At 36.5% G+C, this 125565-nt stretch overlaps 3 protein-coding genes and 1 long non-coding RNA gene across 5 annotated transcripts; 3 read left to right on the forward strand and 1 right to left on the reverse strand.

Moving 5' to 3' along the window:
- Nucleotides 1-13210: 13210 nt before the first annotated feature.
- Nucleotides 13211-33575, forward strand: top3b (DNA topoisomerase III beta). Its single transcript, XM_022667284.2, has 17 exons — nucleotides 13211-13455; nucleotides 19719-19850; nucleotides 21037-21143; nucleotides 21265-21339; nucleotides 21920-22116; nucleotides 22975-23131; nucleotides 23392-23505; nucleotides 25019-25109; nucleotides 25336-25490; nucleotides 25643-25748; nucleotides 26520-26666; nucleotides 27755-27928; nucleotides 28989-29117; nucleotides 29241-29390; nucleotides 30175-30275; nucleotides 31389-31590; nucleotides 32978-33575. Exons 1-17 carry the CDS (start codon nucleotides 13386-13388, stop codon nucleotides 33454-33456), a joined length of 2586 nt encoding a protein of 861 aa, XP_022523005.1. The 5' UTR covers nucleotides 13211-13385; the 3' UTR covers nucleotides 33457-33575.
- Nucleotides 33576-34635: 1060 nt separating this feature from the next.
- On the forward strand, nucleotides 34636-54161 carry ppm1f (protein phosphatase, Mg2+/Mn2+ dependent, 1F). Its single transcript, XM_022667281.2, has 8 exons — nucleotides 34636-34735; nucleotides 36550-36771; nucleotides 39216-39346; nucleotides 40340-40545; nucleotides 41893-42081; nucleotides 47988-48131; nucleotides 49358-49451; nucleotides 50657-54161. The coding sequence occupies exons 2-8, from the start codon at nucleotides 36596-36598 to the stop codon at nucleotides 50974-50976; spliced, it is 1260 nt and encodes a 419-aa protein (XP_022523002.2). The 5' UTR covers nucleotides 34636-34735; nucleotides 36550-36595; the 3' UTR covers nucleotides 50977-54161.
- Nucleotides 54162-62720: 8559 nt separating this feature from the next.
- Nucleotides 62721-117521, forward strand: mapk1 (mitogen-activated protein kinase 1). The gene is made up of 9 exons (XM_022667305.2): nucleotides 62721-63122; nucleotides 85879-86061; nucleotides 91021-91210; nucleotides 102467-102583; nucleotides 103913-104027; nucleotides 110982-111113; nucleotides 112308-112417; nucleotides 113194-113320; nucleotides 114010-117521. Exons 1-8 carry the CDS (start codon nucleotides 62971-62973, stop codon nucleotides 113308-113310), a joined length of 1116 nt encoding a protein of 371 aa, XP_022523026.1. The 5' UTR covers nucleotides 62721-62970; the 3' UTR covers nucleotides 113311-113320; nucleotides 114010-117521.
- On the reverse strand, nucleotides 77273-79311 carry LOC125786898 (uncharacterized). Of its 2 annotated transcripts, XR_007428883.1 has the most exons (4): nucleotides 79201-79311; nucleotides 78985-79076; nucleotides 78369-78430; nucleotides 77273-78185 (listed from the first exon to the last, which is right to left on the reverse strand). It is a non-coding gene; the product is annotated as an uncharacterized LOC125786898 (long non-coding RNA). The 2 variants fall into 2 exon arrangements; XR_007428884.1 differs by lacking the exons at nucleotides 78369-78430; nucleotides 78985-79076 and adding an exon at nucleotides 78830-78953 and having other exon boundaries at nucleotides 77273-78154.
- Nucleotides 117522-125565: the final 8044 nt, after the last annotated feature.

Consider the following 125565-nt stretch of genomic DNA (forward strand, 5'->3'; position numbering starts at 1 on the left):
TGTCACTCTTTGTTTTCATGCTTACAAATGGATAGTAAGGTTTTTTTCTTTAATAAAAGATGTGCAGAAATGCACACTCCTTCTTCTCATTCAATTTTATTTCTTTATTTAACCCTCCTGTTATGTTCTGGGTTAAATTGACCTGTTTTAAAGTTTGAAGATCTATGAAAAATAGTTAAAAAAAATTTTGTCCCTTGTGAAACAACTTCTGCTTGACAAAACTAAACAAAATGCTATGCCATGTTATAATATTATGTAAAACTATTGTGTTTTATATGTTGGTCTTTCAAAAGTAACAAAGAAGTGAAAATGTATATATTTTTTGTATAAATGTATTTTTAATGGAAAATTTGTGATTTATCCTAATTGAAGCATTACCTGTTAGAGGTAAGGGACACTATTGCATTAAATATTGATAGAATAATTAGTAATGGCATTAGTGATAAAATATCACACTGCTTGTTAGGATTTTTTTTATTTCAGACATCTTTTGGATAATTAAACATGCACCGGGTCAAACTGAATCGGGAACTTCATTGCTGTTCCTGACAAATGAAAATAATTTATTTTCTACACTGTAGATTAATAATGAAGACATGAAAGAAATTAAGGGACACATAAGGGATTGTGTGTATTTTTTCTCCACATTAATCCCCTGATCTAAATCTGATGAACTGAGATGGTGATTTGAGGTGATTTAATTGGTATGAGCTGGAGCTTCACAGCATGAAGGAAAAGCAGCAACTATTGTTTAGCACCTCCAGAAACTCCTTCTTTCAAGAAGCTGAGAAAACTATTCCAGGTGACTCTCCCTCATGAAGATTAGAATAGCAAAAGTGGGCAGATCTGAACTCAAAGATATCTATCAATCATATTCTGGTTTGTTTAACACTTTTTGCTTACAGAATAATTCAGCATATGTTTCTGTATAGCTTTAATATAGTCTTTAATACTAAAATTTACAATGTAAAAAAATCATAAAAAGAAAGAAAATACATTGAATGAGAAGAGGGGTGTCCAAACTTTTGACTTTTTGTTGAACTGATCTCTTTTTGTCACTTTCATTGGAGAAGAGAAGTTTCAAAGTCTCGGATGGGGAAAGACCACAGTATCACATTATTGCTTGTCCTGATGTTTTAATCATTTTATAAAAATTAAATCATAATTATTTGGTGCATATTTTTTACTTTTCTGTTGTTTTGTAAATACACCTAAGCTATTGATTTGTAATAAGCTAAAATATTATAAATTAACTAACCTAAAGATATACAACAGCTCCTCTTTTTGACTAATCACCCAGGAATCGTACTATATTTAAATCTGAAAATATGTCTGTTTTTATTGTTTTTTCATAGTTTTATCCCTATAGCTGTTTTAAACACTGTGTAAATAACTATAGATGAATGAACCAATAGAAATGCTCCAAAATCTTTCATTTAAAGTTAAGGACAATTTTTTTTCTTCCTCTCCTGTAATGCCACCATTTTTGAGGTACACACAATAATCTGTTCTGCAAATAATATTAATTTCCCACCTCAGTGAATATGTTTTGAAGGTAGAACACAGGAATCTATGTGAATAATATCACAGGTATGAGTGGAATATGTGAAACAACCTCCAAAGCTCTATTTTTACCCTCTTCTTCATGACTAACAGGCAGCTCACGTCCGCTCTCTCACTCACAGATGTGAACTGTGGGGTTCTCTAAACCTGTCCATTCCACAGTGTCGGAGAGAAAGTGCCGCAGATAGCCATTGTCTTCATCATCATTTCATCCTCGCCGCACTCCCGAGCATGCAGATGAGCTCAGTGGAGGGTTTCTGCTCTTATCTCCCAACATCGGCTCCCTCGGGCAGCGAGGATGAGGATGACGAAGAGCCTCTCTGACAGCAGAATGGAAGAAATGACGGGGAGGCCTGAGTGATTGATCACTTCTGTTATTGATCATCCGTGTGACTGATTGGTTTTCACTGGGGGTGGACTGGGCGTGTGGTGTGGTCCTGGGCAGACCGTTGAGGAGGAGCAGGTTGAGATCTGCGAGCTGAACGTGTGCGGCTGCACTGTTGGATGGAGAAGTAAAGATGATGCAGATTCCTTAAAGTATCACCCTTATTCTATCCATCCATCCATCCATCTATCTATCAGTCCTGACCTCACTAATGCTCTTGATGCTAAACATAATCAAATTCTTACAGCAATCTATCTATCCATCTTTTTCCAGTCAGCTCAAAGCTTTAAATGCATGTCATGTTGCTAAAAGCAATAAAATAAGCACACTATATCTATCCATCTATCTATCCATCTATCCCTCTATCCCTCCTGAAGGCCAGAACAACTCACAGCACCTCACGAAAAAGGAGAAGATGAAAGGACAGAAAAAGACAGAGAAGAAAAGATAGGATAAAAGACATGAATAAGAGAGAAAATGAGAAAAGATGAAACAATGGAAGAGATTGAGAGAATAAGAGAATAGAGAGAAGAGAAGAAAAAAGCAGAGAAAAGAAGAGATGAGACAGAAGAGCTGGGGAGGAAAGAATAGAAAACAGAACAGAAGATAAAATAAATTAGAAGAAAAAAGAGAAGACTAAAAGATGAGAAGAAAAAGAAGAGAAAAATGAGAGTGAGAAAGAAGTTAAACAACAGAAAGGAAGGAAAGAGCATAAAGATCTATCTATCTATCTATCTATCTATCTATCTAAATGCAATAAAATGAGAACATCTATCTATCTATCTATCTATCTATCTATCTATCTATCCTTGCTAAATGCAATAAATTAAGAACATCTATCTATCTATCTATCTATCTATCTATCGTTGCTAAATGCAATCATCCATCCATCCATCCATCCATCCATTCCACTTATGTTGCTGAATGCAATCAAATAGGAAGGAATGAGCATAGAGATCTATCTATCTATCTATCATTGCTAAATGCAATAAAATAAGAACATCTATCTATCTATCTATCTATCTATCTATCTATCTATCTATCTATCTATCATTGCTAAATGCAACAAAATGAGAACATCTATCTATCTATCTATCATTGCTAAATGCAACAAAATGAGAACATCTATCTATCTATCTATCATTGCTAAATGCAACAAAATGAGAACATCTATCTATCTATCTATCTATCATTGCTAAATGCAATAAAATGAGAACATCTATCTATCTATCTATCATTGCTAAATGCAACAAAATGAGAACATCTATCTATCTATCTATCATTGCTAAATGCAACAAAATGAGAACATCTATCTATCTATCTATCATTGCTAAATGCAACAAAATGAGAACATCTATCTATCTATCTATCTATCTATCTATCTATCTATCTATCTATCTATCTATCTATCTATCTATCTATCGTTGCTGAATGCAATCATCCATCCATCAATTCACTTATGCTGCTAAATGCAATCAAATAGGAAGGAAAGGGCATAGAGATCCATCTGTCGATCTATCTATCTATCTATCTATCTATCTATGCATTACAAGCTTACATATACATATAATATGAATGAGACATTTCATAAAAATATATATAAAGATCTATATATTGAAAGAGTAAATGTGCAAGAGAAAGAAAGAGAGAGAGAGATTGTTGTTTTCTCAGTCTCTCCTGGCCCCACAGTAGTGCTCCATGTTGTGTGTGTGAGTGTGTGTGTGTGTGTGTGTGTGTGTGTACCTTGCTGCCTCTTTAGTGAGTGTGTGTTAATACCCAGGTTCGACTTCAGACGAATTCCAGGCTTTTGAGGTCTCAGTGCGCATACCTAATGCATCAGGGGTCAAAGGGCAATAGCCCCCAGCTAAAGGCACGGCCATGACGAGAGGACCCTGTTCAAACAACCCTGAAATTCCAGGTTCCCAGCTCAGGAAGAGCCAGCGGAGGGGAGGGAGGGGAGGGGAGGAGAGGCAGAGAGAGGAGAGGTGGATCGGAGGAGGAGGAGGAGAGCGGGTCAGGATGGAGATTCCTCCAGCGGTTCTTCTGTGAGGCATGAAGAAGCAGCTGAAGTGTCAGGAAGACGGAAAGCATCCTCAATCTTCTGCAGAACATGAGAAAGACAAATAAATAGAGAGAAAGAGAGAAAGAGAGAGAGAGAGTCACTGCAGTGTGTAAATGTAAATATGACTTTCCTTAGTTGTTATAAATCAGTGATTAGTTGTAACTAAAGCAGGATTTTAGCATCATTATTTTAACAATCAGTGAGTCAGATCTAAAGTAAAGTAAGTAAATACGCAGATAAAAGACAAAACTGAGATATCATAAATGCTAATTATGTTAAATAAATAATAAACCAATTTTAAATAAGTCAATCAATGCAGGGTTATACCAGGGTAAATAACTGTTTATTTATTGGTTTAATCATTTTCATAACCATGAAAATCATGTTTCAAAACAACTAGAAAGAAATATGAACAGAGACAAAATAGTTAATTTATCTAATATTGGATAAGCGCTGGATCAATTTAATTAGTTACTTATTTACTTACTTAATTTCCTATCTGTCTACTCAACTGTGTTGGAGATTTGTATTCAAAACAAACACCTTAAAATCGTTACAAAAAAAGAAAACAATTTTCTTAAATTTTAAGTCAATATAAAAAAAAAATATTTCCTTTTGGAGCATTTCTATTGGTCTCTTCATTATGGAACTTGGACATAATGGCCAGAATCATGCTTTGCTGTAAAATATTCAAAAATTGACTTACAAGATTATTTGTGTAATAGCATAAATATACATATATATATATATATATATATATATATATATATATATATATATATATATATACGTATATATATATATATATGTATATATATATATATACGTATATATATATATATATATATATATATATATATATATATATATATATATATATATATATACGTATATATGTATATATATACGTATATATATATATATATATATATATATATATATATATATATATATATATATATATATATATATGTATATTTATGCTATTACACAAATAATCTTGTAAGTCAATTTTTGATTGCTGTTATTATTTATGTTTTGTTATTTTATTATTACAACGTAGGAGGTTCTGGGATGCCAAATATATATATATTTGGCATCCCAGAACCTCCTACGTTGTAATAATAAAATAACAAAACATAAATAATAACAGCAATCATTATAATAATAGTATGAACAATAATGACATTGATTTTTTAAAAATACTAATGCAGTTTGTCATTCTAACCTTTTAAACATTAATTGGTTAGTGTTAAAACTGTTTAGATTTTCTTAACACAAATATGAAGAAAATTATTATGTTAAATCTTTAACCTACTAATTAACCACACAGTTTAAGGTTCTGTTGGATAATCAATTTGTTTAGATTAAAAATCTCAATCAGGAAATGTTGGATATTAATGCACTGTATGAATGAATGCTTTAAATCGCTGTTTTAGGTGTCCAGTAATGCTGTATGTAGGCAGGGAGAAGTGAATGTGAGTATGTGTGTGTGTGAGTATGTGTGTGTGTGAGTGTGTGTTTGTGTGAGTGTGTGTGTGTGTGTGTGTGTGTGGGAGGCAATTAACATTTAATTGTTTCAATCTATGGAAAAGGTTAAACCCTTAGAGCCTGTTCAGTTATTAATCTTACAGCTTATTACCAAATAATTACACAAAGAGCCCCTAATAAATATATATGTGCAGAATTATAGGTAAACGTTTTAGCTATAAAAAGAATAGGAGATTTATATACATATACAGAACTCTTACAGTTTAAATATATAGATATGATACATATCTATGTAAATAGACATAAATATGATACAGGTATGAGATCAGCTTCACAAAGATAGTAAAATACTGAGGCAAGAGAACCACAAACTTGTTGATACAGAGTTGTAAAGTTTTAAATCTCTTTCTCTCACTTCTTTTACTGCTCTCTTTACATGTCTCTTTCTTTCTACCTTTCTTTAACACATACATCTATTCTATCTATCTATTTATCTGTCTGTCTTTCTCTCTGTAGCTGTTTTTGTGCTCTACCTTTCCCTCGATGACTCCCTGCACTCTGGTTCACCCTGCATTTCACAGAGAGGTGGGAGAATGTGAAGAAGCTCCTGAAGACCAGAACAACTCACAGCTTCTCGTGAAGAAGTAGAAGATGAGAGGACAGAAAAGGGCAGAGAAGAGAGGAGAGAAAAAGAGGCATGAATGAGAGAAGTTGAGGAGAGATTAAAAAAAGAAGAAAAAAGACTGAGAGGATAAGTGAATGGAAGAGAATGTGAGAGAAGAGAAAAAAAGCAGAGAAAAGAAGGAGAGATGAGATGAGAGCAGAAGAGGAAAACATAGAAAAGAGAACAGAGGATAAAAGAAAATAGAAGGAGAAAAGAGAAGAGATAAGACTGAGAGATGAGAAGAAAATGAATGAGAAAAATGAGAGAGATAAAAGAAGAGAAGTTAAACAAGATAAAGGAAGGAAAGAGGATAGAGGGGGAAAATGGAATTAATAAGAAAATTAGATATGATATAACTAGAGATTGTGAGAGAAGACAAAATAAGAATAGAAAAAATAATAAAAGAGAATGAGAGACAGATGAGAGGAGATCAGAAGAGAAAATAATAGAAAAGAGAACAAAGGATAAAAGCAAAAAAAGAGGGAAAAAAGGAATGAAAATAAGATGAGAAATGAAAAAGAGGTATTAAACAAGATAAAGATAAGAAGAGAATAACTGAATAAATGAGAAAATCAGATATAAGTATATAGAATACAATAAAATGGAAAAGGTACAAGAAGAAGAGAAGAATATAAGAGAAGACAAAATAAAATGTGAAAAAAGAATGTGAGGGAGGAAGAGAAAATAAGCCAAGAAAGGAGAAGAGAAGAAAAAAATCAGACAAAAGGAGAGATGAGAAGAGAGCAGAAGAGGAAAGAATAGAAAATATAACATCAAATATTTAAAGAAAAGAAAAGAGAACAATAGATAAAAAATGAGAGTGAAACTAAAGAGAAAATATATATTAAACAAGAGAAGAGAACAGAAGAGAAAGAGAGAATAAAAAAGCAGATATGAAAAGAATGGAATGGAATGAGGAGAAAAGAAAGAAAAACGAAGAAGAAGAAAAAAGAAAAGGATAAAACAGGAGAAAAGAGAGAAAAGAAACGAGAGAAGACGGGTTAAGAGTTTGCTTCCCAAAAATGAGCCTTATTCTTCCTACAAACTAAAAAATCTAATTTAGCTAATTTAGATTTTTTGAGAACACAGCCCAGACTGTGTATCCTGTAATTTAACTAATAAAAACCTAATGATGAGTATAGATGGTATTAGAGCTCAGTTGACTGACGAAAGCTGAATGATGGACACATTTTATTGGGAAAAAGAAATAATAATAGAAGCAGAAACTTTATATTACAAGGTTAGTTACAAAAACATAAAAAAAACTCCACTTAAGGAAGTAATTAAACAAAAGTGGCATCTTCTATGGCATCTTTATGGGCACAATTCATGCTAATAGGGAGGAAGGGAGAGGGAGAGAGAGTGAGAGAGAGAAAAGAATGAGCAATTAACAGCAAGAGACAGAGGCAGAAGGAGAGAAGGAAAGAGAAAACTAGAGAATTATATGGAGGAGGGATAGAGTGAAAAAGGGAAGAAATAGTTATAAAGAGCGAGACAAAGATAGGAGATTACACAGAAAGAGAGAGAAACCTTGGTGAGGTGAGACAGAAAGAGGAACAGAATTAAGAGAAACAGAGTGAGAGAGAGAGAAAGAGAGAGAGAAAGAGAGGCAGAGAGAGGGAGGGACAAAATGAGGCAAGGAATGTTGAGATAGAACAAGGAAAGAACGAGAGAGATTAGGGGAAGAGAAATACAGAGAAAACAGAAAAACGAGAGGTGGGACATAGAGAGGGACAAATAAGTAGAATGAGTGTGTGTGCGTGTCTGTGAGAGAGAGAGAGAGAGAGAGAGAGAGGTGGGACAGAGTGAGGAAAAGAATGCAGAGAAACCGAGAGACACCGACAGAAACAAACGAGTGGAGAAAAGGTGAGAAATGGAGGGAGAGAATGGAGAGTAAGATAGATGGCAGGGGTAGAGTGAGGGAGAGAATGGAGAGAAAAGAGAGAGTGAATGAAAAAGAAAGAAGAATGCAAAATAGATAGAGCAGTAGGAAAAGAGTAGTGAAAAAATGAGAGAAAGTAAAAAAATTAAAAGAAAAAGCAAAAGAGGGTGAACAGAGATATGGTGTGTGAAAGAAAGAGAGCATGAGAGAGCATTAAAGAGAGCATGAAAGATAGAAAGAGGACAGATGAAGATAAAGAGAGAGATGTGGAGATAAAAGAGAAACAAACACTGAGAAAGACAGACAAAATAAAAAAAGGAGAACACTGAGAAATAGAGAAAAAGCAGCTGATGAAAAATATGAATGAAAGAAAGAAATAGATAGTGTGGAAAGAGTGAGATATAAGAAAAGGAAGGATAATGCAGAGGGAAATGAAAAGAAGGAGAGAGAGAGAGAGAAAAGGAGAGGGAGAGAGAGAGAGAGAGAGAGAGAGAGGTAGTTCTGTTGCCTCCGTCTGTCGTCGTTTGGATACCTCTGACAAAGCATATTTTCCGCTACACAGGTCCTATTATTCTCACACACACACACACACACACAGTCATGTGACAGCTGGGTATTGCTTTGATTTCTAATTGTGTAATTCTGTTATTTATCTATTTTTCAGATCCTCTCTTTTTCGTTTCCACACACTCATCCCTGTTCATTTCAGAGCACTGAGCCCACCTGTGCTGAGGATGCTCTCGCACTGTCTCTGTGGTGTGTGAGGTGTGTATGAGTTGCGCATCAGCGTGGAATACTGATGAACCGCAGGCCATAGATCAGTCACTTACACTAACCATGACTCACCTCCACCTCCACCACCGTGCTCTTTCTCTCTCTTTCTTTCTCCTTCTCTTTCTCACTGCTTTAAATTGGTAGAGAAGCTTAACACATTAACATTTTACAAGGTTTAAATGTTCTTCTTTACTATATTATTTTATTTTAAAAGTGTAGCAGTCAAGCAGTTTGTTGGTTCAGCAAGGTCAGTATAATGCTTTGTCTTGCCATATAAGGCAGAATTCGAAAATAATAAAAGAAAAGTGTAAATTGTTTTATTATTTTCATTATTTTATTTTTATTTAGCAAAAATCTTTAAAAAAAAAATCTTATCCATATTTTAAGACTTCTAGTTTTTATTTCTGTCTTTCACAGTCTGAACTTCAATTAACGTAAATAACTATAAGACGATTTTCTTATTGGCTTGTCCTTTACTGTGTTTTCAGAATGATAATACTTTTACATCAAATACTATATATCTCAGACAAAAACAATCAATATTTTACTAATTTAAACATTGAAACAATTAAGATGAATCCTTACTATTATTCAAATTCAAATTTCATTATGTAACAATGAAAGCACCTGTACTGCTTTGCTGTAGCTTACACATGCTGAATGTATTTAAAAGCTTCAGTGCAGTTCTTTACAGTATTTAGAAGGGCTGGACAACTCATACAGCTCTGTAAAAATTTAAGAGACCACTTAAAAATGATGAGTTTCTTTGATTTTACCAAATTAAAATCCTCTGGAATATAATAAAGATCAAGATGGATGATCACAAGCCATCAAACCAAGCTGGACCGCTTGAATTTTTGCACCAGGAGTGAAGGCATAAAGTTATCCAAAAGCAGTGTGTAAGACTGGTGGAGGAGAACATGATGCCAAGATGCACGAAAACTGTGATTAAAACCAGTGTTATTCCATTAAATATTGATTTCTGTACTCTTAAAACTTGTTTTCTTTGCATTATTTAAGGACTGAAAGCTCTGCATCTTTTTGTTATTTCAACCATTTCCCATTTTCTGTAAATAAATGCTCTAAACGACTTTTTTATTTGAAATTTGGGAGAAATGTTGTACATAGTTAATAGAATAAAACCACAATGGTAATTTTACTCAAACATATGACTATAAAAACTAAATCAGAGAAACTGATTCAGAAACTGAAGTGGTCTCTTAGTTATTTCCAGAGCTATATATAATTTCAGCAGTAATTTTGCAATGTGTGCATGCACAGTAGAGCAGGATGTCCAATGACATTCAAACAAATTATATCATACTCATTATGCTGAAAATTTACTACTTTTCATGATACATGTAAATTAGAGGCAGAATATACAGTATCTGCCTGATATAATTTATGTTACTAATCTTTAATATACAGAGTGCATTTTTATCATTTCATGTTGGATCAGGAGAATCTGATATAAATTTCTGTATTTTCAAAATAGTATAATTTTTTTAGTGTACCAGTCAACAGTTTGGACACACCTCTTTTCATTCAATGCGTTTTCTTACTTTTTATGATTTTTTTACTTTGTAAATTTAATACTGAAGACTACATATTTATTTATATTTATCTTTGAGTTCAGATCTGCGCACCCTTGGTATTTTAATCTCAGTTTCTTCATGAGGGAGAATCACCTGGAATAGTTTTCTCAGCACCTTGAAGGAAGGAGTTCCTGGAGGTGCTGAACAATAGTTGCTGCTTTTCCTTCACGCTGTGAAGCTCCAGCTCATCTCAACTCAATCACCTCAAATCACCATCGCTGATCATCAGGTTTAGATCAGGGGATTAATGTGGAGTAATAACACCTTTTTATTGTTTACTACATAATTCTATATGTGTCCCTTAATTGTTTTCATGTCTTTAATATTAATCTACAATGTGAGAAATAAATAAAAAGCAAGAAAACACATTGAACGAGAGAAGAGGTGTCCACGGTTTTGACTGGTACTGTAGTTACAGCTCTAGAAAAAAAATAAGATACCACTTCAGTTTTTGAATCAGTTTCTCCCATTTAACTGTTCATATTTATATGTTTAAGTATAATGATCATTGTTGTTTTATTCTATAAACTGCAGACAACATTTCCCCCAAATTCCAAATAAAAAATAGTCATTTAGAGCATTTATTTGCAGAAAATGAGAAATGGTCAAATTAACAAAAAAAGATGCAGAGCTTTCAGACCTCAAATAATGCAAAGAAAACAAGTTCATATTCATAAAGTTTTAAGAGTTCAGAAATCAATATTTGGTGGATTAACCCTTGTTTTTAATCACAGTTTTCATGCATCTTGGCATGTTCTCCTCCACCAGTCTTACACACTGCTTTTGGATAACTTTTGCCTTTACTCCTGGTGCAAAAATTCAAGCAGTTCAGCTTGGTTAGAGGACTGTGATCATCCATCTTCCTCTTAATTATATTCCAGAGATTTTTAATTTGGTAAAATCAAAGAAACCCCTCTTTTTTTTTTTTTTTTTTTTGCAGAGCTGTATATTTCAAATTTCCAATTTTGTGCATCACTAATATTTAATTAGGTATTTATTGTAGATACTATTTTTTCCCTGTATTGTGTTTCCTGTTTCTAAAAAACTATATAACTAATTTATATTTCTTCTACTTGAGTCATTTCATTTTCTGATATACAGGCCTACTTTATGAGCCTTTTATTAGCTAAAATACAGAACACAAAAATAATTAATTACTGAATATCTGGAAATAACTTAAGATTATTGACTGAAGTGCATTTAAAAGCAGTAAAAAGGTAAGTATGCCTAAATCAGATAACACTAAAAGTTAACAAATTAAACTACTAGCTGGAACCTCATTAGCAATTTAAGCTAAATTAGGCTAACGATACAACCACGGATTTCACGAGTTTTATAAGTTTGTGCAGATATGTTTAGTTTTAAACTGTTTTACCTGTCGTATAGGTAATAATAGAAACTTAAATTCAATATTAAAATAGATAAATTCAGTGTAATTTAGCAATTTACTTGTTTTATCTAAAAATAACAGTTAACGTTAGCTGACTAGCTAGCTAACCTAGAGAGTATAGTTACTGTTTGTTTAGCTAAGTATCTCAGATTAGCCTTTTACCAACGCCATTTACCAAGTTAAAAGCCACCTTAAGCCACACAGAGCGGCAGGAAAATTAGTGTAAGGTGTTTAAGGTAAAATAAGTGTGTTAAATTGAATTAAATATGTAGTTTATGTGTTTTTTATGTGTTGTGTTTTGCTGTGGTACCCGTGGTTTGCCGACACTCCGCTGTTCAGGTTTCTGAGAGGATATGCAGTCAGCGCTGAGACCGGTACCGTGCTGCCACCTATCGGCGGCAACCCGCCACCGCCACTCTCCGTATAAAGCGGTTTGATTGGCCCCTGATGAGCCTTTATAAATAATAATATAATATTAAAATATTTTACAAAATATCATTGCATGGATAATTCTCAAAAAACTTTGCGACCATTACAATGGACATTACATATTTTAAAGATGTTTTGTTGCACACAACACTAATTGAGACATATTGTTCATCCGTATAGACCATCAACCAGCCAATAAAAAAAGTTTATAAGACAATTAAACAGTAGCCAACTGCACAAAAGAAACACGCAGACATTATGGCATGACAGCTCTGTCTTTGATTATTTTATGTGATTTATAGCTCTTTTTATTTAGGATTAGGGATGGTTTTTAAAATAAACGGTTTATCATTTTCACATATCAAATAAAATGTTAAGCACAGGACTCCAGTGCAAAAGGCATTAAAAAAGCAATAAAATATTTAGTTAATTGGGTTTAATATTTAAATACAGTTTATTTGAGGATATTAGAGACTTCTTTTGGGTTTATCACAGGCAAAAAATAGCATACTTACATTTTTCCATCACTTAATCATAATTCAAGTCTGAAAGGGTTTAACCTTTTAAAACTTTATTATTATTATTATTATTATTATTATTATAGTTTTGCAAATACATACACAACCTGAAGAGAAATAGGAATGATAAAATAATAAACAATTTAATTGTTTTTTGTAAATTAGTCATTTGTACATACTCATTCTACCAATACATTAATTATTATTATTATTATTATTATTATTATTATTATAAAAAAATGGAAAAAAAAATAGTTCAACAAATAATGTAATTATATACATTTTTAAAACATTTGTCCTTACATATTCACAATGAAAGAAAAAAAAATCCATTCCCATCCTTCAGTCTCTTCAGTGGTCTACATTCATACATACTACTCCTACTACTACTATTAAAAACAAAAAAAATGTAATGTGTAATTTAAACAACTCACTAAAACTTTTATTTTGTTACGCCGTAACCCGGATGTTGAAAGTCTTGCTCTGGGCGTCACTAGGCTGCAGTTTGGCTCTTTGTAGAGAATGTTTATTATATTAATATAGTTTATTATTTTTGGGAGAAAGCAGCTGGTTGTGTTCAATTAACAATAATTATATAATTACGCGGGAAAAGCAGCAGCAGCAGCGCAGAGATGAGGACGGTACTGATGGTGGCTGAGAAGCCCTCCCTGGCTCAGTCAATAGCCAAGATCCTTTCTAAAGGTAAAGAAATATAACATAGAGCTATCGCAGTTATTATAGATAGGTTAGATAACGTTAATTATTCAGTATTTTACTCACAGGAAGGGTTTTCTACAGCGGGAAGACACCAGAATCTTCCAGAAAGCGGACTAAGCTTTGTTTGAACATGGTTTAACAGATTTATTTAAAGTTATTTAACTAGCTAGTATTCCTAGTTTTTAACTAAGTTAGCTTGCCAGCTATAACTTCTCTAGTTAGCTAGCTAACTTAACGTTACCCTCTTTTCTAAATACGTTTTACTAAATTATACATTTACGGGCAATATTATATAATGTACAATATATTGTGATACAAAAATATCGTGATATTCTGTGTCTTAAAAGTAGTCTATTATTTACTGTGAAGCTTTAGGTGTAACGTTATTTATTGTATAATTGTTTTAGTTTGCAGTTTATATGCATGCACTAAATGTTCTGCAATATTATTTGCTGAATTATATTATTTTATGCTATATTATTTATTTTACCACATTATGATTATTCTGTTATACTCTTATATACTATATTCCTGAAATGAATTAATTATTTTTCTGTTTTCCTATATCTCCAAGTATATCGTTATCGCAAAAATACCCTGAAATATCGTGATATTATTTTAGAGCCATATCGCCCACCCCTAACGGGCAATATAGTTTATTTATGTTTTTTTTTCCTCATCTTATCAATGACCTAATTACTGCTCTTTACCTGTCAGACCTCTAATTCAACTTAGTCCAGTCATGTTAATCAGAGCTAAAGTCTAAAGCTGTTTCCATGTGGGTCAGCCAGACGTCTCCCTGAGTTTTTTGAAGGTGTAGAAAACAGTACTTACCGCTCTCTGGCTTCATCTGTAATTTCTCTAAAGAAAAAATTAACCAGTTGTTTGCTAAAATAACCTCCTCTTTTTAAAAAAATATATCATTTTTACAATACTCATTTTTTTAGTTAATTTGATTTACACATTTTTTTAGCATTGTTTGACATTTAAAAGTTAATAGCTCTTTTTACATTGTCATGCTATTATTTTTATTTAATTTATCACAATTATCTCTTGAACAATATATTGTCAAGACAAAAAGTTAATCTGACAGGCTTATGTAGTTCTAGTAGTATAAACATTTCTTTATAGATTCTTGATAGTTATGGGAAAAAAAGTACAAAAAAAATAAATAAATCTTATTAAGAATTTGTAATAAACTCTTTATTCATTAATATTTTCAAGCTTTCTGCAGGGTATCACTGAACTGACACAAGCATTCCGGATGGTGTTGATTGTGAAAATAAATAGGTAGATCTGAAACAGCTGGTTGTTGGTGCAGGGAACATGAACAGCAACAGAAATGTCTAATAGTAACTATAAATAATAAATAATTATAATAAGTAATAATAAGCTAACAGGCAGTTTTTATTAGGCTAGTTTTTTCTGGATGTGGCACATATACAGGCAACGGTAATTGACTCAAACTCAATGGAGTAGAACGGGCATCCTGTGTGCTTCCGGAGAACAGGCATTCTAAAAGACAGGGGGACGCTCTCCACGCTGGACGTGCTGTCCACCCCGTTACAGGAGTGAGTTGTGAGGCATCGAGCTTCATAGATGACCTGAGGCACCCGGTTCACGTCTGTATTCACTTCCCTATAAATCAAAAACACAAAACAGTAGAAGCAGTCAGAGTGTTTTATACTGCATTATACTGTATGTCCAATAGTTTGTGGACACTCCTTCTAGTGAATGCATTCAGCTCTATGGTGGATCTTGGATTTTTCTGGGGCCACAATATTTATAGAGGGGCCAAGTATTATTTCATCAGTCACATCATGTTCAAACACTTATTTTAAAAAATCTATGGAGTTAATTTTGTGCCAAAAGATTTACATAAAAAAATAAATTAAAAAGTGTATTCTGCAAATTCAAAACATAAAAATATATTTCTAAATATAATTGGTTACTTTATTAGTCTTTGCAGTCATTTGAAAGTTATTTGTGTTTGAATTTTGACAGTTTTTGCTTTTATTTTTGTGTTTTTGTGGAATTTGCAGATAATGTCTTCTGCTTCATTTTTTGCTCATATATATATATATATATATATATACATATATATATATATATATGTATATATATATATATATATAATCTACTATTTTAATTTTAAAATATTTTTGAGTAAAACATTCAGCACAAAATTAGCTCCATAAAATTTGCTTCCCAATTTTACAGAATATTTTTCTGTGCATAAAACAAATGAGTGACAGGACAGGGACCACTATAGGGGACCAATCACCTCTAGTGATTCAGCTACTTTAAGATGCGCAAATTGCTCACACAGACATACACTTTTGAGATGCTGACGATAGAATAGAATCTCTAGAGCAGATAAACATGAACCATGAGCCAGGCGTTGGCTAGAGTGTGTAATGCCTACAGCATTGATCTGTGAAGCAGTGGAACTGTGTTCGAGTGGGTGAAACTGGAGGGAAAGTGCACTAGTGTTGCACTGCTCACTATTTACTATATTCTGTGCATCCCTACTCTAAAAGTGGTTGTACAAGCTACTGTATCTATAATTATGTTACAGAATTTATTAACCAGTATGTTTTAGGGATAAGATTAAAAATGCATAGCTAGCAGCTAATAAAGTCAGACTGTAATTCTAATACTCACACATATTCCCATGCAGCCAGGCTGCGCTCATTGAGTCTGTTGGGCTGGTAGGTAACTTCAGCATCGTATTTCTCCAGACTGTTCAGATTGACGATACTGATGGAGGAGAAGCCCGGCTGCATTGCACACTGTTCCCCGATGGGACTGCACTGACTCGGGTTTAACACCAGAAGAGTCAGGGTGAGAAAACCCAGGAGCTGAGAGAGAGAGAAAGAGAGAGAGAAAGAGAGAGAGAGAGAGAGAGAGAGAGAGAGACAAAAAAAGAAACACTGTGAGGTTGCAGATAACAATAATTCCTAGATTTCATAATCATAAAATTATATATCATTCTGTTGGTATTCATTTTTTGGCTAACATTTAGCCTGAGATAGGTGTTCAATCATTAACGTTACCTTAGCTTTAACCTTATAGGCACAGCTTTTGATAATAATATCACATCAAGTTCTTTAAGTGATGCCATAAAAACACCAAAATTAAAATTGAACAAAATGCAACATTTGACTTTCATTATATTTGTCAGTTTTTCCACAATGTTCTAAAACAGCCTAAAACTGAACTGCCTAAATGTGTCAGCATTGCCGAGTAGCATCACATGGCGTTCAGAGGAAAGCGCATTGACTTGGTTCTGATACATCAGCTCACAGATGCAGCCTTGTGCTAAACAACATCACCCTTTGAAGTGATGAGGGGAAAGAGCACCAACTACTGTACACACCAAGAGAGAGCAAAGCCAGTTGTGCTCTCTCAGGGCACAACACAAGACTATGGCAAGCTACATGAACTGGATTTAAACCAGCGATCTCCTGATCATAGTGGCAGGCTATTTTATTATATATTTATCCCAGCAGTACAATTTAGTCACAAGTTTACCTCAGTAGAAATTGATCTCTGTGCTACTCAAGTCAGATTTCTATGACATCTAAAGCCAATTTACTCAGCTATGATTACTACCCTAACATACAGTTTGTATAGAGGTAGTTACTTGTGCAAACTGAAATTGATGAAATTTGAAGCCTAATATGTGATGCTGAGAACTCCTTTTTGTCTCCATTCATGTGAGTACAGTATAAAAATGAACTTAAAGCAGCAGTTTTTTTTTGGCTCTCTCTGTCTGCTCTCTCCCACACTCCTGCATTGTATGTCACAGCACTCTGACAAGCAGTAGTAGCGCAGAGAGAGGTCTGCGGGGACCTTGTGCTGGAGTAAAAAAAAAAAAAAAAAAGTTTGAAGGGTCTAAAGCACCTTGAAAGTTCAATTTAAATCTAAACTATCCTGCATACCAAATTGTATTTATGTATTTATAACACTTTCTCTTAATTAAGTTCTCATAACTAATTTTAGATGTCTACATATTTTTAATCATAATCTGTAACCCCATCTTCTGGACCAGAGGTGTCAGTGTCCCGTCCTGGAGAATACAGCAGTTTGAAGTTTAACCCTAAGTTAAATTTAGTGCATATAAAGATCATAAAAAAAACACTAATTTCCATTACCTCAGTACCTCAGGCACCCAGAGGGAGCACTCTGCGAAAGACTGACCTGTAGCTGTTGCATACTGTTGGGTAGTGTAGCTGCAGATAGCGGTGGAGCAGGTAATGAGCAGGCAGGAGGGCAGCTGGTGGATGAAGCTGGTGAGGTGTCCTCCTCCTTCTCCTGAGCCTGTATTTATTCACCTGAGCTGAAGAGTGGGGGCATATGGCGTCGCTCTGTTACCCCAGTACCAATACGTCATGTCACAGCCCCCCACCCCTCGCAATTATCCCTCATGTGCAAATGAAAGCACGACCTTGGGTGACATGGCCGTCACTAGTCAACCAGCAACCACCAGCCATCGTCATTCACCTCTTGAGTTTAGAGTAGAGGAAGGGAGTAAGTGAGGGAGGTGGGGATGGATAAAATGTGAATGGATGGGAAGGATGCATAAGCAGATTCCTAATCGTCCTCCTGCTGCACTTTCACTTATTCACCCCTTCATTTACTTCTCTACTGTCTCTCTGCTGTGTGATGAGATGTTTCGTGCCTTGGTGCTCCATGGCCATTAGTAGGGTTTAGTGCAGTAGTTATTATGACCGTGTGTAACACATTACATTATCGACTTACGGTACACTACTTGGACATTACTTAAAAATGGTACAAATGCTTTGTTATGCTTTGTTATGGCATTTAACATTTTCAAAAGTGACTAACACTTTTTTTTTTTTTTGATTACTGTGTCAATTAAACTGAACCGATGGTTATGGTCCTTCCTATTCATATGTATTTCAGTGTTAATACCACTGACAATGGTGGTGCTTAGTAGGGGTGGGCGATATGGCTCTAAAATAATATCACGATATTTCAGGGTATTTTTGCGATAACGATATACTTGGCGATATAGGAAAACTAAAATAATTCATTAATTTCAGGAATATAGTATAAGAGTATAACAGCATAATCATAATGTGGCAAAATAAATAATATAGCATAAAATAATATAATGCAGCAAAAAATATTGCAAAATATTTAGTGCATGCATATCGTCACTGTCCAATGAAAAACACTGATCTCCAAAACAGAAAAAAACCTTGTAAACATTCAGTGGAAGTAAATGTAAAAAGAGTTTATTTCAGGTCATTCTGAAGAGTTTCTATTGGTCTATGCATTAAGAAATTTTGGCACAGTGTAAGATACAGTTTGTCTGTTCACATTATGTAGTAAACTAAAAATTAACAAAAATGGAAAAGTGTTTTTCATAGGACAGCGATGATACAAACTGCTAACTAAAACAATTATACAATAAATACACTTAAAACTTCACAGTAAATAATAGACTACTTTTAAGACAGAACAGCCCTATTATCACAACATGGATTTTTAATATCATGATATTTCTGTGTCAAGATATATTGTAAACGATATAATATTACCCACCCCTAGTGCTTAGTATGTTACTGTGTGTTGTGCTGATGGTAGGAATGATTTAGATGCAGCAGCAGTGCTGCTGGAGTTTTTAAACACTGTGTTTATCCTCTCACTGTCCTCCACTCCTCCACTCCTACCTACAGCTGCTCCACCTTGTACATAAAGTAAAGTCAGAGTCAGAAGCTCTGAATCTGTTGCTGCACAGTTTACAGGCCATCCTCTAGTCCTTTATCAGTGCAGTGACCATTGTAAGCAGATTATTTTCAGTCAGTGACACATCCATCCATAACCATCCACAAGAGTAATCAACGAGAGAAAAAAGTTAAAGGTTTACCCAGAGCAAGGAAACTTCTGGATCTTAGAAGAATAAAAAGCCTTTATTGAAACATGGCACAGGCATCCCAAAAAACATAAAAAAAAAAAAAAAAAAAAAAAAAATATATATATATATATATATATATATATATATATATATATATATATATATATATATATATATATATATATATATATATATATATATATAGGGAGCAGCTTCTACAGGGACTCAGGTGCCAAGTCCAAACATGTAGAACATGTTCTCAAATAGAACCGTTGTCAGGGCAAAAAGATGCTCCTGGGGAATGGGTGCAGTAGTCTGAAAGTATATCTGAACCTTCTTTGATCCGTCTCTGTGTTAACAGGTAGCTGTTCCAGCCGTAAAGGCCTGAATGGAGCGTGCTCGGTCCACGACTACACAGGAAGCTTCATGGGCCAGAGCGTGCGCTTTAAGATGACATCAGTGTGTGGTCATGTCATGAGTCTGGATTTCACTGGCAAGTCTTTCATCTCCTGCACTCTGACACCTGCACACAACTTTTTGAGTGTATATATAAATATTGAGTGTATTTAACCCTTGTGTGGTGTTCATATTTTTGTTACTCATTTACTTTGTTACTTGTATTTAATTCAGCAAAATTAAGCAATTTTACATTAAAATGCTTTACACATGCTTGCTTCACCTAAATTGCAAGCAATATAAACAGCTTACATGGTTAATATTTGCCCTTTACCTTTCTTACGTTACATTTCTTTTAAAAAGTGCTACTCTTTTTTTTTATTAGTTTTTTAATAAAATGTAAAAGAAAATGAATTAAACTCGAGATATGAGTAGAAAATTTGTTTAGTTTCAAATTTACAAATGAAGCAATGTTTATTAACCCCTGGCCAAACATACTGTATGTAATATAAATGTGTAGGGGGGGGGGTATACAGTGTGTGTTTATCGATAATTTGTTTTAATATGTAAATGTTTTTCACAAAAAATGAGCCAATGCCAGTGAGTTTGAGTTCATTTGATGAAAAATGAAAACGGGTCACACAGACCCGAACACCACACAAGGGTTAATAATATTTATAAAATATATATTTTAAAATATATTTGGTTACTTAATTATTTTTTTGCAGTTATTTGAAAATGACTTCAGTTTCAATTTTGCCATTTTACTGGCCCTAGCTTACCTAGCAAATCACTAGCTCATTGACTAGGTAACTAGCATACTTCAAGCAAGAATATTAAGCACACCTCTCTAATGTGAGCTTTTTAATGGAATGAAACACTTTAATTTAATATTAAACATAAAGTATCTGCTGCTGCTGCGCACTGCGAACTCGTACTCGCTCCTGCCAGATTTGGAAGATTGCTTGAAGCTGGTGGGGTGGGCGTGGCAGGTCTCAGATGAGGGTTCAAGGTACCCGTCAGTCAAAAATCAGGTTACCAATGGAGATTTAAAGGGAACGCAGCCGTCTAAACCCCACCCACCCTCAAAAACTGTGCCAAAACTTAAAAGCAAAACACAAAAATGAAAGCAAAGACTGACAAAATCCTGGCAAAACTGAAATAATTTTCAAATAACTAATGGCTAAGAATATTTAAGATTAAATAGTATTGCCATAACAATAAGTGTTAAATACACTATACACACACACAAATCTCACTGTGTGTCTGTGTTATTTTAACAGGGAAATACAATAACTGGGACAAGGTGGATCCTGCCGAACTGTTGAGCAAAGCACCAACTGAGAAGAAAGAGGCCAACCCTAAACTCAGCATGGTTAAATTCCTACAGGTGTCTTCATATTGCCTTTCCAGATTTATAAACAAATTAAACTGAACAAAACATGATTTGTTAATTGTTAATAAATTACAATACCTGCTATATTTCCTAATATTTCTGTTATATTTCACAGGTCGAAGCCAAAGGCTGTGACTATGTGGTGTTGTGGCTGGATTGTGATAAAGAAGGGGAGAATATTTGTTTTGAGGTAAATCTAAGACCAATTTAAAGTGATAGTTTGACCAAAAATTAACTTTTTTTTTTTTTCCTCCACACAGTTTCCACCATAACACACATGTATTTAATCAAGACATGTTCAGAACTTTTTTATATAGTTTGTACTGTATTTCTGAAGATTTTATCCATTTTTGGATTAACCAGATTTGGGCACCCCTGGTCAAATGATCGATTTTTATTTAACATTTTCTTTAATAAGGAGGTCCCTTTAAAATTAAAATCTCTTTTTGAGGTAGACCTGAATGACTGGGTTGATTTTTTAAGTGTATATAAATAAATAAATCCTCTACAGTTGAAACTGATTTGAATTTAATTAAATATAGCATAATAAAATATTATGCTTTTAATGTGGAAAGCATTTTTGAAAAAATAAATAAATAATAAATAAAACTAATTTATAATAATTCCCAGATACCCCCTCATGGATGGAGCAAAGGTTTATAGTTGTGTTATGTTACAAAACAAGTAAAGCATATACTATGCACAACATGTGTCCTGGATGATGGACTAGATTTTTAATGTAATGTGTGTCTTTGTTGGATTTAATTCAGGTGTTGGATGCCATTCAGCCAGTGATGAATAAGCCGTACGGTAATGAGCGAACTGTTTACCGGGCCAAGTTCAGCTCCATCACTGACACAGACATCTGGAACGCTATGAACCAACTGGGAGAGCCCAATAAGAACGAAGCTCTGTCTGTGGATGCTCGACAGGAGCTGGATCTCCGTATTGGCTGTGCTTTTACACGGTACCGAGAGCTTTGTTCTGCTGTATCTATATTAATTTCTTTAAAAAACAGTAAGAGACCACCACATTTTTACTAAATTAAAATAAACTCTGGAATATAATCAAGAGGAAGATGGATGATCACAAGCCATCAAACCACCAAACTGAACTGCTTGATATTTTTGCACCAAGAGTAAAGGCTTAAAGTTATCAAAAAAAAAGCAGTGTGTAAGACTGGTGGAGGAGAACATGTCAAAATGCATGAAACCTGTGATTAAAAACAAGGTTATTCCACCAAAATGATTTCTGAACTCTTAAAACTTTATGAATATGAACTTAATTTCTTATTTGAGGTCTGAAAGCTCTACATCATTTTTGTTATTTCAGCAATTTCTCATTTTCTCCAAATAAATGCTCTAAATGACAATATTTTAATTTGGAATTCGTGAGAAATGTTGTCTGTAGTTCATAGAATAAAACAACAATGTTCATTTTACTCAAACATATACCTATAAATAGCAAAATCAGAGAAACTAATTTAGAAACTGAAGTGGTCTCCAGTTTTCCAGAGCTGTATATCCTTTCTAAACAGAAAAGAAGGGTCTGGTAGGCTTGTTAGAAGTAATTGCTTTCTACATTTGGCATGAAACTATATACTCAAAACACATAATTGTACACATAAAGTAATTAATTTACATTAATCTGCATCAAAAGTAATCTTCCTCATGCTCTGCGCAATTACACATTATTACCAGAGAGGTCTCCAAATCCCAAATCCCTAAAACGTACTTTTTTAAAACTGATATTATACTGTATAGTTGGCTGTTTTGTCAGTTCTATGGTTTCTGTGTTCACTTTTCTGATCTTTTTGGTTCTTCAGATTCCAGACCAAGTATTTCCAGGGAAAATACGGCAATCTGGACTCCTCTCTTATCTCATTCGGCCCGTGCCAGACACCAACACTGGGTTTCTGTGTGGAGCGCCATGACAAGATCCAGTCCTTCAAACCTGAGACTTACTGGGTCATCCAGGCTAAGGTTATTTTTTTTTATCTATTTTTTGGTGTTACTATTTTTAGCACATTACATCTTTTTTTATTGTAATTATTAACAATTAATTTAATTGTAATTATTTACAATTATGTACAATTACGTAGATGATAAAATAAATTAAACGGAGTGTGTTCAGTGGAAACGACAATGGTAACATTACTCCATGCATTAAGTGTACATTTATTATTACTGTGTATTACTGTTTGTGTCCATTCTCTCCATTGTTTTATCTGTTTTGAATGCAGGTATTTAAAGGGAAGGACAGTCCCATCACTTTGGACTGGGACCGTGTCCGAGTGTTCGACAGAGAAATCGTTCAGATGTTTGTCAACATGACCAAGACAGCCAGAGAAGCCCTGGTGTGTCCTGAAGTTCCTTATTTTCTCTGTTGTGTGTTTGTTCAATTAACAAGTCAGTTATTATATATACATGCATACACTAAATGGACAAAAGGGGGGTTGTATTTCAAAGTAAACCACAAAAAAAAGATGTGTGAACATCCTAAACTAAACATTGGCTTTGGTCTGAAAGTTACATTTGGGCCACTTTTACATGCTGTGTGAACTAGAGCTTAAATTCTCTGCCCGAACCTGACCTGACCCGAAGCCGAAGATTTCCCACCTCATTCCTCGGGCAGGGTCGGGTCGGGCTCCAGAAAATAGTCTGAGATTTAAGCATCTGTTTTTTAATTATATTTTTATTTTATATAAAGCTCTAGCGCAATAATCACAATGTAGCTAAGTAACCAATTATTATTGTTAATGAAAAGGAACCAAATAACGAAAACTGAAAGTGAAAAATTATTTTTGTTGAAACTAATAAAAACGGTAATTAAAAGGAAAAAACATAACTGCCTGGAACTGTATTGTGTGTTTATAAAACAAACTAACTAAACTAAAACAAATTGAAATTACTGATAGAATACCCTTTGTTTTTGCCCACTATAAAACCCACTATGAAAATGAATTAAAACTAAGTGAATCGGAGGAGAAAAAGTGAAAACAAAATAAAATTAAACTATAATGAAAATTTCAAAACTATTATAACCTTGTAAACTGTTTAAAGAAAGTTGCACCAGTTAGAATGTTATAATCACGCAGCTCTGGCCGAACGTGAGCTCCTCCATTTTTTCGCGTCTGACTTATATATATATATATATTAAATAATAGGTCTGTGCTCTTTCAGTGTTTCAGTTTTAATTAACATCATTCTGAACAGATTTCGCTCATTTAAACGGCCCGAAAACAGCCAGTTTATGGGTCGAGTTGGGTCGGGCTCGGGCAGAACGTGCACGGGCTCGGGCCGAGTCGGGTTGGATTTTTTGGGCCCGATCTAAGCTCTAGTGTGAACATAGCCTTATACGCCTGTGGAAATGGAACAGAAGGAAACACCTGAGAGAATAATTAAAAGATGTAGATGTGTCCATCTGTGTGTAGATGTGGGTTTGTACGGTCATGAAAACCCTGGAAAAATCATGGAATTTGAAAATAGCAATTTCCAGGCCTGGATTTGTTTTGGAAAAATAAAAATACCCAGAAAAGTCATGGAAATTTCTGTTTATTGATGAAGAAAATCTATTTTTAGCTAACAAATATGTCAGCTCAGTGTTAAGTAATTTAGCCCTATACAATGGAGCTCTCAGGTTCAGACACACATTTTATTATTAAAGATTGTGTGTCAGATTAATTTTAAGCCTACTGTAATCAATTTGTTTGTTTTATTGTTTATGTCTGCACTGATATTTTAAAAATTGTATGGTCATGAAAATTTGCTTTGCAAATGTAATTGTCATGGATATTTATTGGTTAAAAAGTGTATGAACCCTGTGTAATGCATTAACTCTGAGACCACTGTTTCCTGTATTTCCTGCAGGTTGAGTCGGTCAGTAAGAAGGAGAAAGCCAAACAGAGACCTCTCGCCTTGAACACAGTGGAGATGTTACGAGTGGCCAGTTCAGCTTTGGGTAGGTCATAGTTATAGAAGACTATATTTATTAAGTTAATAGCATGTGGTGAATACCCCCCCCCCCCCCCCCCCCCCCCCCCCCAAAAAAAATAACTTTCAGTTATTAAAAAGAACACTGAACACATTAAAAACATGTACTTGATGTGATTGATGTTCAGTGTTTAATATTTATATATAAATTGCAGAAGTTATATTAAGAGTACAGTTTGCATGTTTGCCTGTAGGTATGGGTCCTCAGCACACCATGCAGATAGCAGAGCGCTTGTACACACAGGGCTATATCAGCTACCCTCGTACAGAGACCACACACTACCCAGAGAACTTTGACCTCAAGGGAACGCTCAGGCAGCAGGCTAACAACTCGCACTGGGCCGAGACGGTGAGCCCCATCATTCATCATCGTTAAAGCCATTTAATCTAGTGATTCTGCATTAAATCTGTACCATATTTTAATTTAATAATAATGTTTATTAACCATGTGAGTTAGGCTATTTTTTTTATGTGTTTGCACTTCTGTCTGTTTGAAAACAGGTAAAAACTCTTTTGGCTGAGGGCATTAATCGGCCCAGGAAAGGAGCAGATGCAGGAGACCACCCGCCAATCACCCCCATGAGGTCTGCCACTGAGAGCGAGCTAGGTAAGACACGGGGTTACTGTTTTTATTCTCGTTTTTTGATTTTAATGTTTTATGTATTAATTTTTAATAAATATTAATGTACCATAATGTAAAATAAGAAGTACAATAACAAGTGTAAGTCAACTGTCACATGTTCATTGCTATCTTGGCATCCCCAACGCACTTCTTTTTCTCTTTTGTGCCTCTAACCCTTGTTTTTGTAAACCTTCCCCGTGGAACAGAGTTCCAAGAGTGGCAATAAATCATTGAAACTACACATTAAACTACAATAATATAGTGGTTATTATAATTTTTACCAAAGAAAATATTTACATTTGCGAGATTCTTTAGCCACTTGTTCCACCATCTTGCCAGTTATTTTTATAGGCCTCTGTTTTGAGTGTGTATTTGAGTGTGCATCTCAATTTGATGTAGCTCACATTTTGCTTTAACACTTCCCCCACCCCTCCAGCCTAACAAGAATCGGGACACCCTACCCCTAGGCGTGCACTTACAAAAAAGAGGAGAAGGGATAAGTGGTCAGGCCAAGGCAGTGAAATGGGATTGGGCCTTAGTTCATGCCCTATTGCGCATTTAAAGCCACACTAGATTTCCTTTTCCCATCATTTTAATAGCAAAGACACTCTGGAATCAATGTGTCAAGCTGTGTGGTTGGCTACTTGCCTGTAGATCGCTAAAATTGGGCCCCTTTTGTTTCATTCATGATTGTAACTATTATATTATTTAATATTTGACTAATGTTTGAGTTTCTCCTCTGCTTTCTGTGTGCAGGTAGTGAAAGCTGGCGGCTGTATGAGTACATCACGCGTCACTTCATAGCCACGGTCAGCCCTGACTGCAAGTACCTGCAGACCACCATCTCATTCCGAATTGGCACAGAGGGTTTCTCCTGCACCGGCAAGACTCTAATCTCAGCTGGTATGTTCTCCCGCCTACATGTGACTGCTGCGCTCCACTAATGCCAACTAAGTCCAGCTTCTACATACCGTAGTTAGAATATGTGGGCATTATGTGTGGGCACATTGTATCAGTTAGAAAAATACAGTAATATCTACTCTGTACTTTAATCCTTTAATACTTTAATCCTAAAATTATGATTTATGCTGTCTTTTTAAAAAAAAAAATTAAAGTAATGTTTCTAATTGTAAATATATAAAATTAGTTTTTTTTTACTGTACACTCAACAAGATCTTCATTACTTTGTTAATTTAGTTTGTATTAAAAATATACTACATATATAAAAATTATGAGTTTCTTTGATTTTACTAATTCCAAAAAAAAACCTCTGGAATATAATCAAGAGGAAGATGGATGATCACAAGCCATCAAACCAAACTGAACTGCTTTTTTTTGCACCAGGAGTAAAGGCATACAGTTATCCAAAAGCAGTGTGTAAGACTGGTGGAGAAGAACATGCCAAGATGCACGAAAACTGTGATAAAAAAACAGGGTTATTCCTCCAAATATTGATTTCTGAACTCTGATTTTTCTTTGCATTATTTGAGGTCTGAAAGCTCTGCATCTTTTTTGTTATTTCAGCCATTTCTCATTTTCTGCAAATAAATTCTCTTAATGACAATATTTTTATTTGGAATTTGGGAGAAATGTTGTCTGTAGTTTAAAGAATAAAACACAAATTTAAACCTATAAATAGCAAAATCAGAGAAACTGATTAAGAAACTGAACTTAGTATATTAGTATATTGTAAAGATACATATTTAAAAAAAAAGGGGGGGGGTGGGGGTTTGGCAAACAGTTTATTCATAATTATTATTTCATCATAATAACTAGACCAAGATACAGAAAAATAGAGAACACTGTAACTATCAAAAGTAATAGTGTTTTTTTTAGTGAAATTACAGATGTTGAAAGACGTTTGACCGTTATTGTAACTTGGAAATAATGAAACATAATGTCTATAGACATTGTGATAGTGTGATAGTGTTGAGGAATGACTGACACCTGTTTCTGTATTTTTTATGTTTTTAAATGTGGTCTTTCTCCAGGTTTTACTGAGGTCATGCCATGGCAGGGTATTCCCCTGGAGGAGGCTTTACCCACCTGTGAGAAGGGAGATGCGTTTACTGTGGATGAGGTTAAACTGCTGGAGAAACAGACCAGCCCACCTGATTACCTCACTGAGGCTGAGCTCATCACACTCATGGAGAAACATGGGATAGGTGAGAGATGTTGGTTAGGAAGTGAAATAAATATGAGCCAGTGCTAAACCATACTCCAATTAGACATAACATAAATTAAAAGAGGAAATAATGGAAATAAAGCATAAGAATCTGAGCCACTTTGACTAGGATCTGGAACCAGATACCACAAGACACTATCAGAGGTCTTATGGTGTCCATACCTCGAATGGACAGATCTGTTGTGGCAGTGAATATACTGTAGGCTGCATTAAGTGGCAGTCCATATTCATTTGTTTCTAAACTGAAAGCAGAAGCATTTTTGAGTGGAGAATAATATGGATAAAATATTGTGTTTAATGGTATCAGTGTGCTGGAACAACCATCCCTGCTAAACCCAATATATTCATTCTAAAAACTGGGGTGTCGGGTCGCTTTTCGCGGGAGTTCTTCTGGCCACGTCACACGTCTTTACGTACTTACGTCACACGTACAGCCTCTAAAAGAGTTACCGGCTCAGTTTTACTGAACGCAAGCAGCTGGTGGAGCAATGGAGACTTCAGAAGGGCTCATTCACCCATAGTAAAAACAAAGAATCGAAGGAGTGAAGCAAGCACTGAAGCCAAAAAGGAACGCAATAGAGTCCACGTTAAAGCCAGGATTAATGTCAGATTGGCGTTTAAACGATGGAGAGAGCTCAGTGACTCCACTCTCTCTCTCTCTCTTTCTGACTGAACATAACCTTGATTTGGATTCATCCACTCTGAAAGGAGGCCGCATCACACCCGTCCAGTTTAAAATGATTACCCATTCTCACCAGAGAGGGCCCTAAATCCCCCAATAGCAAAACTTACAGATATCAGCTTTAAATTTACAAGAGGAAAATCAATCATATAAAGTAGCATTAGTAGAATAGATATGTCTTGTTTTTCCAGGAATTTTGAGCCACTCCTAAAGGACACACTTTACACTTGCACTTCTGAACAAGCTGAGAAATACAGAACTTATATGACTTAAGTTGCTGCTGTATTTTATAACCTTCTGTCATGTGATGTTTTAAAGCATATTAAATGTATTATATTCATTATTTTTCTCTCTTAAGGTACTGATGCCAGCATCCCCGTCCACATCAACAACATCTGTCAGAGAAATTACGTAACTGTGGAAAACGGACGCAAGCTGAAACCCACTAATCTGGGCATCGTCCTGGTTCATGGCTACTACAAGATAGGTGAGGAGTGGGGAGTTGTGTGATAGTTATGATTGTTCTTACGTTTCATCTCTCAGTATATTTACTTTATTTACAGTATTAATTCATGAATGTATGTTTGTGCGTGTTGTTTTTTTATGTTAGATGTGGAGCTGGTGTTGCCCACCATTCGCAGTGCGGTGGAGAAGCAGCTGAATCTTATTGCTCTGGGCAAAGCAAACTTCCACCAGGTTCTCCAGCACACACTCGACATATTTAAGAGGAAGTTTCACTACTTTGTCGACTCCATCGCAGGTAAGTGGTCTCCGACTTCACTAACGGTACATTCAGACTGCAGCGACGTGGCATCCCAGCCATTCGCTTTCTCCACCATCCGTTCACCGCTTTGGGGCGTGTCGCCTGAAAGAGACCACATGTTTACCTATTTATGTAATGTTATTGACTAGCAAAAGTGTTTGAGTCTTTTAGTTTGAATCTTTTAGTTCGAGTCTTTTAGTTTGAGTCTTTAACTTGAGTCTTTAAGTTTGAGTCTTTAAGTTTGAGTCTTTAAGTTTGAGTCTTTAAGTTTAAGTCTTTAAGTTTAAGTCTTTAAGTTTAAGTCTTTAAGTTTAAGTCTTTAGGTTTAAGTCTTTAGGTTTAAGTCTTTAAGTTTAAGTCTTTAAGTTTAAGTCTTTAGGTTTAAGTCTTTAAGTTTGAGTCTTTAAGTTTAAGTCTTTAAGTTTAAGTCTTTAAGTTTAAGTCTTTAAGTTTAAGTCTTTAGGTTTAAGTCTTTAGGTTTAAGTCTTTAGGTTTAAGTCTTTAGGTTTGAGTCTTTAGGTTTGAGTCTTTAGGTTTGAGTCTTTTAGTTTGAGTCTTTTAGTTTGAGTCTTTTAGTTTGAAAATATTGCAACTTTCTGCCGCTTGTTTTGTCCTCTGCGCAACACTGCCGCCGCTCTCTATAGAAAACGCTGGGAGGCGTAGTGAAAAAAAGTTCTTGTCGCTGCAGAGTGAATGTACTGTTAGTTCTTAAAATGGATAGATGAAAATACTGTGTAGGCCAAGTTTTCAAGAATATTAATATTAATTGACTGTTGTTCAGGTATGGATGAGCTGATGGAAGTGTCTTTCTCACCAATCGCTGCTACCGGGAAGCCTCACTCTCGCTGTGGAAAATGCCACCGGTTTATGAAGTATATTCAGGTCTGTACAGAGATGGACTCAACTTTCAGTTGAATGAACTTCAATATAACACAAATGTCAAGTCTTTTTCATGCAACTCTATGAAAAAATTAATGTAGCCAATATAGACATTCGGTATTCTTTGTCTTTCCATCTTTAAAATACTTTTTCTTAAAGTGATTCAGAGTTTTTTGCAGTTAACATCAAACTGATTTATGTCAAATGGAAGGAGACCTAAAGGTTGCATGTATTAAACTGTTCATATAATAACATCATGCGTCACAATGACGTCATTCATAAATTCAGAGTTTCAAAAACTCAATAGACCTGCTGATAATGCTCTCTGATGATGCTCTCTGTGGCAGGTTACGGCCTTCAGCTTCAAAAAGGAAGGTTATGCTTATGTTGGAGAATCTCATAAATCCTAGAGACAGACAGTAATTTAGCTATTTTTATTTTTATTATGAATAAATCTCATGAATTAATCAAAAGTGTTCTGTTTGCAGCAGCGCTTTCCCTCTCGCTTTCCAGGAATTAAAGCGGGGTTAGAGATTTAATTTGCCTGTTAAGTGGCTGACTGACGTTAGACGTAGGTTGTCAGACAGAACGTGAAGTGTGTTGACCTCAGGAGCCAACATGGCCAACCTTGTTGACCTTGATTATGTCTGTTACTGAATCAGGCAGACTCTTCAGGCTGTGGTTATTCCATTCATTCCATTTGCTTTAATTATTCATAAAGATTCAAAGAAAAAAAACAAGATTATTATTTGTTTATATATATATAAAAAACAAAAAGAAAATCTAGGTTTCTCCACTTACAATCTTCCCATGTCGGAATCTTATTATGCAAGTAGTTGTGTAAGTGTTCATGGTCTAGATCAGAAACGTGTTAGAAAGATCAACAGTAATCAACAGTAAGACTAAAATAGGCAGAAGTAAATGATAAAGCAAAGAATACAAAATATATATAATAAATAATAATGACTGATCATTTTAACGTATTTATTTTTTCTCCTTTTTATTATGAAATGTCTGTTTATATATATATATATATATATATATATATATATATATATATATATATATATATATATATATATATATATATATATATTTCCTGTGTATTCCGCTCAGGCCAAGCCGAGCCGCCTGCACTGTTCTCACTGTGATGAGACGTACAGTCTTCCCCAGAATGGAGCCATTAAGCTGTATAAGGAGCTGAAGTGTCCTCTGGATGAGTTTGAGCTGGTGCTCTGGACGTCCGGCTCTCGCGGCAAGACCTACCCGCTCTGCCCCTACTGCTTCAGCAACCCCCCCTTCAGAGACATGAAGAAAGGTAAGTTTTACAGTATGCGTAATTTCTCTAGTGATGGAATGGGCACTAGTTAGCTAGATAGTTCTGTTGATTTATGTTGCTTTGTCAGTAAAATCAATTTGTATGGAAACACATGCATTTAAAGGTCTCCTTTTACTAAAATCCATTTTTTCTTGTTCTTTGTATAATATTATAGGTCTCTCTGAGTTGTATATTCATGCTGCATATGAAACTGTTTCTCAGACTCCATTGTCTGCAGTAGCTAGTAAAAGAAAAGCCTCAGAAAAACGAGTTGATCAAAGAGACGTTAGGGTGTCTACGTCATCTAGTAAGTTCATGGCCTCGCCCACCTCGGCTCAGAACCGCCCACAGACTGAGCTAAAGCCGGGCCGGTGTAGAGCTGACACTGTCTCGTTAGCTAAGGAGGAGCATTAGCGATTTTGTGTGAGTAACTATAGGTTTAAATCGGATCTCCGGTTGATTTAGCGTTTTATTGAGACCTTCAATATACACTAGGGAACAGTTTGACAAGGCAAACTCGACAGAACACCGGTCAAAGCAGTAGGATTTTATGATTTAAAGCGGACTCTTGGGCTTCGACGTGTTAAAACTGCCCAAGCACCAAATCACCAAGTCTAAGTTAAGAGTTTAATAGCGTTAGTTTAGCTAAAAGAAACGTTATCAATGTGGGAGGGAGGAAATCCGTTAGGCCGCAGGGAGACTGGAGAGGAATCTCTGTCTGCTTCGCGGCATTGATAAAATTTTTCGGCCGCAGGGCCACTCACCTCACTGTGAGTCTGACATTAAGTAAAGTTTAAGGGTTAACTTTACCTAGCACTTACTTTGTCCTTTGAGTTTTAGAGGTGTAAAATTGACTGTGGTTGGGGGGAGATTGGGGGGGAAGGCAGGTAGGCATTCTCTGCTGCAGTGCTGTTAGCCAATCAGAGGCGGTATGTTTCTATGCATGAATATTCATGAGCAAGAGACAATTACTGTCTTTATTCAGAGACCTCTAATTCAGTGCTCTAAAGCAGGGCTAAATAGAAACACATTTTTTTCACAAGAAACAGCTCACGTGGCATTTATTCATAGTAGAGACCACAACTAGACATTTTAAAATGAATTTAAAACTGATGGAATTACACCTTTAAAACTGTGGGTGTCAGTGCTCAAAGCTGCTAAGTTGCACATATCGGTATGTAAAGCTTGACAAAACATCCCAGCTAAGATAAGCTAAGCTGGCTAAGATGTGGTTAGTATTACATAAGTCTGATCCTTTTGTTTTGGACTGATGGTAGCCATCTTTCAATAGTGACCATTGTCAAAGCCAGAAATTATGTCCCAAATCATGCGAATGAAACTCTAGAATAATTGGATAATACTTCTGATTTTGCTCCCGTTTCTGCAGGTATGGGCTGTAACGAGTGCACCCACCCAACCTGCCCTCACTCGCTCAACTCTCTCGGGATTGGTCAGTGTGTGGAGTGCGAGACGGGCGTGCTCGTCTTCGATCCGAACTCGGGTCCCAAGTGGCGCATGGCCTGCAACAAGTGCAACGTGGTGGTGCATTTCTTCGAGCATGCGTATAAGGTGCAGGTGGCGCAGGACAGCTGTGAGGCGTGCGAGGCTTCGCTGGTGATGGTGGACTTCCACAAGGCTCGCACGCCGCTGGCCGACGGAGAGACGCAGCACACCGGCTGCGTTTTCTGCGACACGCTCTTCCAGGACCTGGTGGAGCTCAAACACGCCACCATGCGGCACCCCATGCACCGAGGGGGCGGAGCTCGCAGGGGGAGAGGGCGGGGCAGGGGGAGGCGCCCTGGCGGACGGGGGAATCCTAAAAAACCAAAAGACAAAATGGCGGCACTGGCAGCGTATTTTGTGTAGGATTTACATGTGTGTAATGTATGAAATGTTTTGTTGCATGAAAAAAAAGGAAGTCAACATCTGGGAGATGAATATTACCTACAAAATAGGTACTAACATCAATAAACATTTTATTTATATACACTTTGTGCTGTTTTGTTTTGATTTTTCAGTTTAAAAGGCTTTTAAATGGAGTTTAAACGCTTTTTAAATTGTATCTGCTGTACTAAAACATAACATTTGATATTTTTTTGTGTTGAAGATATTAGTAAAATGATTAAACATATATAAAATCTGATTTTGCTTAGTTGCTCCATATGAACCCATTTATTTTGTACTCACTGGGGAACACCCTGTGGAGGATAGCTGAGGCAATACAAATGTGAATATTTGTTATTCTATAAAAGCAACTTTGAATTGAATTGATTGTTAAGTGGGTACTCTCCTATCTATCAGAAATATTCTCTGCTGTAACACATTCATTTTATTGAATATATTATTTATATTGAACACAAAATTTAATCTCAACATCCGGCCATATTTAAATTTTATCACAGAACCTAGTGACGTATTAGCATTTTTGGAATTACTGAAATAAAGTAGCTATTCATTGATATTCATTTTTTTAAGATGCACTAGTATATACAAAATAAAAGACCACCTAAAAATGATGACTTTCTTTGATTTTACCAAATTGAAAACCTCTGGAATATAATCAAGAGGAAGATGGGTGATCACAAGCCATCAAACCAAGCTGAACCGCTTGAAGTTTTGCACCAGGAGGAAAGGCATAGAGTTATCCAAAAGCAGTGTGTAAGACTGGTGAAGGAGAACATGCCAAGATGCACGAAAACTGTGACTCAAAACCAGGGTTATTCCAGCAAATATTGAATTCTGAACTCGTAGATTATAGAATAAAACAACAACGTTTATTTTACTCAAACATATACCCATAAATAGCAAAAGCAATTTTATCCAGAGCTGTATGTACCCAAAGCAGACAGAAAAGGCTGTACTGCAATCCCCCATATCCGCCGCTAGGGGTCACTAGCACTGCTGTCCGAGTCTGTTCTGCAGGTCCCGGAGCAGCAGCGCAGATCTCACAGCCATGCGGATAGACTGCACTCACTCCCCCAGCCCATCCGCATTACTTACACTGACACTGTTCCAGCCTGTATCTCACACACATACGCACGAGCGTGCACACGCGCACACTGACTTCCTCGTGAGCTGCTTTTGTTGTGCAGCGCGCGCGGGGCGTGCAGGCGAGGAGCGCTGGAATAAAGCGGGGCAGCTTCAGGTACGGGTCACCGCGGTGCGCGCGCTGCCTGCGGGTTTGTTTTAGTGTGCACGCGCGCGGTCAGAAACGGTAACGGGCGGGTCTGGCTGGAGGAAAGTTTGCAGGGCTTGGAGAGAGAAAGAGGCCTGTCTGCCCAGCCCGCGTGCATCCTGCATATCTGTGTGTGTGTGTGTGTGTGTGTGTGTGTGTGCGCGCGCGCGCGCGCGTGTGTGTGTGTGTTTAGTAACAGGGGCAGCTGCAGACGTGCACGCGATCAGGTGCTGAGGCTGTGGTTACTTCTTAACCAAGGCTGGGTACACAAACACACACAGTAACATGTAGTGAAGTTTATCAGATGGTTGCTCAGGTGTTGCTATGTTGAAGACTGTTGCTATGATATATCTTTTGGCTTTGCTAAAGAAGACTAGTTGGTTGTCAAGGTATTATGTTGCTAGTAGTTTGTTGTCAGAATGTAGCTATGTTGGTGCTGGTTGCTATGGAACTCCAGATTGTTACTAGGGTTTTGCCATGTTGTAGGTGGTTGCTATGGAATTCTAGTTGGTTGTCAAGGTGTTACTGTGTTGCTAGTAGTTGGTAAGACATCAGTTGGTTGCTCGGGTGTTGCTATGGAACACCAGATGATTACTAAGGTTTTGCCATGGTGGAAGTGGTTGCTGTGGAACATCAGTTGCTTGTCAGGGTTCTACTATGTTGCCAGTAGTTTGTGAAACATCTTGCATGGTTGTTGCTATGTTGGCGGCGGTTGCTATGGAGCACCAGATTGTCTACTAGGGTTTTGCCATGTTGGAGGTGGTTGCTATGACATCTCTGGTGGCTGAGAGGTGACTGCTAGGATATTACTAAGAAGACACTATTAAACATCAGATGGTTGCTAGGGTTTTGCCATGTTGGAGGTGGTTGCTGTGACATCTCTGGTAGTTTCTAGGGCTTTGCTAAGGGTTTACTATGGAATACTAGTTGTTTTTTAGGGTGTTTGTATGGTGCTAGTAGTTTGTGAAACATCAGATGGTTGCTATGATACACCAGATGGTTACTAAGGGATTGCCATGTTGAATGTGGAAATACCAGGTAGCTCTGCTTTGCTTGTCTTGTCCGAGCATTATGCTGTTTATTCTAATGAGAAAAAAGTCAACCGATGCTTTGATATAACTTTTCTAGTTGCTGTGGAATGCAAGATGGTTGCTAGGGGGTTGTTGCTAAGTTGGAGGTAGTTGCTATGGTATCTCTGCATTTTGTCAGCATTATGTTGTTGACCTCTTTATACTCATCAACTATTTTTATAATTTCTTTTAAAATCATGGGTAATAAAAAGAGTTTATCCTCCTTTGTAAAAGTAACTGTCTCTACTGTCCAAAGAAGATATTTTGACAGATTTTGGAGCATTGCTGTGAGGATTTGATTGCATTTAGTGCCTGCAACTCAACATTAGTGATCTCAAACTCCCCAACAACTCATTCCAAACATCCTATTCTATTAATAGTACTTCTCTACACTAGAAAAGCTGTGTACATGTGCATTTGCACATCTGTGTCAGCAACGGGTGCAAATTAGCTAAAGTAGCTAAATGCATTCATTAGAAAGGGTGTCCATCTATCTAGTATGGTGTAACCTGTTTCAAAACAAGGTCTCAACAAGGTTTATATCTGTTATTGGCCAACACTGCAGTCAGAGAGTTAGTAGGGGAATTAGTCAGGGTGGGCGGGGCTGTGCTTTGAGTGCTAACTCTCCTGTGGCTGCTTGTTTACAGTGGAGTCTCTATTAACTGTAGAGACAGAAGATAATAAGCATCTTCGTTCCCTTTCTTTGTTTTTCAGACGCTGTAATCCGGATTGACTGAGCGTGCACACGCTGAGGGCCGGGATGGGGACCAAGGAACAGGACGAGGCTCAGAAGTTCCTGAAGACTTTTGTGGAGGAGTTCAAGAACCCGCTGGGCCCTGAGGAGCCGCTGCCTCTCGCTCCGCTCAGTCGCAAGGTCACGCAGCAGGAGGTGACGGGGGAGAGCCTGGAGCTCGGCCTCAGGCTGCTGTCGGCCAGGTGAGGGAGATCTGTAGGTGTGGATGCTGCGTGTGGATATTTAGATGTTGAGTGCGTTTATATTCCCTGCATAATTAGATTATAAATGGATTTTTTGCATTCTGCATCTAATTATTTATGTCTAAACTTCTGAATAATAGATTGATTATGGATATGAAAATGATAACGAGCTGGTTTTTATTAGTAATGGGATATCTCAGTACAGGTATATAATCTTAACCAGAGTAAACATACAGACCATGATAATGGGAAAAATCAGCAGTTTTTACTATAGAATTTAACAAATGATTTAATAATCTTCAACTAGCTGATTGTATGTGTGTGTGTGTGTCTTTATTTTAGTAGGTAATGTGTCCTCTTGAGCCAAAAGAAGCCATTTGGTGTTGGTGAAAGTGGCACCCTTGCATTTGTGTGTGTGTGTGTGTGTGTGTGTGTTCACACCTGTTGCTCCTTCCTGTTTCAGACTAGAGGAGGGGCATTCTTGCATTCCTGTAATTCCTGTCTTCTCCTATCACTCTGGTGCTCTTTCTATCTTGCTTACACACACACACACTCCACAGGGGAACATTTATCACTAGTTCAGACTTGGCCCTCTCTCAGGCTTGCACTGCTCCTGCATGCCTCTTTAGTCCACATTATACTTTCCCTTCAGACTCTGCTTCTGTATTTCTCAGCTTGTGAACAAATGCATGTGTATAGCAGAAGGTAAATGTATAGACTGCATGCTGTAGCCAGAAAGACTGAAGTGATTCGGGATCATGTCGCGCTTGAGGCCATAAGTGCCTGCTACTGTGATTAAAGTTCTGCAACTATGATCGGGAGATCGCTAGTTCGAATCCCGGTCATGCAGCTTGCCATCAGCTACCAGAGCCCTGAGAGAGCACAAGGCGTCTGTGAGCTACTGAATTGGAACTGAGTTTCTGCGCTTTCCTCCGAGCGCTCTGTGATGCTACACGGAAATGCTGCATCTGCAGCAGTTTGAAAAGAGGTGAAGTCTGACTTCATATGTATCGGAGGAGGCGTGTGCTAGTCTTCACCCTCCTTGTGTTGGGGCATCACCTGTGATTGGGGATAATCAGCTGACTAAAAGCTGAATGGGTGGGACAGTTGGCCTACCTAAATTGGGGGAAATGTTTTGCTTAGTAAAGTCTAAGATAAATGTTATTTATGATTTTAGTCAATAATACAGTCTTTGGTTTTAGTATATTTTAGTAGGCCCTATGTGTGAACTTGCACATCTGTGTCAGCAGTGTGTTCTTAAGCTTAGTAGCCTCTCTATATGACAGACAATCTTTGTCATTGTTATCTCTCTCTCTCTCTTTCTCTTTCTCTTTCTGCTGCATTCCTCAGGGTAGACATCCTGTCTACTGGGAAAAAAACGTAGTGGCCATTGTTCTGCCCACTTCCTCCTGATCTGTGTTCATTTCCTCTCTGTGTGCAGGGCTGTGTCCTATTCAGAGCATTCAAAGCTCAGACTGGTTTCATCAGCTGTAGTTTATATAACTCCAAATAAATCATGCTGCCCATGATACTCTTCATTACACTACTGTGCCAGGAAATATGTAGATAATACATATTATTTTACAGTCTGATTTGGTGACACCTTGGTGATGTAGAGTACCAGTCAAAATTTTGGACATTTTTCTTTTTTCTTAATTTAATTTATTTTCTACGTTGTAGATTAATATTAAAGACATGAAAACAATGAAGGGACACATATGGAATTGCATAGTAAACAGTAAAAAATAAGTGTTATTCCTCCACATTAATCCACTGATCTAAACCTGATGAACTGAGATGGTGATTTAAGGGGGTTTAGTTGGGATGAGCTGGAGCTCCAGAAACTTCTTCAAGATGCCGAGAAAACTATTCCAGGTGACTCTCCCTCATGAAGACACTGAGATTAAAATACCAAGAGTGTGCAGATCTGTCCTTAAAAAGATAAATGTGCTACTTAGAATAATCTAAAGTATAAAACATAGTCTGGTTTAACACTTTTTGTTTCTTTACAAAATAATTTTGCATGTGTTCCTGTATAGGTTTAATATAGTCTTTAATATTAAATTTACAATGTAAAAATCATATAAAGAAAGAAGACGCATTGAATGAGAAGAGGTGTGTCCAAACTTTTGACTGGTACTGGACGTGATAGGTTGTAGAATACCCCTATCTTTTATCTCTGTCATCTCGGAGCTATTATACAGAATAAACTGAATATTTTTTTACTTTACACTCTTTATTTCTGAAGATGCAATGAATAAACTGGTGTCCCAATACTTTTGTCCAGTCTAAATCATTAATATTATTAAATGAGAAATGTCATCATGTCACCTTATATAAGTAATAATGCAATACTCTACTTGAAGCATCTGGAGCATACTTTGGAATTCAGTTTGTGATATAAAATTATAATGAGCTTTATATTGGTATGTTTGATATTTTAGACACGCCCCCTCCTGGTTGAGTGCATTGATGTGTCATGCTGCCATCACAGAGCTTCTGAAAGATGACCTTTCACCTTTCCACTGCCCCAAAGACCCTGAACAGCAGCCAGACGATGAAGCGGAGGTTGTTTGTAAGTGACACGTGTGAAAATGTATGATTTTTATCTATTTTAGGAGTGTAAAAGCACACCAACACCAGCAGATCACTGATTGGTGGAAACTTCACACTAGACCTCGAGCAGTTTGGACTGTGTGTCTCTCCACTCTTCCTCCAGACTCTGCTCCCTTGATTTACAAATGAAATGTAAAATTTACTGATGATCAGTGATGGTTTGGAGAGACATGTCATCTGCTGGTGTTGATCCACTGTGTTTTATTATCAAGTCTAAAATCAGTGCAGTTTTGTTTTCCCACAAAATCTTACAGCACTTCATGGTTCCCTCTGCTACTGACAACTTTTATGGAGATGAGGATTTCATTTTCCAGCAGGATTTGGCACACTGCCCACACTGCTGAAAGTAACATTTGATTTTATAAAATATTCTAATTTTATGAAACACTGATTGTTTGTGTTTTCATTGGCTGTAAGCCATAATCATTAACAATTAAAAATAAATAAATGCTTAAAATAGATCACTCTGTGTGTAATACATCTGTATAATATATGAGTTTCATGTTTTGAAATACTGAAATAAAAGTAACTTTTCAACGGTATTCTAATTTTTTGAGATGCACCTGTAATATATGTTCATATAATGTACAGTTAGAGCTCTGCAGAATTACGACACATGAACAAATCAAACCAAAGATTTGACCTCATGATTTTAAATCTGTAAATATAGATTTTGTTACCTGAACTCACTCATACAGTCATACACTACCACCAATCAACTCTGTATCAAACGTTACTTTGCTCCCCTCTGGTGTTCTCTTAGGATACTGCAGCATGATATATGTTTTTTAATTATTTAAATGTGTTGCAGTAAAAACAGAAAACTCTTTAGGAAAAAGAACTTACTTATTTATAATTAAAAAATGTATTTATTCGTTCAGTTGTTTGTCTAATCCCTTCATTAAATATGTATTTATTCATTAATTTGTTGCTCTTCTCATCCTCTCTGCAGTGCTCCAGTCCGAACCTGTTCAGCGCCTGTATATAAACAAGCTGAGAGAAGTGGGCGTGGCCTGGCAGAAACAGCTGCCCAGTCCAGCAGCGCCTCGACCCTCACACTCCCGCCTCTGCTCTGTCCACGCCATTCGCAACACTCGCAGGAAAATGGAGGATCGGCATGTGATTCTGACCAACTTTAACCAGCTGTTTGGGTTACAGGTGAGGCCTGGAGGTTCAGCACCAAATACTGTACTGGTGCTAATTATCTAGAGCGTTACACAGTTAGAACAGGTCTATGGGCTATACAAAACATGTTTCTGTTTTAAGTTCTTTACACAAAATCACTCTCACATAAAGATAAAGATCTCACCAGCTCTATTCCTGACAGTTTCAGTTTCTTTCTGAATGAGCAGTTTAAGGGTTCTGTCACATTTATGCAAATAAGCTGTTTGCTGGCTACAAGTATTTTGTGGTAGCTTGTGTTAAATGGCAAACCATGAACAAGCCAGTTCATGCTGAACTGTGATAGAAACACAAAACTTATTCTTTGAAAGTTCTTACAGACTGTAGGTACAGATCCCTCCCTCTGAAGAAGTCTGCTGGCTAATCCTGCTGTGTACTGTCTGAGGTTCTCAACCTAAATGTCTGAAATGGTGTTCCTTCAACTAGATCTAGTGGGTGACAGAGTGGAAATTGTTACAGCATTATTTTGTCTATTGTCCACTACTATGTAAATATTTGATCCTGTCATACTGTATATATTATTGCTTCTCAAAAAATTTGAATATCATTGAAAAGTTACTTTATTTCAGTAATTCAGTTCAAAATGCGAATCTCATATATACTATAATTATATAGATGTATTACACACAGAGAGATCTATTTTAAGCGTTTGTTTTATTTTATTGTAGTTGATTATGGCTTACAGCCAATGAAAACCCAAAAATCAGTGACTGAACAGAAAATCTGAATATTATATAAGACCAATTGGTACTTTTGACAGTGTGGGCAGTGTGGCAAGTCCTGCTGGAAAATAAAATCTCCATCTTCATAAAAGTTGTTATCAGCAGAGGGAAGCATGAAGTGCTGTAAGATTTTGTGGGAAAACAAAACTGCACTGACTTTAGACTTGATAATAAAACACAGTGGATCAACACCAGCAGATGACAGACATGTCTCTCCAAACCATCACTGATTGGTGGAAACTTCACACTAGACCTCAAGCAGCTTGGACTGTGTGTCTCACTGTGTGTCACTCTTCCGCCAGACTCTGATCCCTTGATTTCCAAATGAAATTTAAAATCTACTGATGATCAGGGATGGTTGACATCTTTGAACATCATTTACATTTTAAACTGAATTACTGAAATAAAGTAATTTTTTAATTATATTCAATCATTAAAAACTACAACTACATTTTTTGAGATGCGCTAGTATGTATTTAGTGTATTAAAATCATTCTGATTACATCAGTATTCAGACCAAACCAAATAAAGGATTAATTAGATAATTTTACCTCAGAATTCTTTAGTAGTCATTGGTTATCTGCTCTTTCTCTTCTTAAAGGACGGGGTGGAACGAGAGTACTACGCTGTTTTTGATGGACACGGAGGAGTGGACGCTGCCACCTACGCTGCCACTCACCTGCACGTCATTCTCAGTCAGCAGGAGGCCCTTAAGGGGGACACCGCCACAGCCTTCAAAGAAACCTTCATACAAACAGACGACATGTTCCGGACGAAAGCTAAGAGAGAGGTACGACTGAGAGAGTGAGTTAGGGCTGGAAGAGTGTTTAATGTGGAGGTCTATAGAGGACTTCAGTGCTGCTGTAGGACTGTGTATTCTCAGATTTTTTCCTAGAGAGGAAAATCTGAATATTAGTAATCAGACGGAATGGAAATTCACACCACAGGACGCCTCAGGATGTGGCCAGCAGAGCATTACACAAATTACAGTATTATTTACCCCCAGACGTCTGTTATGTTTATGACTAGTTGGCACGGAAAAGCTATTTAGACTTAGACTTAGACTTCATTTATTGTCATTCTTAATACACTTCTGTACGCAGAACGAAATTTAACGTTATTATTTAACGTGTAATTAAAAACAGAAGTAATAACATGTTAATAACATGGTAGTAACAACATTTAATAATGCAGAAATAACACTGTAGTAATAGCAAAGTTATAGTAATACTGATAAAATTTTAAATATAATAACAGTATAACAATAATGTGACAGTAGCACTGTATTTTTTTCTGCTGGCTCTTCTGTTTTTTATTCATCAATAATAACCCCAAAAAAAGAAACATACAAACTTTATTCAAATTGTGTTGTCTGTCTCTATATATATATACCCTATTTTTTACAATATATAACACACTTAAAATCCTTTAGTTTTCCCAAAAATCAACAGTGCATCTTATGATCTGTGGCACCTTATGTATAAATTTTGCCAGTCAGGTATTATGGAGCAGTAAAGCCACTCTGCTGAAGTACAGCGTTATACAGGAGTTTCACTGAAGTTTCTCCAGCACAGAGGCTGGAGCAGCATTAGCATTAGCCGCTAATCGCAGCACTAGCTCTTTTGCTGTTCAGAGGAACCGCTAGCTGATAGCGCCCTGGCTTACCGAAACACTCAGGGTCCTCAGTGTAGCTAAGCTCTGCTAATCCAGTGGTGAGACCTGCTCATTTAGAAGGAAAGCATGGCGACGCTTGTTCCTTATTATTGCAACTTATTGCCAGCAGAGCATTACACAAATTACAGTGTTATTAACCACCAGACGTTTGTTATGTTTATGACTAATTGGCATGGAAAAGCTATTTAATAATGCAAAAATAACCCTGTAGTAATAGCAAAGTTATAGTAATACTGATAAAATTAAAAATATAATAACACTATAACAATAATGTGACAGTAGCACTGTATTGTTATCTACTGGCTGTTCTGTTTCTTATTCTTTGAGAATGATGCAAAAAAAAATTAACAAAGAATTTTATTGTAAATTTTGTTGTCTGTCTATCTATCTATCGTATTTTTCATAATTCTTTATTTATTTATTTTTTTATAATCTGTTGCGCCTTATGTATAAATTTTACCAGTCAGGTATCAAGGAGTACTAAAGCCACTCTGCTAAAGTACAGCGTTATAAAGGAGTTTCAGTAAAGTTTCTCCCGCACTAAGGCTGAAGCAGTATTAGCATTAGCCGCGAACCGTAGCCTGCGTGTTCACTATGTTAAAACAAGCTATGTAGGACAAACCGCTAGCTGATAGCGCCCTGGGTTACCGGAACACTCAGGGTTCCTCAGTGTAGCTCTGTCGGGTAGAGTTTACTAGCGCTAAGTGCTAACTAAGGGCTAACTGTGCCTAGCGCTGCTGCTAAACGTGGCTAGCACTACTCTTAAGGTGCCCTCAGCAGCGAGACCTGCTGAATTAGAAGGAAAACATGGTGACACCCTTGTTCCTTACTATTGTCACTTAAAATGTGCCTTATATATGAATATACAGTTGTGGTCAAAAGTTTACATACACTTGTAAAAAAACATAATGTTATGGCTGTCTTGAGTTTTCAATAAGTTCTACAACTCTTATTTTTCTGTGATAGAGTGATCGGAACACATACATGTTTGTCACAAAAAACAGTCATAAAATTTGGTTCTTTCATAAATTTATTATGGGTCTGCTGAAAATGTCACCAAATCTGCTGGGTCAAAAATATACATACAGCAACAAAATTTGTCAATTTTGGTGATGTAGCGAGTTGTGTCAATCAAATTAGCTTCATGTCATGGCCTCTTCACTTCTTGTAAGTGATTCTGATTGACTACAGCTGTTGACTTCTCATGAGCCCATTTAAATAGGGCTCATTTGACCCAGTGATTAGACTCAGCTACAAAAGCTACAATGGGAAAGTCAAAGGAACTCAGTGTGGATCTGAAAAAGCGAATTATTGACTTGAACAAGTCAGGGAAGTCACTTGGAGCCATTTCAAAGCAGCTACAGGTCCCAAGAGCAACTGTGCAGACAATTATACGCAAGTATAAAGTGCATGGAACAGTTGTGTCACTGCCACGATCAGGAAGAAAACGCAAGCTATCACATGCTGCCGAGAGGAGATTGGTCAGGATGGTCAAGAGTCAACCAAGAATCACCAAGAAGCAGGTCTGCAAGGATTTGGAAGCTGATGGAACACAGGTGTCAGTCTCCACAGTCAAGCGTGTTTTACATCGCCATGGACTGAGAGGCTGCCGTGCAAGAAAGAAGCCCTTGCTCCAGAAAAGGCACCTTAAGACTCGGCTGAAGTTTGCTGCTGATCACATGGACAAAGATAAAACCTTCTGGAGGAAAGTTCTCTGGTCAGACGAAACAAAAATTGAGCTGTTTGGCCACAACACCCAGCAATATGTTTGGAGGAGAAAAGGTGAGGCCTTTAATCCCAGGAACACCATGCCTACTGTCAAGCATGGTGGTGGTAGTATTATGCTCTGGGGATGTTTTGCTGCCAGTGGAACTGGTTCTTTGCAGAAAGTAAATGGGATAATGAAGAAGGAGGATTACCTCCAAATTCTGCAGGAAAACTTAAAACCATCAGCCCGAAGGTTGGGTCTTGGGCGCAGTTGGGTGTTCCAACAAGACAATGACCCAAAACACACATCAAAAGTGGTAAAGGAATGGCTAAACCAGGCTAGAATTAAGGTTTTAGAATGGCCTTCCCAAAGTCCTGACTTAAACCCCATTGAGAACATGTGGACAGTGCTAAAGAAATGGGTTCATGCAAGAAAACCATCACATTTAGCTGAACTGCACCAATTCTGTCAAGAAGAGTGGTCAAACATTCGACCTGAAGCTTGCCAGGAGCTTGTGGATGGCTACCAAAAGCGCCTAGTTGCCGTGAAAATGGCCAAGGGACATGTAACCAAATACTAATGTTGCTGTATGTATATTTTTGACCCAGCAGATTTGGTGACATTTTCAGCAGACCCATAATAAATTTATGAAAGAACCAAATTTTATGACTGTTTTTTGTGACAAACATGTATGTGTTCCGATCACTCTATCACAGAAAAATAAGAGTTGTAGAACTTATTGAAAACTCAAGACAGCCATAACATTATGTTTTTTTACAAGTGTATGTAAACTTTTGACCACAACTGTAGACTAGAAATTTATTGATAGTGCGCCTTATTATACGATGCACCTTATAGTATATTTATTGACCCCTTTCTAGACACCACATTGCAGCAACCTTTCAACAACTGTTCTGCCTTCATTTTAATGTTTATTTACCTCATCTGTAAAAAAAATATTTTGTAATGTTTAACTTTTTCTTTTTTCATTTCCATTTTTCTCCAGATGTTCTCTAGAAACATAAGCTAGCACCATTAGTGCACTGTGTGAATCATGTAGGGCTAAAACACACACTGACCACTGACTCTGAACAGGTCTATTGCAATTGGGTTATTATATTATGAAATTATAATATATATTGTAGCTCAGAGGCTAAATGTAGAGTTGAACAGTCAGTTGGTCAGGGGTCTGGTTGTCTTTTTAACCGGACAGAAAAAGTTGTTCTTTTTTTTTTAGCTGATCTCCACTTGCAGACCACTTTAGCTAAACACTGATAATTTAAATTAATTCTCAATCTCTTGTAAAATGAAGAACTTTTCACACAGGTTTTGGGTTCTCTCTGGCCACTAAACATGTAACCCTGAAACGAGCTTGACACCCTTGCTCCTAACCCTTTGATAGGTTTCCACTTTGTTGTGTTGTGTCGTTGCTTTGTTCCATAAGTGGAAAGTTCTTGTTGAGGGCTTTTTTCAGTTCTGAGAAAAACATCTACAACTAAATATATACGCACATATACAGAAACCCTGTGAAAGACGTATGGTAAGAAACATTCTGCAGAGCTGCTGGAGTGTCTGTGCAGGTAGAGACATTAGTCAGCATGGTGGTGCTGGTTTAATGTGGGCAGTGTAGGAGTTCAGTGGCTGCTGAGAGCCTCTCTCACCTCAGAGAGAAAGTTGAGTGAGTGGGTTCGAGTTTAGTCACTCGGTGGAGGAAGATGAGCTGCTGTTTTTGATTTATATCCTCTATTCTTGTTCTTTTTGAGAAGAGATGGCTGTGATGATGCAGAGAGAGAGATAGCAAGAGTGGTCCATGGGGGTTCCTGTGTGTGTGTGTATATATATATATATATATGTTTTTTTCCCCCAGACATATACTTTTACCCATTTATTTGGTAATGTATGTTCAGTTTATTTATGAGCATTTCCAGTCACCATCATCTGATTTATGAGCATTTCCAGTCACCAGATCTTATCATACAAATGATACCAAGCAAAGAGTGTGAAAACTAGTGCATACTTCCTCTGACATACATGATATGCATCCACTAAACTGGCAGTAATGCAGTACATGCTTGGAGGAGAACACTAATCATCAGTAACAGACACACAAACATTTACTAATGCATGCAGTGTCATTAGACAGCTTAACGTGCTTGGAGGAGAACACTAATCAATGGTAGCATTGTAATGCACAGAGAGGGGTTCCCTACTTGTCAAATATGCCATCCACCCATTATGAGTGGTGATAACTAGTCAGGTCTTTTCAAAACACATATTAAATAGGAGCATAAGAAAATATTGATTTGTCCAAATATTACAATATTATTTTTGCAATACTGTATTGGTTCCCATAAACACAGAATAGGTTTTATTGATGAACATGTTGTACTCTCAGTGTTTTTTCTTTTTCTTTTTAAGTTTTGTTCATTAAGTGATGTTATATTATGAAAGTTTTTCCAAAATTTGATTTAAAAAGAGCAATATATAGTGAAATATTGCAACCCCATGTATTGCGATACATATCATTTTATCAGGTTCTCGCCAAAACACATCCCTTATTGTCGTGGCTGGGAAGAATTCAGGCACGAGCAGAGGCAGGTAAAAATATAATTTATTTACAAAAGTATAAGGCAAAGGGATGTTCAAACAAAAAAGGGTCAACAATGGCAAACAGCAGTAACAAGGAGATATCATACCAGAGTAGGCAAACAGTCCAGAGGTTGGTAAACAAAACAAGGTCTTTAAGCGAGAGATAAACACAGGTAATAGGAAAGCACGTTGTACGAGGATGGAAATGTCAATATTCAGCAAAGACTAAGAGCAAATGAGCCCCTTTTTTATAGGGCTAAACCATGTGGCTAGTACTCAGGTGATCTGCTTCCTGGAAGAGTCATGCGCTGTGTCATGTGATCGGGATTGAATGTAATGTCAGTGTGTGGTGCATCATGGGCAATGTAGTCTGTAGGCTGCTGAGTGTGGGAGATACAGGAGTGCATTCAGCACCAGGTGTGACATTAATATTGAGAGCAACTAAATCGATTTTAGAGCCTAGTCAAAAATGACCAACATCCATACATTTAATATTCATTTACTTTGCTTATCTTTCCATTATTCTATAAACAAATAACTTCAATGAGTCTTGAGGGCAATATTGGCTTGGTAATCCAGCTAATCAGCTAATTGAAAATCAGCTAATTGATTTTGCAACAGTGGAAAAAGTAGTGAAATAAGCTGGACAGAACCAGATAATAGAATACATTATTCTCTGTCTGTAGTTTACGCTCTAACATGTCTGCATGTGTTTCCGTTTGCAGCGCATGCGCAGTGGCAGTACAGGCGTGGCTGTGTTACTGGCTTCTGATTGGCTGACGGTGGCCTGGCTGGGCGACTCACAGGCCATGCTGGTGAGGAAAGGTGAACCTGTCATCCTGATGGACCCCCACAAACCAGAAAGAGAGGTACGACACATGCTAAGCTAACAGTCTACGCTATGCCAGGCTAGAAGGCAATATGGGCAAAAGTCTTGGGACACCTGGACATTCATTATTTCTTCTGAAATTAAGGGTATCGTTATTAAAAACCATAGAGTGTTCCTTGCTTTTGTTGAAGTTTCTACTGTACAAGAAAGGCTTTCTACTAGAGTTTAGAGTAGCATTGCTGTGAGGAATTGATTGCATTCAGTGACAAGAGCATGTATACTCGTCCCCTACGCCCCAACTCACAAACTCACTAATTTGTCTCAAAAGTTTTGGATGGAGCACCATCATTACTCCATTAATGCAATCAAAATACAAATAAATGCTTTTATACATTTTGTTTAAAGAGCAGTTACTGTAACTTTAAAGTAAATTATTATTTTTATGAAAAATCATAAATTGGAATTTAATGTTTAAACATACTAAATAAATTAAACATAAATATGATTGAGATCATGTCCATATACAGGTGCATCTCAAAAAATTAGAATATTATTGAAAAGTTATACAAGAAATGCAGATTTCATTTTCTAGCAGGGTTTGGCACAGTGCCCAAACTGCCAAAAGTACAATTGGTCTTATATAATATTAAAATTTTATGAGACACTGACTTTTTTTATTTTTTTTATTGGCTGTAAGCCATAATCATCAACAATTAAAGAAATAAACACTTAAAATAGATCACTCTGTGTGTAGTACTTCTATATAATATATGAGTTTCACATTTTGAACTTATAAGATATTAACTTTTTTTGAGATGCATCTGTATTGTACAATAAGCTAATAAATAATGTATTAGGCCTAGGCATGGTACCAGAATACCATGTTTATTTATCTCCTCCACTACTATTCTTTTGGCAAAAACAAGGACTAGACAGGCTGTATGTGTGTTAATTGTGTTAATTAGCACATCTGTGTCAGTTATGGGCACAACCTAAACAGAGCTGAGTGCATTTGCAGTAAAATAAAGATTTTTATTTTTTTTATTCCAATCTCTTCTTTTAAGATTGGTTAAGAGCAATTTTTCTGAATAATTACCATAATGGTTTCATAATATGTTATTAACTATTATTAATAATAATTGTAACCTTTTATACCTTGTTCTGAATTATGATTCATTATCCCTCCTTACTGTAGCTCAGTATAAACCTCTATAGACTGTGCTCTGTAGTAAGCAGTGATTAAAGTGTCTGTGCTGTTCTGTGCAGGATGAGAAGCAGAGAATAAAGGAGTTGGGGGGCTGCATCGCGTTTATGGGCTGCTGGCGTGTTAATGGAACTTACGCTGTTTCCAGAGCAATAGGTGAGTAAGTTTTCTGATGTCACCCTTACAGCCTGTAATTATTCATAGTTCTGGGTACAGTGTTGAATTTGATACCTGAATTACTCACAACCCTCTGTCGATCTTGTATTAGCACTGACTCATTCTGTCCTCAAAGATAAATGTGTTACTTTAAAGAATCTAAAGTACAAAACATATTCTGGTTTATTTAACACTTTTTGTTTACAGAATAATTCTGCATGTGTTCCCATATAGCTTTAATATAGTCTTCAATATTACATTTACAATGTAAAAATCATAAAAAGATAGAAAACTGAGCATGCTCTTAAAATGTCTTAAATTGACTTCACTTAAACCTGGAATAACACCGATAGTGGGTTGTATTTTTTATGTATCATCAAAAAACAGCAATAAATTTATAATTTAACATTGCCTGTCTTGTTGTGTGACTATTGTGCAGTAACAATGCTAAAATGGTATATTGTGCAGGTTTGGAGTATTGTAGAAATGTCTTTAAAAATAGTGTGATTCTATATATTTACTGTATTACCCCAGCATTGTCTGAATAGCAGTATTTAAAAAAAAACGCTGTTACTGGGATCAAAATATTACAAAAAAGAGGCATATTGTGAAAAAATAAGACAAAAAAGGTTCTAGATGACCTAGATGTCTTTTTTTATAGTGCATCTAGTGCACCAGATTACCGATTAGACAGAGTCTATGTATTTTGTTAGTACTATTTCTATACAGCACTGAAAAAAAATAAGAGACCACTTAAAAATTATGAGTTGGAAGATGGATGATCACAAGCAATCAAACCAAGCTGAACTGCTTGAATTTTTGCACAGGAGTGAAAAGGAGCATAAAGTTATCCAAAAGCAGTGTGTAAGACTGGTGGAGGAGAACGTGATGCCAAGATGCATGAAAACTGTGATTAAAAAACAGGGTTATTCCACCAAATACTGATTTCTGAACTTTTAAAGCTTTATGAATATGAACTTATTTTCTTTGCATTAATTGAGGTCTGAAAGCTCTGCATCCTTTTTTTTGTTATTTCAGCCATTTTTCCTCATTTTCTGCAAATAAATGCTCTAAATGACAATATTTTCCATTTGAAATTTAGGAGAAATGTTGCCTGTAGTTTATAGAATAAAAAAACAATGTTCATTTTACTCAAACATATAACTATAAATAGCAAAATTGATCTCTCTGTCTGTGTATTTCAGGTGATTTTGATCAGAAGCCGTACGTCTCTAACGCAGCAGACTGCTCCTCGGTTCGGCTCAGTGGGGATGAGGACTACATCCTCCTGGCCTGTGACGGCTTTTTCGACGTGGTGCGTCCGGAGGAGGTCCCCGGGTTGGTGCTGGAGGCTCTGAGAGAGGCCGGCGGCTCCGGGGAGGAGGCCGCTCAGAGCCTGGTGAATCAGGCCAAAGCTGCCGGCTCCAGCGACAACATCACCGTCCTGCTGGTGTTCCTGCGGGAACCTCGGGAACTGCTGCTCTCAGATCCGGGATCCGGAAAAGGCAGCAAGGCAGGGAACTGAGAGCGAGAGAGACTGGAGTGCAGCAGTGAACCACTGGAGGGCCCTCTCGGCTTCTTTACGGCCACAATAATTCAGAATACCTGGAATGAATCAGGATGAGTCTTAAGGGACTGACGCATTGTGTTTTCATCACTGTAGTTCTTCATCCTTGCGGTCAGCCAAATTATATAATGGTAGAAATGTGTTGTTTCATCCACTGGGGTCAGGAGGGGGCGGGGGGATCCGAGAACTACCGTAACAAATGGTGAGCAGTATTTTATACATGACATGGTGTTTTTTTTTATTTTATGGAAGTTTCTAGAACTAAAGATGCTCATTTTAATTTGAATTATACCTGTTCTTAAAAGCAGCACTCTGTATGATTTTTATATTTAAAAATCTGGCCGTTACCTTATACACCTTAAAAAACAGAACCAAAATCAAAATCAAGGTAAATGTTTTTGTTAAATTGTGTTTTATAGATTTCATCCAGTAAACATCTCCATATTAGTTGGTAAAATGTTAATGTAAGTTCCACATATTGCATTTCCAAGTGTTGTGCCAATTTCCGCCATTTCTCCCTGCTTAAAATGAACCACTTTTGGGTGCCTGCTTGTGTGACACTGAGCAGAATGAGCAGAATTAACATATCCCATATTTTATTTCTGTTTAGAAATTAAATTCCAACGGACTAAGACGCTGCTATAATGATCAGGAGATTGCTGGTTCGAATCCCGGCCATGCTGCTTGCCATCAGCAGCCAGAGTCCGAGAGTGCAGAATTGGCCTTGCTCTCTCTGGGTGGGTACAGTAGATGGCGCTCTTTCCCCTCATCACTCCTAGGGTGATGTCAATCAGCACAAGGCATCTGTGAGCTGATGTATCAGAGCTGGGTTGCTGCGCTTTCCTCCGAGCTAATCGGTAATGACTTCACATGTATCGGAGGAGGCATGTGCTAGTCTTCACCCTCCTGTTGTTGAGGCATCATAGGGGGAGTACAGCTAAATGGGTGGGATAGTCTGCCTAGCAAAATTAGGGAGCAAAGCAAGCTAAAAAATTTAAGAAATCTACAATTACAGTAGATACAGAATCAACAGTGCAATATGTTGTGCCTATATTGCTATGACGTGTGTGTTGTAAATGAGAAGCAAATTTTAACACCATTTTTTTTCATCTAAACCATCCAAAAAAAATGTTCAGCTAATCTGGACAGAGACCAAACTAAAATCCCTAAAGTAAAGTGTAAAAGCCTTCTTACAGAGTGCTGTTTTTAATCAGGTGCTGCCAAAGATCTCTTTAATATGCTTGCCTTGATTTTTTTTCATTGTTCGTTGAATTTTTTCCGTATTTACAGGTGCTAAATGTCTCAAAAGCAATGTGATATACCTTTGTCACATTCTTATACGTCTTCTGAGGATCAATGTTTAACTGTGTTAAAGGGATTTTTTGGGCTAATGTCACATTAACCATATGTTAAAATGAGCAGGGACCAGTCAGTTGACCTACCTATGCTCCGCCCACAAATATACAGAATGTTGGTTTACAGTCCTGGGCTCCCCCTACAATCAGAAAGTGTAACACTTTCTGTAAAACGTCTAAAAGACACGTTTTTCTGGACAAGCTGAAAGATTAGTTTGATAGAATCATATCTAAAAGTAAAAGACATGGGTGGACTGAGGAGGTGTAGTAATATTACAGGATTTAATATAGTGCAGTTAGCAGTGCACCAAGACCAGAGTAGCAATGACAGGGATGCTGATCTTGGTAACTGGAATATAAAACGCTAAATAATCCCAAATAATTACAATTTTAATCAGTTAAAAACTGAGTTTTTAAACCATGTTGTTTCTAATTGATGCACTGCTTGCTTCAAATATTTAATTTAAACGCTTAAATTTGAATGTTATACAGCTAGTCTGACTTAATTCATTAAAATTCATTTAAAGTTAAAGCTCCACTAGGTAGGATTGAGATTTTGTGCTCGTGGGCTCCCCCTACAGTTGCAGAGTGTAATAAATGTTTCAGGCGGATTAGTTTCTCTCTCGTTTTCTGGCTTTCACAGACCTATTCGGTCTCTTTCCAGCTTCTGCCAGAGTGTCTGTATGTTAGTTTGTAAAGAATGATCCAGTAGTCCTTGTAGAACTGTTAGAACTAAAGGTCGGAAAGCAGGTCGCAGTTCTCGCGAGCGTTGGTCGCGGCCGCCTCGGAAAACTTACAGAGTCTGGTTTGAGCTCAGAGGAGCTCCGGCACAGACACGAGAGCACAGCTATTCCTCCTATTACACCTCAATGCAGCGCTGCAGTGAGTTTCAAGCTGTAATTTTACTTCTTTAAAAGATCAAAAATCAAGGAAATCCTACCTAGTGCTGCTTTAAATGGGATTTTAGCCAACATCCTTTAAAACCTGACAAACTAGCAACGATTATAACATGTTTATGGGCAGAGCATGAACAGGTCAACTGCCTATAATCTCTGCATATCTCTAATACTTATCTAACCTATCATATTTTAGAATTATTAACAGCATTAAGCCATTTAAAGTGAATTTCTCCTTTAAGGCTTAGAGAGGTTACGGTGGCGAGCCTCTGTTTGACCGTTTCCAAGCAGGACATTTCCTGTTATTTGTGAGTGACTGTTACAAAACAGTGTGAACTTAAGGGCACACCCATCTTAAACATTTGACTGACTGTTAGCCTGAGCTTTAATAGTGAAATATAAACGCAAAAACTCACTTACTTACTTACTTACTGCAGTGTCGTACAATGTTTTCACAGTGTCAGTGTTTCTACGTAAAAAAAAAAAATGTTTTAATGTTTGTTATTGTGGCAAATCTGAAGCGATGGAACCATATCTGTGCCAAACCTGAGCATGCATGTGTCTAACTTAGCCAAGAACTGTCTTCTTAAGTGCTGAACTTTCTTACTGACAAAAAAGGTGAACTTTGTGCTTTGTTTTTTTTGATATGCAGTGTTTTCTAATACCGTACTTACCACATTCATTCTCTTTCTTATTCTCTATGCTTCATTTTGGATTTTTATATCGGTGCCTTTCTTTAAAGCAGCAGTTTGTAACATTTTAAATTAAAGGAAGCAGCCGCAGTATTCATGCAGTATTCAGTTGGGAAGAGATACAGTATTGTAATTAATGGTTACAGTGTCCTGCCATTAAAAATCTTGAAGCATCTAATATATTAATTTGAAAAACATGAGTATATGAGTGGTCTGGTAGGTTTGTTGGATGTATTTGCTCTCTACATTTTCATAAATTGCAGTATTTTATAAATGAACAAAACACAGAATTCAAAAACACTATATATATATATATATATATATATATATATATATATATATATATATATATATATATATATATATATATATATATATTATTTTTTTTTAATCTGCACTAATAGTATGTTTCCATGCAGTCGTTGCAATTACAGATGTTCACCAGAGAGGTCTCCAAATCCCCAAAACTCACAAAACTTGCAGACTGTCACTTTAAATCAGTGTTAAATATGTTTATAATTTTAAGTGTAAATGTTTTATAATTATTGGTAGTGGACAGTTTTCCAAATTATAGATAATCAGTTGTTTTATATTTTTTATATAATATGTTTATAATTTTACATAATGATGTTAAATTTTGCTTTGTTCAGACAAGCAGATCAAATCTGATTTTTGGCTATTCTTAATTTTGGAAATTTAGAAATTCATGGATGCAGTGAGTACGATAATCAATGCATTCAGATCAATACTTTTTGATATTATCTGATATCTGCTGACACCAATACATAAACATTTATATAAAATTAAACTCTGGAATTAGGATTAAATCTGCCTGTTTGGGCAACAAAGTAAGTGCAAATGTTTTTTCTCAAATTCAAAATTGAGTAGATTCTATAGGTTGTTTTTTACTGTGTTAAAAAGTCAGGACTTTTATTTGGTCCTGTGTTAAAAAAATTAGGACTTTTATTTGGCCCTGTGTTTAAAAGAATTAGGAATTTTATTTGGCCCTGTGTTAAAAAAGTCAGGACTTTTATTTGGTTCTGTGTTAAAAAGATTAGCACTTTTATTTGGCCCTGTGTTAAAAAGTCCGGACTTTTATTTGAACCCTGTTTGAAAACTTTCATTGTCATTGTCTTGGTGCATGACCCATGTTGTCTTAAGATTCTCATGAGTTCTCATGAGTCGCCAGTCTGTTCACATGGACAATACTAGCCAGACGCCACCGGTCACGATCATTACCACACACTGCACTGCTGTCCACTGTAGGTCCTAGTTACTGTATGTCTCCTATGATATATTCCAGGTACCAGCGTGACACTGGATTAAAACATTTTAATGTCTTCGCTTAAATTTCAGGAATGAAATTCCCCATTCATCTGCACCCACTAAAATCAAGACTCACTCCAACTCTGATATTATGAATTCTGAACCTTGCTGTGTCATGAGCACACTAGAACTCGCTCACGAGCTCAGTCTATATGTATATAGCATTACAAAAGCAGTAACCAGAACATTCTGCTTTTAAGAGTTCAATAAATACGTGATCATTTATCGGTTTCGAATATCAGAGAAATTCAATCATCTGGCCAATGTTGTTTTTAAGCCATATGTACATGTGGGTTCAAATTCAGTTCAGATACTCGGGGCATGCCACTCAGATTACAAAATCACAGAAGATCACATTTCAAATCCCCCAATCAATAGCTGTATTAATAATCCCACCTACATTATAACTATGACTGTGATGGATGTGGATGTGGAACACTGTATAGTCTGATCATATAAAAGTTCTCCAGATGATGATTAATCAACATTTTTACAATAAGAAGATGTTTAGGTCTAGCTTTGTCCAAACAGACAGATCAAATCAGATTTTTGGCGATATTTTTGATCTCAGAAAGAAATTCATGGATGAATTGATAGGATAATTCTATACCAATACTTTTATTATCTGAGATCTGATGATACCAATACATAAACATTTGTATAAAATGAACTTCTGGAATTGGGACTAAATCTACCTGTTTTGGCAGCGAAGTGTGTGAGTGCAAATGCTTTCCTCAAATTTGAAATTGACCCATCAGCTGCCAGAGCCCTGAGAGAGCACAATTGGTCTTGCTCTCTCTGGGTGGGTAGATGGCGCTCTCTCCTCACATTACTCCTAGGGTGATGTCGATCAGCACAAGACTGCGTCTGTGAGCTGATGTGTCAGAGCTGAGTCGCTGCGCTTTCTTCCGAGCATTAGCGCTGTGATGCTACTTGGTAAAGCTACATCAGCAGCAGTTCAAAAAGAGGCGGAGTCTGACTTCACATATATCGAAGGAGGTGTGTGCTAGTCTTCACCCTCCTGGTGTGTTGGGACATCACTAGGGATAGGGGAAGTCCTAATGAGTGGGTGGGTAATTGGTCGTGTAAATTGTGGAGAAAATGGGAAAAAAATTGGAATTGACTGAATTCTATAGGTTACTTTTTACTGTGTTTAGCTCCACCCACACCTACTTTATTCATTTTTCATTAGAACAACTTGAGCTTTGGGTCGTTGTCTTGGTGCATGACCCACGTTGTCATTAGATTCTCATTAGAAGTTCCTCAAAAAAACTCCTATAAATCAGTTTTGCTTTGTCACTTGTTGCAGTGTGAACACACATAAAAAAATAGATTCACTATTTAAATATGATTGAATCTGATTCGCTAAATCAATCCAAGATTGGGCTTATTCTGTGTTTGGTAAACTCTTCAGGCACGCATGTATTTCTAAAGGACAGTTGAAGTGTGTGTGTGTGTGCGCACACAGTGACAGGGTGTTAGATTAACTCTCAGCCAGGCTTTCTGCTGGGCCGAGGGTCCTGCATGCGGTGGGCTGTCTCACATTACTGCCTGCTCAAATGTCATGAATATTTGAGAGCCTTGTGACATGTAGCTAATATGACTGAACCGTGGCTTTAGCACGAGCCGGCTAAGAATAGCGCTAACTTAATGTGTATTGGATCTGAGGGCGAGGAGGTAGAAGGAGACAGAGAAATGTAGTGGTGATTTAGTGATTTGGGGAAAGAAAATGTTTGGACGTGAAGTGGGACGTGATTTGTGATTATTATTTTTAGGTTTAACCAGGAGCATTTTAGGATTTCTTATGTTTAAAATAGGGCTGGCAACGTTGAAACATTAACACGCGATTAATTTGGAATCAGTTATGCGTTATTATTATGCAAATTAATTACACAACTAAGTTTGACCCCAACTTTGCTGTAACCTGTCCCACCTCTGTGGCGAGCAGCTGCTCACCGTGGCAGGGATCAGCCTCAAGCACCACCAAGCCGATACGAAGTGTGATGCTCATGCTCAAAATTCAGAAGTGCTTACAATCAAGCTTATATATTTAAAAAAAAAAAAAGTTTACTCTATCAATTTTATCATGCATTATTTATTCCAGTGCCGACGTTGGTTTTATCACCTCTAAAACATAAAATAAAGTATATACTAGTATTTAATTGACACCACTAATATAAATATAGTAACATTTCACATTTCTTTAATTCATTCTTTTATTAATATTTAAAAATATCCACCATAAAAACTAGCGTCCTAAGAAGAAACACTACTGCTTTTTATTTCCATTGTATTGGAATCCTGTGTGTAATATTTTACATTTTATATAGATTTTTTTTTCGTAACCATCCCTAAGCAGTAAAAAAACATGATTAAAAAGTGTTCTAAATCACATTAAACTAGTAAAAATTTGCTGTTTATTAGCCTCAGTGGATCTATTACTACTGTTTTTCCAGTGTTTTTGAAGTGGGTGAGGTCAAGCTACTGTTTCATTTGTGTATAAACCTGGTCCTGAGCTGGTTCATGGTCAAGTCTGTTCTATGGACAACAGCTCTCAATTAGTGCTGTGTGCAACAAACCATTTTAAAATAAAGAAAATAAATGATGTCGTTTGTAATGGATGCAGGGTCTGAAAGGGTTAAAAAGAAAATCTTAAGGACTGCGGCTGTAGCATGGAATAGCCCAATTAGTCTAGGATTAAGCTTAATCAGGGTCAGAGAGGCTGACCTTTAGAGTATAAGAGCTTGTAAGAATATACCTTACTTTCACAACTGGCCTAAAGTTAGATTTGTGCCAAAATGAAAAGTGAATTATGCTGAAATATGGATGTTTTTTTATATTAATTGAAACACACAAAAATGAATTGAAAACTGTACACAGACACAGTACCAGTCAAGAGTTTGGACACAACTTAAATTTAGTGTTTTTTCATCATTTATTTAAAAAATAATCACACAAAAAATTGTTTACCAAACCTGGATATGTTTTATATTTTAGATTCTTCAAAGTAGCACCTCTTGCCTAGATGACAGCTTTGCACATCTTGACTGGATTTTCTTAATCAATTTTATGAGGTAGAGTCACCTGGAATTCAGGCTTTCAGTTAACAGCTGTGCTGAACTCATCAAGAGTTAATTACTTGAATTTCTTGTCTCTTAATAAAGTGTTTGAGAGCATCAGTTGTAAAGTAGTGAAGAGGTAGAGTTACAGGTATACAGTGAATAACTCTATTTGAGTAACATTCTAATCCAGATTATTAGAAGCAAGAACTACTCAACTACTTAAGTAAAGAAAAAAATACTTTTAGAAAAGAAGGTCAGTCAATCTGAAACAAAAAAAAAACGTTATACTGCAAGTTAACAGCTCCCCAGATAAGAGCACCTAAATGCTACACAGAGTATTTTGGTTTGTTTAACAGTTTTAAGTTACTACAAGATTCTATATGTGTTCTTTCATAGTTTGGATCACTTCAGTATTCATTTATAATATAGTAAAAAAAAATTAAAACAAAAACTTTGAAATATGAAGGTGTGTCCAAACCTTTGTCTGGTACAGTATATCGTCGCTGTCCAATAAAAAAAAACAAGCAGTATCTCCAAAACAGCAAATTTTCAGAAGAGAGAAAAAACCTTCCAAACTTTCAATGGAAGTCAATGTAAAAAGAGTTTATTTCAGGTCATTTTAAGTATTTCTATTGGTCCAGTGATCAAGACATTTTGGCACAGTGTAAGGCACAGTTTGACTGTACCTTACAAGACTGATTGTTTTTTGTTCATTGGACAGCAACAATATGTATGATGTCTCCCAACCTGAGGCCTTTATATTGGTGCCTTATTTAGTTTCCGTTCAGCTTGTTCAGATGTATTTCCTGAAACATTACATGCAGCATTTAATATATATATATATATATATATATATATGTAATAATAATTTAATACATACTAAGCTTGACAATTTTATCTATGTTCTATAACCCTGTGTCTGTGTTTGTGTGTAGTACTGTACTTATATAAGTGTTGGTAACTTTTCACTTTTCACTGCCAGGATTGACTCTGTCCAACTGGATGTGTTTTTGTATTGTATGCACTCATAACTCATAATACTGTAGTATTGAATAGCCATCAAATGTATCACATAATTTAATGTTAATAACTAAAGTGATCTGGACTGATTGCAGTATTTTATGTGGACTCATTTTCTTAAATGTCAATGAAAAGTATTGTATTATATTATATTGTTCATATAAGTTCATAACAGCTTTATCAGCTTTGCTGTTGAGTTGAGAGAGTTGAAGTCTGTTCAGTGATTGTGATAATAATAAACTATAACCACATTAACTCCTTTGTTCTGTTTTTGGGTATTAGGATTATTTATTGTAACAAATGAAATCTTTTTCCTAGGTTTAATCCAGACTCTTGGTTACGTAAGAGCAGCTGCTCTACCTGGATCAGAGCTCTTTTGGGCGGACTGATGGTTAAAGGGATTAATTCAAATCCACTTACCCTCATGTTTCTACCTTCGCTTTCTGTTTCAGGTTTGACCGTACAGTTAAATTCATAAGTATTTTTACAATATGTGTATTTTTTATTAATATAATTTATATATAGCCAATAACCCTACCCACTCATAAGGACTCCCCCATCACTAGTGATGCCCCAAAACACCAGGAGGGGGATGCCTCCTTCGATCCATGTGAAGTCAGACTCCGCCTCTTTTTAAACAGCTGATGATGCAGCATTACCGAGTAGCATCACAGCGCGTTTAGAGGAAAGCGCAGTGACGTGGTTCTGATACATCAGCTCACAGACGCCTTGTGCTGATCCACATCACCCTAGTAGTGATGAGGGGAAAGAGTGCCATCTACTGTTCCCACCCAAAGAGAGCAAGACCAATTGTGCTCTCTCAGGGCTCTGGCAGCTGATGGCAAGCTGCATGACTTGAAGTGTGTGTAATTTGAATGCAGACTTAATACAAATATTGTAGTAAAAGATTGAGGAGATTAATGTTAAATACATGCCAAAAATCATGGGATAGCAGTATTAATTATATGTGACATGTACATCCAAGTGTATAAATTGAAGTGTTATCTCAGGGCATGGTTTGGAAACAAAAGCCCAAACCCTTATAAGTTGTGAGGTGATATCTTGTGAGTGAGGTTGAATAAACAGGGGCTAACATGCTCATGGCAAGGCAATGATAATTATTGTAGTTCAAGGCAGATCCGATAATAGGTGCAGATGGATGGGGCATTTCACTTCCATAGTATAAAGATAAGAGCATTGAACATTCCTCAATCCACACTGTCAAACATGTACCAGGAATGTGCACTGTTATCCATATTCTTTTCTTATTCGACTCACCCTCAGTGTGTAGTGAGTCCCGCCACGATGCCTTAGATAAACGTGTAAATCTGGAGAAACATGTTTTTTTTTTACTAAAGGCATGAAGTGAAACACATATCCACCAAACATGTTTTGGTGGATATGATTAAAAATATAGTGCAACATTTGTGTAACTTTATTGTTAAGATATGTTTGCAAGACAATTTTAAAATTGTAGTAAAAAATAACAAAATTTTGCATCTTGCACGCATTTGCACTTCTACCCTGCGTTTTAAAGTTAAAGTAGCACATAATTTTCTAAAATGAGTAAATTTAAAAAATAAAAAATGATTTTTTTTTCAGGTTTAACTTAAAAAAACAAACAAAAATAACTGTATAACATTTACAAGAAAGTTTTTTTAAAGTGCAGGTTAACATTGCTCTTTATTGTAAGAATATGTACATTCAGACTAAATGTTGAAAAATATATTGTTACACAGAGTATAGATCGATACTTTATTTATTCCTGTAGGAATTTCATAAAAAGGAAATTAGGAATTAAGAGTTTGTATGAAATGTAAACCCATAGGTGGCAATTATCTACTTTCTCATGTACAATTCGGGAAACATGATTTCCTTTTTTTGTTTATAGAATAATTCTGCATGTGTTCCTGTATAGCTATAGCTTATATTCTGAATATTCAATTCTAGTTTTTTATTTGGAAAATGAAAATTTTCTGACAAGTTTTCTGATCATTTGTAGGCTGACGCTCCTGTGTGGTCACGTGGTCTCCGCCGTTATTTCATGCGGGAAGCAGCTCGTAGTGTTCGATTCAGTTAATCGAATCGGTTCTATTAAAGGGTTCATTTTATCGAATCGAAAGTGCCAATCAACAAGTCATTCAGTCACAAATCATATGAGCTTTTAATTTCGTGTAGAGATAGAAGAGATTTTCACACAGCATTAGCTCACTTTCTCTGTTCACTGCTTTCACTTACTAGTGAACTAGAGATTTGACTCTCACAGAGACAGAATCGATTCAGAATCGATTGTTTAAAGGTTAGTCTATCTATATATCTATCTATCTATCTATCTATCTATCTATCTATCTATCTATCTATCTATCTATCTATCTATCTAGTCTGATAAATGTATCTAAAGCGTGTCTATTACAAAGCAATAATTTATATTATTAAATTATGTATTAATCATTGCTTTTAAGATATAATAAAACAGATAATGAAACAACAACAACAACAATAATAATAATAATAATAATAATAATAATAATAATAATAATAATAATAATAATAATACATTTAAAGGGACCATCTGTAAGATTTGGGGATTTAGAGACCTCTCTGATGAGAGAATGTGTGGAAAAGTCCTTTAAATTCAGGTTACTGTAAATGTTGTGTAACCCTTTTTTTAAATTAAATATTTTTGTTCATTTATAAAATACTGTCAGACTGCAAGCAATTACAGCCTAAAAACAAACCAACCAGACCACTTGATTCTGTTTTTAGAATGATACCAACTAATTTGAATATTTTGTCCCAAATTTCACAAGGGACAGCTGCTTTAATGAATCAATGGACTTTTACAATCAATGGAAATTTTACACACTATTTCACACACTAACTGGGAAAAAATAGACTATAACTTGGATTGTTGCGTAGATTTTTCTATCCCAAATGTATCAACATTAATATAACATTAATATAACATTATAGTCATTATGGCTTTAAGAAAAAATGTGTTTTGGGAGGGGGTGGTGCACTATAGGATCCTGTGGTTTGGCCTAAGATTTTATCCTTAATAGCCTTATTTTTCCCTTTACTTTTTTTATTACTTTTACTTTTATACATTAAGTAGTTTTGAAACCAGTACATTTACTTTTGAGTAAAAAGCTTGAGCTGATTTCAACTTAAAATTCTACAGAAGTTTTTTAAACACTAGTATCTATAATTTTATCTGAGTAACGAATGTGAATTTTCACACCTTGTTGCGTATCGGTTCGCACAATGTGTTCACAAGAAACGATTCGAATGAACCGATTCGCGCACGATCCGGGCCTCGCTCGCTGTTTGCTCGCGCTGGCTCCGCCGCCGCCTGCCTGCAGTCTCGAATCGCACAGCGGGCGTAGCGGAGCGTCACTGAAGTGGAGTGATTTTCGCTGCAACTTTTTGTTGTTTTTACTCACTTTTATCGCACCAGAAGAGCTTTTTCTAGTGCGGACGGCTCGTGCTGGGTGTTGTGAGACACCGAAACTCGTCGTTTCTGCTGTTTGGAGAGTCGTGGCTGTGCTGCGGGGAGTGTATGTGTGAGTGCGGGTGTGAGTGAAGGCAGCTCGGTTCAACAATGGCGACGGCGGCTGCGGTGTCTGGTCCTGCCGGCGGAGGCGGCACTAACCCCGGCTCTGGGGCCGAGCTTGTCCGCGGGCAGGCCTTCGACGTGGGGCCACGATACACCAACCTCTCCTATATTGGGGAGGGCGCTTATGGCATGGTCTGGTAAGTTTTTTTCACCTTAATACTCATTTTTATATTATATTTAGCCCTCGAACACACAAACAAATAACTTACATACACAGTTACATAGCTACTTTTTCTTTCATTTTAAATTGATTAAATATAGTTTAATAAGCAAAATCCATCAGTGTAACATTTAGCAGTTTATTTTTCTGACTGTATCAAGCTTAAATCGCAAATTCAAAAAATAGGGTATAAAACTTTATACTTTTTCCATTTACTATAGTGAAGATGAAATGGTAATTCATTCAGTTATTAAGTTTTTCATATCTGCCTTTCGCGAACAGAATTTCAAGAAAAATGAAAAGTTTTCTACTTTTGATTTTCAGATTTGTCTATTTTTGTGTCTTGTATCACATATCCGATGTTATAATCCACTTGCAAAATGCAAAAATCTAAAAATCAGAAAAATTTCCTGTAATTCCGATTGTAAGGGAAAGTGATGAAAAAACTAAAACTTGAAAAATGGATAAAACTTATTTCTTGAGCACTGAACTACATAAAAAAATATGTTTTTACATTCAATTTTCTAATTTTGAATTTAGCCTCAAACGGTCAGAAAATTAAACTGCTAAATGTTATAATGACCAAAAACCTGCCCTACATTTATTTAATCAGTGCAGTGTTTAAAGGAGAAATCTTGTGTGAAATGGACTTGGTTTGTAGTGAAACTTGAAAACATGAAAAGTACAAACTTTTGTTGAATAGCCCTCTTTCTCACTTTTAGCTGATGCTCCCAACTAACAGGCTTACTGGCTTACACTGCTGTACAGTGAGGGGGCATATAGTAGGCCATGCAAACAAATTAAAATCATAATTACCAACATTACAAAGCTCAAAGTAGCTCTACATTTCATTGGGAGAATTTCAAGCGTCCTAACAGTTAAAAATAGTCAAAAAATGAGGCTTTAAAAATGCACATTTAGTTTATTAAAAAGACTTTTTATTATACACATAGTACCTTCAGGTACTTCTCTGGGTGCTGGCATCTTGAAATCAAGAAGTGATAAGTCGACTGATGAGCATGAATCGGTAGGATAGGGTGACAGATTGCAAAATTAATTCTGTGCTATTTTTTCAATATTATAGAGATATTCATGCATTTCCACATGCATGTTGATTTTGCATTCTTGCATAGGCAACTCTGTGCCCCTATCACTAGCATTGTAAGCCTGTTGGGAGCATCGGCTAAAAGTGCTTTATTTCAGAATGATGGTGGTGAATGGAGGTGGAATATTTAACAAAAGTTTCTATTTATTATCAAGGATCACTACAAATCAAATTTATTTCACACAAGATTTCTCCTTAAAGATTTGTTTAAGCACTGCTAACTAGCACTAGCTACTAGTGCAACTGGATTATTATTAGTACCAGCAGCATTGTCCTTACAAGTTGGTAGAGTGTGAAAGAAAATAAAAAAAAGATAAAATAAGGACAAAAACTAAAACAGTTTCTCTTGATAATTCACTCCCTATCCTATATATATATATATATTGTTCTGAGTGGTTGCATTACAAACCCTGGATGTAGGATAGGGAGTGAATTTTTTTTATATTTATTTTATTTTATTTTTTTATATATGATATATATATATATATATATATATATATATATATATATATATATATATATATAGCATATGATTTGTCATATTTCAGTTGATTTTTTTTTAAGGATTTTGATGTTTAATTGTCAGTTAAAACATTTGAGAAGCAACCACTTCTTTAGCATGATTGCAGTTTTGTCTAACTGCATATTGTTTCCATGATTCAACAAATTAAAAAGCACTAAGAAAATAGCCAAAATAGGCTTAACAGCCAAATATTCATCTTTATATGTAATAAAATGAAGGGACTGTGCAATAACAAAAACACTTATTTTCAAGAAACATTGTCTTATATACTAAACAAATTAGCAATTTACCTTACCGATTCACTCTTCTGTACCTCTAGGTTTTACAATTTTAGATCATATAACTCATTACATGTCCTTAGCCTATACAATATAGGCCTGCCAAGTAATTTTGTGGACAATATATCATCACATAAATTATTGCGAAATTAAATTATTGCATAATAAATGCCACTGACACAATGATAATAGCATATAACAGAATAACAAAGGAATTATATCCTTTTTATAAAAAACACAAATTTTAATTAATCATAATTATGGTGAAATATGTACTTTTTCATTCATCCAGTTATTAAAGTGTTGGTAACTACATGACAAACAAACAAACATACAAATACAAACACAATAGACAATAGACACAGTGGGTAATGTCCATTTATTGCACGATAAGTCAGTAATGTAATGTATACATATAGTACATGTGCACGTAAATTGAAATAATGCCTATAAGACTAGCTGTGTATTCTGTTGTTTCCACTTTTTAACAAATATGAACAAATTTGCAACATTTAATATTAAACTGTTGTACTTGTATTTTAATACACTCCTTTATAGTGCTGTTGAATGGCTTGAACAGGCTCTGATTGAAACTGGGACATGGCAGGGTGGCATAACTTCGAATAATGAAATGGGTCAGGTATACTTGGTCAACTTGACCTAACCCAGGCTGAAAGCATGTAGCACCAGCTCCTGAGTTACTGAGTGGTGTGACTGATATCAGCCTGCATCCAAACAACACTGTTTATGCACTAATATGGACTAATTTTAGGATTGGATGGACTGTATTTTCAAAAGCATCCAAACTGCTTCTACAAACATTAGTAAAAGGATGGGTCTCAGGCTCTCAGGATGAGCACAGTGAACTCCAGCACTGTGGTACCGTGATAGGATGCAGCACCTGTATATATATATATATATATATATATATATATATATACAGGTGCTGCATCCATTATATTGCAATTAAAAACAGCATTTTACTAGCTTATTTTAGATGATAAGGGGTGGGACACTATATAGATATAACGATTTATCATATCGTCTTGTCCTCATCGTATTGTATTGATACCTGGTGTCAAATATATATATATATATATATATATATATATATTCATCACAGGCACTTAAAACTCCATAAGACTCTATTACTGCTTCTTTACACCATGTGGTGATGCTAATCAAAAATAAATAGTGTAAACATGCAATGAAAAATATTGCTTGTGCAAATCCTTCATTTAAGCTTTTTAAAAATGCTTGGAAAATGGATTTTTTAAAATGTAGTCTGTTACTGCTGATACTCTCTACTGCAGCTTTTACACACTTAAATACAACACATTCACACTTTCATTATAATAACTAGAAAAACACACAGATAAAATACAGAGAACAGAGAACTGTGAACTATTAAAATGATTTCCTTAACCTTCAAAAGACTCCTGGAAACTGGAGAAAACTGCTACAGTAAGACGTCTGGCTGACCCACATGGAAACAGCTTTAGCCTTTAGCTCTGATTAACATGATTGGACTAAGTCTCATTGTTTTTTTTTGTATTTGTTTGTTACATTTTTGCACCATGAATCAAATGTCTAATGGTATAATCCAGTTTACATATGTTACAAGATTAAAAAGTAGAAAAAAATCAGAAATCAGAAAATCAAGAAATGATTTTTTATTTATTTGTTCATCATACACTGACTTATCATGTTATGTAAACTAATAATTAAAAATCAATACTGTTTTGGAAAATTGTGATACGATTAGGGCTGCAACGATTAGTCGATATAATTGACAATGTCGATTATTTTAATTTGTCGACCACAAATTTCATTGTCGAGTGATCGTTAATGTTTAACAGTACTGCATTACACAAAGTTATGGGGACCTAAGCTCAGTGGGAGATGGGTAAGTGGCTCATTCACATTTTACACTCAAATTAGGCTGTGTCTTCAAAAGTTCCTAAACTCAACAGATTATATATTTACTCACTAAATATCAGCATTTTTTGTGTTTAAACAATATCTAGACATTTAAATGCCTTTTCAGCTGTTTAATAATAATAATCATTAGTTGCAGCCCTAGATACAAGATCTACATTCCGTTACATCCCCAGTTAAGAATAAAGATATTCATCTTCTTTTTCACATGTATGATCAGTGTGTGTACAGGCCGGCTGCTGTAACAAGTGTTGGTGGCGTTATTTTGTAATGCTGGGTGGTTTGTTTCTTCAGAACTGCAGCCTCCATCGCGTGTGAAGATCAGCCTGTTTGTGTGTAGTGTTTTATCTCTGTGCTGGATGAGTTAATTCACTAGGCTGGAACCGTTCTCCGCTGATCTGCGCAGCACTTGGCCAAGGATGTCAAGGTAGCAGCGGGTTAGCGCATGCATGTCCTCTCCACAAACGCGTGGGTGCTGATTGCCCGAGGTTGAACACGATGGGTGGAAACAAGATGCACTCATCCGCGGCTTCGCTTTTACATAAAGGACTCGAATGCAAACGCATGCGCTGAGAGGTTTAACACTGAGGAGAGCTGGGCTGAGCTGGTGCTCAGTGTGGAGTTTAGCACTGTTTTACTCGTGATTTATTACTTCTGTCAGATCGAAGTTGGAGGAAAAATCTTTTATAGGTCAGGCTTAGGTTAATGAATTGGGTTCATGGGGTTGAAATCAGAAAATGTTTAAAATAGTTGATAATGTTATGATCATGTGTTGCAGTTTGTATGTAAGACGTATATACAACTTTGGAAAAAACTAACCACTTCAATTTCTGAATTCAGTTTCTCTGATTTTGCTGTTTATAGGTATATGTTTAAGTAAAATGAACATTGTTGTTTTATTCTATAAACTACGGACAACGCTTAAAAATATAATAAAAATATAGTCATTTAGAGCATTTATTTGCAGAAAACGAGAAATGGCGGAAATAACAAAAAATATACAGAGCTTTTAGACCTTAAATAATGCAAAGAAAACAATCAATATTTGATGGAATAACCCAGTTTTTTAATCACAATTTTCATGCATCTTGGCATGTTCTCCTCCACCAGTCTTACACACTGCTTTTGGATAACTGTATGCCTTTACTCCTGGTGCAAAGATTTAAGCAGTTCAGTTTGGTTTGATGGCTTGTGATCATCCATCTTCCTCTTGATTATATTTCAGAGGTTTTCAATTTGGTTAAAAGCAAAGAAACTCATCATTTTTAAGTGGTCTCTTATTTTTTTTCCAGAGCTGTGTATATATATATATCTTTTTAAACATTTAACTTGACCAACTTCACAGAATACAGTATTATATGAAATTTTAATATTGTTAAGAGAAAACAGTGATTACAGGGATTTCCCCAAAACATTTGCTAGTAAGGGTGGGGAATATGGCCTTAAAATGATGAAAAAATATATTTACATAACATTTCAGGGTAGCTTTGTGGCATCAGTAGTTTTGACGATTTAGATGAAACAGCAGCTGATTCAACTGATACAAAAGCTAAATGGTGCCGCATGTTCTATTTCCTGTTTTATTTACTTAACTTCGAGTAGAGTGTAAAAATGAACTTAAACCTGCCGTTTCTTAGCTCTCCCTTCTGAGTCCCTCCCACATGCCCTACACTGTATACTAGGTGTGCCGTACCGTACGCAATAATATCGCCAACATTTTTGAATATTTTTATTATACTCTAAAATATAGTGCCATATCACCCGCCACTAATTATCACATCAGGGTACTATTTTTATTTTTTTTTTGCTGTTTTTAGCAAAAGAAAAATTCTCACTGTTCTCATTTCCCATTATATATCTACTAGAGACAGATTATATCTGTACAGTATCATTTATTTTACTTTAATCCTGAAACTATAGAGATATGTGGGGTGCATTTTTTTTATTTTTCAGTATTTATTTTTATTTATGTTGCTGTAGTGTTTTCTTGAAATACTTTTTTTAATTCTTTGTTTTGTCATATCGCAATGGCAAAAAAACTCTACTGTATACTGTAGCAAAACACTGTAGTGTGATTCTTTATGATTTATTTACGATAGTTGTTCTTTGCTCTAAATGTATTGATAGTGTTGAAAGCAAGCATAGTGGGAAAAGCATATATTTTGTAGTAATTTGTCATAATAGTGATAACATATCATAATTCCCACCCATAATTTGCACTAAAGCATAATTATTTATCCTGCTGAGCTCTCTAATTAATCAAAATCTGACTTTTTATGGTTCAGACACTTCATACCTGGTAAAAGAAGTACTGATAATACCCACAATCCACTCAGAAAAGTTTGTTTTGCAGTAATCTGTCATAATAAAGATAACATACAGTAAGGCCCATCCCTAATTTGCACTGAAGCTTAATTATTTATGCAGCTGGTCATTGATTTAACAGTATAGTTAGTTAATAAATAAACCCGTCTGAGCTCACAAGCTGTCATTCCCCCTCTGAGACGTGTTGAGTCTGTATTCAGTGAGAGATTGAACACAGATAAATGATGAGTGATGATCAGATACATCACATTACGTGTTAGCATGCATATTTCAGTCAACATGTTACTGATACCATCAGTGCATAAAGAACACCAGACCAACTGGGGTACATTTAGTACCTGCATGTTCTATTTAAAAAAGTGACCTGTTTAGGTAGATTCAGTACACCTTATCTTTGTTTTTGTGACATTTAAGGCATAAGTCATATTTAAAATAAATTTGACTTGTCATGATATAGTGTTAGATATAGGCATTAAATTCTTTTTTTTTTTCATCAAAAAAGTGAAAGTGTGTTTTTGTCTTTCTTTTTTTTAAGAAAAACTCTAGTTTATCATTCATTTTTTATATACTAGCAGGCATACCTTCAAGTCACAATGCATTTATCTCAGCAGTGCTATTCTAATCATGAATTTGTTTCAGCAGTGCTGTTTGTCACACTTTTAGCAAGCCGGCAGCAGTGCAATATTAGTCATAATTGCACCTCAACAGTGCCATTCTAATTAAAAATGTACCTCAGCAGTGCTACAAAATTTACTCATAGAAAGGTGGCCAGACTTTTGGTTTACAAACAGATGTTAAGGCTAAGTTCGCTGTGCTAATGTTACTATCTGGCCCTGTACTGCTTTTGTTTTTCAACTGGACAGCAGCCAGTTTGTAAAGAGGTAGTATCAGGTAACTGATGCAAAAGCTAAGTGGTGTAATAATATTTTTAATTTTTGGGGGGAAATATATCATTCACATAAAATAGTTATTGTGATAATTGTAAATCATATACAGCACCAGTCAAAGCTTCTTGTTTAATTCTTTTTTCTCCACTGTAAACGGATACTGAAGTAATCCAGACTATGGCACATAAGGAACACATAAAGAATCATGTAGTAACCTAAAAGTGTTAAACAAACCAAAATATTGTTGCTTTTTCTTTCCTGTGCGATCCTGATGAGAGCCAGTTTCATCATCATAACATTATTTCTTTACTTTTGTATTTCTTTAGTCATTCCAGGTGACCACCTCATGTTTGAGCTGTTTGAGAACATTTCAAGAGGGGCTACTTTGAAGAATCTAAAATATTAAACATGTATATTTTGGTTTGTTAAACACTTTTTCTTTTTGTTCACTAAATAATTTCATGTTTTTTCTTCATAGTTTGAATGATTTTAGCATTAATCTTCTATGTAGAACATTTTAAAATAATGAAAAAACCCCACTAAATTTAAGGTGTGTTCAAACTTTTGACTGGTACTGTATGTTGCTACAGTCATTTTTGCATGATTTAAAGCAGAAAAGTAGGTGTTCATAATGAAGTGTCCAGCAGAACATGTCAGAAAAGTAGGTAATTTTAACTCTTTTAACAGGCCAGTATTTTTGGAAATTTTCTGCCTGATTTTACACACCTAAATCTTAGGGATTTATATTTAATCATTACATAAGAAGATTTCATGTTTGATAATAAATTATACTACAAATTCTAATTGTAATTGTAAAAAATATATTAAAAAAAAGTAAATCTGCAATTTTAAAAATATTAAAATTAATAAGAATTATGAAATTGGCACTTTCCTAAACTTCATTTTAAAATCTGTATTTTCTTTAATACAAATGAAACATTTCATGTCTCCAAACCTTTTGTTTTGTTGAAGTTGTCTAGTTTTTACATCTATTTTTAAACCTGCAGAATTTGGGTGGATTCCTGTTACTGATCTGGAATTATTAAAGTGGAGTAAAGAGAGAATACAGGCAGCTTCTCCAAGTATCACCTACACTTTTATTATTAATACGTTCCATGGCCTGTAAAAGAGTCCAGAATGAAGCAATCAGACTTCCATTTAATGTAGTTAAAATGACCAGTCCATATCGTAAACAGTCAGAATGTCTTTGGAACTAACATGACGTTATGTTCTTGCCACATTGCCCACCCCTGCTAGATGCTGTCCATCTGCTCCCAGTGAAAAAGTGGTTGGGCTTTGACAGTGATCTCATTATTGGCCCGAGCTGTGGCTTCTCATGCAGAGGGGAATGAATGAGCCCAGCCTTTACACCCACTGCAGCCCAGAACCGTCCGAGCCGTCTGCAGCGGCGCACTGTAAACGGCTCGTCTGATGGTATTTGCCTACGAGCTGCAGTATACTGTGCTCTCTGTTCAGGCCTGAATGGGAATGAAACGGACGCCGATGCTGACTTGGCCGTGTTTCAAAGCGGGTTGAGCTCAACCTCCAACACAGTCATGGAAAAGAATGCTCCACTGCTTTTGGCTTGTAGGGACCAAGATATAGCAGCGCTACTGAACCGTGCGGCCCCTTTGTACAGAATTCCTACTGAAGCATATTTAAAGGGAAATTACATAATGCATTACTCATTACGTCATCATTTAACATCATTTGTTAGTGCCGGGGGCTGTATCTGTCATTTACTTTAAAAAAAAAAAAAAAACGGTTAAACAGTTTTGGAACAGTTCATAAAATTTCTACACCCAATATTTTGTATCTCAGGATTCGTACGGTCATTAAAAACCTGGAAAAGTCATGGAATTTAAAAATAGCAATTTCCAGGCCTGTATTAGTTAAAGTTTAGGAATAGTCATGGAAATTTAGTCTACAAATCTTTGTAATTTGAGCTAACAAAGACGTGAGTTTAGAGTTAATTCAGTAATTTAGCTCTGCACAATGGATATCTCAGGATCTGACACACATTTTATTATTTAAGATTGTGTGTCAGCATTTTTATCCGATTCATTTTAGACCTACTATATTATATAAATTTTAATTATAGTTTTAGTTGATTTTTTGTTTTATTGTCAATGTCTGCACTGATGTTTTAAAAATCATATGGTCATGAAAATTTGCCTTGAAAGCATGGAAAAGTCATGAAGAAAATCATGGAATTTTATTAGTTAAAACATGGATAAACCCTGGTATCTGTTTATCTGCATGCTTTATTATTATCCTCCTTTCATCCTGTTCTTCGATGTTTAGAACCCCACAGGAGAACAAAAAAACACCACAGAGCAGCTATTATTGTTCTATGGGTTGTCGGTCATCCATTCTCAGCACTGCAGTGATTAGCATTGATTAGCATGGTGGTGGTGTATGAGGTGTCAGTGAGTGGGTCAGATACAGCAGCAGTGCTGCTGGAGTTTTTAAACACTGTGTTTAATCATCACTCACTGTCCTGTAAGTAGGTGTTACACACTCCTACCTACAGCTGAAACACTTTGTAGATAAAGTAAAATCAGAGAGAGAAGCTCTGAATCTGTTGCTGCACAGTTTATACAATATTGGTCTTCCTCTAGTCCTTCATCAGTGCCCACAGGACGCTGCCCCAGCAGGACTCTGTTGGTGGACAAATCAAAAAATTTCGGACCATAGAAAAGGGGGTCTGTGGTCCTTAGCTTCTGCTCTGTAACTTTTGATTCCTACCGTGCATCCCTACGTTCATATCCCCAGCAGTGTGAAAGGATTGTAACTGCTGTTTCTACTTTTTCAATTTTATATGATGCATTTTTTCCACAAATACAGGACAGTTTTATCAGATTTGTAGCAGAACTCAATGATCCAGAATGTCATGATACTAATAATGCACTCCATACTAAATATCTCCATATATCCAGGATTAAAGTAAAATAAATGATACTGGACAGATATAATCTGTCTCTAGTAGATATATAATGGGAAATCAGAACAGTATGGCACCCCTAATGGGAGTTGAAACAAGGTGTGATGTCATGATAATGTGTTAAGGTGGAGTTATGCTGCCCAGTGTTATATAGTAGACAGAAAATCTGCTACTGTTTTTCATGAATTGAGGCTGGGCAGAAACATTGTTATTCTACAGTCTGTTTAGTAAAATGTTCTCTAAATAATAGCTCTTCCAACCAGTGTCTCTTTATGTCTGCCCGTTTTTTCACGAGACACAAACAGTGTATACAGTCACATGCAAAATATTGGTCACCCCGATGACACTGTTCGCTTTGTTTATTTTCAGAATGTAAATGAGTTCAAAACCTCTACACCCGTCAATGAACAGCTACTGTTTATTTTTATGATCTAATGTATTGGGGGAATTCCATCAGAGATATACATAAAATGTGCCGTGTGTAAAAATGATGGCATTTTTTTTGGGTCACTTTTTTTCAAAAAGCTGAAATATATAAATATATTTTTATCCGTATTGCTTAACTTTAATACCCATTTAATGCAATGTTTCATAGCAGTAGTGATCATAATAATTAGGTGTAAAAGGCGGTCGAAAATGAGTAGATTTGCATGAACAGTTATGTTTATATTGGATTAATCTGATAATATTCTGATGATTATATTGCTATTTCTGCACCATTTAGCTTTCGTCTTTGATTGTACCACAAATAATAGAAGCTTTGCTGCCCCCTGCACTTCCTTTGGTGTACTGCAATATGTCAGAACACCTTCCTGACTTATATATAGTTTAATATATAGTTTTATATTTAATTGTTTTTATACATAAACACCTCAGTATGTGTATATTCAGTGATGAATATTGACCTTTGCTGACAATTTCTTGCAAGCTTAGAGCCACAAGCTTAGAACTCACACACAAACCCACACACATAAATACAATCTTGATCTAATCTAAAGCTGAAGATGTAGTGACTCTGCAGAAGGTTGGTGAACTTTGTGCACTGTGCTCCTCAGCATCCGCTGAACCCGCTCTGTTATTTTACACTGACAGAGCACAGAGTCACTGTCGTTCCCCGTTTCTTCCATATACAGGTGTTGGACAATAAAACTGAAACTTTGAAATTGTACTGACGGACAGTTCTGGTGGAAACAGGAGAGTTGAGGTGCACATTGAATTCTGACGTGATTTGGACAGCTGTGGTTTTATGTTTTTTGGATACAGTCCGGGTTAGCACCCAAACATCCCTTTCAGACAGCTTCCTCTTACAGCGTCCACAGTTAATCCTGTTGGATGTGGTTGGTCCTTCTTGGTGGTATGCTGACATTACCCTGGATACCGTGGCTCTTGATGCATCACAAAGACTTGCTGTCTTGGTCACAGATGCTCCAGCAAGACGTGCACCAAAAAATTGTCCTCTTTTGAACTCTGGTATGTCACCCATAATGTTGTGTTTATTGCAATATTTTGAGCAGAACTGTGCTCTTACCCTGCTAATTGAACCTTCACACTCTGCTCTTACTGGTGCAATAATGTGCAATTAATGAAGATTGGCCACCAGGCTGCTCCAATTTAGCCATGAAACCTCCCACACTAAAATGACAGGTGTTTCAGTTTCATTGTCCAACCACTGTATATACATATACATCTGTTATTTGCTAATTTAAGATTATTTTATTCTCTTCAGTAACACAGATTCCATGAATTATCTTAAAGAATTGTCTTCATAGAATCACTGTATTGTGATGTTGAACGTTTTTTTGTGATGGTTATACCGTATCGTGAGATGCACTTTGATTCCCACCCCTACTGCTAACTAGGACATAGGTCTGCTTGCCATCAGATGGACAGAGCAGCCGTTTATGGTCACACTTCAGCAGACCGCAGAGCAGCATGTCTCTCAGGTCTCTAGCTGAACAACTATTGGAGAGCTGATCTGATTTGGTCTTTATAGCAATCGGAATCTATTTTCACGAGCATGTGGGCTGCGTGAGCGATGGAGCTTTAATTATGGAGTGTTAAAGGCTCCGAGTCCCTCCCCCTTTCCCTCGAGTCCTGCCGACGTTTGACAGCCCCTGGCATTCTGCTCGAGTTTCCATCCTGCCTTCAGTGCTCGTCTCCAAGTCCCCCAGCGAACATGAAACCTCAGTTTCCTCCTCAGCCCATCGGAGCGCCCGCCTTTCCTCCTGCAGCGCTCAAAACCAGAGAATCAGAGGCTGCCTCTGTTTACAGCTGCTGTGGTTCAGTTGTGTTAGGAATAGAGAACTGTATTGATTGTTTTAACCCTCTTATTATCTTTGGGGTCAATTTGACCCCATTTAATGTTTAAAGCCTTTGATAAAGACAATAAGTAAAACATAAGATGTTTCAAATATATTAACTTTTTGTTGGCGTAAAACATATGAAATCTCTATATTTTACACATATTTGTGTGGTAATAATGTCGAGTTCACTTTTACAATCAGTTTTATTATCTTTCTCTAAATTTACCTTCAGTTTAGACCCTGACTTAACAACACAATACTTATAATACTTATATAATATTAATAAAACACTTAATAATAATACCAAAACCACTGATAATTTGTCAAATAAACATAAAAAACTGGTAAGTAAACTTCTCTAACATGTTTAATTATCTGGAATTATAATATTTTTTTGGATGTTTAAATTGCTGGAATCATAATGACCCAGAGAATAAAGGGTGTTACTAAATTGGAGGGTTAACCCATAGCAAAAAGTATTGTGTTCGATTGAATACTTCATTCAATTGAAGCAACGGAAAAAAACAAAAACGTATGAGTGAAATTTACACAAAGAAAACTAACTTTACTATTCTAGTCCTGTACAGCTCGTAATACTCGTTCAGCTGAAAAACTCCCAGCTTGTGAAGGGATAGTTAGTAAACTGAGTAAACTGATGCTGCTGCTGCTTCTGGAAAAAAAAAAACACAGGATACACACTGAAGGTACTAAAATATAAGTAGTCTGGGTTAAGGTCTGAGTTTGCAGTTTTAAGGAAAACCCCATTCATTGGCATTAAACTTTAACCTCATTTGCTTTAGAGTTTTTTAAAAACTGGATTAGCTTGCAAAAGGAACTTTTTTACTGCTATTATTACACAGTAGTGGGTAACAATTGAATTTAATTGTTTCCTTTCTATGAGGAAAAACCTTTGAACTTGTGTTAAACTTTACAAAAATGAAACATATAAGCAGTGCAGAGTTATATCTACTGAGATTATACTTTTCATCAGACACACAGAACCAGTAGAGAGCATATACAGCCAATGTTCAAAGTTTTCTTTTTTTCTCCATTGTAAATGAATACTTAAGTCATCCAGACTATAAAGAAACACGGTATAAGGAATCATGTAGTAACTTAAAAGTGTTCAACAAACCAAAATACTCTATGAAGTATTTAGGTGCTCTTATCTGGGGAGATGTTAACTTTTAGCGGTTTCTTAGGCTGGTAAATCTAAAGAACTTATCCTGTGCAACAGAGAGAATTCTTGCCCTTCCTTTGCTGGGGAGGTCCTGATGAGAGCCAGTTTAATCATAACATTTTTGATGGTGTTTGCAGTGACTGCACTTGAGGACATTTTGAAAGTTCTTAAAACTTTCTTATTTTTTTTCTTTACTTAGTTAAAGAGTTCTTACCATAATATGGATTAGACCATTACTCAAATAGAGCTATTCACTGTAGACCTGTATTTCTACCTCTTCACAACTTTACAACTGATGCTCTCAAACACACCTTATTAAGAGACAAGAAATTTAACAAATAATTAACTCTTATTGAGTTCAGCACAGCTGTTAACTGAAAGCCTGATTTCCAGGTGACTCTCCGTTATAAAGCTAAATGAGAGAATCCAACCAAGATGTGAAATCTAAAGAATCTAAAATATAAAGTATATTCTGGTTTGTTTAGCACTTTTTTGTTTAATAAATAGTTCCGTATGTGTTTCTTTATATTTAGGAAGACTTTAGTATTAATCAACAATGCAGAACTAATTTTAAAATAATGGAAAAAAAAACCACGGTTTAAAGTGTGTGTAAACTTTTGACTAGTGCTGTGTATGAGAGAGGAAAGAGAGGCGATTGTCTGAGAGAGTGAGGAAGGAAGAATGGAAACAGTAGAATGAAAGAAATTCAGCTGTAGAGTGAGAGGGTGGGACCGGACTGAAAGAGAAAGTGAGTGTTCACAGGGATAAGCGGTGGGTTCCCGTAAGAGTGTGTGTGTGTGTGTCCATTGTATTCTGTGTGAACTAGGGGCCTACTGTGGGTGATGTCATGTCTCGGTGTAGAGATTTGACTGCTGGGTGAGAGTTTATCTCTTCTATCTGCTGTTTGCCGTACCGAGCTGGAAAAGTTCAGCCTTCTGCAGAGCATCTCATAATATGATGATATCACAGTACAAAATTATCACCGTAATGGTATCACAATATTGTGATCCTGCAATACTCAATATATATAACAAGACAATTCTCTATGATACTTTATGGCATCTGTGTTACTGAAGAAGATGAAATGCTCCTAAATAAGTAAAGCACTGGAATTATGGATTTATTTGTGTCAGTTTTACTAATAAATTGAATTTCACAACTTCTATTCTTTACCCCAGGTTTGCCATAATTCATTTGATTAGTGCCACTGCATGGAATAATAGGTATTTACTTAAGTAAGTGAAACATAGGGAGTTAAGAACACCTATGTTTGACAACACTTTACTTCAGCAGTGCTATTTTAATCATACATTTAGCTCAACACTACGATTTTAATAATACATTTACCTCAGTAGCGCTATACTAATTTACCTCAGCACTGTGATTTTAATCATAAAAGTACCTCAGCACTGTGATTCTAATCAAACATTTACCTCAGCACTGTGATTCTAATCATAAATGTACCTCAGCACTGTGATTCTGATCATAAATGTACCTCAGCACTGTGATTCTGATCATAAATTTACCTCAGCACTGTGATTCTAATCATAAATGTACCTTAGCACTGATTCTAATCATAAATGTACCTCAGCACTGTGATTCTAATCATAAATTTACCTCAGCACTGTGATTCTATTCATAAATGTACCTCAGCACTGTGATTCTAATTACACATTTACCTCAGCACTGTGATTTTAATCATAAATGTACCCAGCACTGTGATTCTAATCATAAATGTACCTCAGCACTGTGATTCTAATCATAAATGTACCTCAGCACTGTGATTCTAATCATAAATGTACCTCAGCACTGTGATTCTGATCATAAATGTACCTCAGCACTGTGATTCTAATCATAAATGTACCTTAGCACTGATTCTAATCATAAATGTACCTCAGCACTGTGATTCTGATCATAAATGTACCTCAGCACTGTGATTCTAATCATAAATGTACCTCAGCACTGTGATTTTAATCATAAATGTACCTCAGCACTGTGATTCTAATCATAAATGTACCTCAGCACTGTGATTTTAATCATAAATGTACCTCAGCACTGTGATTCTAATCACACATTTACCTCAGCACTGTGATTCTGATCATAAATTTACCTCAGCACTGTGATTCTGATCATAAATGTACCTCAGCACTGTGATTCTAATCATAAATGTACCTTAGCACTGTTTCTAATCATAAATGTACCTCAGCACTGTGATTCTGATCATAAATTTACCTCAGCACTGTGATTCTGATCATAAATTTACCTCAGCACTGTGATTCTGATCATAAATTTACCTCAGCACTGTGATTCTAATCATAAATGTACCTCAGCACTGTGATTCTATTCATAAATGTACCTCAGCACTGTGATTCTAATTACACATTTACCTCAGCACTGTGATTTTAATCATAAATGTACCCAGCACTGTGATTCTAATCATAAATGTACCTCAGCACTGTGATTCTAATCATAAATTTACCTCAGCACTGTGATTCTGATCATAAATTTACCTCAGCACTGTGATTCTGATCATAAATGTACCTCAGCACTGTGATTCTAATCACACATTTACCTCAGCACTGTGATTCTAATCATAAATGTACCTCAGCACTGTGATTCTAATCATAAATGTACCTCAGCACTGTGATTCTGATCATAAATGTACCTCAGCACTGTGATTCTGATCATAAATGTACCTCAAAACTGTGATTCTGATCATAAATTTACATGAGCACTGTGATTCTGGTCATACAATTACCTCAGTAATGCTGCTCCAATAAGATTTGGTTAATTTCCTGCTTTATTCACTATCTGTGAGAAGTTTGTAGTGTTTTCTCTATATCCACTCAGAGTACCCTGATGCAGATACATAACAGAAAACAGAATATGTTATAAAAGAGCACTCCTGCACTTGCACAGAGATATCTACCATCTGTCCCATTAGATCTGAGAGCTGGTCTGAACAATCCTGTAGTGTAGTGTGAAAGAAGAAATGCAAATGTGAACGGAGCATTAGATCCTGCCTTCTAAATGCAGCGTCTGTCCTCCCGTCCCCTCAGCTTAGCCCACTAAATATATCCTCTCTCTGCGTCTCTCCCTTCACTCTGTCTGTTTCTCTCTCTCTGATTGTGTTGTCTGAGTCAGTGACCGTGACTGCTGCAGCTCTTCCACAGATAGTTATCAGTGTTAATAGTAAAATGAGGTGCAGAAGTTTGTGTGGACCCATTGTAAACATGCAATACCACAAAATGACCAGTACGTATATTTAAAATCATGCCGTGCATTACCAAGATTATTGTGTATATTGTTCAAGCTAGATTTGTTACTGGATACATGCTGATATGCAAATGCACAGAGAGAGGGAGTGCCAGCGGTGAGCCAACATACTGCAGGTTTAAGTTCATTTTTACACTCTACACAAATAAATGAAACATTTGAGTAGCACCACTGAGGTAAATGTGGTGACGGAAATTGAACTGCTGAAGTACATTTGACAAAATTGCACTGCTAAGGTAGATTTATGACAAAAATGTGATTGCTGAGGTAAATGTGTGACTAGAACGGCACAGCTAAATTCATGTATGATTTGACTAGCACTGCTCAGGTCAGTTTATAATTAGAATAGCAGTACTGAGGTAGTTTTGATGATTAATATTGTTATACTAAGGGAAATGTATTGTTGAAATGGGACTGTTGTGGTAAATTTGACAAAATTTAAATAAAATAAAATTAGATTGCTGAGGTAAATGTTTGACTAGAAAAGCACTACTAAAGTCAATTTGTGATTAGAATAGCAATACTGATGTAAATGCATGGTTAAAATTGAACTGCGGAAGTAAATTTGACAAAATCACACTACTAAAGTAGATTTCTGACTAAAATTGAATTGCTGAGGTAAATATTTGACTAGAAAAGCGCATCAAAGGAAATGTATGATTTGATTAGATAGAACAGCTTAGAATTGATTAAAACAGTACCTTGGTTAATTTATGCTTCAAATTGCTGTTCTAAATTAAACGTATAGTTAAAATTGACTTGCTATAGACGTTTTACTGTAATTGCACTATTAAGGTAAATACTGTATGTGTCTAGAATAGCACTGCTGAAGTGCATGTATGATTAGAATAGCACCTCTGGGGTAAATTTCCAACACAATTTGGCCTTGCTGAGGCTAATGTGCTTTGTTGGTATTTCTGCTGGATTCAATTACTTTGAAAAGCAAGACAAACTGAAATTTTAGGCTATAACATTGAAAAAAGGGGCAAACTTAATGATAACTTGTCTTAAAACAAAAGTTTAATTTTGTTTTGTTTTGGTTTCATCCAAATATGTTCATTTTGGTGCGTCCCTGCTTTTAGTGCATTCATACTACATTCCTAGATTTACGTAACTGTCTTTTTTTTCTCATTTTTTGGCAATGCTGTTTACAATCTGACAGATTTCACACTTTCACTCATTCACAGGCGTGCGTTCGCCTCTCGCACACTTTCGCTTTCCAGCTCTCAACCTTTGTCTCCTCTCACCTCGACGCCCTTATCACTCTGTTCTTTACACCCACACACACACACACGTATACACACACACCCGCAGTCATGCGGTCACACCCTGTGTGTAAGTACACACTGGCCATGAGGCCTCGCACCACCAGTGTGCAGCCCACGCTTCTACAAGCTCCTTCTCGCCTGCGCAGTCGCACGCACGCCGCTGCTCGCGGAGAGCTCGCTGCATGGCTACTGCCAGGCCTGCGACTCCATGCCAGACTCTGCCATGGTGCCAGTCTCCATGGCAACCCTTCTGCCAGTGACGTCAGCGCGCCGCCATTCAATCTAACTGGAAGGAGTGTGTCAGGATGAAGAGAGGGAGAAAAAAGAGAGAGTGAAAAGGAGTGCGCGAGAGGCTTTTTAGTTGTGTGGAGTGTTTGTGCGCAAGTGTCTGAAATAAGGGATACGGGGAGTTGGAGACTCGCGCTCCGGCTTTTGATCTGTTATGCTGATTGCACTTAGTTTAGACTGAGTAATGAGTTTTACATGCCATGCTGCTAGACCTTGAATAAAACACACATACGCAAGCACACACACCTCCCACAATGCACTAGTGATGGTGTAATACCTTTGCCTAAATCTCTTTTGTTTTGGGTTTGATAGTCCCATCTTGACAGCAGTTTTATTTAGACAATGTATTGTCCCAAAAATTAAGATAAATGTTATTTTTTAGGTTTTAGGTTAATTTTTTGTCATTTTATGATCTAATGCATAGACCAGTATTAATATCTGCTGATACTTATAGTTTTAATATTGGTAACAATCTTAGAAACGTGCAAGTGATCTTGTTCCTCTTCTAGTATACAAATTGTGTTTGTTCTCTTCTGAAATTTGCATGGTCAGTCTTCCTGGGTCCTTAAGTTCATGTTAACCCCTTCTTGTTTTTAGTTATAGGTAAATACCTCTGTATACGTGCACGCATGTTTACATAAACACCTCCACCTCTTCACACAAAAGCTAAAGTATACACATGTACACAATGCAGTAGTAGTGCATAGCAGTACACACTCAGTAATAGTATTTTGTCCTTAATGTGTAGCCCTTTTTCACAAATGCCATTCAGTACCTTTAGACCATCAATTTTGACTCTTGTTATTAAGTCTATTTAAAGCAGGGATGGCAATTACAAAACCCACATGAGAAAGGTTCACCAAATAAATCAAGAATCTTGACACTTTCACTGTTTTTTGATTGAATTTAAACAACCAGATTTGACCTATAGACATGAAAAGAGAGCACCAGTCAGAATCAGCATTTCAATGCTGTCTTATCTTGTCGTTTCTTGTCTTGTAACGTCGTGTCACGTTTTGTCCTGCCAAACTGAGCAGAACTGATTAAAATCTTCACTAGTTTGAGATTTTAACTTGAGGGGTGGCACAATAGCCCAAACTTAAAGGGTCGCACAATGGCTGGAATGTGAGAGGTGGCCTGACTGCCCGACAGACAGGACTTGAGGGGGTTGCACAATTGGCAAAACTTGAGGGGTGGCACAATGACTGGAATATGAGGGGTGGCACTTCCGCCAGAACTTGCGGGGTGGCACAGTGGACAAAATTTGTGGGGTGGCACATTGGCCAAACTTGAGGGGTGGCACAACAGCCAGAACTTGAGGGGTGGCACAATAGCCAAAACTTGAGGGGTGGCACAACAGCCAGAACTTGAGGGGTGGCCCAGCGGTGAGAACTTGAGGGGAGGCAAAACAGACAGGACTTGAGGGGTGGCACGATGGCCAGAACTTGAGGTTCGGCACAGTGGACAAAACTTGAGGTTTGGCAAAGCAGTCACACTTACAGGTAGAACCTTTTTCGATTTTCAGTTTGACCTGGATGGTCCAGGACAACAGTCAAATTATGGGATGGCACAACTGTCAAACTCAGAAGGAGAATTAATCAAAATGAAACTTTCACCTGGGGTGACCAGGACCTTTAAAAAAAAAAAAGAATAAATATGGTGAGAAATACCTCTTATCAGTTATCTGGTAGATGTATTTACGATGATACTTTAAATAATATTTCTTAATTTCTTAAAGTTCTTAATTTTCAATTCAAGCATGTCTGTGGTGGATCGGACCTTCTTCATGGGTTTTTTTGCTTGGACAGCTGATTTACTCCCCTCTCTGCTCCTGAGTTAACGCAGCGCTGCCTCGCTTCTTAGAGAGGCAGATTTACAGAAAGGCCTTGTTTATTTATAGACGCATTTATTATTTATTATATTGTGGCACGTCTCATCAGCGTTACATCTTTTTTTTTTCCTCTCTCTCTCTTTCTTTTCAGTGTCTTTTAAGGGCGAAGCCCTCGAGGGTATGGGGCATTGTCGGAGCTCAGTGTAAATTCACTACCAACGTTCAGCCCCGTCTCCGCCCCCCTCCTTTGGCATCGCCATGGCAACAGCCTGTTGCATAACTCCTCTCCGCAAAGTCTCCTCCGTCTCTGTGGAAACCATATCTCTCTCTTTCTTTTCGTTCTTTCTCTTGGATTCTTTTTATCACTCCCTTTTTTCCATCTCGTTCGTTTTTACACTCCCTTACACTCTCTCTCTCACTCTCTCTCTTTCTCGCTCTTGCTCTCTCTCTCCCTCGCTTTCTCACACCATACCCCCCTCAATCCCTCCTCCTGCCTTCGTTCTTGAGTGGTGTTGACTGCAGTGGTTTGGAGTGCTAATCGCTAGGCTAACCCCAGGCTGTCCACTGCAGTAGTGGAGCAGAATTGTGGGAATGTGCATAGAGTTGCCTGCGTTTATGTTCAGGACTGAGTTTTTGCGTTAAAGTTGCATTAAGTAAAAAATATAGATTTTTAATGTGTGGTCATTCTATACTAACTTGCCAAAAGCCATGGATAGCAGTATGTAAATCTGGTAACTTATCCTGTGCAACAGCTGTAACTCTTACTCTTCCTTCCCTGGGCAAATCCTGATGAGAGCCAGTTTCATCATAACATTTTTGATAGTCTTTGTGACTGCACTTGATGATACTTTCAGAGTTCTGGTCATTTTTTGGATTAACTGACCATCATTCAAATAATTCGCTCTTGACAAGTTTAGCACAGCTGTTAACTGAAAGCCTGAATTCCAGAAAATGCTAAGATGTACAAAGCTGTCATCTAAGCAAGAGGTGCTACTTTAAAGAATCTACAATATAAAACTAATCATGTGGTCCTCAATCGCTATTAACCAGTAACCGTTTCTTGTGAATATCTGAAAAAGACAGTTTTGCAATAGTGTGTTACACAAACCCATTTATCACCGCTGTGTTCTGTTCTGGTGTGCAGAGAGTAGTGTTGCATTTCTGTTAATGTTAACTGACTTACAAATAAACATGACTGTGGGAGAATTCTCCGGAAGCTGGAAGGAATGGGGAGTACTGTGTTGTTTGTGAGAGAGGGAGAGAAATGCAGAGAGTAAGATAAACAGAGAGAGAGAGCGGGATGAGGAGACGGAGCTGAAGGTCAGCTATGATTGGGTGTTTGCGTTCTTCTCTTCTAGTTTACTGTCAATTCCGCACAATCTCTATGGCAACACTGCCTGACGTCTTTAGACTGGACTGAAGTCTCTGGTTTTGATCCAGACATCAAAAATGGCACAAACACTTCGGGTGTTCTGTCTGGATAATTTAAAAGACAGATTCATTTGTAATGTAAAATGAGGAGTTAATGAGTCATTAAGAGTTTTTTTTTTTTTTTTTTTTAATATTTGGGATTTGGGATTAGGCAATGCTAACACTTCAGTAGTGAAGCAGCTGATGCTGTAATAGCAATGCTAATTGTGCAGTAATGCAGCAGCTGATGCTTTGATAGCAATGCTAATAGTGCAATAGTGCAACAGCTCATGCTGGGATAGTGATGGTAACACTGCAGTAGTGAAGCAGTTGATGCTGAGATAGCGATGCTAACACTTCAGTAGTGAAGCAGCTGATGCTGTGATAGCAATGCTAATACTGCAATAGTGCAGCAGCTGATGCTGTGATAGTGATGGTAACACTGCAGTACTGAAGCAGTTGGCACTGTGATAGCGATGCTAACACTGCAGTAGTGAAGCAGTTGATGCTGTGATAGCGATGCTAACACTGCAGTAGTAAAGCAGCTGATGCTGTGATAGCGATGCTAAAACTACAGTAGTGAAGCAGCTGATCCTTTGATTGCAGTACTAAAACTGCAGTAGTAAAGCAGCTTATGCTGTGATGGTGATGCTAACAGCACAGCAGTGAAGCCTTTTATGCTGTGATAGCGATGCTAAAACTGCTGTAACAAAGCAGCTGATGCTGTGATAATGATGCTAACAGCGCAGTAGTGAAGCTGAGATAGCAATGTTAAAACTACAATAATGAAGCAGCTGATGCTGTGATTGCGGTGCTAACACTGCAGTAGTAAAGCCTTTGATGCTGTGATAGCGATGCTAACACTGCAGTAGTGATGTTAATATGATTATTACTTGGATTATTATGATAAGCACTACTGCTAACAGGAGTTAAAGAACGAATATATAGAGGAAAATTTGGTGGATTTTAAAAAATTGTTAGATTTCGATAGTGATAGAAAGTGAATTTTTTAAACAATTCATTCTGTTTTTTATTTTTTACCAACTCCTAAATTAAGTATAATTAAATGGCATCATAATTAAATTGGACGTTTTTGAAGCATCGTAGTCATTATTGAGCTGTCAGCAATGAACATCTTCACTGATTAATGTTTTTTTCTTATTCTTTCTCTCCGCAGTTCGGCATATGATCGGGATAATAAAGTGCGTGTGGCCATAAAGAAGATCAGCCCATTCGAGCATCAGACGTACTGCCAGCGCACTCTCCGCGAGATCAAGATCCTGCTCCGCTTCAAACATGAGAACATCATCAGCATTAATGACATCATCCGTGCCCCCTCCATCGACCAAATGAAAGATGTGTATCCTTTCTGAGCCAGCCTGGGTTTACAGGATGCACATGTGGTTTTGTGGTTTTGGGTTTTTTTTTTTTTTGTCCTTCCACCTGATTTTCTGAGCGATTTTTTCGAGGGCGTTCACACTTACAAACTCATACTGACATAAACATTACCTTTAGTATCTCTCTGTGCATGCCTCACACTTAAACCCTGTCTTACCTAATGCTACAGATCCACTTTATTACACACATAATTTAAAACAGATATGGAATCATGTGTAATCAATTCCAAATAATACAGTATACATATCTAATCAGACAGTCATAGATTTCATAGATGCAATTGTTTGTAGAAAATATTGAATCACTTGTAGTTAGTGCTGGGCGATTATGGCCTATGTTTTCAAAAAAAAAAAAAAAAAATCATATTTTCTCCCCTAAGAAACATTTAACCACAGATGACAAGAAATGGTTCAAAACTAGGTTTACCTGTAAAAAAAATTGGTGTTTGGTTGCTTTGGGTTGAGCTGACTCAATGAGTCGCATTAAAACTGTAATTTGAGTTAATCGTGAACATCGGCAGCACTATTTGTAGTAGATGCTCAAGCATTCAAAGTAGATACAGAATCGTACATTCCTGGAAGATACCGAATCATAAATAGTAAATGTCGGATCATTTCTAGTAGATGCCGAAACATTTGTTTAAGATACTGAATTAATTACAACCCCAAATAATTACCAGCAGTTACTGGTTGTAGATACAGAATCATAACTTAATTGTTCATGATTCATACTGAGTCATTTGTATTGGATACAAACTCATTCAGAATTATGTTTTTCTTCATGTAGAGATTCCCCAGTCTGATTTGTCTAGAGTATGAAATTATTAAAATGAAGATTAAAAAGGAAGATTTTGGAGTAGCTTTAATTGAGGCTCTAGCATATCTTATCAGATTGTACTTAAATTGTGTGTCCATATTACCATATTACCATATTATCTGCTGTAATTTGCCAGACTTGGAGTTGACAGTCCTGTGAAATCTTCATTTTTTAGACTTTCAGACTGAATCATTTGTAATGGATATGAAGTCATGTGTGGTAGAGGACACATCTTACATTATAGTTATCTAATTGCACATGAATAGATGCCAGTTGTTCATATTGAACTGATGTATTTGTAGGAGAAGTTAAAGCATTAGTTGGCACTGAATCATTTGTGGTAGATTCAGAATCAGTCATGGTAGGCTCAATCCATTTGAATCAATTACTGAATCATTTGTAGTAGGTACCAGATCTGTCGTGGTAGATCAGATATGTTAGACTCGTTCCATTTGAATCAGTTACTGAATCATTTGTAGTAGGTACCAGAACAGCTATGGTTGACTCATTCTATTTGAATCCGTTACTGAATCATTTGTAATTAATACTGAATCATATGTGTTACATACCCATTATTTCATAATAGATGTCAAATTAGTTATTTTAGATACCATATATTTTTAACAAATCAGTCATAGTAGACTCAATATATTTAAATTTGTTTCTGAATCATTTATAGTAGATACAGATTCATTTATATAGACACTGAATCATTTGTAGTAGAAAGAAAACCATATATTACATATCCTGAATCATTCATTTTACATATTATTTTATTTTTAATGGATAATGAATGATTACTGAATCATTTATAGTAGATACAGAAGTATTCATATCGAAGTGAATATGTAAATAATAGTAGTTACTTATGAAATGGAGGTCAATCATTCACTAATGAAGCTGTATGCAAAGTTGTCTAGATGTGTGTTATAAAAAAAATAGGAAAACAGTTTTTTTTTTTTTTGCACAATATACTGTCACAGAAATAACTGTGATAAATTATATAATTGTTATTTTAAAACCAATTCATGACACTTGTATAGTGATAATTATGCAGATTAATAATGCATAGACACCCTTTTAAAGTAAATTTAACTTTTAATAATAATATTATAATAATATGCATACTTTTCACTTTGCATGGTTAGCATTGTTAATTATGAAGGCAGCATTTTTGATGTGTTTAATTGGTTAAAATATTTTTTTTGGTTAAGTATAAACTGCTTTTAGTGTAAAACATGCACAAAGTATCCAGCTGCATTGCTTAGCTTTAAATGTGTCCTTATTGCTAATATTATATGCACAAATATCATCTCAAGGTTGAGTTAATCTAATCAGCCTCCTCTAATGTCAATACGCATTACATCAGGAGAATAGAAGCTGTTTCTGCTTTTCTCTGACTCTTAATCTGATTTTATTTCATCATTTTAATTAAAAAGATCAAGACCTAGCCAATTTCAGAGAACGCTGGCCAGTTTAAACAAAACCGGCTGCTTCAATCGATGTCTGATCGCTTGGGTTCAAACAAAGAGTCTGACTTTCTGCACAGGAAGCCGGTTCCTGCTCTTTTACACAGCATTGTAGATGAGTAGGCAGTGGACACCATAGTAAAGAGTTAATTTTAGCGCAGAAATCAATAGTCAGTAGGCGTTCAGTTGGGTCACTGGCAGCCTCTTCAGTTGTGTAGTGTCGGTGCCTCTCCAGCTTCATGCTCAGGCAGAAGCAGCGGCTTCGAGCAGCACAGCGCGTTCCTCCCCCTCCTCAGCCGCTCAGCCCAGGGTTTTTTTGGCCGGTTGCACAGAGCCAGAGTGTGGGATGGCACGGATTGTGTGTAGCTCAAGTCTCAGAGTGTTTCGTGAGACTGGTGGGCAGATTCAGTCCTGAAATTGTGCCACAATAAGCTTTTCTGACCGTGTTGAGGATATTGTCAATTATTAAAGAGCTCTGACCTTTTAATGTTTCATTAAAAAGAGATTTTGCTGTCTGAGATTCCCAGCATTGCAGAAAGTTTGAGAGAATTTATGATCATTGGACCTTATTCAGTGGGGGGAAAAAAATGAATTAAAAGAAAGAAGTATGATTTTTAATGTTTTAAAAACACCATTGCAGGCCCTGCAGTGCTGAGTATGAATGACCCACCACTAGGTGTGTGACCAGACGCTCATCTCAAAAGACGAGATAAGATGATATTGGGTTCATGAGGACGAGATGAGACGAGATTTTTAAATATTTTAAAGAAAACTTCAAAAAAAAAAAAAAAAAGTTTTATTTGAGAAAATTATATGACTCAAATACAATAAACTGGTTTCTTTCACAAATTGAGTCTATAAATAAAAAATATTAATTTCTAGGTCCTATATATAACAATAACAGTAAACCACAACCAGTCATATTAAGCCTATGGTTTTTGTTTTCTGTTAGCATTTTTCTAATTACTACCCTTGAACGATCTTGAGATTCAGAGGATCCAGTGCTATTTAGGAGGTAAATGTACACAGAATAAAACGTACAGGGTTCTGAACATATTTATTTACCACAGAATGTGATAGAGGTAAGTTTTTGAAAAGCCCATTCAAATTTTCCATAGGCATGACCCTCTTAGACACGGAACCCCAAATATGGGCATAAACAACATGGCTCCGACTACAAAATGAGGCACGGCTTCAGTGGCCTATGCTGCAGGCCGGAGCCCCCAGTCGGCGTGTGAAAAGGGTGGAGCATATGTCAATCATTTTCAACTGCAGCCAATCAGATACTAGACTTTTGTTGTCAATCACTTTTTATTAAGCAAATTGACAGCAGGAGCTCCTTGTCAATCATTTTCTACTGCAGTCAGTCATCTTAACAGATCTTTAATAATAAAGGCGTTTTTTTTTTTTTTTTTTTATAGCTCTGAAACTTTTTAATGTGCATTAACTCAACCAGTAAATGTTGTTCTTTTAAGGTTATTCTATCTTATTCATGATAAGACAAAAATACTACATATAAAAAATGAAACACTATAAATATCAGTATTTCTAGCCATATATCAAGCATTTAATTCAGGGTCGGTATCTGTATTTGTGCTCTGTATCAGCAGATACCTAAAAAAAAGCTGGTATCGGTATTGGTATCTGTAAAGAAAAAGTGGTATCGGTGCATCCCTACCAGTTATAGTACAAGTAATCCTAAAGTGCAAACAGAATATATTTTTAATGCAGCACAGAGCTAAAGGATTAGTACAACTAATAGATGGTCATATACTTTTTCAAAAAAAAAAGCATGTCTGCATTTTCTGGAAGCATTTGAGACCTTTGGGCACTAACTATGTCTCCTGCAGTTGAAAAGACATGCTCACTTGGGACAGAGTGTTTTAGCATTGTGCTTGGATTAGCTGTGGTGTACGGCACTATTTTCTTACAGTATTTACATATGGTTTGTGTCTTGTTGGTCACTCTGTTACCGTTTATTTATGCGAATGCCCGAATTTTCCTCTTCTGCTAAGAGCTGCTCTGACTGCTCAGCCGCCGCACTCGCAGACATGGCTATTGTGTTGCCAGATTCCTCTTAAAAAATCCATAATGAACTGTTTTTCTTCCCTCGAGACAGTTTTAAGCGTAACGCTTAATATAGTCACGTTTTTATCTTATCACACCCCAACAAACCACCCAAATATGAATAGCTGCACTATGGTGGTCCCTCCTTTTGGCGTCCTTAGCATTCAATAACAAGGAGAATGAGGATAATAATAATAAAGTATGTAGAGTAAAAGATACACAGACGAACATTAGTTGCTTCTTACATTACTATAATGGTTTCATCACACATTGGCTACATCACATTTTAACTCAAGTAAACATACTGTGCAACCCCACCAGTTGTAGTTGATCATCTATGAGTAAATAAGCAGGTAGCATGAAAACACACACACACACTCACTCTGAGTAAGTGAGTGTGAGAGAGAGAGAGAGAGAGAGAGAGAGCGAGAGAGCAGTATTCATAACAGTTTTATTTAGTTGTGTTAACTTCATTTGGACAGACGTATTTCCGCTTGCCCAACAGTAAACAGCCTATTAAACAGAATTACAAACAGTCCTGATGCAGCCTTGACACAAACCCCCTCCAGCTACATCGTACAGGACCTGATGGAGACCGACCTGTACAAGCTGCTGAAGACGCAGCATCTTAGCAACGACCATATCTGCTACTTCCTGTACCAGATCCTGCGCGGGCTCAAGTACATCCACTCGGCCAACGTCCTCCACAGAGACCTGAAGCCCTCCAACCTGCTGCTCAACACCACCTGTGACCTCAAGGTGAACAGACCCCATTCATTTATTTATTAGCTTAAGTTATAAATGTAAACTACATCTTATAACTTTACATTTTTGTAAATATTTTATAATATCTTTTCATCGTACAACACTGAAGATACATCTTTGGCTTATACACATCAAAGATACACGTTGATATGACTCAGTGTTGCTTGTATAGCAGTGTAAGTTTTCTTTGACCTTAAAATAAATCAACAGACGGTTTCCGGTATGGCAGGGTAGAGGAAGGACGCGTGTGTGAGGAGCTCCCTATACCTTTTCATTTTTATTTCGCTATTACAGTGATTACTGTGCCTAAAACGATCTAATCAGGCATAAGAAGAACCTAAGACCGAGATACACCAAACAAGATGAGTAGTACGAAACAAAAAGCGCAAAATATCCACTCTCAGACGACTCGAGCTTCTGCTAGCCTAGCAGGTAAACTAGCAACCATGGCGGCGTCAGCCAGCGCCAAAGAGAAAGACAAACCGGAGCAAAGCGAGGACGAACTGCCGGAGCACCTTTCGGCAACTCAGCTAGTAAAAGAACTCGCAAAGCACCGAGCTGGACTGCTGGAGGATATTGCTGTTCTAATCCAAAACTCTGTGAAACCTATACAGAGTGCTGTGGATTCCCTGCATGATGTGGTCAACTCATTTAACGAACGCATCACCTCCACAGAGGTCCTCGTGGGTGAGAACTTTGAGAAAATTGTTAAGGCTGAGGCTACCATTACTACCTTGCAAAAGCAAAATGCTGCACTGTTAGACCGTTTGGATGACTTAGAAAATAGATCGCGTAGATCTAATCTTCGTATCATAAACATCCCTGAAGGTAGTGAAGCTGGCCAAGAACCCACACAGTTTATCTCGAACGTTCTAATGGAGGCTATGGGCACGGAGGTATTCGCTAAACCCCCGAAGCTGGAGAGGGCACATCGCTCACTAGCACCGAAGCCCAAAACCGACAGACCACCTAGACCTTTCATTGTATGTTTTCACAGCTACACAGAAAAGGAAAAGGCACTACGGTGGGCAAGGGAACACAGAACTCTGTACAACGGAAACTCTCTGAGACTATACCAGGACCTGAGTGCTGCCCTGTCGAGGAAACGTGCGGCGTACAAGGAGATCAAGTGTTCCCTGTTTGAGAAGGGCGTGCGCTTTCAGCTCCTGTACCCAGCTCGCCTGAGAATTACTTTCAATAAAGAAACTTTTACGTTTGACTCACCAGAAGAGGCTCAGAAGTTCTACAAGGAGCGGATATCCAAAGATGACAGAGAACAGCACCATGTCTAGGCTAATTCCTCCAACTAAATGACAAGATGGACTAAATTAATCAAACGCGGCCAAGACCACGATATGGTAACTTTTTTTTTTTTTTTTTCTCTCTTTTTTTGTCTTGTGTTTATCTGCTCACAGAATACCTCTTTTTGTATATACCAAGATATGTTACTCGGTATTATACGGCAGGCTGTCTGCCACAAGCACATTAATATTCTCCTGCTTTTCATAGTTATTTCAGAAAATCGTATTTTTGCCTATATTGTAAATAGTTGAGCAAACGTCAAGCATAGGTATAGGTATTCACTTATATATAAAAAGGTATGGACACCTCCACAGTGAAGAGATTTGTTTGTTGTTGAAACCGGGAGGGGTTAGATTAAGAGATTAAGCTATACCTGCAGTTAACCAAGTTGTTAGGTTAGCATAGGTAATGTTTATTTTTTTATGTTTTTGTTTACGTTGTCCACCACTTATTATCTTTAAATTTGGTATGATACATCATGGTCGAAGCAGGAAAAGACACTCAGTCACCCCGCTATTTTTATGAGTATACAAATGAGCAGTAGGATTAATTCTAACCCAAAACAAGAGGGAGTTCTTACTCGTTTTGTGAGTTTGAATGTTAAGGGCCTAAATGGCCCTGTTAAAAGAGCTAGAATATTTGCACATTTAAAATCCTTAAAATCAGAAATTATTTTTCTACAAGAAACACACCTACGTAATACTGATCATAGTAGAATTAAAAAACCCTGGATAGGCCAAATATTTCATTCTCAATTTTCAGCTAGAAGTCGGGGAGTTGCCATTCTGATACATAAGAGGGTTTTGTTCTCAGCTCATAAAATAGTCGCTGACCCTCAAGGACGATACATAATAGTTGCTGGTTCACTTTTCCATACACCGGTACTGCTAATGAACATTTACGCCCCTAACTGGGATGATGTTAATTTCGCTCACAAAATAATCACGTTATTACCCGACATAAATATGTACCGGCCAATTTTTGGAGGGGATCTAAATTGTGTGATGGACCCAGCGTTGGATCGATCAAACCCTAAAGTGTCAACTATATCAAAATTTGCTCAGACATGGTCTACATTCACTTCTCAGATAGGCTGTATAGACCCATGGCGTTGTCTTTATTCGGACACAAAAGCCTTCTCATTCTTTTCGCACGTGCATCACTCTTATTCGAGAATAGATTACTTTTTCATAGATAAAACCTTTCTCTCGTCAATAAAAATGGTAGAATATCACCCTATAGTGGAATCTGACCATGCTCCCCTGTCTCTAGATTTAATTATGCCTTCAGCAAATAAGACACGCCCCCCATGGAAATTAAATACCTTATTATTAGCAGATGACTCTTTTTGTGCTTCAATCAGTGATGCACTGGACAACTTTATATTGGAAAATAAAAGTGATACAATTTCCCCTTCAATTATTTGGGAAACTCTTAAGGTTGTTATTAGAGGGGAAATAATTTCCCGCTCTACTATGCTTAAGAAATTCAGAACTAGTGAACAAGCCCAACTCATTACCGATATAAATTTGATTGACCAACAATATTCAATCTCCCGCTGTCCAAACTTATATAAAGAGAGAATCAGACTCCAATCACAGTATAATCTTTTATCTACAGATAAGGCAGAACAAGCCCTTCTCAGACTACGAGGGCATGTCTATGAGAATGGAGATAAGGCAAGTCGACTTTTGGCGCGACAATTGAAGGCCAAAGCAATGACTCAGTTTATCCCTCGGATCCAGAATCTAACTGGTGATCTAACTGAAGACCCAGTACAAATAAATAAAACCTTTAAAGAGTACTATGCTAAGTTATATTCATCTGAGTCACCTCAAGATCAGTCTGAGATGATTTCCTTTTTGGAAGACTTGGAACTTCCCAAAGTTGACTTGGCACTGCGTGAACAAATGGGTGATTCTCACGAAATCAGACTAATGAGGTGGCATTAAGGAGTGTGATGAACAGGTAAATGCTATCAATTTGGGAAACACTGGTTTATAAACATCTCATCAAAGGCTATATTGGAAGTGATTAAAAGTAGACATTGTGATATTTTAAATTATGTATTTTTTATAATTTAGTGTGAAATTCTCAGTACCGCAACGCGTCCATTGCTGAATCTCGGCTCTTCAATTACACAATTTTAATATTTAAAATAAATAAATAATAAAAAACTTAAATGTATCTCATAAAGTAAATTGTTACAGTCAATAAAAATGTATTACTTGGAATTCATTGGTAAAAGAAAAGAAAATATTTAGAAAAATAACTTTGGTCAGAACCAATGTTCTCAGCCTCCGCAACAATTTTCAAGCACCATTTAAGACCACAAGGAACAGAAAAAAACAGCCATTTTGAGAGGGGGGACACCTTTTAGTATGACACCCAAGATGGCTACCAGGTAAGCACCTAATTTTATACCTCTCCAGATAAATGTTAAAAACTTGGTTGTCAGCGAGCATACACAACTTTTTGTTTCTCATTACCGAAACAGCTAGTTTTTAATGTTTAAAAAAATGAAAATGTTATTGTGTTTTGGGAATTTTTAAGGTTTTTAAAGTCTAAATACAAAAAGCTAGCAAAAGTTTAGCCAGGCATCATGGTGGCCCCACAGAGATCAAAGAAGGTTAAGGTCCCTCATACTCCGCAACAGCCTTCTCATACACCGCAACAATTTAAGGCCTGTTGCGGTAGAGAGATTCACTGTTGCGGTAAAGAGAAATTAATGTTTTAAGTGACATGAACTTATATATATATATATATATATTGTTTCATAAAAAAGCCTTTATTTACTTATAATAAACAATATATAAAACAATACATGATGCAATTTCAGATAAAAAACAGATTTATGTAGCAGGGCAGTGACACCCATATAACTTCCGCATAAGATATAAAAATAATATATAAAAATAATAATAATAATATATATATATATATATATATATATATAATTTTCATATATATAATATATTAATTTCATGAAACAACTTTTATTGTTATAAACTGTTAATAAAGGTTGTTTCATGAAATTTATTTTTATAAACTTTTATTGTTATAAACTGTTTATATGTATATATATATATATATACACATTTTATGAAACAACCTTTATTAACAGTTTATAACAATAAAAGTTGTTTCATGAAATGTATATATTATATATATGAAATTTATATATATACACACATATACATTTCATTAAACAACTTTCTTTAATTTTATCTTTAATTTTAATTTAGTTGCACATTGATGTTTACATTTTTCATGAGATTAATGCTTAATACAAAGATGTTTAATGAGATGTTGAATTGCTTGTTTCATACTTAAATATTTAATTTCAATTTAGTTGTACATTGATGTTTATATCTGTCATGAAATTAATACTTAATAAAAAAGTTGTTTTATGAGATGTTGAATTACTTATTTTGTATTTAAACATTCCATTTCAATTTAGTTATACAGTGATGTTTAAAGTTTTAAGGAATTTATGTCTAATGAGGTATGTTGAAATTTGTTTTATTAAAATACACAGTTCAAAATAGGATATTTTCACAGCTTGAGTCTTACTGAGAATAATTTTCAACAGCAAATACCACATTTTGTTCAATATTACTACTCCATACAAAACTCAAGAAGTACATCATTAGAATTTGTTATTTATTCACAGCATTCACACTCTGTGTTTGTTGTGTAAAGTGTTATTGTTAATTAAGTAGGAATCCTTGTAATGACTCTCTTTACCGAAACATTGACTCTCTTTACCGAAACACCATTCTCTTTACCGCAACACATATTTATTTACTAATTATTTTACTGTTATAAAACAAATTCTAGTTTATAATGGTATTTGGATAAATTGTATTTCTTCATAGGTCATCTGTACTAAATAAGAAATTATACATGTAATTTTTCAGTTAAATATCCTGAAAAGACAGGACATGAATCATGAAATCTGTTGCGGTAATGAGACAAATCATAAAATAAAAAAAAATGGGAAACTTATAAATATAATATTTTCTGGGTTATATACACATATGAGCACAACTGTTAATAATATCTATTTAAAAAGTAACAAATGTGTAACTTTTAAACCATATCTGTTCTGTGTTATCATGTTGCGGTACTGAGAATGTGTGTGCTCTGACTGACTAAAATGGTGCAAAATATACAGAAAAAAATTATAAAATTAAAAAAAAAAAGTATTTCTAAAAAGTTCAGACCCTAGTCTTGCATAACAAAAAGAAATTTTATATTTAAATGCCTTTTGAAATTTTTCAAGTGTGAACCCTTTTAAATCTGTTTTTCGTGAGAATCACCCAATTAGAAGAGCCAATACAACTAGAAGAGATTCTAGAATCTATTGCTAAAATGCAAAGTAGTAAGGCACCAGGACCAGATGGGTATTCAATTGAGTTTTATAAAAAATTTTCCAATAAATTATCCCCCCTCCTCCTTGAAATGTACAATCATGCGCTAGAGTCTGGCTCACTACCCCGAACGTTAACAGAAGCATCTATTACACTTCTTCTAAAACCAGGGAAAGACCCAGAAGAATGCAGCTCCTATAGACCTATATCACTACTGAACGTAGATGTCAAGATCTTAGCTAAGCTTCTTTCTGCTAGACTGGAAAAGGTTATACTTACTCTAGTCTCTCCTGATCAGACAGGATTCATGCCAGGCCGTTCCTCCTTTTCCAATATTCGTAAACTTCTCAGTGTTATACATTCCCCTTCAACTTCTGAACTTACTGAGGCTATTATATCCCTTGATGCTGAAAAAGCTTTCGATAGGGTGGAATGGCCATATATGTTTGCAGTTTTGAGACATTTCGGATTTGGCCCGAAATTTATATCATGGGTTCAATTGCTATACACCTCACCAAAAGTTTCTGTGTCCACAAATGGGCTGAATTCAGATTATTTCCCTCTCTTCAGAGCTACCAGACAAGGCTGCCCGCTCAGCCCAAGCTTATTCGCACTCGCTATTGAACCCTTATCAATTTTCCTAAAAACATCTAATAATTTTCAAGGCATACGCAGGAGAGGAACAGAATACAGATTATCTCTTTATGCTGATGACTTAATCTTATTTGTATCAGACCCTGCATCTTCTACATCTAAAATAATTAAAATGTTACATGATTTTGGTAAATTTTCCGGCTATAAAGTTAACTTCTCAAAAAGTGTGTGCTTTCCTGTAAATAATATAGACAAATTTAACTCTAACTCTGTTTTACCCTTTTATACATCTTTAACTGGTTTCAGATATCTGGGAGTAAATATTACCCAATCATTTAAAGATTTATACTCTAAAAATTTTATACCTCTCTTAGAAACACTAAAACAAGATCTTCAAAAATGGGACGCATTACGTCTGTCACTAGTGGGACGGATTAATTGTATTAAAATGACAGTCCTACCTAGATTCCTATATCTATTCTTAAGTCTACCAATCTTCCTAACAAAAGCCTTCTTCTATACCCTTGATAAACAACTTTCGTCATTCATTTGGGCTGGGAAGACCCCCAGAATACACAAGAGCCATCTTCAAAGACAGAGAGATCTGGGAGGCCTCTCATATCCTAACTTTTTATATTATTATTGGGCAGCCAACATACAAAAAGTAGTGCTTTGGTTTCAGTGCCCTCATTTAAATTGGTGTAAACTAGAAGCAGATTCCTGTATTGCATCTTCACTCCCAGCCTTAATCACTGCAAGTTTACCCATGGTTACTGCTAATCATACATTGTGCCCCGTAGTCAGATCTACCTTAAAAATCTGGATTCAATTTCGAAGGCATTTTGGCTTTGACAAATTATCTAATTTAGGCCCTATATGTAACAATCACTCTTTTATTCCTGCAATACTGGACCATACTTTCAAAGTTTGGCAAAGGAAAGGTATTGTTAGATTTGCAGACTTATACATCAATAACCTATTTGCTTCATTTAATGACCTTTTAAACTCATTTCAGCTATCTTCCACATCTTTTTATCGTTACCTCCAAATCAGAAATTTCATACGCAGTAATTGGGCTAGCTTCCCAACTTTACCGTCAAAAAATACCTGGGAAGAAATTCTTGAACTTTCGCAGCCTAATAAAAGCTTAATATCAAGAATTTATAACCTAATCAACAATATTAATAAGGGACGGATGGATCAATTACAACAGGCTTGGAGTGCAGAGCTAGCTGTAGAATTACCTGATACAACTTGGAAATATGCTTTGAGTATGATTAATAAGACATCTTCATGTGCTCGACTTAATCTAATCCAGTTTAAAGTGTTACATCGAATGCATTATTGCAAGACTAAACTGGCCAAAATCTATGATGGGGTTGATGAATATTGTGATCGTTGTCATATTGCTAAAGCAGATCTTACACATATGTTCTGGACTTGCCCAGTATTATCAAACTTTTGGCTTACAGTCACAAATTGCTTGTCTGAAGCTTTTGAAATAACAATAACACCGAACTTTGAATTTGCCATATTTGGATTGGTAAACACCAACACTCAAATCCCGAATAGGATTAGGGGAGCAATTGCTTTTGCTTCACTTTTAGCAAGGAGAAGGATACTGCTTAATTGGAAATCACCTCACCCCCCATTAGCCTCACAATGGCTGTGCGATCTAATGCTGTTCCTTAAACTGGAGAAGATTAAGTTCTCTTTAAAAAAATCATGTAATAAATTCTATAAGACTTGGGTCCCTGTGATACTGTACTTTGAAAAACTGAAGAGTCTCCCTGATACATAATACTCCCTACTATTAATTACTGCATTGCAGGACATTTTTAGGCTGCTGAACCCTAATAAAAAAAAGTTTTTTTGTTTTCATTTATATACCATACATTTTATAATAGAAGAGTGGACGTTTTGTTTTTTTTTTTCTTCCCTACTTGCCTGTTGATTAAGCCTATATGTATGCATCTACAGAAGCATGTTTTTTTTTTTTTTTTTTTTTTTGTTTTGTTTTGTTTTGTTTTATGTGTAAAACTGTGGAATTTACTCAACTATGTATAAAGACTTTTATGTTATGTGTTTCCACAAATAAAAATTTTGTTATAAAAAAAAAAAAAAATAACTCAACAGACAGCTTTTAACACGTCTAAACTGCTGGCAGCAAAAGTGAGTACACCCCTAAATGAAATTCCCCAACTGTGCCCACACAGTGATTTTCCACAGATGTGGAACCAGCACTGTTCTGGTTCACGAACCTGATTTTGAACTGTTCGCAGTGTTTCCACCAACAAAAGTACGTTTTTAGTCGGAATCAAAGAATACTAAGTTCTTCAGTGCGAACCATGTTCACTGCCGCTGTGCAGCGCCCTCTGTTGAAGACGTATGATGTGACATTTTGATGGTTTCACTAAAACTGGTGGAAACACTGGGCTGGTTCACCAAAAAGCTCAAAGCATGAAAGGAACTGGTTGGAAAAGCTCTAAAAGTGTCAATATTTTTTGTGGACACCATTATATTTCCAGCACTGCTTTAACCCTCTTGGGCGTGAAATTCACTAGAGCTTCACAGGTTGCCACTGAAAACCCCTTTCATTCCTCCATGACAATATTACAGAGCTAGTGGATCTTGGAGACCATTGTGCTAATCCACTATCCGTTTGAGGATGCCCCACAGGTGTTCAATAGGTTTTAGGTATTGAGACTAGGGCTGTCCCTAACGATTATTTTTTAAACGATTATTCTAACGATTATTTTTTTCGATTAGTCGACTAATCTATTCATTGAGAAACATATTTAAATAATTATTTTACGTTTTAAAGCAAACGATAAATTACTATATTTATATATAACAACAACAACAACAACAACAACAACAACACAAGCCTACTAAACCAAACCCCACACTTATAATCACTTAGATGTACAGCACGTTGTTTAGATCTTTAACGCTAAAAATGGATAAGCTCCCATACACCACAACCGTGTGTTGCACTGTTTTCTGTGACCGCTAGATTTTGTGACCACTGGCAAGTAGTTCTCAGCAGACCGGTGCACTGGCCGATTCGAAACGTGTTCGTTTCTAATGTTTACCCCGACTGGCCAAAACGGTTCAGTTTAGGGCTGAGGGTAAGGTGTAGGTATTGAAAGCTTCCGTTTTGCCAATGAACGCTCATAACCGTGAGCACTGGTCACAAAATTCCGACGGTGACAGAAAACGGTGTGACACCGCAGCGCCGACGGCGCTAGCTAAAATAACTTAAGGCAGCTAGCTTAGCTAAACACCTGAACTTATGAATAATGCTACTGTTTCTGGAAACTGCGAAATGCCATGCACAAATATAAACCAAAAATGTATAATTTCTGCCTGTGGCAGGTTTAAAACCTTTGGTAGACAGCCTTAAGTCTTTTTAAGGACACCCGCGGAGACCCTGATGTAAACGGTAACTTACTGTGTGACCCTGTTGACATAGTGCTCCTGGATGTTTGCGCTTCAAGTGCTCCTTTTGCACGTATGGCAGAGGACCACATTGTTGCCCTTTTGCGTGAAATGCTCCCAAACTTTAGATGCCCGCTGGCGTTTTTTTTGTAGCTGGAGATCGCTCTCCGGAGTCCAAGCTCTCTAGAGCTTAGATTCTCTGCCCGAACCCGACATGACCCGAGGCCCGCCCGTAAATCCTACCCGGGCTCCAGAAAATAGTCCGAGATGTAGGCGTCTGTTTTTTAATTATATTTTTATTTAAAAAAAAAATAACGAAAACTGAAAGTGAAACTAAACTAATTTATTTATAAGCGCTGTTTTCACTACCGCAGTTCTACAGCGGGGGTGTTGTGCCGATTCTGTCCGCGAAGCGGGAGTCAGATTCAGCAGAGAGTCGGATTCGGCACAAACGCGGCGGCACCTCGCGGTCCGCGGTGTCAGTTGTAAGCGCTCGCGCTAGCCGCAAAATACGACAGAAAACACTGAGGGAGCTGCAGAATTATGAATGGGACTAGAATATGAGCACGAGGAGATCAAAGAGAACCTTCACCTGTGAGTAGTTCTCACCAGAACAAGTCAGAACAATCTCTCTCTCTCTCTCTCTCTCTCTCTCTCTCTCTCTCTCTCTCTCTCTCTCTCTCTCTCTCTCTCTCTCTCTCTCTCTCTCTCTCTCTCTCTCTGTGTCTCTCGCACGTGAACTCCTCCGCGTTTGACTTGCAGAACTGTGTTTAGCTGTTCTTAAAAATCATTTTAATTAAATAATAGTTCTATGCTTCTATGTTACCGTGTTAATTAACATAATTCTGATCACATTTCGCTCATTAAAACAGCCCGAAAACAGCCAGTTGGAATTTTTGGGCCCGATCTAACCTCTAATGCTCTCCACAGGCGCCGCCATGTTTACGACGCGCCGACGCACGTTATGCAAATCGATGTATTTTTGTAATCGATGACGTCGATTATGTCGACGCGTCGCCCCAGCCCTAATTGAGACGTCGTAATTTGACTCTGTCCGGACAGGATTAGTTTCTCAGGGGGACATCTGTGTGCACTCAGTGATAAAACTCTTACATCACGTTCAGTAGCTCCTCCATTTCCACTCGCTGTTGTGTTTACAAGCATCTCCGTAGAAACGCGCACCCAAAGTGTAATTATGGTGCGTAGCAGTGGACAAATAGCTATTTTATTAAACGTGAGACAAAACTCAGAGATGTGAGTCCAGGTGGGAATAAAATTACTGGAGGACCAAAGAGTTCAACGAAATAAAGTTGCTAATTCAGCCTGTAATTTTCTCAGAGGACGTCTGAGAAAAACATGTACATGGTTGTTCTGGACGGATATAAAATCACAGAGGACCCCTCATAAAAGAGAAAATGACCCCAGGACCCCCTGAGAAACAAATCCCATTTTTTTAGTGTCTTAAATGTTGTCCCATGCCCTTCTGTTTAATCTACAGCTTTAAGGAGTACTGATTTCTTTAACCTGTGCTTGTTTGCAGATCTGTGATTTTGGACTCGCCCGTGTAGCTGACCCAGACCACGACCACACTGGGTTCCTCACAGAATATGTAGCCACACGCTGGTACCGCGCACCGGAGATCATGCTCAACTCAAAGGCAAGAGGCTGTAATATGTGTTGTGTTCTACTTTTGACTATAATTGGCTTTGTGTTATAAATTCAAATCCCTGATCTGTTTTGTTGTGGTTGTAGAAAGTACTGATTCATTTGTGCTAGACACTGAATCAGTGTGGAATCACTGTTGGTTGGTTTCTGAATAATTTGTAGTAAATACTAAATCAGTGCGTAATTGATTGTATTAGATATTGATGCAGAATCATTTATTTGTAGTAGATATTAAATCAATTGAACTAGATACTGAGTTATTTTGTAGCAGTTTATTTATTATTTGTACTGAATCAGTAGATACTGAATCAGTACTGAATCATTTGTTAGATACTGAATAATTAGGGAATCACTTGTAGTAGAATGCAGAATCATTTGTATTAAATACTGAATCATATGCAGTCAATACGAAATCATTGTGGAATCACTTGTAGTGGATACTGAATCAATGTGGAATTGAATGTTAAATATTGTTTTATTTGTAGTAGATATATATTTTTTGCAGATACTAAATTGATGCAAAAGCATTTGTGCTACTAATTATTAATCACTTGTAGTAAATATTTAATAATTAGTACAGGATACTGAATTATTAGTAGCAGTTGCTTTATTTGTAGTAGATACTGAATCATTTGTTATAAATATTGAATCCTTTCTAGTACATACTGAGTTGTTTTAGTAGTTACTACATTATTTGTACTAGATATGGAATCATTATTCCTTCATTTGTAGTAGACAGTGAATCAATTCAGAATCATTTGTTGTAGATACAGAATCATTTATGGAAGATACTGAATCTGTTGTAGTAGATACTAAATCAGTACTAAATCATTTGTAGTTAACATTGACTCATTTGCAGCAGATATGGAATCTTTCATAGAAGATACTGAATCATTTTTAGTAGATACAGAAAAATCTAATACAAAAAAAAGTCATTTATTTATAGTAGACCACAGTAATCCTGTTCAGATGGTCATTGAGTCATTCACTGATTATTCCATACCAAATGATTTGTTTGAAATACTGAATCATTTTGTGAATCTCACTGTCAGACACGTGGCTGCTTCTTTAATGATGCAACTAAACTCTAGAAGCCACATCTCCCTAAACCCAACACTTCCTGTAGTGCCTTTCAGTCTTCCACACTGACCACATACATCATGGAACTAAAACCTTGTTCAGTTTAGATGTGTGAAGTGCTTGATTTTAAGGGGAAGTGGGCGAGATTTGGTTACTGCTTAGTAATTGTTGCAGTGCTTGGTTTGGTCAGCACCAGTAGCTACTGTTTAGAGTTCTGAAGTTAGTCTCGTTTATCCAACAGGGCTATACCAAGTCCATCGACATCTGGTCAGTTGGATGCATTCTGGCCGAGATGCTCTCGAATAGACCAATTTTTCCTGGAAAGCACTACCTGGACCAGCTGAACCATATTTTAGGTAGGTATTCCTTCTGTTTTAATAACCATTTTCATGTAAGTTGCCAGTGACAATAGACATGTTACAGTAATGAGTTCAGTAATGAGGAACTGGAGGCAGGGGTGTCTCAGCAGTTAGAGCGTTGGATCATCAGCTACAAGGTTGTGGGTTTGATACCTGGGTTTGGTGGGCTGCCACTGTTGCGCCATTGTGCGAAGAACTTAAACCTCACTGGACACTGCAGCAGTGACATGACTGCCCACCACTCCACGTATGTTCTCACTGTGTGTGTTTTCTGAGTGTACTCAGAAAGTACACTGAGTGTCTCGTTTCTTGTTTTGTCTTGTCATCTTTTGTATCTGGTCATGTATCTGGTCTTGTCTTTTATTGTGTCATCTTTTTTGTCTTGTTGTGTCATGTCCTCTTGTGTCTGATCCTCTGTCATCTTGTTTCTTGTTTTATCTTGTCTTGTCGTGTCTGGTCCTGTCTTGTCTTATGCCGTCTTGTGTTGTCTTTTTGTCTAGTTGTGTTGTATCGACTCAGGTCTGGTCTTGTCTTGTCATCTCATCTCGTTTCTTGTTTTGTCTTGGTGTGTCTTCTCGTATCTGGTCCTATATCATCCTGTTTCTTTTCTTGTTTTGTCGTGTCTTCTTGCATCTGGTCTTGCCCTGTGTCGTCTTTTTTTGTCTTGTCGTGTTGTTGTCTCATGTCTGGCCTTGTTTTGTGTCATCTCGTGTTGTTTCGTCTCATGTCTGGTCCTGTGTCGTCTCGTTTCTTGTTTTGTCTTGTCTCGTGTTTTGTCTTGTCGTGTCTTCTCGTGTCTGGTCATGTATCGTCTTGTTTCTTGTTTCTTGTTTGTCGTCTCATGTCTGGTCCTGTCTTGTCTTATGTTGTCTTGTGTTGTTTTTTGTCTAGTCGTGTTGTATCGTCTCATGTCTGGTCTTGTCTTGTCATATCGTCTCGTTTCTTGTTTTGTCTTGGCGTGTCATCTCGTATCTGGTCCTATATCGTCCTTTTTTGTTTCTTGTTTTGTCGTGTCTTCTTGTATTTGGTTTGTCTTGTGTCATCTTTTTTGTCTTGTTGTGTTGTCTTATGTCTGGTCTTGGTTTGTGTTATCTTGTGTCTTCTTGTGTCTGGTCTTGTCTTGTGTCGTCTTTTTTTGTCCTGTCATGTTGCTGTCTCATGTCTGGCCTTGTTTTGTGTCATCTCGTGTCATGTCGTCTCATGTCTGGTCCTGTATCGTCTCGTTTCTTGTTTTGTCTTGTCGTCTCGTGTCTGGTGTTTGTCTTGCGTCGTCTCAATTCTTGTTTTTGTCTTGTCGTTCTGTGTCTGGTTTTGTGGTGTCATCTTTTTTGTCTTGTCGTCTTATGTCTGGTCTTGGTTTGTGTTATCTCGTGTCGTGTCGTCCTGTGTCATCTCGTTTCTTGTTTTATCTTGTGTTGTGTCATGATTGCCCTAATAAACGAGATATACATAATGTAATCTACAAATGAAAAAAAAAACATGCATACGACAAGAGTGTAAGAATATATATATATATAATTCTTTACGTAATCTTGCACATATTTGCATATTTTTTTTATCTGCGACCCACGTGTACACTTCACTGTAATGAACATAGATATGCCTTGTATCATTATATTAAAAATTAAATAAATATACACATAAAAAATAAGGTATATGGTATGGGATAGTGTGAGAACCAAAATACTGTTTGTTGGTTTGCTTGAGGGCAGAATTATGTCATAGAGAGTTAAATAGTTCATGTTACATCAATAACATCAACATACAGATTTCATAGCACTTTTGCTCCTATTTAACTTTAAGTATGTCTTCAATCCATCTCAGCAAAACTGTATAGCATAATACATATTTTGTCTTAAGTTTAAATTTGAGCATCTTGATCTTATGTTTTTGTCATTTTGCCCTTTTCCTTCCCCCTTTAGTATAATCTTTATTTGTGTTAAATAATTAATAACTGAAGAAAGGGAAACTGAGAGTTCTGCAGTGAGCAGTTTATCTGCCCTGGGTCTGAAATGAGATGCCTTGTGGTCAGGTCTGCTCAGCAGGAGCCAGATCAGCGTTTGATGGTTATCGGCGCAAAAAGGCTGAATCGTTGCTTCCTGTAAAGATAGTAGAAGTGTGTCGGGTAGCTCTACTTTCTCTTTAGCTTGTCTGTGCTCTTATTGGTTTAGCTGATCTGCTCACCGTGTGGCTTCCTGTCTGAGGTGCTGGTGATTGTGTGCGCTCTCCGTTAGGGAAGACCTTCTGGCCTCTGTGTGGAGTTTTACCATCCAGGGATTGCCAGTGCCGGCACCAGTGGTGGCAATAAGTTGATTTCCTATTAGTGATGGGATGTGAGCCACTGTATATATATTCAGTCTGGCATCGTCACGGTTACTGGAATAAATAGACTGATAATTTTATTTTTTGGTAAATTAGAAGCATATCTTAAGCAGTTACATGACAATGCATAAAAGTCATTAGAGAGCTATTTTGGGGATAGGGTAAAACATTGACATTTTAAAAAGTATTTTAAGGTTATTAAAAGTATGAATATACTACTGCAGCAACATGAATGTTAAAGTTTTATGTAAGTTTAAATGAGTTTCATAAATTAAGTAGGAACAAACAAAAATCTATGAAAAGTTTTCAATTTCTGATTTTTTTGTAAAATAATTAAAATTTAACAAAATACAACGTAACAACAGTAATCTACTGTAGAACTAATGTGTAGCATACTTAGTGTATGCATGTAAACTGCAAAAAAAAAGAAAGTAAATACAGAAAGAATATATATATTTTTTTCCCCATTGTTTTATTGTGATTTTTTTTGCTGATAATATTGAGTATGCTGCGATATGGCACACGCCTAATGTAAAGAAAATTGTAATAAAGTCTTCTTTTAGGGGACGGCTTGGAATTGACCACACCTGTATAAGTTCTGAGGTGTTATCTTGTACGAAAGGATAACAACACTCCATTTCCTAAGTTTTGTGTTTGGGTATTTAGCATTCCTCAACCCACAATGTGTGTACCGGGAATACATCATAAATGGCATAAATAGTACCCATTGGAAAAATTTGTATGCTCACAATTGGTATTAGTCCATTTTTATTATATTTTTTCAATCTCTTATTTGGTATTAATACGCAGTCCAATTTTGACAGTACTATTAAAATCTATAACCAGCTCAAATCAGCCTTATTCAAATAGTTTGTGTAGCAAGCTCTGGAAGTGCTACTGACTGTTACACACAAACACAAAGAGAGAGAGAGTGTGTGCAGGCCTTGGTTTTGAATGACCTTAAGGAGCAGATGTTTCCCTGATGATAACCACCTCATTTCCTCATTCAGCTGCTCTTTGTGTATCATTATGTGTGTAAAATGGGCCATCGCAGTGCCATCGCCCCTAAAAGCCCCCTATCCTACCAAACCGCTGTGTCTGGTCTTGTGTTAGAGATGGGCTCCCAGAGCAGATAACTATTATTGACTATTACTGTGTCTTTTTATAGAAGTGTGTGTGTGTGTGTGTGTGTGTGTGTGTGTGTGTGTGTGTGTGTGTGTGTGTGTGTGTGTGTGTGTGTGTGTGTGTGTGTGTGTGTGTGTGTGTGTGTGTGTGTGTGTGTGTGTGTGTGTGTGTGTGTGTGTGTGTGTGTGTGTGTGGTTGGTTTTAATCTTAAACCTGTATAATGATCAGTAAACTTAAAAAAAACAAAAATGTAAAAAACGAAGATATAACATTTGTGATAAGTAAGTTGTTCACGCTGTAAAGATACACCAGCAGCTCATTTAAGAAAACAGCAATGTTATTTTATTCTTAATTCTTTTTAATGTTGAGTTAAAAGCTGGATTTGCGCTGCAGCAATCCTGCAAGGCTAAGATTGGATTTGGCTGCTGAGTGTTGACTGTTGTCAAGGTTTTAATCAGTCAGTGGAGCACCTGTATTTCCCACTGCCAAAATAGAAACACAGGGTGTAAATAGCTATGAGCATTAACAGAAAAACAGAAAATCGCTGCTTATCCAGCACTAAAAACAGTCTAAATGTGATTCCTTAACTTTCTGACTTTCTGCTCTACCTCGGCTTCTACTGAATACTTTTGTGTTGTTAATAAACTGATATTAATTAATAGAGGTGTGCCAAAAAATCGATTCACATAAGAATCTTGATTCTCATTTACTACGATTCAGAATCGATTTAAAATGTCCCAAAATCGATTCTGAGGGGCGGGTTTTAGACTGATTTTGGGCTGGGTATTTTTGTTGGACCTGGCAACCCTGGGGATAGCGCTTGTCCTTTCAAACGGAGATCTTCCAGACACACACAGAGCGTAGGTGTTTGAGAATCACCGGTAAGATGGCAGAACAAGCACTATATTACCTTAGATTAACGTGTAGTTTCAATGTTTTATGGCAGAATGCTTCATAACAAGCATAAAAAAGATCGCTAGTAGTTAGTTTCAGTAACTGTTAGCTAGCTAACTAGCTAACTTTCCAGTTCCACCTTAAATAACGCTACAGGTGGCAGCGGGCTGCAGCATTTAAGGCGGAACGGAAAAATACAATAAGCTAATCAGAGCTAATTTCAGCTCCTCATCACAGAGGAATTAAGGAATGGACCATATGAATTAATTTCTCCACCTCCTGCCCCCTTTCTGAAGAAATACAACGACCTTAAATTAACTAGTTAATCAGCAGCTGCTCCTGAACTTTAGCGCTCCACTGCTATCATCACATCAGCCCAGCAGCGTCACCTACACACCACCGCTAGTAGCCTGGTAATAAAGCAGTGTTATTTATTATTTATTTATTGTTCATTAACGTCATTGTGATATCCCAGTGATTCCTCTGTCACTGAGGACCCACATTCTTGCACATTTTATTGTTTTTGTAACACATTACCTGCTCCAGGACCAGTGTATATTATGGAGGGTTTTTTTTTCAATAAGATTCATAAGCCAGAAGCAGAAATTTTTATAATTCAAATCGTTTTGAATCAAAAATCGATTTTGAATCGAATCGTGGCCCCCAAAATCGGAATCGAATCGAATCGTGAGATAGTAAACGATTCCCACCCCTATTAATTAACCTAATCATTGATCTCAGAAGAGAGTAGAATGTTAAGGCTTTTTTTTAGTAGTATTGATCCAGTATTGATTCCCATGTTGGTGTATTATTGCTTTTATTAAAGGGCCCATATCATGTATCATTAAACACACAGTAACAGAAATATTGGGTCGCCTGCTCATGCATTGTTTCTCCCAAAATTAAGGGTTTTAAAAATAATATATCCTTCTTTTGTTGGAGTAACTGCCTCTACTGACCAAAAAAGGCTTTTTCCTATATATTTTTGAGCATTTCTGTGAGGATTCGATAGGAGATTACCCAAAACAACTCAATATTTCACAGAACATCGTTCCACTGAAGTGCATGTTCTTGTGGATGACCGTGTGTTTTAGCTGATTAATAACGTGGTGGATGGTGGTGTTGCTCGTCTTTTCAGAATGTGTGTGTGTGTGTGTGTGTGTGTGTGTGTGTATTGTACTCTGAGGAAGTCTTATATAGAGTTATGCAACAAAGCGTTCACTCTCCGGAAGCTGAATGCAGAAGCTTGTGTTAATTTTATGTTTGCTCGGCTGTCACTCATGTGATGCAATAATTGCACATATTTCTAACGATTTCTCTTTCAGTTTTCTCTGAAATAATAATTCATTAATTCATTATTTTTTATTTTTCAACACTTTGTTTTAATATTTAAAGCAGCGGTTCCTAAGGTTTTTTCTAATAAATTGGAATCAGGAGTTTTTCCAGTGTTTGAGAAGTGACAAAATATGCTAAGTAACGTCCTTGCAGTGCAAAAATATATTAATTGTTAAAAGAAGGTGGTTTGGTAGGTCTGGCAGGTTTGTTGGATAAAATTGATGTCTACGTTTAATTGATTTTAAAATCACAGCATTTTCACCTGCATTAAAGGTACTCTTCCAAATCTAATAATAATTATAAAAACAGGTGGTCAGCAAGGTTTGTTTGGTGGAATTGCAACCTACATTTATTTATACTCAAAAACGCGATTTCCATGCAACAATATAAAATTCCCTTAACCTTAATTTAAAAGTACTGTTCCACGTTTAATACATTAATTGTAAAAATTAATAGGTTTGTTTGGTGAAATTGCTATCTACATTTATATTTATACTCAAAAATAGATACACAGCATTTCCACACAGCAATGTAATATTCCATAAATCTGCATTAAAAGTACTCTTCCACGTCTAATATATTAATTGTAAAAACAAGGTGGTCCGGTACGTTTGTTGGGTAAAATTGCTGTCTACATTTATTTATACTCAAAAACACAATTTCCATACAGTAATATAAAATTCCAATAACCTGCATTAAAAGTACTCTTCCACGTCTAATATATTAATTATAAAAACAAGGTGATTTGGTAGGTTTGTTGGATTAAATTACTATCTACATATATTTATACTAAAAACCACAATTTCCATACAGCAATATAAAATTCTATTAACCTGCATTAAAAGTACTCTTCCACCTCTAATATATTCATTGTAAAAACAAGGTGATCTGGTAGGTTTGTTGGGTGAAATTGCTACCTACATTTATTTATACTCAGATACACAGCATTTCACACACCAATGTAGTATTCCATAAACCTGAATTAAAAGTACTCACAATGTCTAATATATTAATTATAAAAACAATTTGCTCTGGTAGGTTTGTTTGATGCAATGGCAGCTTACATTTTTTTATATGCAAAAAAAAATGCACAAAGCAATGTACAATTCCATTAACCTGCATTAAAAGTACTCTTCCACATGCAATCATTGCAACTACACATTCTTACCAGAGAGGCCGCCAAATCACCAAAACTTACAGACTATCGCTTTAACTTGTTTCTTGTCTTTTTTGACCATCTTCCCCCTTCCTTTTTTTCTATCTCTGTCACTTTAGGCATCCTTGGCTCTCCCTCACAGGAGGACCTGAACTGCATCATTAACATTAAAGCCAGGAATTACCTGCTGTCGCTGCCGCTGCGCTGCAAAGTGCCCTGGAACCGCCTCTTCCCCAACGCCGACCCTAAAGGTCAGAATTCACCTTCTCTGCGCTGATGGATGTTCTCGAGCAGGGGTGGTACAGCTGGTCATCTCATTTAAAAGCTTAATGTTTCAGAGACTGTTTTGTTGGAGAATTCCTCAAATGCTTTGGGAACACAGCTGCAGGGTAGGGTCGCTAAAGTAGGACTGTTTTGGCTGCATTCGGATCCTAAAGTCCTACTCATTAACATCTACAATATAAATGCCAAAAGACCAAAATTTGCAGTCTAAAGGCTCCCTTTTTTAGGGGGTTTAAACATTCAGACCTATTATAGGAACCTAAAGCAGGCTATCATCACCCGTTAAACAATAGTAGAAGAAAAAAAAATTGCAGTGTTTTGCCGAAATTTGACTCCTGTTTATGAACACGTCATACACAGCAATATGAGTAAAACAGATTACACTGGTGATGCTGTATCTACTGTAGCTGTAGATTAACCCTTATTTATACACAGAAATAAAGCAGAAGAAAAGCTGTTGTCCTCTTTCCTATTGCAAGGAAAGTCCTTGAAACACCTGGATAGACAACTTGATAGCCAATTAGTGTCTGGTATAAGGAGTCCTGTAGCTAATAACAACAGGACATAGCAGTGTACATAGAAGTGTAAAACCACCTTCCTAAAATTACAGTACCAGTCAAAAGTTTAGAGACATTGAATGTGTTTTTTCTTTCTTTTATGATTTTTTACATTGTAAGGTTGATATTATTAGCTATACAGAACACTTAATTTAGATACTTCGATTTTTCGTTTTTCAGCATCTTGAAGGAAGGAGTTCCTGGAGGTGCTGAACAATAATTGCTGCTTTTCCTTCATGCTGTGAAGCTCCAGCTCATCTCATTTAAATCACCTCAAATCACCATCTCAGTTCATCAGGTTTAGATCAGGGGATTAATGTGGAGGACTAACAATTTCTTTTTTTTTTTTCTTTTTTTTTTTACTGTTTACTATGTAATTCCATATGTGTCCCTTATTTGTTTTTATGTCTAATATATTCTACAATATTCTATAATATACAAATTAAATGAAGAAAACAAGTGTGTCCAAACTTTTGACTGGTACTGTTTACTATGTGACAAACTGGAACTTAAAAATAAGAATAAAAAGACTTCCTTATTCCTTACTACATTATTAACGCTATGTTTGTATTAACCGTGTTTGACTGTGTGCTTTTTAATCTGCAGCTTTGGATCTGTTGGATAAGATGTTGACCTTCAACCCCCATAAGAGGATTGAAGTGGAGGAGGCCCTGGCCCACCCTTACCTGGAGCAGTACTATGACCCCACTGATGAGGTAAACTCAGGCCTTTTTGTTTTGTTTTCTATCAGCTGGGAAAAAAGCAGTTTAAAGAGGATTGAATGGGGCGCCGAGTGGTCCAGCGGTCTAAAGCGCTGCCACTATGAGCAGGAGGTCGCAGGTTCGAGCTCATGCAGCTTTGCCATCAAGCTGCTGGCATCAGAGGGAGCAAAATTGGCCCTGCTCCCTCCGGGTGGGTAGATGGCGCTCTCTCCCCACATCACTCCTAGGGTGATGTCTGCAGCACAGGGCGTCTGTGAGCTGATGTATCAGAACCGAGCTGCTGCGCTTTCCTCAGAGCGTGCTGGCTGCTCGGTAATGTTGCATCAGCAGCAGCTCGAAAAGAAGCAGTGTCTGGCTTCACATGTATCAGAGGAAGCATGGGTTAGTCTTCAGCCTCCTGGTGTGTTGGGCATTACTAGTGATAGGGGGAGTCCTAATGAGTGGGTTAGGTAATTGGCCATGTACATTGGGGAGAAAATGGGGAAAAATTAGAAATAAAATTATAAAAAAAAACGCAGTGTAATTGTGTTAATAACTGCAGTATCTTTTTCCTGGTAGTCTGTTCTGAATTCTGAATTATATTATTGTACTATTAAAGTGTATAGACTGACCACAATGTAAACTGTATTACTCAGACTTTACTTTGGGATAGCAAATACTGACATTAATTTCGAGGTCTTCAGCTTTTCAATAATTACATATAAGTGTAAAACATTAAATGTAAAGGATGTAACCATTTGTTTAATCTGGATATCGTGTGTCTTCACCAGCCTGTTGCCGAGGCTCCGTTTAAATTTGACATGGAACTGGACGACTTACCCAAAGAGACTCTGAAGGAGCTGATCTTCGAAGAAACAGCACGCTTCCAACCAGGATACAGAGCATAACCTGCTATAGGTACAGTAAACCTGATACATTTATGCTTTTTATATATATATATATATATATATATATATATATATATATATATATATATATATATATATATATATATATATATATTTAATTGAGCCATTTCTGACAGGTGGTTAATATGTGATACTAATGGTTTATTGTTAACTGCATAAAAACATACTAATTTGCATTAAAAGGAAATAAATTATCCGTGGATTTAAATATTTATAAAGTTCTGAAAGTCCTTACGTCCCTAAAATTGGTCTTGGACTACATTTTAGTTTGCCAGATAAGAGCACCTAAATGCTTCTTTACAGAGTATTTTGGTTTGTTTAACACTTTTAAGTTACTACATGATTCCTTAGGTGTTTCTCTATAGTCTGAAAAACTTGAATGGAAGCATTGAAGGAGAGTGTTTGTCCAAATTTTACTTAGTTGAAGTTTTAAAATTGCATGTAAAGGTTATACTTAATAGATATAAATATATTGTATTTGTCACACAAAACTTTATTTTTATGATAACTGGAACAACATAATGCTTTCAATAATGCTTTAAATCACTATTAATATATTTAGTTTTTCTTTTTTTACATTGTCTTCCACTCAAATTAATTTATTAAAAAATATGTTTTATTAATTAGATGTTTTTCACAATAATTACTGAATTTCTTGTGTATTTTTTCTTTTTCTAGTAATGTGGACCTGGATTCGATCGTGCTGAAGCTTCTGTCTCTTTTCAGTCTTCATCGTCCGTCAACATCCTCCTCCTTCTCCTCCTCCTCTTCTTCTTGCTGAACCCCAAAACCTAAAGCCAGTTATCAGAACCATAAGAACCATCAGAACCTTTGTCTCCTATTCAAACCCAAGAACCACCAGCTGGAGGTGGAGTTAAACCCCTGTTACCCTTCCCTTCTCTCACTCTCTCATTCTCTCATTCTTTTTCTCTCTCTCGCTTCTCTCTTTCACACACACAAATTACATTACAGTACATTATATTATGTTGTTGACTCCCTTTGTCTCTTGGGATATTTGCGTTTAAGTGAGAGTTGTGTGAAATGAGTATGTGTATGTGTGAATAGGGAGGATGACGACTAGGTGAAGGAGTATTACAGTTCAGACTGACCAGAGGATTTTAGAGGGTTTTTTTATTTTTTGTATTTTTTTTTTTTTTTATGTTGTCTTGTTGTCCAGCTTCAGACGGACCCTCAGCCCTGGTCAGGTTATTGTCTTACGCTTCAGTAAAAGTCTGTGATTGTGTAACTGCTGTGCTTTCTTCTATTCTTCTGAGCTTCTCGTCAATCTTACTGTTTTAAGAACAACACTGCTTTTCTGTAAAGCGTCCGTAAAGCCATTTCTCAAGTCCCTTTGAGGCCAAACTTAAAGCAGGGAGAGACTGAGGGCTCTGACCTCCGACGTCACCGTTAACGCATATATGCAGTGGACACACATTTATCCACAGGGTGCGTCTCGAATTTTCTCAAAGCGCACACGAGCGTCTCGATTTGCCAAGGTTTTGCCATTTTGTAGGCTTTTAATTAACGGTTTCTCCTGGTCTGAACCTGCACTCGGACACAGGTTATTATAACAGGTTATAACAGGTACACGCCACGAGGTCCTTCAGTAGTTTCCTTCGACAGTCTATTCTAAATGTATGACTCTCTCTTTTCACAGCGTACCGTAGAGTAGAAGTTCCTGCATGGTGCACAAAGCCAGAAACTTGTACAGCACAGACTAGCATTGTCTTGTCTAAAAGATTAGTAGATTAGGCTTATACAATTAAGAGTCGTTTCAATCTAGATTGGTTCCACTAAAAAAAATAAAAATAAAATAATAAAAATAAAATTGCAAAACCAATCAAATATACTCAAGCACCAAAGATTACTTGATTGCTTTGAGGTTAATTTTTGGCACCTTGGACAAATGTGTACCATTTGTGTCCCTATTGAATATTATTAAGGAAGATTTGAATTTTTTTTCTTTTTTTCGCTGTTTTCAGGCTGCCTGTACTGGTCAGGAGGAAAGATCCTGAGATCTAATGTTGCGTTTTCACTGCATGGTAGCTACAGTATTCAGCTGTACTCGACTCCACTCCTTTATCGCACCTGGTTTGTTTTAATTATTTGGGTTCCAGGTTCTCGGTTCCATGTTTGTGGCTTTAAGATAAAAATTCAAGATGACAGTCGATGCTCGATCTGAGTAAATTCAGTTGAAAATCTGAGTTGATGCTCAAATTGAGCTGATCGGTTTAAGTTAGTTTGAGTCCACATTCAGTTTGAGTTAGTCCAAGTTTATGCCCCATTTGAGTCAATTCAAGTTTTTTAAGATTTGGGTCACTTCGAGTTGCTGCTCGGTTTGAGTCAGCCCAAGTTGTTGCTCAGTTTGAGTCCACACTTGATTTGAGTCAATTTAAGTCCTCGTTTGATTTGAGTCAGTTCGAGTCCACACTTGATTTGAGTCAGTTTGAGTCAACACTCAATTTTAGTCCATTTGATTCCACACTTAATTTGAGTCAATTTGAGTCCATGCTTAATTTGAGTCGATTTGAGTCAACATTCAATTTCGGTCTATTTGATTCCACACTTGATTTGAGACAATTTGAGTCCATGCTTAATTTGAGCCAATTCGAATAGACGTTTAATTTGATTCTATTTGAGTTAACACTCAATTTCACTCCATTTGAGTCAATTCAAATCCAGTTTAAGTCTATGCTTGATTTGAGTCAGTTTGATTCAATGCTTATTTTGAGTCGATTCAAGTCTATGCTTATTTTGAGTCGATTCGAGTCAGTGCTTGATTTGAGTCAATTCGAGTAGATGCTTGATTTGAGTTGATTCAAATCCATTTTAAAACTATGCAACTAATTTGAATCCATTCAAGTCGATGCTCAATTTGAGTCAATTTGCATTGATGCTTAATTTGAGTCGATTCAAATCCATTTTAAATTTCTTTTAAGTAAATTCGAATTCATTTAAGTCAATGCTAGATTTAAGTCAATTTAAGTCTATGCTTGATTTGAGTAAATTCCGGTAGTTGCATAGCTAGACAGTTAAGTTCAGTCAAAAAATCATGTTACGTTTGAGCCAATCTTCGATTGGATAGTCGAGTCGGTACAGTGCAGTGGAAAGTGCTGTAAGATCCAGGATCCCAGGTGGAGGCGGGCTCTGAATCAGGTGCTTCTAATGTTAAAGCAGCACACAGGGCTGTTGAGGAGGCGGGTGGGGTTAGTGGGGGTGTAGAACTTGTTGAAGGCTAATGTGTGGCTTCAGATATCCGTGTAAAATCGGTTTATTATTAATCTTAAATACAGAAACTCTTCTAAATGAACTAAACAGTACAGTGGCTGCTGGTCTGTTCTGCAGGTAGCTTATAAACCTGTTTGTTTTTTGTCGCTCTTTCGCTTTCTCTTCTTCCAGTGTGTCTCAGCCCCACCTGAACACCCCCACCCTAATACCCCCATCCTTACCCCAGCACTCCCTTTTAACTTTCTCTTGCCTTCTATTAATAAGACTGTGTCCTTGCATGACTGTTAAAAAAAAAGAAAAAAAAGCTTTCTATACAAAGAAAATGGAAGTGCCACACTGCTGGGGATTCCGCATTGGGACTCTCAGGTTTTTGTTATATCAGACCTTTTCGTGTTCCCACATTTACTATAATAGTATAAGATGCTTCTTTTTCCTTTACGTTTCCTTTCAGTAGTTGGGATTTTTCGTTTCTTTTCTTGAATCAGTTTGCTTGTACATTTTGGATTGATGCACATTTTTTTTCAAGCTAGTTTCCTTTTAGCATTCGAATATATTATACTGTTTTGGAGATTTTTAAAGGAATAAAAATAATAAGAAAAATAAAACAACAAAAAAAGAAAAACATACATACAAACTCAGCCGGAGGAATCATGATGTCAGGTTTAATTGTAAAAAAAAACAGAAATAATAATAAAAAAACAAAACAAAAAGAGCCTCTAGCCATGTAGATGTTCACTACAGGAAAACACACACACACACACACACACACAAACACACACACACAGACACACAAACGCAGATGAGCTCCTATTATACTAAACGCCAATCAGCTCTGTGCTCTTGCTCACAGTGAGCTGATTACTTACAACAGTGAATTACGGCCACTGTATTAAATAGTAAACTTCAAGAATAAAGTTGTTTCTGAGAATAAAGTCATAACTTTTTCTAGATTAAAGTCATAATATTTTCGAGGAAAAAAGGTAACTTTTCTAAACACAAAAGTCATAACATTTCTAAGTATAAAAGTCTTAACATTTCTGACGTAAAAGTTGAAAAAATTCGAAGAGAGAAAAAAAAGTCGTAACATTTCTAAGGTTGTGCAAATTTAAAAGTTGTGCAAAAGTCATAACATTTCTGACGAAAACTTCACAACACTTCTAAGGATAAAAGTTGTAACATTTCTGACAAATAAATTCTAATAAATAAATAAAGTTTTAGTAAAAAGTATACTTTTTCCGAATCCTCAATGTCCCTTGTTTTAACATCTTCCTATCCTAAAGTGTTTAACCATGATAATGTGGCTTTCATGGTAGTAATGGCAGTGAATTCTCTGAATATTATGACCTGATATTATTCTCAAAATATTAGCAAATTGTTTGCGATGTTTATTATTTGTTATTCAAATGTTAAGAATTTATTCTTGAAATATTAACTTTATTCTCAAAATTAGCAAATTATTATACATTTATTATATCAAATGTTTTGGTGGCCCTAAAACACTGTAATGCATGGTTGCATCAGAAGAAGAACATGACTAATCTAGGCTTTGACAGGAAACCGATCGCTGGAGGCGAGCATAACTTTGCGCAATTAAAGAGCTAAACAGCACTTACTGATTATTATCCAGACGATATTAATCTACTGTTGGGAGATCTTTAATAGACTGAGCATGATGTTCATCTTAAGCTCTTTGGTGCATTGAACCTTTAATGCTGTTGCCTAGATCTATAAATATCTACACAAACACACACACACATATATATATATATATATATATATATATATATATATATATATATATATATATATATATATATATATATATATATATATATATACACACAGTGTCCACATACATCCAGTGTGGCTCCACCCAACTGCGGTTGGGTGCAGTGCCGGGTTCTGGACGTGATGTGGGTTGAGTCCTGAGCAGAGAGCGGGCTGTTTTCCTGGAAAGCTCCGCCGCGAAACCCTGTAAGATAGCTTCAGCCACGTCCGTGTGCAGCCTGTCTGTTCTGTGTGCCTTTACTCATCATGAATAACGGTTTATTATTATCGTGCAGCTTCGTTTCGTCGGGGATCAGTTGTGATTTTTTGCGGTATATTCTGAAATACAGTACATATATAAATATATATTTAAAAAAGACAGTAAAACCAATAAAAATGTATCTATATCTTAACTGTGTTGATTTTGCTTTTCTTTTTTCCTTTTTTTTTGGGGTCATTTTAAGTCCTACTTGCCGCAGCTTTTTTGTGATTTGTGATGATTGATTTAGTTTATCTGGGAAAGTGAATAAATAATAAGGCTTTTATTTCTGCATCTCTTCTTTTTTCTTTTTTTTTTATTTAACCCTTCTCTCTCTTTCTCTCAATCCCCGTTGAGTTGTTTGAATGTTTTGTGCAAACCTTTTTTTTTATTATTATTATTATTATTATTATTATTGTAAAATGAATGTCCTGTTTCTAGTGGTTATTAATCTTGTTACGGAAATGTTTCCATGTATTAAACTCCTGTGTAAGGAACGTTCTAATCAATTAATAAATTTTCTTTTTTATTTTATTATTTTTTTGGTGAATTTCACATTTCACTCACGAGTTCAGCATCTATACCCCCCCACCCTCACTCTGGTTTATCTTCACTCAAATGTATTTTATCTGAGGGCGGGGTGGGAGTGTGGATGAAATGATTTGGTCATAATTCTTATAATTACATACATTTAAAAACTTTTTTTTTTAATCTATTAAAAATGTTGCACATTGAAAACACGTTTTCTTTCTTTTTTTTTGTAATTTAAGTATTTGAGTTGTTAATTTTGCATCTGCCAAGTCATGTAACCCAGACGTACCACAATAAACACTGTATCCTATTTTGCGTCTTAGTCGGCTTATTATTTGACACAGGCCAGTGGTGTCCAATATGACCCAGCATTAATGGGTAGGTGTGGCTGCAAGTTTTCATTTCAACCAATCAGAAGCACATATGACAGACTGATTAACTGAGTACTGGTTAAATTAAATTAATTAAATCAGAATAGGAGAGTGCTGCTCTTTTAAATTACGTTTTACATTTTTACAGCGTTTATTTGATGCTCTTATTCAATGGGACTTACAAGGTTATTTCTATTACAGAGGTGGACCGATGTATTGTTAGGTGTCTTGCCCAAGACCTCTTATTGGTGTAGGAGAGCATAACCTCTATCTGGATGGGATTAGTTTCTCAGGGGGACGTCTGTGAAAAATATTCCACACCTCTACTCTGTGATAAAACTCTTGCATCCGGACTGTAATTAAAAAAAAAACAGGAGGACCAGTGAGTTTTTTGGCGTTCAGTAGCTCCTCCATTTCCACTCACTGTTATGTTTGCTTTGATCTTCATGGAAACGCTCACTCAAAGTGTAATTACGGTGCGTGGGAGTGGACAAAAAGCTATTTTATTGAACACAAGGTGATGAAACTCAGAGATGTGCGTCTGGGCGGAACTAAAATTACTGGAGGACCACGAAAAGAGTTCAGCGAAAACAGTAGGTAATTCAGCCTGTAATTTTCTCAGAGGAAAACTACCTCAGGACCCCCTGAGAAACGAATCCGGCCCGGATAGGGCTGTAGTCACCCAGATCTGGAATTGAACCCCAGTCTCCCTCATAGTACCTCACTGGCAGGCGGTGGTGTTATCCACTGTTGAGAATAAAAAAAACCTGCAGCCACCCTGATCTTACAATACAATACAATACAATACACTGCAAGATATAAAAAGTGTGTAATGAAGCATATTTTAAGTTTACACAGGAGCACTGGTGTAGTATGTGAACCAGACAGCGAAAGGATCAGACACTAAAGCAGTGTGTTCACTTATTGCTCCTCCTTTTAGATAAAATAAGGGCCCTATTTAATTGTCTATATGCACACCGTGTAGCTTGACGTAGGGCGTGTCAGCATTCCTTTGCTATCGTAACAACGGGAAAAGTATGCTGAAAGGCATGTACTAATTCTCTTAATTAATCACAGGTGTTTTGGGTGTAATGCAAAATAAACCACTCAGCGTGTCACTTGCCTTTGCTTGTGAGAGACAGGTGCGCACTGACTTTGGCGGATTGCTATTTTAACAGCGCACTGCTTCTTAAAAGCGGAAACTTTAATTGTTGATGAAAAAGTTTGCATAGCTGCCAACAGACACACACTATGGGTTTGTGCACTGCTGTGTATCCATGTGTGTGTAACCTCATATAGTTAAATCAATGTCAGTTGATTTAAATTTTTGCACCAGGAGTAAAGGCATAAAGTTATCCAAAAGCAGTGTGTAAGACTGGTGGAGGAGAACATGATGCCAAGAGGGTGTACATGCATTGAGCACGTGCCTATATTGGGCGATTGGGCAATTCGCTGCCAAAATAGCAATGAACGTCTGACTCTTGACGTCTGTGTTTTCCGTTGCCAAGATATTGTAGCAATACTCCAGAAATTGACCTGAACACACCTCATTTCCGCACCACCACGCAGACGGAAGGTGTGAATATAGAATGTTGGTTGGGGGTGTAAGATGGCAATGAGCATCGTGGCGAGCCTTGCGCAGGGTGTAAGATAGGGCACTGACACACTAAGCACCACCATGCTGATCGATCACTGCAGTGCTGAGAATAAATGACCCACACCAATAATAGCTGCTCTGTGGTGGTTTTCTGTCCTGTGAGGTTCTGAGTATTGAAGAACAGAAAGAAAAAGCAGGATAATTATAAAGTATGCAGAGAAAGAGATACAGAACTAAAGTCTGTTGTTATTACTATAGAACTAATTATAGAACTATTTGTCCTATATGATCAGTGGAGCTACACACAGGCCCCTGCAGTCTGAGATGCTCTCAGCACCGTGGTGCAGCAGCACTGTGGGTTCTGCTGGGCTGGAGGTCCGGCTGGTCTCTGGTTAGAAGGACAGAAGCTTCTGCACAGAGCAGAAAAGCACGTTGTGAAGCAGGAGGATGACGCCATAATGGCTCTAAACTAATTTGCTCGTTAAGGCGGCTGCTCCTGGAGACCTGTTGCCATGGGAGCCAGTTGTCCTTGACGACTGATGGCAACAACATGGGCAGTGGAGAGAGTGAAGGCGATGAAAGCACTGGGAGGAGTGGGAGGTGTGGGTAAATCTCTGTGCCGTATAATTAGACCACCCTCAGTCTCTGACCCACAACCTCGGAATAGATCAGATTAATATAGTTAATGTCAGTCGACCCAGAGCAGGAATAGCCTGTAACAATCACTGTACTCTGCTTCTGTACTGGGAGCACTATACCATTTATACCAAGTTTACACTAAATGCATAAAATACATAAAAACAATGTATTTTTTGCGATAAAAAAGAGACCACTTAAAAATGATGAATATAACCAAGAGGAAGATGGATGATCCCAAGCCATCAAACCAACTGAACTCCTTGAATTTTTGCACCAGGAGTAAAGCAGCATAAAGTTATCCAAAAGCAGTGTGTAAGACTGGTGGAGGAGAACATGCCAAGATGCATGAAAACTGTGATTAAAAACCAGGTTTATTCCACCAAATATTGATTTCTGAACTCTTAAAACTGTATGAATATGAGCTTGTTGTTTTGCATGATTTGAGGTCTAAGAGCTTAATTTCTCGTTTTCTGCTAATAAATGCTGTAAATGACAATGTTTTTATTTGGAATTTGGGAAAAAAATGTCTGTAGTTTATAGAATAAAACAACAATGTTCATTTGACTTAACATAAACCTATAAATAGAAAAATCTGAAATTGGGAAACTGATTCAGAAACTGAAGTGGTCTCTTCATTTTTTTCCAGACCTGTACGTTGTCACTGTCTAATAAAAACAATAAAAAACAACAATAAAAAAACTATAAAAAAGTTGATTTTTAATTTACTTCATAATTTGAAACACAAAAGCTGTCCCTTACACTGTGCCAAAATATATTGATGAACGGACCAATAGAAATACTCCAAAATGACCTGAATTTAAATTGCCTTCCATTGCAAGTTAACTTTTATTTCTCTTTCCTGTTAAGTTGCTGTTTTGGAGATATTTGTTTTTCACTGGACAGCAACGATATACATGCCCTAAAAATAACATATTATGTATAATGCAGAACCCTGATATTTATTTATAGTTTATAATTGCTTTTCCTATGTGTAGATACTTTTAAATACATTACAGTATACTGAAAGAGAATACATTATATCATATAATATAAAGCTTTATATTTATATATCTATATTTTATGTGTTACTCATTGTAAAGGATCATATTGAATCAAGTGTTTTTGAGGTTATTACTTTATTTCGCCACTAGAGGGAGACAGAGTGACGCAGTTATTTTATTATAGCAGCAGGAGCCCTGTTTGGTTTGTTTACCTCCATTGAAGAAAAAGGTATGGATGATATTTAAGCAATAGAATAGTATAGACTATTAACATTAGTGTTCAGTAGCTGCTGTTCAGTCTCTTTAAATCTACAGAAATTATTGTATTTTAGCTGCATTTCAAATGACTTACTATTTTCTGTATGATGACCTGGATACACAGTGTATCATACAGTAATATACAACTGAATTCACTATAAATAAAGAGATTTATGCTACTGGATACAGTGCAGTATGCTTTCGTCGTAGGCTGTGTTATTCTAAATAAGAATAAAAAACACAATGAATCCATATGAAGCATATTTGCATGGTCGACCACAATTTTTATTCTTATTTAGTGTGTTCAGTGTATTCAATCAATTAACCTTATCTCATGTTTAAAGTATTACCCCCCCCCCTTTCTCCTCCTCTCTTTTTCTCAATACTGTTACTTATAAAAAAAAACATATATATATATATATATATATATATATATATATATATATATATATATATATATATATATATATATATATTCTTTGATGTCCAAGCTATTTCTTTCTTTATCCAAAACAAATAAAACATATATATTTTACATTCTGTTAGAATGTAATATTACATTAGCACAGCTGATTTATTGTACAATAATTAGATTATTGTACAATAATTAAATAGACTGTGGAGAGGACCACACAATGCAGCACTGCCTTGTTTGCCCCCTACTACACAATCAGTGCAGCTTAAAAGATCTTGCCATATTCAATAAAAACGCAAAAGACTGTGTAAAGAAATGGGAAACAATCATATAACCAACAAACTTCAAGAAAAGAATAGAAGAAGATTGTACAATAAATTCGAATTAGAAAAATCTCGTTCAAAATTAAAGAGAAACTGGGATGTTTAGAAAAAAAGATGCTCATTAGGTTCTTTATTTATACTACAAACATCAAAATTGGTCATATCTATAATCTATATCCATTAAAAATCATCATGTGTGTATATTATCTTAATACAATATCATTACATTTAAAATCACAATGTTGACATTTAAGTATAGAGGCACAGCTTAACTGAACATAAAGCAAATTATTGTTAACTTAACATTAAAGTACGTGATAATTCCTATTATAATCAAGAAATAAAAAAATATGTTTTCTTATTTGTCTGCACAGGATGCTGCAGGGATGGACTATGCTCTGTTTTTGTGTACAATTCAGTTTTGTAATCATTATATTTGTATTATGTGTAACGTTTTTTTGTTGTTTCTGGAATAATAACAAATAGACTAATGGCTGTACTATTGGGTTGTGCACAAATAATTCAATTTAAGAAAGCTTCAGTGGGTTTGTTATTGTTGTGACGTCACGTGAAAGGCGTATAATAGTCTTATAATAGAGAAAACGGAGCGTTTATCCTATTTATCCAGTAAAACAGACACTGTTTTGAAGAAATACGAAGATAATGAACATTGTCATCGTCCAATATTACATAATAACCGTCTTACATCGATTTAGCTGTGTTATTTCCGCGATAAATTCAGCGTTAAAATAAGCCACAGCCGAGTTGTTTACCTCGACCACGTGGCTCGGGTGACGTAGCCAGCAGGCCGGCGGGCTCTGGTGGTGCTGCTGCTGCTGCGCGCTCCCGCTGCGGCGCGCTCGGCGGTTGCATGCGCGCGCTTTGTCAAAAAAAAAATATATATAAATATATATATATAATATTTATACATAAATCTACAAATGAATAATTTACAAAACAACTCAAAACGATTAAAAAGAAATTAAATAAAAATAATTGAAAATAAAACATTAGATAAATTAATAATTATTCCTTTAATTTAATCCTTTTCGTCTGCTCAGCCGTAGCTATTAGCTAATTGGCTCTTCCTCACAGGCCCAGAGCAGCCGATTGGCTACAGCTGTGCAAGCACCGTCGCTGATTGACTGTAACAAACTGTGGGCGTGGCGTCCTCTCTCCTTGGCTATGAACAGAGCCGGTTTATGGAGAGCCTAATCACGTCCTTTTCCCGCGTTATTGCAATAAACAACCGCGCTCCGCTAGAGGGAGCCCGCGAGTGAGTGCTCTATGAATGGGAGTGAATAGAGCTAAACGGCTAAAACTCAAATAAAAAATAGTTTCTAATTATTTATCTAGAATTTTCCTTTATTTTTTAGAAAGTATAAAGAAGTACTTTGCTTAAAACGTAAATATAATCTGTATGATTTAGTTTTTATATACAAAACAGGTTTTATGCAGTAAATACGCTAGCATTACTGCTATTGTGTGCTGTGACTGGTTATTATGCCGATGCACCAGTTTAAAAAAAGGTTTAGAACTAGAATTTAAAAGCTTTAAAAAATGTTTTTGTAGTGCAACATTTAAAATATGAATATTACAGGCTCTGAGTGGTCCTGTGGGCTAAGCTGCCACTATGACTCTATAATCAGGAGATAGCCGTTTCGAATCCTGTTCATGCAGCTTGCCATCAGCTACCGGAGCCCTGAGAGAGCACAATTGGCCTTGCTTTTTTTTTGGGTGGGTAGATGGCACTCTTTCCACTCATCACTCCTAGGGTGATGTCGATTAGCACAAGGCATCTGTGAGCTGATGTATCAGAACATCTGAGTCGCTGCGCTTTCCTCC

This window comes from Astyanax mexicanus, chromosome 22, assembly GCF_023375975.1.
Source record: "Astyanax mexicanus isolate ESR-SI-001 chromosome 22, AstMex3_surface, whole genome shotgun sequence".
Lineage (NCBI taxonomy): Eukaryota > Metazoa > Chordata > Actinopteri > Characiformes > Acestrorhamphidae > Astyanax > Astyanax mexicanus.

Excerpts from the sequence above, each read along its gene's own strand:
- top3b (XM_022667284.2), top strand. The coding sequence starts at position 13,386 with ATGAGGACGGTACTGATGGTGGCTGAGAAGCCCTCCCTGGCTCAGTCA. Across the intron at positions 25,110-25,335 it reads AGTGGCCAGTTCAGCTTTGG|GTATGGGTCCTCAGCACACC; the intron begins GTAGGTCATAGT and ends GTTTGCCTGTAG. Across the intron at positions 27,929-28,988 it reads CATGGAGAAACATGGGATAG|GTACTGATGCCAGCATCCCC; the intron begins GTGAGAGATGTT and ends TTCTCTCTTAAG.
- ppm1f (XM_022667281.2), top strand. The coding sequence starts at position 36,596 with ATGGGGACCAAGGAACAGGACGAGGCTCAGAAGTTCCTGAAGACTTTT. Across the intron at positions 39,347-40,339 it reads CGATGAAGCGGAGGTTGTTT|TGCTCCAGTCCGAACCTGTT; the intron begins GTAAGTGACACG and ends TCCTCTCTGCAG. Across the intron at positions 40,546-41,892 it reads ACCAGCTGTTTGGGTTACAG|GACGGGGTGGAACGAGAGTA; the intron begins GTGAGGCCTGGA and ends CTCTTCTTAAAG.
- mapk1 (XM_022667305.2), top strand. The coding sequence starts at position 62,971 with ATGGCGACGGCGGCTGCGGTGTCTGGTCCTGCCGGCGGAGGCGGCACT. Across the intron at positions 86,062-91,020 it reads ATCGACCAAATGAAAGATGT|CTACATCGTACAGGACCTGA; the intron begins GTATCCTTTCTG and ends AACCCCCTCCAG. Across the intron at positions 112,418-113,193 it reads ACTATGACCCCACTGATGAG|CCTGTTGCCGAGGCTCCGTT; the intron begins GTAAACTCAGGC and ends TGTCTTCACCAG.